Source organism: Liolophura sinensis, chromosome 7 (assembly GCF_032854445.1).
Source record: "Liolophura sinensis isolate JHLJ2023 chromosome 7, CUHK_Ljap_v2, whole genome shotgun sequence".
Taxonomy (NCBI): domain Eukaryota; kingdom Metazoa; phylum Mollusca; class Polyplacophora; order Chitonida; family Chitonidae; genus Liolophura; species Liolophura sinensis.
In genome coordinates this window covers 11,277,473-11,399,507 of record NC_088301.1, presented here as the reverse complement: position 1 = coordinate 11,399,507, position 122,035 = coordinate 11,277,473, and the positions used below count along the sequence as shown (strand labels likewise).

Below are 122,035 nucleotides of genomic sequence, written 5' to 3'. Positions count from 1 at the left end.
GTAACATTTTTAGAGACTGTGTTAAAGGTTGTAAGATTAAGGCGATAAAAAAAAGAGAAATAACATTAATAGCTCGCCTCTGGAGAAGAGAGGTTTTGATTGGTTGGGTAGGTACTTCCTCATAATAAATGCGATACCGTAGCTAGGGCAAAATAAATAAGTTATACAGGACTTCCATATTTTTCCTGTTCCATTTCTTGATATGATTTGGAACGCCAATATATTGTGAAAGTGTCTTGAAAATGGCAATTATGTGTAGCATCCAACCAAGCTTACTACTGAAGACACTACAACCAGAAGTATGTTTTCCTGCACCAGAGACAAATCATTGTGGCATTCCGCAAGTTATGTGCCTATAGCCAGAATAAAACCCAAATCGAAGTAAAGGGACAACAAACCGGGTTTCACCGGTCAGGTATGGCTATTTGTCACTATCGCACCGGTCGGCGGTCCGTGTTCTGGTTCAACTTTCCATGGTGTAGTCTTTTATATTTGTAGTGTAAAGATTTGACATCAAATCTGTGTGAGATTTAATTTGTACTGTTCAGACAGCACAAAGCAGCACTGAAGCAATGACGAGAATTGTACATATGATTACCTGAAAAGCGAAATGTGACAGTGAAGTTTCAACAGCCAAAATAACAACAAAAACCGTTATGCTGACTTCATTTGAAATGTAATTGCGTCCTTGTACATCTACATATTTGCAAATCTGCAACAATAATATATAATATACAAATATATATAAATGACCGCAGATACTAAAAGGTATTACGTGGCATGGGGGGTTCTAATATTGATTCACCAGTGCCATTTTCTTTTTGGCATTAGTGCATGTCTGCAATCCTGCCCAGAATGTCCAGCATCGTGTCGCTGATGTCCACGTACGGTGGTGTTTCCTGACGATTCGGATTTTCAGCTAAGATACGGCTGGTTGTTTTCCTCAACAAAATAGCGGCGTCCACGATCTGTACAACATTAGTGTGGTCCACGCCATGCACGGCGTAATGGAGGTAGATTTGTTCGGCAAGTTTCCGCCGCCAGAGGTCGCCCCGATCTCCCGGAAGTCCCAGATCATCGTGTTCACCATGGAGATACATGAGGACTTCGCCCATTGTTGAGAGGCGGGGGTGTTTCAGCAGCCTCGTGTTGTTCATCAGTAGCATGATCTTCTCACAGGCTACATTAGCGATCCGGTTCAGGGTAGACACGCAGGTCATCCTATCCATGAGGGGCTCAGTCTGCTGGCTGCCCACAGTGCTTCCCGCTGGTCGCACCAGCTGGTAATTTACGTCAAATGACATGGCTGTCCTGAAACAAGTAACAGAATTATGCAAAATTAATAAAATGTCTATAAAATGGATTTCCTTTAAAGTAAAACCAACACCAGACCAAATGTATATATGTATCGAAAAAGTACCCTGCATGAAGTTTAAAATGTATATCGTTTTATTTTTGTGACGTTGCTCAACCAAGAAATTGCACTTCAGAGAGATCAAAACCAAAGACATACACTGAGAAAATCGAAATGAAATTTAAAAAAAAAAAAAAAAAAAGATATCTCTATATAACCCAAGAATGCAGCTGTTTTCACTTATCACTCGAACCTGTTTCTCCTTTTAGCCATACATCTGTGTGTAGTACGAGTGACGGGACGCCCTCGCGGGTAGACTTATCTGCGACAAGTCTGATACAGGCGAATTTTGAAGCGGCCAGCGAAATATGGTGTCGTTTGATGAGGCGCGTACTATTTGGATTTTGGGAAATGTACAAAATACATCTGTACAAGTTTAATAATTTACCTTGTATGTCTCCGATTTAATGCCTTTCTAAACACTCGTCCAAATGAAGTCTTGAAATGACAGAAATAGATGTGGAAAGATATATCCTTTGATACAATATGGCATATCAAGAGAAGTTTAATATATACAGCAGATTAAGTGCGGTTTACAACTATGGGAATAGGCCCAGTCATTGTTGTTGATGGCTTAAGTCAACACCTTCCCCAAATTTCGTTTCCAAAGACTTGCTGCATTAATTTTTTCTTCTCTATACTTCACATCTATAACGGAAATGTAATCACCATTCAACAAGTTTAGAATTGACATTTCTGCTGTCTCTTCCATCACCCTCTACTGATATCATAGGAGGAAATTTTCCCCCTTCTCTCTGTCCCTTTCCAGCCAACAAGGATAATATTTAATGGATTGTATATGCATAAGTTCAATAAGCTTGAAACAAAGATACATGTAGGGGAGCGTTCTGAAGCTAGACGTTTCAACTAAAATCAAAATGCTGTACTCTAAAAAAATCACGTCGTCCTTCTCACATCACCGACAATATTGAAAAGGACCCTTATGGCCCGACAGGGCTTGTAATTTTTCGGTTCTTCCCTAAAGAACCTGTTGCGCACTAATGCTCAATTTCCATGATAAGCAACTACTGTTATTCTCCAGATTTTCTTGCAAAATCTTCCGTAAAACATTGAGTCTATATCAAACGTGACAAGCGCAGCAACACCAAATGCAAATCACAGTGTCTATCAAACACAACGCATATATATGGATAGAACGTTTCCGAATTAGGTGAAGCGATGTCCGTATAGTAGGCCCACTTAATGTGCTCGTAGTTCAAATGACTTCTGTGCTTTGCAAACTGTAGCTGTGCTTCTCTCTTAAAACTGCATGACATGTTACATATAAATTCAATTATGTTAAATCCAACATTTTAACAGTAGTGGGGCATGGAAATAATTTATGATGATAGGTTATCACTTTCTCATGCTAAAAAAATGTTGTAATTTAGGCTAACACTATATCCTGTGCCAAACCAACAGCATGTGTTCAGTCGCATTATAGATGTTAAAGATCTTGAAATATAACAATACCGGTACCTGAATATCACAACTGCAAGCAGTCATTTTCCTGCGTAGGTTTCTATGATATTAGCATTCATATTTGACATCATTTAAATACTTACACCATTTAAACATTTTATAAAAAAAGTAGGCTCGCTCATATGAGGCGTGCTTATCTATGAATCGTCGATCGAGGTGTTGGCTCGATCCGACTATCTTACAGGAAATGTTGAGAATCCATGTCTCCATGTAGACCTACGTCCTTGGAACCATGGAGACAATTCTAAAGCGACCAACAGCGGTCGTAGAGCCCTTTAGTTGGACATCATTTGTATTCTAATAATATATGAAATACAACTGGGCCGTGCGTGACAGACATGTGGGGCTAAGTAGGTCTAGGTCTTCGGTACAGAGTGTAGGCCCCTACAGATAGTTAGACCTAGTTGACGTAGGCCTGTTTTTCGTGTGTAGCAGACCTTTCGTTATTTATTTTTTTTTCGGGGTGACGGGGGTTGTTTCAGTGGTGATAATGCAGATCTGTGTAGGCCTACAACACCCAGGTTTTGACCGGCTGCGCATGAACTAGAATCAGTGTCGTAGGCATTTGTTTACCATATGTAATATTTGAAAGAATAGGAATTTGAATGGATTATGGGAAACATTTATGCTGGTTGCTGTATTATGGGTACTTGAATATTTTACAAAAATCTACTAGGCCCTTTGGTTGTCACTTGTGGTAAGCTCCTAGGCCTATTGTAGCGCAAGCATATAGAGTACAGTAGGCTACATAGTATCGTCCTTTAATTATTATGCTGAGGTGCTTTTGAGGTGCTCTTGAGAAAGTACAGCTCTGTTATACAAGTACTTCTTCCGTCCGCTAACTTACCGATTAGTAGACAGCTGCAGGATTCTCCCCAACGTTACCAACACCACGACGTGCGGTCCTGGTTACGCGGCCATTTGTAAACAACCGACGTCACCCAGGCAGCGATCGAAACAAGGGACACAACTCCGTCATGTTGTTAAGCATCCCTTTCCCCTCAACCAAAGACAAGACATCGAAATACCGCACGTATGGGTCACAGGTAAACATACGCTTGGCGCCGATTCCACAAAGCCATTTAAGTCAGAATTTGAAATGTGAATTTTGAGTTTATTTTTGGGCCGTAAAAATTAAAAGTTTGACAACCTCTATCCAAATTTCAACTTCAGATGAATTATGAACTGTAATGTTGATTTGTCAGAAATAGTTTTGTGCAATCGTACCCAGATCAGTCAACTTCACCCATTCGTAAAAAGGGGTCCCATTATGGCACAGGGTAAAATTTAAGGGGTGGGGAGGGAGAACTGGCTTGTGTGCAAATCGATTTTCCACCCTTCTCGATGAAGCCTATGTTTGTAAAATGAACATATATACATATAGGGCTAATTAATAAATACCTTAAATCCTTAATTTCCTCCTGGACGCTGATATTAGTTTTAACTTTAAAAGTAAATAAAACAGATTTTTGTTCTGTTACAGGCCTAGGTATGGACATTTATTACTAATTTCACACAAATCGTAAAATAACGTTTCCGTATCGCATAACATTCCTCAATGATATGCCTTAACATGCACAGACGGGTAGGTCTATGTCTGTAAGATGTGTTGAATCTGTTGTGGATTTAGGGTGGGCTTCTGTGCAGCGGCACCAAGACTAATTGCATGCTGGGCCATTGGTGTACGAACCGAACATAAAGGTAGCATTTATGTAACCCATGTTACTTTTCGTGCCTGTCTATAATGCAGCTAATATTCGTTGCACTGTATTAAGTTTGTCTATGATCGTTATAAACAATATTCTCTCCCCACGGTGCCAACCTAAAAAATACTGCAACATACTCCAGGGAAACCACCGAAGATCAAAGGCCTACACAGTACGCCTGCTTCACTACAAATTCTCCGATTGACATACATGTAAATCCGCAGCGAGTGGGTTCAAACGCGTCACATGTTCCAGTTATACTTCACCATACCTGTATACCTGTCATATGGCACACGTAGTACGTGTGAGTTTGGTGCATGCATCACGGTATTTCGGAGGGTTCTACAGGCTACCAGGAGGCATACAAGAGGTTTGAAGAAGGCATGTATATTTTATATAGCCTATGCCCGTTTTAGCAGCGTGATACTATAAACATGAAGTCAAATAGGCTGATGCGTAACCAGCATCCCGTGAAAATCTGAAGGCTTTAAACACTATAAACGACAGTGAGGATTGAGTCAACATAAAATGCTTTTCAATAAAGAAAAACACACAAAAGAGACAACTGATCCTGCATATCTATTTGGTTTATTTCATGTCTGATAAATACGGTATTACTGCCAACCTTATCACAAAGTAAATCGCAACATTTATATCAGCGTTTATATGGTATAATTTGCGCATTGTGTATTTTGATATATTTTCCTGCCTGTAGATATAATTCCACAACTGCATACAATATAATTTTTTTTTCAAATTCCAAATTCACAATCTCAATTTTTTATAAATCTTACGCAACTTCTCAACAGGTTGGAGTGCAATTATAACTTCCACTCTGATTGATAGATTTGTGGCCGCAACAATGACGTACAAAATCACCATATAAACGAACTCATAACATGGAAGAAACTTGATCTCAATATTATCAACTATTCTTCCACAATTCCACAAACATACAGCTACAATCTAAACAACGTAATACCCATTTAATTTGGTATGGCAGGCCACATATTGCTTCTGTCAATATAGCCTTTTCCTAGTTCAAATTAGTCTATCGGTAACCTTTCGGAATCGAACTCAGATTATACAGTGGAGAGTTCTAATCATTTGTAGAGCTGATAGGGATTCACACATACCAAGATAGATCCCTAAAGGCCTGTGCGTGAAACGGCCCCCATCTTTCACCAGACTGTAACAACTGACTAGGCACATAAGTGGAACACCCATGGATTTATATTCGTTGTGGCAGGTGTTTTGTGAATGCTCTACACTGCATAGCCAGAACAGAGTGATTACAGTGTTGTGATTTGGGTTCATCTCACATTTTTTCATCTTATTTTATCTCAAACAACCTACCCTTCTGCAAGTGGTTTCCATTTTTGCAAGAAACATTTTCAGCATTGCTGGGCTAAAGACAGATTTAGATTAAAAAGCACTAAAGTGTAAAACTCAAAACTCTCAAGTTCCATCTTCAAATCCAAGAAAGAAAAATTATTAACTTAATATTAAAAATACCACCATCACTAGATTAAAAATTTTCAAAATGTATGTTGAAAGTTAAAGAGAGAAAAAGAGGAATGGTTGAAATGACAAAAACACCACTTAATAATGGCTGATGAAGTTTTAAATATGTACATGATCTACTCGCAATATAAGATCTGTTCCAGTTCCAAAAGAAATTTGTTTGAAATACTAAACTGATATGAAGGAAGTCCTTTGGAACAGAGCTAATACCATGGTTTAAAAGGAGTTACAACGAATAAAACTATTTCACCCTTAGATGGGTCCCTCAAAACACAATCTTCGGCAGATTCCATAAATTTTGCCTTAGGTGATGTGATAACATTAAGCTCACATGCTGCTGAATCAGGCAGATATGACGAGTAAGGCGATCAAAGCCGTTTGTACTAGTGTGTACGTGAAGAGCATTTGATTGGTGACGCTGAGTGTTCTTGCTTGACTTCATGCCAGGTAAAAATGAAATTAACAGAAAAACTTTGTGCTATCCCCTGAATCTTACAACAGCGTTTTTTAATGCACTGCAAACCTGGATCCTTGGCATTTAACCCTGATTTTAAGACGCAAAATTGGTTATTCTGTTTTACATACAAATAGCTGGTATGGTGAAACAGGAGTAAAACAAAAACATGCCGTCTGTCTTATACATTAAATACTATATTACATACAGTTATATGTATTATATAAATGCATTACTTTTATAAACAATGGTATCCATGATACACCCTGAAAAGACGGCAACAAACATTCAATCAGCACAGAATCAAGTACTGTATGATCAGTTTCTGGATGCAGAGGGTGAATTAGGGAAATTTTCACACAGTGTTCAATCAGGTCAATTCCACAGAAATCTCTAGCATACATATAGTAACAAGTCTGTGTGTTTATTGAGAAAGCGTAACATCTCCTGTGTTATTGGCTCACTATTTATTTACTTATTTACTTATTTATATATTTGATTAGCGTTTATGCCATAAAAAAGATTATTGCACTTATACAGCATCATCCAGCATTATGGTGAAAAGAAACTGGCCCTAGCCCTAGGGGGAATCCATGGCCATCTGCCGGTTGCTGGCAGACCTTCCCACATATAGTCGAATAGGAATCCAGCATGAGCTGGACTCACAGCGACAGGACTGGTGTGAGGGTATGGTGTAATTGTGCCGCCTGGCTAGTCACCTCGGCCCCCTTCTCACAACCATACTGAATGTGAAATACACCCACACATGGGTGGACGAACATACAGAGAGGCTAGCCAATTCATTACACCTTTGTGAGACACCTGTACTAAAAGGTTTTAAAAAAATGGTTAAGAATTCCAGGCCTATACAAGTGAGGTGGCTTCATAAAAGGCCACAAACTACACATCAGACTGTGAATCGTGTTACAGAACAATTAAACAGTACCTATCATAAGAGGTATGACTGGAGGGTAGAGTGTACAGTATTTCAAACAGGAAACTAGACCATTTCATTGTGAAACACAGACATTAACTATGTATCTGCAAGGCATTACCATTAAAACAAATTACAATGGATTTGGATTTTGACCTACAGTCACTGACAGTGCCCTTCCATCTACAAATCTTAATACATAAAACAAAAAAATTACCGTGGTTTGCAGACACATCACCTGATTATTTTCAAACATTAATCAAAAACTAATTGCACACACATGACAAGGATATAATAATATATACATATACATATCCCTAAATGTAGGCCTATACAAAACCATTCAGTTAGAATTCATCTGAAATATATGCTAACGAAAAACATAATTTTAAACATGTTTGTACGAAGCATCTATTTTATAGTTTAAATAATGTTCAACATGATAAATATGTTTGAACATACAGATACAAGCAAAATAAAACCTTAAAATGAACTAATAATAATAAGTTATAACATTCGTGCAGTAAGCATAAAAAAAATGATGTACAAACTAGTCTTGGCAGCTCTGCTAGTTTCTGCATCTCTGTAACACTTGTATCAGTTTCCAAATGAGGAAAACATTCAAACCATATTGCCACATGCTGTTACTACCATGTTGCCATGGTAACATTGTTCAATAATAACATTACATGCGTAATAATCTGAGAAAAAAATGCTGCCGCACAATTCTAGTGGTGAAGGAATATGAAGTGGTATGTGCTTGTGAAACATATCTAAATATGGGTGATAAAAAATAAGCATCCCCTGAAAACAAACTATATCAGTATAATACATGTATATCACATCTAAAGATCTCTAAACTCAAAAATCTGAGAAACCATAACATTTACATGTATATTTACTGTGCCTATTAACAAATCTCTAAAAAAGCAACATTTACACATGTATATTTACTGCTTGTGTTAACAAATCCTAATAAATAAAAAAAAATTGGCAATGCATATAAATATGTAAATTTCCATTCAACAGTCTAGACAATGCTATTATAAACACAAAACACAATCAGTTGCACATTTTCAGTCACACACAACAAATGGACCACATTCACTCATTGTTACTTTCATGTACAGGGAATAAAATATTGTGGAATGCTCGAAGAAACACAATGAAGGCGTTAGTTATTTATCCACCCAGTTTTTTAAGTTTCTGACTTTGGACAAACCCAGCAGACATGGCCTCGATCTCGCTAAAGTGTGATTTAGAAACTGTTCCTTAGGTTACTTATCACTGAACTAGATGTTAGCAGGGGCGGGAGAGTAACTTGATTCAATTTACAAGTGGTTGGAGTCCAGGAGCTGTGTAAAAGAACTGGTAGCTGTCTGAAAATGTTTGGGGGTTGGGGGGGGGATGAAGTACATCACCCATTTATGCTTTCCCTAAATAGTACTCCTTTGAATGAATAAAATTTACTACCAATCAGATTCATCCTTTCAGAACTCACATTACACTTAAAAAAAGTTTACCTGGTATTTGGTAAAGCTATTAAAGATATGGGGTTAAGCTATTTGTTTTTGAAGCAGCCACTCAGAAGTTATATATTCTGATTAGCCAGAGTGTTATAAATGGATAAACAACCATGAATGTAAGAAACTTCAATCAACAAAGACTAGTTTTTCTTTTGAAAGCTTCAAATCACACCTTCCCATGTTTCTAAACATATACAAAAGAAATTAAAATCACAGATATCTATGATAACTGGTTTTGAAATGAAAATCCGTATTTCCGTCACTACCCGGTATAGAGGTACTACCGTACTACCTATGCATCTCCATGTACATATGTAGGTACAACAAGCTACAACCAAGATAATGTGGCATCACATGATCAAATACTGGAGGAGACTGAAGTCAGGAGAAGAGAAAATTCTGGGAGTGGCAATCCACAGTTCCAGCTTTTCTATAGCCGGCTGTTCCATTTACCAAACTCCCTCCTACAAGTCGAGGTAATTAACATGAATGAGATAAACAGTACTAAGTTTAGGAATAAAGCTAAATGTACATATCACTACGACGGGACAATACCCTTCTCACCATGGCAATGAATCATGAGAAAATATTCTTCCATTCAGACAAATATCCAGATATTACCAAAATTTTTATAGGACTAGCACTCAGCTCACAAGCAAATTTCATCCAAATCTTACCCTAACTTTTCCTCACAAGTTGTTGACAGACACTCAGAAATACGAATAAACACCATCAAAACATGGCGGAAGTAATAAAAAAAACTTACCCTACAACGAGACAGTTTCTGTAGAAAAAAGTCAGCCAACATATCCATTAAAATAAGAAATTTTTACAGGCTGTCAACAGACAAAAATTCAAGAAAAATGAATTTCATGTTAAATTGCCCTGTTGTACCCCTCCTGTGCATTCTCCAAAAGCCATGAAACAGAGCAGCTTTCCAGCATCTAGTCCCGGTTCCTTCTCCCCATGTGATTAAAATTCTCAGCTGAGGAAGAAACAGTGGAGAAACAGTGTCCACTGGCAGTATGTTGACATAATTGACCACATGAATTAAGGCAGTAGGATGGATACAGGGTAGGAAGGCCTGGACAAGTGGCAACAAGAGTTATGTCCCCTGTCCCGCAGCACCAGCAAACCAGAGTATAACGCAGGACCTGCTCTGGGTACAGAACACATTCATTTCTTTGTCTGTTCCGCGACGGGTGTGCTTGGGCCAGGTTCATGATTCCCATCACACTCATCCTTTTTGAAGAACAACAAAGGGAACATGCCGATAAAGCAGCCGATGGACACGCCCAGCATTTTGCCCTGCAGACAGAATACATTCAAAATATACTTGTTTTTTTTTTTTTTGTTACATGTACATATGCATTTAATCCATCTTCAAAAGCCATGGGTAATTAAGCTTCGATAATCTTCGCAGTAGAATTTTTTTTAGCAAATTAATATTAATCATATTATTTAATATTTATTTCATTTTTAAATGTTTATGCATTATACCTTTGGAAATGTAGGCTGAAGGATTGCAGTTCTTACACTCTTCCCTTCATCCACCAAAACAATTAACAGTAAATTTTCTTTGAATTTTTCAACAAATCATCACCCTGTTATATGAAGTTATATCTGATTTTATATCTGTAAATCCCCTAAAAAATTAACAATGATCCACGATGAATTGGCAAAAATTCCATGAAATTTTAGATGATTCAACTTTCCTAATATATATATATATATATATATATATATATATATATATATATATATACTTTGACAATCTAGGTATAATAGGTATCGTATATCACACAGAGTTTAGCTGATGATTTTGAGAAGTGTATCCCAAGATTCCTTGTGTCCAATTGGTAACTGGACACAGCTGTAGGGCAGTAGGGGTCTGAGGTGCGTGTTCACCTGATCACAGTAAGTGTGACAAGCTCAATGAATGCCCTCACACATGACTGAACATGCAACAGATAGCTCCTGTAGAATCGCTACACAGCTACTGCCAGAATGCACATCTCACGCACGGCGTGCCGAGTGAGTCATGCCAAAACGCTTCTGTGAGCAACGAAATGTTAGCACTGGTAGGCCTACCATCTCTACATACCTTCTACCAGAATGCATGTTTCACGCGTGGTCTGCGAGAGTATGTCGTGCCAAAGCAGGCAGGTTGAGATTAGGCGATGGATCAATAACAAATAGGCCTACATTGATGAGCGCGCAGGTCTTTAAAAACATCACCGCACTACAAATATGTGTCTAGGATAAAGTAAATAAAAGCCCATATGTATTTTAGAAGCTAATTTACATACATAAATACAACACTTCACTGCTCCGACTTACCGTGATTAGGTTCGGCTTTACATGTTGGAGCAAGAAAATCCATTTTCACGCAAATTGCTTTTATCAGAACTCATGATCACACGTTACCAGTGTAGGCAAGTGTAGTATTGATCTAACAATAGCATTCATTACATGGAAATTGGAAGGGGGAGGGGGGGGGGGGGAGGTGCCAAATTACATGTATAAGCTATTAAGAATTCAGATATAAACAGCCGAGTTGTATTGATATCATGGCTAATCCCAAAGTTTTGCACAGCTCTGGGTATAGTCTTTGAAGTTTCACCATGGTTTAGGAGACCTTCAATCACAGCAGAGACCCAATCCGACTACCTGATGTTTTAGCAAGGGCTTTTAATTCTACTCACTGTAAATGGGCTACCTGTGTCGCGTAATCCACTGAAAGACATGACTATATGGCTTTACTGAAATGGCTTAGTAGCCAGGTTCAAAGCGGTCTCACGAAAATTACTGTACATGCATTTCACCTGGCACGTGGATTTATTTCAATTAATGGACTTCTGTTTGCTAGTTCAGATTCGGCAGGGGATTTCACAATTGTGTCTATTTAAAGGGACCAGTGAGTGAAAATAAATGCATCTAATTGGTCAGTGTTGAAATCGGTAAGCTGTCAGTTACCTGTTGACATTTATGCACATGCGACTCTGACTTCTTAGTCCAGTGCATGGCAATCGGCTGTCATAACAATGCGAGAACGAGGTTAGAACACATGGTATATCTAGTTTAGGAAACTTTGTTGAAATGTGTTTTTTGTGTTGAACTGAAGGTACCCAATTTTGATAAGGCGGGAAAATAGAATTCTTCTAAAATGGGAAGAGAGTTTCGATTAGCATGAAACAACATGTGGGTGAGACGTGGCAAACTCCACTGCTATTTTACGAGAGCTTGACGACTGATACTTGCCAATCAGACCTATATTGCTGAAATACCTTTGTACGTCAATTTGTTAAACGTATTTATACAGCTGTGAATGGACAACACCATTCCCCGGATAATGCTATCATCAGGCTAAGCATTCGCCCATCAAGTCAGCAAGTGTAACCCACAAATTTAACCTATGAACCCCAGAAGTAATACTTGAAGTGGTCTGTTTAGCGTGCACATTTTTGGAATATACAAGTTTGTTGCAATTGCCGCTTGATGTTTTATTCACTTCAATTCATGAGTAAATATACTGGTGGTGACTGGTCAGGAAATCTAGGAGCCTCAGTGTCAAGTACTGTAGTTGACCCTCATACTGTGTGGATTAGCAACCTAAGCCTTCATGAAGTTTAATGGGAGAGCTAATATCTCATATGACAACATGCGGATGGTCGTGGGTTTCCCCCAGGCTCTGCCCGGTTTCCTCCCACCATAATGCTGGTCACTGTCGTATAAGTGAAATACTCTTGAGTACAGCATAAAACAACAATCAAATAAATAAATAAATAAATATCTCATATGTCAAGTCACCCCCAACTCAGACTGTGCAGAAGTAACTGATGGGGAAAATTTTAGAGCATTTTCCGCAAGTTAAAAGTTAAAAAAAAAACATATTTTTTCGACGACTGACAGACACAAAGATGAAAACAATGTTTTAGTGAGGGTCTAGATGAGCTAGTGGGTGTATAATTACCCTTCCGAGGGCCAGCAGCCTTCACCACACTGGGCCCACTGCACAGCTGGAGGCTGATCACTCTCCCATCATCTCCTTCAGCAACTCTAATCGGCTTAACTTTACGGCCAGAAATTTTCGGCTAAACTCTACGTTATATGTGGTATTCAGTGGTCTGTCACTCATTTGCCACTAGTACACCTTTCACAGACAGTAAAATGTAATGTATGAACATTTAGAGTTTTACATTGTAACTAACAATTTTTCAGTCATATGGAGGATTCATTAGGTGTGTGTACGTATGCAGTGTTTTCTTGTGAAAGGAACAGTCCATACTGCCAAACTGCTGCCGCAAATAAAGCATCATGTGAAAGACACCAGACATGACATCCCACTGCGTCACATTACACTGACACCTGGCCAACCAGCCCTGTTCCCTTGTTCTAACATTTACCTACAAGGCAGCAACATGTACCATTTTTTAAATTAAATTTGGTATGAAACAACCTGGCAGTGATCCTGGATCTCCTGACTTCGAGGCAGAAGCTCTCATCATTAGGCCACCAAAGACATCTCAAAATGGAATGGCTTTCATTCCAATACATTTTATATGCTGACGGTGCCCAGTTACTTATGTGTTTGTAGGAAACCAAAATAGGCCAAACACTGGCTAACTACTGCTAGACAACCACAGTGTTAATGTATGCCTTTGCTTCTCAAAGTTTGTTCGGGAAAAAACTGGGTACACACAGACCAACAGAACTTTTCCATATCTATTTTGTTGATATTTTTGACAAGCAGCTTTTAGAACCCCGCTAACTCCTTATTTCACTGAGTTACAGAGCACATTAAGCTGGGTGTTTTTTAGTGATATCCATGAGCTCACCAGGTTGGAGTAGCGGCGAGTTCTCTTCAACAGGATCTGCTGTGGGGTCAACGGGGGAGCCTTCACACCCACCTTAGCAGCCATCGTCTCCACGTATGAGGCAGACCTGAAGCAAAAACACACATTTTAAACTATGTCAAGAAGAGACGTTTACTACATGTATGGTATCTTACTTCACCTCTTTGCTGAAACTCACATGTCTTTATTAACATTATAAAAGACATGATTTCACCAAAATGACCATTATTCAACACTCATACTTCTGTTGATTTATTTATTCCTTTGATTCTTGTTTTACCCCATCCTCGAGAATATTTCACTTCTACGACAGCGGCCAGCATTACGGTGGAAGCAAATCAAGCAGAGCCTGAGGGAAACCCATGACCATCTACAAGTTGCTGGCACACCTACTCCTATGGCATGTACAGTATATGTGCATGCAGTTTATATACATGTCAAAAAAGTATTAACATATAACATAAACCTTCATGTAAGAAGTGACCAAAGAAGGAAGTAATACCATCACCTGACAATCTTCTTTGAAAGCTGAAACACTTGGCATTTCATGCAAACAACGCAGCAAAGAAATACCAACATTCAAAACAGTTAGATCAATAATTCTTCAGGCTATAAAGCTATCTTTATGCTTTAATTTAATCCATTTCTCAATTCCAGTGAACAACCAGTCCCAGTCTCGGGACTTTGACTTACCCTACACCAGCCACATCCGATATCATATTACCGAGACCAGCGGCTGAAAAACAGAGAAAGGACCCAGTATGTATTATCAATACATTTGGTGTGGAGGAAAGACAGAATTTGGGGCCTGTTTCAGAAAACGTTTTTCAGGCTTTGGCTTAAACTTGTAATCAAAATTGAACTCTTAACTATATGTATCAAATCAACAAATTTTGACTATGCTGTGTGCTGTTGTAGTACTATTTCAACCAAGTGCCAGCATCCAGCTTCAAATATCTGCTTTTGTAAAAAAGATCAAAGTTTTGGACTTTAGTCCAAACTGGCATGAAACAAGCCCCTGGGTCAGCTTCTGAAAAGCCATTTTCAACGTGTCATCAAAATCTAAAGCATAGTTAAAGTGCTTACCCTTGTGAAAGTTGAAATTTTGATAATACTGATGTGATGCTAATTCAAATTTTCACTTTTTTGTCGTTGCATTGTTAGCTCCATAATGACAAATTAATTCAATGTGCTTCATACATTACATGTTACAAAATAATTTTATTTATATTTTATTTATTAACAGAAAATATTTCAGCCTGCTGAGTGATGATCAGTGCAAAGAGACAGGTTAAATGCCATATTATTTAAAAGTCTTTAATATTGAACTGTTTTTTGTTTTAGTTTTTTTTTCTAAATCACACAACCATAAAAAATCAGAAGAGCAGGTAAGAGAAACCTTAAATCAAGGGTTAATGAGAAACCAAATGTGTGAGATTTCAAAATAAAGGAAACTAGTATTCAGGCTACCGTGATTCTAATGGCAGCCTCATGCATCAGAAACCAGTATGCTCAAACTGTACACAATGAACTCACCTGTCATTGTAGATATGCCCAGCACTGCCCCAAACATTGTGTCGATATATTCACCCTGAAAACATGAAAGTATGTATGCATACGATATTACAACTGGTAAGACTGATAGCATTCAATGTTTATATGCTTATTATACATTTCAACATTCAACATCAAGGCTCCATTCAACGCTTATATGCTTATTATACATTTCAACATTCAACATCAAGGCTCCATTCAACGCTTATATGCTTTACCTTATACTGAAGTGAACTACACATAAACGTTCAAATAACCTCATGACAAAATGCATGTACTTAATATCCCATGCAACATACTTTGAACAGTTGGCAAGTAGGTTTTGCAATTATAACAACACCCTTGATCCTAGACCCACAATACATTTTACTTCATTTAAAATGTGGTTTTAAAATTTAAAATGCACATGTCACTGAAATGAAATTTTACATTGTTGAAAAGCAGGTTGTGCCAAGCTGAATGAATTGGGTTAGAGAAACAACATAAATCACATCATTCAACATCTTAACTACAAGTATTCTGGTTTGTAATAAAGATTACATAACAGGTCAACCCGTATATCTGTACAATTCTATACGCTTTAAAAAATTCCGACTCTCCTTCAAACAATTAATAAAAACTTACAGCTACTATCATCATAAAGTTGTCCAGGAATCCAAACCCAATAAAGGGAAGAGCATTGTGCAGTAAGACTGCAAAAGAGACATGTCAAATTTATAAAACATACAACGTAAATGTGTCTATTTATACCAACTCCTGTAGCATGTACTAAATATACATACATATATATGTTAAACAAAAAACAGTACATGTAAAATGAACGGGTTAACATGCATACAAAATTTCCCAACTTTTGATCTGACAAGGCACTCAGTAATTATTTGTACATGTACGAAGTCAGTTTGACAGGGAAACAAATTGTTTAGAATACCTGTTTTTTGTTAAACTTAAAATACAAATTTTCTTATAAAACATGTTTCCTAAGAGTGTTATAACCTAGACAGGCTTTTCTGCAAAACAGTTACAAGAAAATGGATTTACACATAGAAATGGCCCAGGACTGACAGCTTCATCTGGGATATACATTCAGATATTGTAGCTTTACAGACAACTGTACCAAGGAGGGAAATAGAACAGCTATGTCCTATGTGATTAATGTTGGTTTTTGAGTTGGTTTATTCAGTCACCTACATGCCCATGCATATGGACAGGTCGTACATGTTGCTAATAGTAGAGATGGGGCTGTCTCTCAAGGGGTTGTACCATCACGCTGCTTTAATCACCATGACATCGCACACTGAAAGTATACGCCACTTTGGTATTTGTGACAGGCATTACGGTACCGTTGAGAAACAGCCCCCAGAGCTCGCAATCCACAGATTTGGGAATGGGCCAGCTACCTCACAATTGGGAAAATTTCAATGCAAAGCTGCACATTTTGGGAAAAAAATGTGTCAGGGAGGTGTAATTATGTGTACTTTACAGTTTACAACTGGTGCATAACCTACCCTATTCTTCAACCAATTTTTTGAAATATTCTGAGACAGCTCTGAGGTGAAGAGAAATACTTTGCACAGTTTTGCCTTTTCATCTATTTTATGAAACTTGCATTCTTAATACTGACACAAATGAATCACTTAAGGGTCCTTTTCTTAATAATGGCATGCATAAATTCTACTGGAAAAAAGTGCTTTAGTGGTTGTTAAGGTGGAAGATTTAAAGAGGGTCACATTTCTTGAAGAAAAACTTGTGAATGCATATGTGACTTAACCAAAATCCAGCACACGAAACTTCACATCTCATAATATACCTATCCCACTGTTCAAACAATAAAAGAGAAGCGCAAATTGGAAAACAGACCAATTGGATTGTGGCCAAATATCACCGCTCGAGCATAGGTAGACTGTGAACTGGTAGAGCCTTCTCTATAATCTCTCCACAATACATGTTCTACATACAAGACTCTACTAAGTATACATTACCTAGACGAAGTTGATCTTTAGTTGGAGGTGCAGCTTCAGCTGTAAGAAAAGAATTCACAATCTATTTTAATAATGACAGCGATATAATGTAGTTGTAGATTAGACCATTGGCGTGACATGCATAAATAAAATTAAAATTAATAGTTTCAAGTTAACTTCACAATTGACTGACTCCAATATTTGACACAGCATGCACTAACAAAAATTACTTTCAATTTCTAGTTAATATACAGTGTGCATTCTGGGCATTTCCAAGATAGTCATTAATTATGGTTTGCTGTTTTGCTTCTTTAAATTTAACGATGACAAAGTCACAAAAAACGCACACATACAACTGTTGAAGATTAATAGAAATGTGTATGGTCTGCTATATACATACTGTGTACCAATACACCCTCCCTGTCCCTGTCTCATATTAGTGCTGTTTTAATAAATCAGGTATCAGCTGGCTAGTATGTCAGCAATAGTGTCAGAGGAATCAATACATGAAGGTTCAAAACACATGTTAACACGTAAACCTGTATGTGCATGTACATACACTACTAAGACAGAAGGCCAGCTTGGGCTGGACTTGAACTCACAAGTCATTGTGTCATGTTGCGGTGTTAAACCCCTCAGCCACGGAGACCCCCAAAAGACATGAAAAAAATGACAGCCGATCTCGGCCCAGGATCTCTGGCCATATGCCACACAAGTTTACCACCAACACTCCTATACCAAACTGCAAGCATTCTACTACAGCATGTTCACTTATCCCGCATATGAAGCTTTAGGGCGTATACAAATATTCCTCAGGCATAACACAGACTAGACCCTCACTTCTGGATAGCCTCATGACACCCTTTAGCCTGGGTTATTTATTTGACTGTATTTGCTTAACACCATACTGAAGAATTTTTAATTCATAAGAAGACACTTGGAGGAAACCAGAGTCCCCAACATAAACTACCAAGCTTTGGCAAATTACTTACGAAATTTCCAACATGTGGCTTACAGAGATTTACACCATAATGGTGGAAGACAAGTGGTCTTCAACAATGTCCATGAATGTAAGATTGCTCAAATCACCATACAAGCACTGTCGACCCCTTGTAGTCACCGGGGCCTGATAAGCAGTGATTGCAGGGCCTTGGGTTCCAGTGATATACTATCCTACACATGAATACTGCTATTAAGTACTGACATATAATGTTGATCTTCGTCATGTTGACACAGCCAATATGTCAAAATCCATCCTTTTCTCGGACATGACACAAAGAAAAAGCATACAAAGCAAACTTATCACTGAAGCAAACGTTATAACTTTTAAATGCATGAAACAGTCATTAATTAGTCATTTAGTTACACTGCCTTTTGTGAGCACTCTGTGTAGAACTACCATACTGATGTACCATCAGAGAGCTTGATAAAATCTAGTCAGAAAGCCATCCACTTTTAAATGTATCAAACTCTCATTAGGATTAACGAAACCATCAGATGATATGTTCTTATGCCAGTTCTAGGAGTAGTGCACTGCCTGACTACAGAAATGGCTGTACATCCCATTTTCTTTACATGGACTTCTGGTTCAAACTAAGCAGTTTGGAGCTTAACTAAAATATTAGACATTATATTCAGGAAATGGACAGGGATGAATGATAAGCATATCTGAAGCCAGACAGCATCGTTAGTTTGAGGCAATAAATGGTCCAGTCTGAAAAGTGGAATGACAGACATGACCGTTTTAAAACCTAGATTAGCTGTATCGAGTGACCGTCACACAGAAACTATATGTAACGTGTGCATCACACATGGTACACAAGAGCTCTTATCTACACAGTCCAGTCTAGTCTCTCACCACATACTATATGTCATATATCAGTATGTGGTCAGAAACCAAACTGGAGTACCAGTAGAGCTCCTGTAACAGGGTATCATACCGCTGAAAATTGTTTAGTGATTAATTTCAAATAAAGCTAGCTATATCTGCGTACAAACATTAACATGCCCTCTTTGAGTTCATTACTACCTCTAACATTTTTCTCTTGTCTGTCTATCGATGATAAAGTTAGCGAAGTGTACTTTTGAGCTGTGAATGTTAAGACTAGCAGCCTATAACGTGAAGTTAAAACTGCAAAGCCTGGATGGGTACCCAGATGCCAGGAGCTCCCTTAGTCGTCTCAGATCGACAGTTGACGGTTGTTGTTTAATCACTTTACCCGCATGTTTCTCATCTTCTTCGAAATGAAGCAGACTCTGTAGAAGAAGTTCTCTTTCCTTGGAATCGATTGCGACAAGAAAGTCTTTGGCGGATTCTTCGTCAGGTAAATGGCCATGATAATCTCTGTAGATGTCGATGAATTTGTTTGGTGGGGTCGCCACCTTCGTGTGTTTGAGGGATACCCTTTGCTTCAAGGTGCCTTTCACTGACAATGCAACATTTGAATACAAAAGGCGACTGCATCTCAAGCAGGTAAGCGACATGTTTACCAGGCAAAGACGTGTCACACTGACGAAACACACGTCTGATTATAATATAACCTGGTACAACACGCCACGCTAAATTTCAAAACACTGCAACTTAGACAGTATATCGCAAGATTCCAAGCCGCACTGCTGGACAGCTACATTTGCTGTACTTTCATGTTACAATGAATAGTAAGTTTTCTAAAACAATATTTTGTTATTTTTGTATAAATGAGTTCTGTCTGATATTGTAATAAGAAATGTATATAAGGTTTGATTCACAACAAACTGGTGCAATGTTTGGTGCGAAAATGCGGCTGCCCAGCCCACTTAGCAAGTTGCTGTCGACATCTGGAAAAGCGAAGAGCAGACGACGATGTTTGTGAAAATTTTGTGTTTATTTCTCTGTCTGTCCGCTGTGACAGCCGTGACAACACCTGTGGTCATTTGGCATGGAATGGGTAAATGTGCTTGCTTACCATAGCGATGCTTGGTCTTCTTTGTCAGTTTTTTTTTTATGTGTCCCTCTGTTCAGCCGTTGTTATTTTGTAACAGTGATTCATTATCACAAGAGGGAAATGACCCAAATCATTAACTCATGACCCCTGCATTTAGTAACTGTAGCTATGGCATGTAACGTCTACGGTGTTTTGTGACCCTGCACTGTCATTATTTTGAAAACATTTCAGTGGTCGATTAATATTGGATTAGCGAAGTAATAATATTTCATTTGTATTGTAAAGAGCAAAACACTGCCTGAATATTTAGACGATTTCCTGATTAATTCAGTGGTTTTTGGTAAAGTTACACAGGGCTGTGGGCATGTAGGCCTACAATATACACTGACTACTGTCATCGGAGACTTATGGGCTTTTTAAAATGAACGAATGGCTAAGGATTTACGAAACTCTGCTCGTAGTTGTTCATTGTGTCATATTTTGCTTTATTCCAAATATTTTGACTGGCATTTGTGAACTTGTTTAATTCCACTCAAAACTGTGCTCTTTACTATGCCAATTACATTTTGGCGTTGAAATGTTTTGTAGTACCACTGCTTAAAATCGATGTTGAAGGGTGACTATCAGTTAAAACATGTTGCTTTTACCTTCGTCATCAACACTGATGCCATGACCAAACAGGGAGAGGGAGAGCTTAAGCAGAGAGAAGCTGTTCAGTGGTTAGGCCATCATTAAAAATATGTTTGTTGGCTGCAACCCGACTGAGTATATAAAAAGGTGTTATATAAATTTTATGAAATGTTGTTAAGAAGGTTTTTTCTCAAGATGTTAATTTCTTTAAAAATGAAATAAAAAATAAAATTCCTACTGATCGACCCTTCTTTTTCTGATAGTGTTGACTTACAGCCAACAAAGAATTGTGTTAGGTTTCGGCTCTGAAGATGCACGCTAAAAACCCAGTGTGACCCACAGAGTAAAATACTTTATCCATTATATACAAAAAAAGAACAGCCAGTATGCATTGTACAATGAGACCTATATTTTCACAAACTGTAACAGAAGCACAAAATATGATGGACAGTTTATTTATACAGGGTTGCCTCCGTGGCTCAATTGGTTAGCACACTAGTGCAGCGTAATGACCCAGAGCCTCTCACCAATGCAGTCACTATGAGTTCAAGTCCAGCTCATGCTGGCTTCCTGTCCAGATGTATGTGGGAAGGTCTGCCGGCAATCTGTGGATGGTCATGGGTTTCCTCCGGGCTCTGCCCGGTTTCCTCCCACCATATTTGCTGGCCACCTTCGTATAAGTGAAATATTCTTAAGTACAGCATAAAACATCAATCAAATAAATAAATAAATTATTTATACAGTTTTCTTTTTAAAGCTGACAAGGCATGTACATGTATTTGAGTTTCAGGTAGATCGGGATGTACCAAATATATTCTGTTCTTTTTCCAGCCTCTAGCTATTCTAGTTTTTTAGTTCCAGAGACATTTGAAATTTTGTTTAGTTTTCATTGTTTTTTTTTTTATATTTGATTTTATTTTTTTATATGTTATTTAATTGAGGCACCTTAGATGTTTGTAATATTTGAGAGAGTCCTACAGCACAATTTGGTGTCTTGAATCTGATGTAAATTATGTGTTGACCCTCAGCTACTATTAAACCCAAAGCAAAGAACCCAAAATTCTCTCTTGAAAATGACTTGTGATCCATTAGCTAGCTCTTGTGGCATGTTCTTTGTGCACTGAAGATCAGCAGAAGTCTTCTTCTCTTCTACATTATTGGCAAAAAAAAAAGTATTATCTTCTGATGTTCAGCATGGATTTAATAACATTCCATTTATAGTTAGTATTTTGTAGTAAGGTCACTATTGAGATTTTTCATGAATAACTGAATGTGTACGGCAAAAATACGATAATCATGTTAGATTTGTTATTTCCAGGGGACAGTTGTTGTAACCCACTGAGTATGGGCAGCATAAAGAAGCTGATAGAACAGCATGTGTCCGGTGTTTATGTGAAGTCCCTGGAGATTGGGAACAACATTGAAGAGGTGAATATTTGTGCCTGTTTGTCAATACTGATTATCTGCCTGGAATAAAACCCATCACTTTCTTCACTTGCTGTAGCAGCCGTGATGTAACCTGCAGATGACATTAGTGTAACCATAGAGAGATATGCCATAGAGAGATATTCACATGATAATTTGTAACAGAGATGTAATATTTTAAACTGCCTGTCATTACTGTACTTGATGCAAATGTATTGAATTCTAATTCCATATTAGTTAGGTTTCCATGCCAACAAAACGAAAAAGGAACTGAAAAACAAATGCCTGTATACAGCTTCCTCTACATATACATTTAATATTTCCCTTGGTACTGATGGAGACTCGCTGATAAGAGGTGACCAAATAGCATGTGTTGTATCTCGATGCAGCATCTCTCAACAGTAGTGGGTGGACTAAAGGGAGACAACTGTGAACTGCAGTATTTCTGAACACTGCCTGAGTACTTTTGATTTGCTGTTTTGAAGGCACTGTACTAGTACTTGTACCTGTTTGAGGAGCTGCAGCTAGTGCTACGGCCATGTTTCTTGTTTAGTGTTTAGTGGAATGTTCAATAATAAATATTGTCCATTTTTGTGCATATCTACTCTGTTACAGCTGGGACTAATGTATCTGTTATATTAGTCCCAGGTTACAGACACTTTTTCATGTACATCAGCTTTCTGACAGACATACACAGACTTATTGGCGGACCATTATTCTTCAAGTTTATGTCATCTCCTTTTTGCGAGTGACATGATGGCAAGCAAATCAAGTGCATCCCTTTCATTGTAAAGACAATTAGGTGGACTAAGGGTAGATAATCCAGAGAAGTTACAGGAAGCATACCAACCAAAATGATGCCTTCCCAGTTTAAGTAGTTGGTATGTCTCGCCAGCTCTCTCTGAGGAAAAGGTTGAATTTTTTAATTAAGATAAACTGAATGGAAAAACAGAGAATTTGAAAATATTTATTAACAGGCAGAATTACAGAACAATTATTGCAGCTTCACACATTTGAGATTGTGTTTGATTGTTGTCTGATTTTTGATTTAACAGGACACTTGGAATGGATTCTTTATGAACGTTAACAAACAGATTGCCAATGTTTGTCAGCAACTTGCAAAGGACGACAAGCTGAAAGGGGGCTACAATGCCATTGGATTTTCACAAGGAGGCCAGTTTCTGTGAGTATCAAAAATAGTGACGAGTTTGACCAACTGTCATCAATACATGAAAAGTGGCCATTTCTGTCTATGAGTTCTGCATAGATTTGTTTCACAGTCATTATATTGGTGAAGCAAACAGTTGTAAGAGTTTTGTGTAGCCAATGTGTTAATGGTAAATCTTTAACTTTTTCAACCACTAATGCATTTTTTTCAGTGAAATTTTGAAAAGGATGCAAGCTTCTTTAAACTGCAAGTTATTTCTCTATAGCCCATAGTACTCTCGGAATATTTCAAAATGTTGATTACAGAGGTGGTTGAAATGGTTGAAGAATGAGGGTAGATGGAGTTGTAAACAGATGCCTCAAAATTCAACTCGCATTGTTCTGATATTTGCTAATATAAAAACAAATAAACAATAAAGGTTTTCCTGATTGAGTCTTCAAGCTACTTTTATATGGGCAACGTAAAAATGCTTTACAGTGAGTAATATACACCTTATGTTGTCACCTTCAGTCGAGCGATAGCCCAGGTGTGCCCCAACCCCCCGATGAAGAACCTGATATCAGTTGGTGGTCAGCATCAAGGTGTGTATGAGTCAGACAGGTACTACTGGACTAGTTTTTGTGAGGGTTAAAAATGTGATTTTTCACTCTTTGTTATATTACAGGTTGTTTATGACTATCTTGTTCATTGTGCGCTTGATCATAATTTGTCTTTTCTTTACACATTTGTGTGTCTTTTGACTTCCTATCACTTAAATCACGTGACTAGATTGACAGAGATCTCTGATCAGTGAAGGTAGATTTAGAAGATTGGATTGTGTCAGGTTTGTCATTGTGGTTGGTATGCTTCCCGTAACTTCTCTGGATTATCTACCCTTAGTCCACCTAATTGTCTTTACAATGAAAGGGATGCTCTTGATTTGCTTGCCATCATGTCACTTGCAAAAAGGAGATGACATAAACTTGAAGAATAATGGTCCGCCAATAAGTCTGTGTATGTCTGTCAGAAAGCTGATGTACATGACAAAGTGTCTGTAATGGTAATGCTTTGTGACTCTGTGGGGAAAAAAAAGTTTAAAACTGTACATGCGTCTTTGTTTGTGTACGCAAGTATGCAATATATTGCTCCACTGCTACATGTTGATTGTCTTGCTGCCCATCTCAGACACTTTGCTTCTATTCTCAGGAGTGTATGGCTTCCCCAGGTGCCCAGGAGACAATAGTACCTTATGTAACTGGGTGAGAAAACTTCTCAATCTAGGTGCATACAACAGGTGAGTAGGAAGAGCATTGGTGGCCTGTCAGATCAATTTCTCTAGGATGAGCTGAGAGGTAATTACAGTGAATGCCCTAAAATTTTGTTTCACATTTTGCCTGATCTGAGAGTTGGTCCACCAGAGGTGATTGATGGTTTGTTTGGAAGAAAGGATGATATCCTAATGCAAAATTGCAAGTTTCAGTACCAAACGTTTATTTTATGACATTTATTTGCCTCTAAAATTACACTTTTTTTAGGTTTTTAAATTTAAAACAGCAGATTGGTAATACTACAGTTGATACACTTCAGCTGAACTAAACTAAATGGCTTAGTGTTGTGGGAGCAAGTAATATCGTATGTGTTGTTTTCCTCTTTTTCAGTTATGTGCAGGAAAAGTGAGTATTTTATTTAAGACTAGATATTGTCTTGCATATTAGGATGAACTATATTTCAGGCACAGATCAGGAGCGAATTTTCAAACAGTTCTCAGACATGCGCATACATGCCCTATCAAATAATACTAGATGCACAGTCCACAGTATGGGCTTTATTACCTGCACATGACACTGAGTACTTTTTGATATTATCCCCTCAGATTCTAAATTCTCTTTTTCATCCGTAAGTGGGAAGGACTGTCGGCAACCTGCTGATGGTTGTGGGTTTCCCCCGGCCTCTGCCCGGTTTCCTCCTACCATAATGCCAGCCGCTGTCGTACAAGTGAAATATTCTTGAGTACAGCATAAAAGACCAGTCAAATAAATAAAATAAATAAGTAAATTTTCTTTCTAGTTAAATCCACAGTTAAATGATGCAGTTGATTTTGTTGAAGGGACTTAAAAAACAAACAAAACATATACATGTATATTAATTTTGTGCTATTTAATAAAAAATTAGAGCTACAGTAAACATCTCAAAGCATGTCAGACAAGTGACACTGAAATCATCGTTTGAATCTGTACATGTTTCTTTGAAACTCTACTTCACCAAAATAGTCAGAAGATAATGGGGAACTCATAAAACTCCTTCTCGTCTGTATCAAGACGGCCCAAAGCTGTGAACGGATTTGTTCTTTCCTTTATTATGTCACAGTTAGCGGTGTATGTATGCTCATCAAACATACATGTACATGAAAAACACATGCACTGCAACGTCACTGGGTAAAACGTGGCCTTCTACTGACCTTTGGATGGTCTATGTAGCTCATGTTCGAGTCTCCCGTTCATTATTCCTTCAAAATTTTCTGTTATCTCTAACGTAAATACTTCGCAAAGCACTTGTGACATGTTTTTGTTCATTCTGTTGTAGAGAAGCACTTAGTAGTTGACAAACCGTGCATAAAATTACATGTGCCTAGCTACCATGGAAACCAGTGGTAAATAAATGATTATGGTTTAATACCATTTAACCAATAATTTAGCCATATGGCGGTGATACATGGTGGCAGTTAAATGTATCTAACCTTACATAACATTGTGCCCATGTACATGTTTGCCCATAACCGGCTGAGTAAGGCCAATTTTAATTATCGTTAGGATTTATGGGATTGTTAATACCAGTGGGTGTACATGTGTTGGTATTATAGAACAATTGTCCGTTTATTTCAGCCTGGTGCAAGCCGAATACTGGCATGACCCACTCAATGAGGCAGAATACAAGGCCAAGAGTGTCTTCCTGGCTGACCTCAATCAGGAGAATGTGAGAATCATGACACCAATATAGCTTACCTTACTTTGGTTTTGACCTTTCCAGATGTTGATAAAATCTTGCAAATTTTGACCTTCTCTGGGGAAATTCTGCTATGCACATACGTATATTCTCTAGTTCTGTGGCATACTTAAGACAGGTAACACAGAAAATGCATGTTTATTTTCATACAAAAATGGGGTTTCATCAACAGAAAATCTGATTTCAAAAACTCCTTTTGAACACAGGGCCAGTGATCATGCAGTATTGTGCAGTATATCATTTCTGATCATATAAATAGGAAATAGTTTTATGCAATGGACTAGTTTTTTTATGATAATGCTTAAAATTATGTATGATAGGTAATATCTTTTTTGCATCATGCCAACGGGAAGAATAATTAAGATTTTTGATATTAAGTCCAAATAGACGAGATTTAAATTTCTTTCAGGTTAAGGCCACCAGTTGAAATTTTACTGTTAAAGACATATTTAAGCAGTTTGAAAGCCTTTCGTAACAGGAAATCCTCAAGAATAGTAGTCAGATAAAATAAGAAGGTGGATTTTCAGTTTTATATTTATTCCATTTTCAATTTTTTTATATATTGTCGGCTTGCCAGTAAAACACAAAATACAATTGTTTTCTCCTAATGATTTTGTGATAATGGTTGGTACTACCGTAGTTGGCTGACCTTTTCAACCAGCAGGCATCAAACCACCCCTGTGTGACAGACCATAAAATTTGCCACTTTTACTTTGACTAATCGAAACTTAAGTGGTGCTGCAATGGTGGAGTGGGAGATTGTTTTCTTGCCTCGTCCGATGGCTAGACAAACATTGCTGTGGGAGCGCGGTGGACTTGCTTGGCAAGATGAAAGTAGCCCAGTGGGTACAGACTTGACAACACCTTTATTTTTATCCATGAATTAAAATGAAGAAAATATCAAAGTCACAGTTGTTTACACAATAGACAATGTGGCTTGGGAAATCACCAGAGCGAAGGGCCTACATTTTTACCTTGTTTTTTTACTCACACTGACCACTCAAAGCCTACGCCGCCCTTTTACTGGCGAGAGTGTATCAATGTATCCAGGCCAGCCAGTTGACATGTGCCGACTTTCTATATTGTCTACAGCTATATAGGAGAGAACCATCAACCACCAGCGGTGCACTGTTCAACTTCTCTGATTAGATTCCCCTACAGCTCCTGACCCCATTTTGTTAACTTTCCCTCAAGCATTCTGATCATGAGTGCTGCTCAGCTGGTGGAAAGGTCATCGAATTACGGTAGTCAAATTCCAGCTCCCCGAGTGGGGTAATCTTCTTGTATTATGTTGGTATTCACCAGGTAAGGAATGCCACACAGAGGGCTAACCTGCTGAAGCTTACAAACCTTGTTCTGGTGAAATTCCTCAAGGACACCATGGTGGACCCTAAAGAGAGTGAGGTCAGTATGAAGGAAAATCACACCCAGGGGGCAAGGTGGTTCACAACCATGGAAGGAGCTGTTTGTAATGGTATCTCAACCTGACACCATTCTCCCCTCATATGTATACTCTGTTTCAGGATTTGTACAAACCAGTTTTGTAATACACAGGGCCATATCTAGAAAAGCATCAACGGTTCTGATACCAAACTTTAATGGTGACTATGCTTGAAGAAATTTCAAAAATGCAACTCAAAATTATGATAAGAGCTTTTGAAATTGGTATGAAAACTTAACGTTTTATTGGTTAACCATCATATGATTGTTTAACTTACTTTTTAGTTTTAATACAGCTTGTTTAGTTTGGACCACCAACAGTTTGGCAGCCTAAATGTTTTCCAGAACTGTAATGGCTCTTAGATATGGCCCTGATTTATTAGATTAATGCTTCAATAACATAGAATATTAATGTCCCTCTTATTTTTTCCCCCAAACCTTTGTTTCGTGGAGACTGTGCAGTATGCTTTGTCTGTCATCTCAGCTTGTACGCAAGAAATCTCCCAAATTACGGGTTGAATTTAATCAAATTTATGAGGACCTTAAGTGATTAGATTTGGTGCCCATCTGATTCGTTGGCTACTGCGTCTCTGCGTGGTATCTCCAGAGTTGCGAAGTTTTCTTATGAGGAGCATCATAACTGGTTAGATGTGGAACCTATTCCTCAAATTGTTGTTTGCCCATTTGATTCTGTGTTAGCCAACTACCTTGGCTACTGTGTCTCTGCGTGGTATCTCCAGAGTTGCCGAGTTTTCTCATGAGAGCCATCATAACTGGTTAGATGTGGAACCTGTTCCTCAAGCTGTCCATTCAACCACATTTTAGCGATTTGGATTGTCTGCTGCTTAGAGAGACCTTTATTTGGTTACATAACCTTGGAGTGTAGCTGACAAGTTATTGATGTTTCTAATGACTGGTGTAATTTTACATCCAAACCCTCTGTTATGCTTGATAATGATTATTTATTTATTTTATTAGTTTTTTATGCCATACTCAAGAATATTTTGCTTATACAGCGGCAGCCAGCATAATGATGAGAGAAAGCTGGGCACAGCCCAGGGGAAACTCACAACCATCCGCAGGTTGATGGCACACCTTCCTGTGCACGTCGGGAGATGAAGCTAACCTGAGCTGGACTTGAATTTGCAGTGACTGCATTGCTGAAAGGCTCCTAGGTCATTGCACCATGCTGACGCACTAACCCTCTCTGCCAGGGAGGCCCCATGATTATGATTAATTTCTGAAAATGTTTATCTTGTTATGTGTGGCCTTAATGGCAAGTAAACATTGATTTATTTATTTATTATGTAGTATTCAAGTAGTAGTACTGTAGTAGCATTACAAGCACATAAATTGTGTACAGTGCTAGTTGACATGGCAGTAGGGAAACATCAAAGGCCTGGCAGCAGGAATAGACACCATTTTATTGATGTCAAACATTCTTTTCCCAACTCACAGTAATGATGTCACATTAAACCACGTCTCAGGAGAAATTGATACCTTGTAACATTGTAGACATTGCATGTCAATAAATCTTAGATGTAACAATGACTCGAGGTTCTGGTTAACATGTGTACCACCTCACTGGATTAAAAAATATATGTATGTCCCCCCCACCCTGCTATGTGCCCATTGTGCTATTCAACCTTTGTGTAAGCAGGCACAGATTCTTATTGATTCATCTCAGAAATGTAAAAGACTTAAGTGTGCAGTGAAGGAAAACCCTAAATGACCTAAAATTTCGCCCACAAAAGTGCATTTTTAGAGGCAAATAAATGTTCCAAAATATCATTATTTTCCAGTAGAATATCCTCCCATGTTCCAAGCAAGCCTCAAAATCAAACCTTTCTAAAATCAGTAGAACTCTCAGAATCAGGAAAAATAGTTAGTCACTGACAAAATTTATGGTCATTTAGGGTAGTTCAACTTGGAGATCAACTTGAATTTGACCAAACCAAACAAGTGAGATTATTTGAATGTCTGTTTCAGTGGTTTGGATTTTACAAGCCAGGTCAAGCTAAGGAATTGTACACTCTGTGGGAGACTCCACTGTATCAACAGGTGAGTCGGGTGTAATCAGGGTTCAGTTCCTCATCACCTTACACTTTGTTTATTTGTTGGATCTCTGGTAATCTTACCACACTATGATGGCCTACCACTTGGAGCATTTGCCTGGTACAGAGAACAAGAGAGGAATTTAGTACCTTACTCGGACATATAAAGATATTGGTGGAGGTCATTTGTTCATGTTCTACAAACCAAGTTGCTGTAAATCTGATAAAAGCAATAAAAGCCTCATTGGATCCTTTTGAAACAGGTGATACCACTCAGAAAATGCAGAACAGTGCAGAACAAATTTTGCTTAAATACACTATGGCAGTATAAAGGATGAACTTTTAACCCTATGGAATATTTTTGAGAATGGCATGAAACACCAGTCAAATAGAATAAATACATATTACCTTACGGACAAAGACTGTGTGTTATATACTAGAAATACTAGTGGGCCAAATATTGATTCCACAAAGGCACTTACGACTAAAGTTATGTTGGTTGCTATTGAATGAATAATATACAAAGTAGAGGCACCTTTTAAACAGTGGTGCAAAGAGAAATTCTTTTCAATAAGCACTGCATCGGTTTTTGAGAAATGTTCAAAGCGACGTGTGTAAGCGAGCATAATGGTGATGGCTGTGAGAGATACAATTGTTTATTGCAGGACTGGCTTGGTCTGAAGGAATTGAACAACACTGACCGTCTTCACTTCCTCGGCTCAGACTCAGATCATCTGCGGTTTGAGGAGACCTGGTTTATACAGAACATTATCCAGAAATTTCTCATGTGATGGCTACAAGGTGATGCGCTTTCCAGGTTCCCCCACATTATTCCTTTTTTTGGCACTACACGTGTAACTGCATTATGGGTGGGTTGTTGGTCTCCGGTGCCTTGTATGTGAGGTTATCAGCAGCTGTTGGTCCCCAAGAAAATGGAATTGACCATAAACACAAATTACTAAAAGGACAAGAAGGGATGTCAAACACTAGTACCAGCCATTTTTATTCCCCAAATACTCATGTCCTAGTTGTACAAGTTTAAATTTCATTTTGCTTCAGTTTGTGTTTTGAGATGTCTTAAGTGTCTGTTTGTTATCATTTGTACATGTAGGTTGAAGTGCATTATGTATATTTTGTGAACATGAATATAATAGTATATTGTTATTTTTCTTCGTTATTTTCTTTTTCAGATCTTTCAGTCACAAAAAAAAGTTGATTATTAACATGAAATGTGAAGTATTTTAATCATGAAATAAAATGATGCAAATTGAATTCTTCAAAGGATTATTATTGAAAAACTTAAATGCGACTTCATTTGCCCAGGAGTTATTACAATAATAGTGTTTATCTTAACTGTGGAAGTAAGGTGCCCTGTATGCCTATGGTACAAGTAGGTTTCAGAAAGAAAATAATGCCTGCCACATGTAAATAATGGTATGTAGTACCGTGAATTGTTTTGACCTTGATATTGTCCTGACCACCTGGATACTAAGTGTCCTATAGCTAACACTGTGTGTGTATATATATATATATATATATATATGACATTCCTGTTTTTGTACCGATGCTCTACTTTTGTTTTATGTAATAGAGGGTAATATGTTGTCATAAATCAAACTGTTCCTGGAATGGAATTATTTTTGTGTAGGTTTACAAGTTATGAAGGAGTGGATGATGTACTAGCATATGAAAATGGATTTTGTGATATTTATACATGCACTAACAGAAAGGGCCTACTTACCACTTTTGTCATCCAAGCAGAACGCCAGTGCAGATATGCAGGCCGTGATACATGTACAGCAGATACCAAGTTAGGCTTTTTTAGAAGCTTGTTGCACCCTGCCCCTTTCTGTCAGACACGTTATTGACAGATAGACAGTGGACATTACCACCCTGCACCTTTTTTTTGAGATGTTGACATGCGCCCTGCCCCTTCTGATTTCTGTCCAGGGTCAGTCTAAGCATTCTTTTGCTTTTTGTGACTTGGGACTAGAAGCTTGTGCTAATTTATTGGTTTGCAGAATCAAAGATGCTAGACTACGATTTAGCAGAATTCCTTAAAATTTTGTATAAAATGTTGGTATAAAATGTGCCATTCTATCCAGTAAGAACAGTACTACCACAGTATTTGCATGATCGTGTTTAGAACATCATTGTTTGGTCATTTAATGTACTGTGATTCTTCAACTTTTTCATATTTTCAAGACAATACTCTGTGTTGACTAACAAAGTTATACTTTTTGTGAAGCCCTGAAACTGGCCAATCCCACCAATTAGACTACAATGTGAAAAAATAATTGCCTTTTTAAATTCTTTCATGTGGAATGGATTGACTTTCAGCTATAATAAACAAATGTTTAATCATGTTTTTATCATTTGCTGCAAACTTTTGACAAAATAAATGAAATATTTTGTATCCAATGTTTGGTTGTTAATCCATGGCAGCTAGGATTCCGTTCTCTACTCACACTTTATCAAATGCTACTGTAACACCCTCTTTTTGTAACTTGGAGATGTGTGTGCTGGATATTTTCCACCTCATAGTGAAAAAAAAAATACTTTTGTTGGTGTTTTAAGCTTCACTTGTATGATGGCAGCCTGCATTATGGTGGGAGGAATCTGGGCTCATGACCATCCCCAGGTTGCTGGCAGACCTTCCCACAAAAGACTGTAGAGGAAGCCAGCATGAGCTGGACGAACTCACAGCGACCACATCGGTGAGAGGCTCCTGGTTTATTGCACTGCGCTGGCATGCTAACCACCATGGTCACGTAGGCCCCTATTTTACTTGAACAAAGGCAGTTTATAATCTCATGGATGAAGGAAACTGGACTGGGAGGTAACTGACCTCGCTGAAGTTAACAGAGTATTGTATTTCACCTCCAGTTTAGCTTTTAACAGGACACATTTTGCCTGATTCTGATTTAATTATTTATTTATTTGATTGGTGTTTTATGCTGTACTCCATAATATTTCACTGACACCATGGCAGCAGCATTGTGGTGGAAGCAAACTGGACATATCCCGGGAGAGACCCATGACCATTGGCAGGTTCCTGATTCTGATTGATTCACTTACCTTTAAGGGCCACTCTTTTGTGAAGTTCTTATTTGTTATCAGAAAAACAAGCATGTAAAGGACACGTGTCATTTTAAGACTTTTATGTGTTTCAGAAAGTGCATTTTTAAAGCCCAAGCTTTAAGTGAAATACACTAACTTCCCTACATGTGCCACGTCTGCAAAGTTACCTTAATATGTGTGCCACATTGGTGGCACTTCATTTAAGACAAAATTAACTTAATTTTGAGAGCTGTCAACTGCTTATTCCCGCCAGGAAAATTTTGATTGTCTGAGTTTGGGATTGAACCCACACTTTGAGTGTCTTTCTTCAGGATTAAAAGATATGCCACTTTAACAGGAGGAGGCACCATTGCTGAGTCACAGTGTCATTGTTGGTCTGGAAAAACACAAACTCTAATCAATCACTGGACCTGTACCAAACGGAATTCAGTCCCTAGAGTTTTAAAGCGCTCCCATTTTCTCTTTACTTGCCAGGACTAAAGAATAATAATAAATATTCAAAACACTGTGGTGGCACATAAAGTAAACGTAGATGGGTGATCCAAAAAAAAGGTACATGTAATTATAAAACTATTTTGAAGAGCAGTTTTTTCATGTGAAATGATGCAGCAATTAGACTGTTAACATTGTATATATGAAGTAATTAAACCGTTCAACATCAAAAAGATCTTTTTCATGCACAATGCAGAATATGCAGATCTCTTCTGTCTTGTCCATAACAATGCGAGTGGCTATGGTGGAATAGTTAGATAAAGCATCTGCCTTGTTTAATGCCATGCTCAACAATTGTTTACAACACAATGGCGGTCAGTTGTTTGGATGGGACATCCAGACTGCTCGGAGTAAAAGCTGACCTTTGGCAAATTAATGATGAACTTTCAAATTTTTGATGTCCAGATATAAGTCAAGTCATATGTGAGACATTAAAATCTGCAATCTGTTTCTATATTGCTTGGTGCTCATTGTAAGAAGGGTAGGCCAAAGATTCATTTATTTATTTAATTACATGGTGTTTTACGCTGTACTCAAGAATATTTCACTTATACAACAGCAGCCAGCATTACGGTGGGAGGAAACCGGGCAGAAACTCACGACCATCCCCTGGTTGCTGGCAGACCGTCCCACATACAGCCTGGGAGGAAGGGAGCATGATCTGGACATAAGCTCATGACGACCACATTAGTTAGAGGCTCTTGGGTCACTGCACTGCACTAGCGTTCTAACCACCTTGGCCACATAGGCCTCCAGCCAAGGATCGGTCAACTGGTGCAAGTATCATATGACTAGGTGCATGGTCGTGTCTTGTGTGTTTAGCATCATATTTCAAAAGCAGACAGCATTATAAATATGTAGGATCTGTTGTGATATAACTGAACAAATCAACAAAAGTGATGTTACACTGTCAAGGGAGCAAGCAAATATATTATATAACTGTTTATCACTGTGGACAACTTTTCAAAACAACGCACATGTGCTAGAAAGTAATATTGCTTTTATATCAAAACAAATCCAGAACTGGAATGATCTAAAAACAGTTTTCGTTGTAGTGATGACACACTCTGACAAGACTTAATAAATCGTTAAAGCTTCAATACAGCCATTAAGCTACCACGTTTTAACACCAAGATGAAAGGCATGTGGTACGAAATCACTTATAGCTGAAAACTTAAACCCTGACTCGTGTACCAATCTGTACAAACTAATACTACATTTGTTTTATTTCTTTATCTTAATTAAATATATTAATAAAGGTATTAGCTAGTATAATACACATTATAAATCAAGCCAAGATTCTTTGTGCTAATTTTATGTCAAAAACATGTGCTCCAACGTATTAAAGAATGTTACAAACAACAATCATCTACCTGACACAGCCTTGTTCAACTGACCATCCAGGTAACCAAACAACTGTACACATACCTGACTGGTCATTCTGAACAAGGTCACATCACTTCATCCTCTATAAAACAGTACATATACGCTACATAGTACAAGTTTGGCTAAAAAACTATCATTTCCACAAAACATGTTCTTTTTTTACAACACCATCTTGTTCCTGTATATGTTTTATAAACTGAGTATTACTCACTATTTCAAGCCAGAATGGCGACAGGTTTAATAAGCTGCAGTGAAATTGTATTAATGTGAATAAAACTTCAGTATTTACATGTACATGACATTCCTACTATGAAATCATGATTGTGCAAAATATTTGTGGCAATAGCTGTATGTGCCCACTCTGAGTATTGACAGTGATCCTACGTATCTCCTGATTGGTCAGATTGTCAGGTGAAACAGATGTCTATACAACATGCCAAAGATGTCCTATGATGTAATTACCAGTTAATATCTCACTTTACATGGTATAACATACACGTCTATACATGTTTTCACAGAATAAACCCTGACTACATCGATGCCACACCTCTCCCTCATAACACGGTTCAATACCACATATTCACAAGCATGTAGCCCAAATTTTTCATCATGTTGTTGCGACTCAATGTATACATTATTTTCAGAAGGAAATTCTTCATCTTCTTTGCAGTCACAAGTTTTATCATCTTGTACTTACTCAATGAAAGCCATGAGATCACACTTGGGTTACAATGAGCATCCAGTATCAAGAGTCCATTCACTATATTGTACATGTCATCAGCTGTTCGTGTACACAAAACTTTATACACCACAAACAAAGCACTCCACCCACATAGGACACACGTTTGTACCCGATCACCACAGCAGTGTAATGAGGGAGAAGTGTAAACATTTGTATTTTGTATTTAATATATGTACATTTAACTCAACTATGACATGCTCAAGGCGAGCATTGGTTCTCTTCAAACACGAAAAAGAAATTATCCCATGTTAAGATGTAACTATTTATGATTTTCTTGGTCAAAACCTTTATTTGGATCTTTCAGTCTCAAGGCCATCCTATTTAGCATTTAGTCCAGAGTATTAGTGTATGAACACAGAAACATGTGCATGTAGAAACCAAATACAATTACACAGTTCATAATTTGGCCTCATGCGGAAAGAGATTGTACTGTCGCTAGAATTAAGTACTTCATGACTGATGTACATATACAAGCAACAATTAATACAATGAAACATGAAATTATTGAAAAACACTAAATAAACTGTGGTGCGTATAGAATCAAATATTCAGAAAAATACTGTCTATTGATTATTACTCTATTAAACTCAATGATTATACTCCTTTACAACACTCCCAAACATTCTGTCATTTTTTCACATTTAACATACAATTATACAGTGAACAATAACACTGAAAACAAATAAATCACATATCACTTATATATGACATACGGAATTGCACCTTGCCAATTAAAACCTTCCAGGCAATCCAGTGCTCACCTTACGAGACCCTTAGATATTAGACTTCAGCTTGCCTTCAGACTGGTGGATGTAATTTAGAAAGTGGTGTACTTAATAGTATTATCATTAATACTAGTCAAAGTCAAAGCATGACCACGTCAATTCGAAAGTGTAAAAAATGTGATTTTTACCAAGTGACTTCCTTCATCACTTGATAAAGATTCCAGCATGTGGGTCAAAAGCTTGTGAAGCCTTTTACATTTATGTAGTGAGACCTCGGCTTCATTATTATTATGGAATCCATGTATGGCTATAAGTATTATTGTCATTATTTGGGACTTTCTGGGAGCATCACAAATCCTAATGTTGAAATAGGCCAAGCAATTTTACTAATCCTCCCATGAAATACTGGCCTTCCTAACCACATTCTACTACCAGTAGTCCGTTTTGTAATACAGCCGAGTAGCTGCACACCTACACCACCTCTTAGAGAGTTATGAATTTTAACATTTGAAAATAACCTATTCAATTACAAAGAAAGCTGTGAAATGGTATTTTGGAGACAAGATCATACAGCCAAACAAGAACATGTTAAAATACAAGTGAAAATAAGAGTAGGGGTAATCGTGTGACTAATACATGTAAATTATGTGCCCCCTGATGCAATCATCACATACTGTGCTCTATAAATAAGTATTCCAGGAAGACAGCATCTTAACAAACCCCAAGTTGTCTCCCATGTCCATTCATCTAAAGATCCATGCCGGTATGATGAGAGAGGCCAGTATCAGCCAGATGGGTGGGATCGACATGTGACCCGTCTGGTACTTACACTGAAGGTCAAGGTCACGCAGAGCTGGACAGCGACCCTGTTCTGCAAGTGTGCTCAATGATGTATCCTCATGGGCACATGTCCCATTGATAATACGATATGCCCCAGAATTGACGATACTACAACAAACACAAACAGTTTGACATGGGTACAACCTGAAATAACATATTCCAATACAGTCTACGGTTCAGGACATTGCAACAGAAGCTGCACAGATATGGAAATAAACTTGATCTTATACAGTGTGTTCATTTAAAAGCTTTCCTCATTAAATCATTGGCACTGGAATAATTTGTAAAGCATTCTTAAGCCTGTCTTTAAAACAAGCTCAAATTCGTAATAGATGCAACATCATACAATCTTACCAGATCTTACCATCCACATGAAGAGAACGGCCCATATAAAAAAATAGGGTTTCAAAATTTAACTCTGTCCAACAGACAAGCAGATAGACACAGCCAAACTAAGAGCTGCTTGTTGTAGCTAAATACCTTGAAAATTTGAGTCAAGCATCTTTGATTTATTTATTCATTTGATTGAGATTTTACAGCATACTCAAGAATATTTTACTTATACGACGGTGGTAAGCATTATGGTGGGAGGAAACTGGGCAGAGCCCAGAAAAACCCAAGGCTATCTGCAGGTAGCAGGCGGATCTTCTCACATATGGCAGGAGAGGAAGCCAGCATAAGGTGAGCCTTACAGCTAAAGCCCCTTTGAGCTTTAATACATACTAGCACATCAGCAATATGTAGACCTACACATAACATCCACATTTTCTTCCTCAACAAAGTGAAACTTGGCTGGTGGCATAACATACCTGCGAGTTATCTTACAGTTGAAGTTGTAGAACAGCGTTGCTCTGTAAGAGTTCCAGTTCTCAATAACAAGTAGGTAAAGGTTAGTCCTGGGCAAGGCAGTCACATAGTAAAACCCAGACATACACGGCCCCGACACATTGCCCGTGATCATCCCACTGGGACCTGCACAATGGAAACGGTTAAGCCATAATACTTTTTAGCCACGGCATCATCATAACAAATGTCATGTTTCTGTAAGTACATGTAACCTGTGACAAACTTGTTATATTTGCCCTTCTTTGTTGGAGATTTAATTTTCCTAATTACATATAGCAAGTCCCCTTATAATATCACCCAGGCAACAAGCTTGTAGCAATAAACTTACAAAACAGCTTTAGGTTGAATTCATGACTTGCAAATGGAGAGCTCTAGGGTATGCATAAAATTGGACTTCAATGCAAAAATCTTTATGTAGAATGAATTGAAACTTAATTTATGAAATTACAATGCAAACTATTCAGTTCTGTCCTATAAACTGAACTGATCAAGTGCCTCTCTTACCTAGTGCTTCATCATTTACTTTGTAGCCCACAACATCCTGGATGCACCCAAAGTCATTGGAGAATTTAGGTATAGGGCCTCTGTTCTTGTAGTAGTCATCTGTTTCTGCAGGGTTACTAGGGAGTCCTGCTAATGTCACCTACACAAACAATTATACAAAGTCAGTTTTATACAATCTCATACGGTAAGTGGTCTAAACTTTCACTAAAGATCTAATAATCTTAGAAAGGTGTATTGCAGCCAGCTTGGATTTACCTGACAGGTGTTTTAGGAAATACTAAAAAATATTTGACTTACAAGATAGAGGTGGTTTGCTTGAATGCAGGCTGGTATCCTACTAGAAAAATGTAAGTTTCAGCACCAAAATGTAAGATTTTAAGAGATGTATAAGAATTGGCACATTTTGGGGGGACCAAATTTTAGGTCATTTATCGTATTTCAATTACTAGTTGAAACAATACATTTGTATCAGCAAATTCAAAATAACAACCTCAAAAGATACCATGATGCTAGGAGGCATGTAAATTGCTACTTTTTATGTATTTACATGAGCAGTTAGAATAACTCTGACAGAGGTAAACTGACAAGAGGCCGTATTTCATGGACGACATGTGACCATTTGCCAGATATCACACTGTCGTCGCTGCCCTGCCACATGTGAAACTTTTCTCAACAGCTCGGCTACCAGGCTGTTCACTGAACACAGGTCATATAAGACAGAATGAAACTGTTTGAACCTGATAAAGTCAAATTTCAAAAATACATCCAAAGTTTGATCTTCACTGCTTAACTGACAATGTGGCTTTAAACCTCAAAGTAAAGCTAATACTGAGATATCCTGGTGTGTTTTTATATGAAAAGATTGAAAAGCATCAGGTAGTCCTGGATCAACTGACAAGTCATTATAGCAAATCATAGTGCTGGATCTCTATGATATACAAGACATCAGGAAACAGCTCTGAATGCAGTTTTTACAATTATGGAAGTAGTATTTTCAACAAGAAATACACTTTTGTGAGGCCTGAATTAAGAAGTGTATGGAAATATAAAATATATCATGGACTCATTATAACACAATGATCTGGATACTGTCAGTTCAGAAATATGGTCAGCATATTTTTGTGGTTGTTATTTTTTAGTATTTCTTATTTCTGAGTACTATCAGCAGAAGTTAGCATTTATGATCACCTGGACCTACCCTGGGAGCACTAGGTGAAATTCGGCAGGTTCCCTGGAAGTCTATAGACTCTGTTCTCTCTAGGAAACCATGTTTGTAGATGAGATCCTTCATCACCTCCCCCTCTTTACGCCCTAGTGTCACCTTAGAATACTTGCTCTTGTCAAGGATGCTAACCAACATGAAGTCAGGGTCCATCACCAGGTAGGCTGATGTGTCAAACAGGTAACACCTACAACATCACACAGTTTCAGGTCATACTTACATCATTCCAAGACCCTAGTCTCTAACATGAAATCTACATTGTCTTGCTTTCAAGTGTTCTCATGGCCTCAGTGACAATAAGCATCTGTTCAGGTGGTCTTACACAAAGTCTCCTTGAGAAAATTTGCATACACTTACATACATATTTATGTTTCCTGTAGGAAAGTTCATCAATAACATGATTTACTCCAGCTCAATCTGATGTGTCTCCTTTTCCGTCCACAACAATTCCAACGGCAAAATATACAATTTGTAACACATCACAATCAAATTTCTGGAAGAATAAAATTGGACAGATGTGAACAAGGAAACCAGCATGTAGAATACATTGATTCACTTTGTGAATAAAGGACACATATTCACTTGATAACTGAGTGAAAATAAAAATATGAAAAATATAAAAGAAGGTACAACTTTTGGTTGGTCTTTCTACTGATGGTTACTTTATGTTTTCTTTGCCTTCATGAGAAATTCTAATTAAACACTGTATAAAACTGACATATCTGGAATAAAATTGCAAAAATACAGTCTACATTGCTACCTATATCCACATTTTTTTTTGTTTTCATGTCACCTGAACTATATTTACATTCACTCGCACCCTACCTGACCTACCTCCCCCAATTCAACTAGCTTAGGTTATATGTTAGGTCATTTAATGCATTTCATGTTACCTAGCATCCAGCTAGTATGCTACCTGCCAATTATGACCAAAAAGACCAACTTTTCATGTATCCTTAAAGTTAAATGCCTGACCTAGTCTGACAGCCTGGTTCTCCATCAGGGCACTGGTACAGCTGTCCACATGACTTCTTGAAGTCACTGGCCTGCATACTCCCCATAGTCTTGTTCTGGAAGTCATCATACAGGATGTCCAGTCCTGTCACTGCCTCCACTCTCTCTGTGGCACACCGCCGGTGGTTCCGATTGGGCCCTGGCGCTTTGCTCAGGTAACACACAGCTGAAGGAGACAGAAAAGATCTGAATGAGGTTTCAACAGTAGGGACAATTCACTAGTTCACACAGCAGGGTATTTCTTCAAACTTTTCTTTAAAATATTTATCAGTGTTTTCTGAGGGTATTATTTCCGTACAGACAGATAAAATTACACTTTTTGTGAAGCCCTGAAATTGGCCTAGCCAACCAGTGTAGTTTTGCCTGCTGCTTGTGTCACTAAACCCTTTTGGAGATGTGATGGATGAGGGTTTGCGTACAATTTTTGGAGATCTGAATGATGAAACATTTGTGCACAAATACAGCATTTCGAAGGCAGTGCACGTTGAAAAGATTTTTGATGTCATTATTGTCTGATACTTGAAACTTCCTTTATCGTTTCAAATCTTGCCACAAATTATTCATTTTATTGACAACAATGCAATATTGCGTTTTTTTTCATGTGAGAGAAGATATATAAAAAACACAGTGGTTCCTGCTCACCTATCTTACAATCAGCATTTTCCTCACATCTGCAGCCGCCTGGTTTAGGTCCGGTGATGTTCTGACACTCTTCGTCTGTGCGTGGCGTCATGCCCTCAAAGACGGCCTGTGATATTGTGTTGATCTTCCCTACTCCTGCAGCATCCATGTAAGGTGTTGAGATCGAAGTCCGCTCAGGATTTGCGCTTGTTCGTTTGTACCATGGACGTCTGAAATATACAAAATCATGGCTTAATTCATTTGGGTCACTGACAATAGAAGTTCGTTCTTTATTAAGTGCAAAAATATTGTGTTTGACCCAAAAATTTGGTCAATAACTAAATTACTCATATTACCTGACCCTGACAGTTCTATTGATCTCAAGAAGATGTTTTGAGGATTGTTTGAAAGGTAGGATGATATAACGCTGGAAAAAAATGTCAGCACCAAAATTAATATTTCATGTTCTTTATTTGCCTCTAAATGCACAATTTGTTGGACAAAATTTTAAATCAAATACATTATATAGTACAGCTTAGGCTAAAAGTCAAAACCAGGTAGGAGATTTGCACAATCCTACAGGTCTTTTAGAGTTTGTAGAGGGTTTGTAGAGCACCGGTAGAGAGGCTCACCTGCAGAGTTAGTGATCTGTCCAATGTGAGAGGACCCAAGGCAATGAATTCTTGCCTAGAATCTGAGCTTATGTAGTTTAACATTAGGAATTAGAAAAAGTGATTTTCTTTGGAAGAATATGGACTTCCAACATAACCATGCGTAGAGCTTGTGTTATTACATATCACTGTCTAAAGGCAATTTTGGTAACAAGTATGACTGATTTTACAGATAGCTGGATATAAACAACTCTCTAAAAGAAATAGACTATAGTTACGATGAGTGAGTTGACGGAACTATATTCACCCCTTCAACGATAATCCAAAGCGCCTCAGCGTGTCTCAGACACAACTCAGTAGAGGGTTTGTCACACATCAGTAGAGCAGTATTCAGCATCTCGGAGCGTGATACGAATGGTAAACAGCTGACTTTTAGTCTGAGCTGTACTGTACATACATGTATATTTCAAAATTGGTGTTGGAAACGAAATATTCCGATACTGATTTGTGATGGATTTGCACATAATTAAATTTGACAAATTTGACCAAGTGTAACAACACTATCAAAATGAAACATTTCTATTTCAGCAAATCTGTTACATACAAGCAAATGTTCAGGAATTTCTTTCTTCCGCTGGTTTCATCTAACAGACATGATACAGAATGTCTTTTACAAACTATTACATGCACAGAATGCACAGTGATGACCTTACTTTGTGGGGTCATAAACTCTCTTTGACCTATGACCTGGGTAGGTTCTGAAGACGCCACTCCTCAGTCCGACATTGGTCCATTTGACCTGACTGAGGGACTCAAATGCACGGTTCTTCCAAATCTCCTCTATAGGCTGTGTGATCAGAACATCTGCCCTGTAAAACACAGTACACAAAGTTCAATTTAGTTACATATTTCACACTCAGTTCAACATAGGAATTAGCCACCTTGACAGCAAAGATTAAAAAATTCCACAAATATGTATGACGATGTGAATTTACACTTCAAAAACCAATATTGCTCTCTGAACCCATATCAACTTATTATTACCATATCTGCAATTGTAATTAATACTCTTTCTCCTAATATTTGTAACCCTTGGAAAGCCCTGCACCAGTCACAGGGACACATGAGTTCTCAAGTTTTGAACACTGATTGCTGAACGCTAGACGGACTAGAAATTCTGCAATTATTCTACCTGACTCCTTTATCATAGAGTTGCCCCCCCTCACAGCCAACATCCTCCTCATAGCTGTTGATCCATGTATGAGCATTGATGGTTTTCTGGGCAAGGTCATCGTCATAGATGTAGCGTGTGGGGTCACAGTGGGCACCAGGAGGTAGGAAGATTGTAGAGTAGTTGTAAGTTATTCTCAGTCCGGGATACTTGTCCTCATTCTCTCGGACATCCAGCATCTCAAACACACCCTTCAGGACTTTACGAACCTGTGAATGAATGAACGTTGAGGTAAGAAAAAGCAGTTATAGTCTTTGACATGAGAATAACAGTATTCAAAAATTAAAACATAAAGGAAACAACAGCTTCGTAAAACCAGCAAACAACCTAAATCAGCTAGAATTTGCAAACCACTTAAAAATAATTTGGAGATGATACCGTACTAAACTCAAATATTCAACTACAGAATTGCCAGCAAACACTGCTAAAACATGTAACACACTCCTGGGCTACTCGAGGGCAAATTCATGTTATGAGCGGGCAAGACCTATTCTCTTCATGGGGTTTCACTGGCAGATGGTTAAGTCACTGGCTTGCTGTGACTGTCAAGCGCTTGACCAATGAAGTTGCCTGTTCGAATCAAGATCTTTTTTCTGGCAGCAGGTTTTAAGCCAAAATCACCGGCTTGCTGTGACTGTCAAGCGCTGGACCAATGAGGTTGCCTGTCTGAATCAAGATCTCTTTTTTGGCAGCAGGTTTTAAGCCAAGAGGTTTCTCAAGAATCCTCCACTACAAAGCTGATCGCCATCACAAAACTGCATTAAGAAATAATCAATAAAGCCTGTTCTGTTCGCCAAGTCCAGACCTGGCAGCTAGGGGTTAGGTGCTTTTCACGCCAAACTTGCCATGAGGGTCGAGGCCCTACTCTTTTTCAGCCCAGAAACCCTACAGGGGTACCTACCTTGGTGCTATTGTATTCCTTCAGGAGGTTATAGTAGCTGGTCTTGTAGGGACTGCGGTCAACAGGTTCTTTAGAGCGGCGGAACTCCTGTGAAGTGATATATTTATAGCCATAATGAGTCATGGGTCAAAACTTCATATAACACATGCAATGTGATAAGCACTGAGACAGACACAATGGTAAAGTGATTTCATATATTCATAGCATTTTATTAGTCACAAACCACAGGCATTTGTTATGTGATCCACAAATAAATCTTTTTGTTAAAACAACCGCAGGCAAATACATTAAAATGCATCACTTTACTGTATAAGCCAAATGCGATAAACTGAAAGAAGTCTTACCAAAAGATTTTATATCCAAACAGTTTTATAGCTTTGAGTTATGCTACAGATATAATCAACATGGGAACCACAGGCATACTCCTGTCACATATCTTGTGATTGGTGTTTATAACATGTGAAGAGACAAACACGATGGCTTTATAAATTTTCAATAACACTTATTTTTTGTTTTCAATAATGGATTATTTCGTTATATCAGTTGACAATTAGATAACGATAAGGGAAACCAGAAGGTTCGTGAGTGTCTTGGTAATGTTGCATAAGACTAATCACAGCTTACTGCTGACATTTTCACTTTCTCATTGATTTATTTATTTATTTACTTGATTGGTGTTTTACACCGTACTCAAGATATTTCACTTATATGACAGCGGCCAGCATTATGGTGGGTGGAAACCGGGCAGAGCCCGGGGGAAACCACGACCATCCACAGGTTGCTGGCAGACCTTCCCACTTACGGCCGGAGAGGAAGCCAGCATGAGCTGGACTTGAACTCACAGCGACCGCATTGGTGAGAGGCTCCTGGGTCATTACGCTGCGCTAGGGCGCTAACCGACTGAGCCACGGAGGCCCCACTTTCTCATTGGATTAAATTACTATAAATCTTCAGCCTTCAATGTCTACAGCATATTTTGTAGTGGAATTATTATCATAAGAAGTTATCATTTTTATACATGTTTTTCTTAATTAAACACTTGTTTAGTGATCTTGATTTAACTGAGCATGGTCCAAAAATAAGTTTAAAACTAGATTTCGGAGCTTGACTTCAATCAAAACTGGGTTTGTTCAGAACTATCTACATTTGACATCTTACCTTGTCTGTGTCAGCCATACTGTAGGCAAAGGAGAATCTTGATCCCTCCAGACCAGCGTAGTAATACGTCTGCCAAGAGATGTACATTATATCAGCCATAGCAGAGGTAACAAACACAGCACTCAAAAACATGTAAGCCTTCTCTAGTCAATGACAAATTCCCACTTCCAGATAAGAATATTCATGCCACAGATATAACCCTGATATTATCATTGCTAGAAAAAGGAACCACATTGGACAAAATTTTCACACTTCTTTAATCTCAAAATTTCTATTCACAGAAAAAACATAATTTCCTAATATTCCCAGTCAGGACAGTAAGAACCCCAAAGAAACCCATGGAGTTCAGGTTTCTCCATGCATACTACCCTAGGTAATCTGAGTTTGCTCCACTACCCCAACTTCGAATGCTCTAATCTAGCTTTACAGGAGTTCCCAGAGAGTTACAACCTGTAGCTGTGTAAAGGGAGCATCTTTCCTGTGTCTAAACAACTGGTTAAGTTGGTATTTCGGATGTGCATATCCGAGTTCAAATCCAGAGAGTAGATCATTCACGCTTTACATCTGTCATTATCCTTGTTACCAGAGAGTGTGCCCACTTACCCGTGGCATACCGTTGAGGCGTGACTTCTCCACCCGTATTATTCCTGACTTGCCTGCTCTCATCTCTTCTTCTATCATTGAGAACTCCTTTGGGTTTCCATCCTTGTCCCGCTCCAACTCCGAAATTGGCACAAACATAGGGTCATCAACCAGCTTCAAGAAAAGATTTTCAGGTTACTATGGTGTACTTTTCCGTGCTTAAGTTATTCCCTTACTAACTTCACAATTATGCTTTCATACGTCTGTGACATTTAGTCTAACATATTTTGTTTAAATTTTAATTATTTTTTTGCATAATTGCTCAAAATGCCATGGCTTATTCCTTTAATACATTTTGGAGCGTTGTAACATCATTCATCTGTCAGTCACCAAAGTCATAAAAACTGTTACATTTTTTTAATAATAACCATAAATGATAAGCACCCTAATCATGAGTCAACTTTTTAAGGTCAAACAAGATAAGACATGGACATTTTCCATATGTTATAATCAATAATTTTAATATTTACATTAAAAATATTAATGAATTATTTTCACAATGAAAATGCCCACGATCTTATCCAGGAGAAGTCTGCTGATTAAAATGTTTGCAAAAATTAAAAGCACTGCAGTTCACATTTAACACAGCAAGTGTTATGTATGTAAGATGTCATTATCAGCAGTACAGGCTTAAACCAGGATATCACAATACCGATACATATAACATTTATATACTGATGTGCAATTAACAGAAAAAAGTGAAAAAGTCTTATGTCAAGCATGTATGATTTATTCACAGATAATATAATGTGTTTCATGTTGTAATATGTAATACATTTATCACAATTATTGTAGAATATTATCATGGTTAACTATTTCGCTACCACAAGCGGCTAGCCATACCCCTCGATCCTCACGAGCAGCTACAAGCCGCATAACACATTACCTCTGATTGGTCTAATTTTGCATGGAAATTCAGATTTTTTTGTGAGCTAAACCAATCAAATACTGCCTTATGAGATCCTATAGAAGCCACACAAACTGTGTTCATAGATTTTCACTGGCTGCAAGCAATAAAAAGTCGAGAAATAATGTGGAGAAGATTCGACTTTGTATGAGTTTTTGGACAAAATGGCGAACTCAAGTACAGGACATCGATTTCGAGGGCTTTACGAATGAAGACATTTGGGAGGAGTTCGATTGGGATATTTCGGTTTTCAGATGTTAGCAGCGACATGGAAGAGTCTTCCGTGGAAGAGGAATTAACTTTAGGTTAACTACGCTCCAGAATAAACGAGAGACGCAAACCTGAACAATCAGAAGCAACAATAACATGAACTATTGGAAACAACCAATTTAAGCTCTCCACCTTTTTTTATCAAAATTTTACTCAAATCGAGAGATACACAGTTTTAATAAAGTAATTCTCTGTTTACAGGCTTCAGAGCAAAATTACCAACTGCCACCAAAAATCTGATGGTTGAATTATCCAGAAATCATTAAAACAAAAAGTTTGAATTTTTTAGTGCAAAACTGTATTTTCCCCTGTGGCCTGCTGGGGACCACGTGGTGAACAGGGTTGCGGTAGTGAGGGCTGTATGATGTTGTGGTAGCAAATGTTTCTAAAATGTTGATAAAGTGACAAATTGAATTCATGTTTTAGTTCAAAGAATTAGACAATTCCAACGAGCTTACATTTGTGCTGGGTTTGAGTCGTGGATGGAAAATTGCCTCTCCTTGGTTCATTAATGAGGAAAGAATAGACTGTGCCCCTCATGTGACTGGTAAGGACATTGCCGATCTCATCCAGGGTCGCATCAATACCCACCACACCTATGGTCCTGTTTCAGAAAAAACAGGGATATATCAGTGTGTATTAACTGTCAGTCACATTCAGTATGGCATCAATGGCATCAGTAGCCGCCAGGGGCTAATGTCCTCTCTCAGGGAAAAACCATGGATACATCATTACTGCACAATAAGAATCAATTTCATATGATATGGTTTAAGACATAAGAATCTGGGATACATTAACAAGAGTGTACAATAAGAGTCAATCTTACATACAGTATGGCCAACATCCATAGTCAGGGAGAACTATTGCATTTTTCCCAGCCTGTAATTTTTTCTGTAGAATAATGCAAGTCAATAGTTCATTTTTGGGCTCACTTGAGTTAAAAACCAAATACATGTTCTAATTCTGTTTGAAGCAAACTGGAAAGGGTATGTCAACAATTCATGTTCTTGGACATTCAACGCTCAATACTCACTTTCCTGTCATTCTACTGATGACCGGTATGGCTTGAGTGACCATCAGCCCTAAGGAGAATGAATCCAGGTACGGTGACGTCCACAGGCCACGTTGACTACGGGCGTTGGATGCTAGGAAGTCAAAATAGTTGCTCATCTGTGAGATAAGGTTTTTCTCCTGTGTCCAATCTCTGTAAGCTGCCATTGTTCCTACATGCCAGTCTGCCGGGGAATTCCTCTGCATCCTCCTTGGTGAGGTAGCTGAAGATTCTTGCCTGTCAACAGAGATAGGGGTGGGTGTGTGTGTTATTGTAAAAGTCACTTTTTCAAGTGCTTTATTTCCATGTTGCTGTGAGTTCAAATCCAATTCTTGCTAACTTTGAGTTTGCCATGCACATGGTAAACGGCTTTGGTTTACATTATCCCTTATTAAACCTGACCTCTACTACATACATGTAAATACAAAAATCTGGAGTACAATGTAAAGCCATTTTTTTCACCCATTTATCTGACTTGAGTACAATGTAAAGCCATTTTTCCACCCACTCTCTGACTTGAGTACAATGTAAAGCCATTTTCTCCACCCATCCATCTGACTTGAGTACAATGTAAAGCCATTTTCTCCACCCATTCATCTGACTTGAGTACAATGTAAAGCCATTTTCTCCACCCATTCATCTGACTTGAGTACAATGTAAAGCCATTTCTCCACCCATTCACCTGACCTGAGTACAATGTAAAGCCATTTCTCCACCCATTCACCTGACTTGAGTACAATGTAAAGCATTTTCTCCACCCATTCACCTGACTTGAGTACAATGTAAAGCCATTTTCTCCACCCATTCACCTGACTTGAGTACAATGTAAAGCCATTTTCTCCACCCATCCATCTGACTTGAGTACAATGTAAAGCCATTTTCTCCACCCACTCTTCTGACTTGAGTACAATGTAAAGCCATTTTCTCCACCCATTCACCTGACTTGAGTACAATGTAAAGCCATTTCCTCCACCCATTCACCTGACTTGAGTACAATGTAAAGCCATTTTCTCCACCCATTCACCTGACTTGAGTACAATGTAAAGCCATTTCCTCCACCCATTCACCTGACTTGAGTACAATGTAAAGCCATTTCCTCCACCCATTCACCTGACTTGAGTACAATGTAAAGCCATTTTCTCCACCCATTCATCTGACTTGAGTACAATGTATAGCCATTTTCTCCACCCATTCACCTGACTTGAGTACAATGTAAAGCCATTTTCTCCACCCATTCACCTGACTTGAGTACAAATGTAAAGCCATTTTCTCCACCCATTCACCTGACTTGAGTACAATGTAAAGCCATTTTCTCCACTCATTTACCTGACTTGAGTACAATGTAAAGCCATTTTCTCCACCCATTCACCTGACTTGAGTACAATGTAAAGTAATTTTTTCCACCCATTCACCTGACTTGAGTACAATGTAAAGCCATTTTCTCCATCTATTATAAATCTGACCGTTGTCATATAAATGACAAATGCTTGAGTACGACATTAACCACCAATCAATTATTAAAAGAAATAAATACTACACCTTGCTGTAATTTACCACTCTCAAATACTCTCAAAATTTATTCAGTCATTTCATTCTTTATTATTTATGTTTTATCGGTATATTGTTTTACTTTTTTTTTTCCGAACATATCATGTTTTCGAGGGTGGGGGGGGGGGGGTGTTTCTTGTCCCTGGGCAAAGACTGTTATTTGAGGCTATAATAAAAGACAAAGATGAGAGATAATGCCATATTGCACTGATTGACGGAATGAAGTTGACTCACGGCAGGGCTGAGCTGTGCATTCTTCTCCTTGGCTACATCCCATACCCGCGTCCAGTTGTACTTACAGATTGGTCCTGGCACATACCCGCTGCGAGTGTAGTAACCTGAACAACAACCAGGGCATTTGTCCCACAACTGCGAAAATTCAAACTTATCTATTTATTTGCTTACACACTAACAAACCTTATTCTGGTAATGTTTCCTCCTCTTTTACAACAGTGGACTGGGGGAAACCAGTGCATTGCGTTGAATACAGTTAAATAACTGCCTCCAATGTAAAATGACATCAGTCTTAAGACACCTTCACCTTTACACCCCAAATCACCTATAACTAAGTTGTTCATTTTGTTTCATTCTACTTCCTTACATCCTTGTTTCGTTTGAAGGTCAGAAAATATTGTACTGCAAAAACATATTTCATCATCAAAAGTATTATTTTTCTGATAATTATTTGGCTCTAAAAATGTACTCTTATGGGTGACATTTTAGGTCATATACTGCAGACTAAAAATATTACAGATCAATGCACTTTAATGGCTGGCTACAATTTGTTCTGTGAAGCTTTTGAGAGTGTAATCCCGGGTTTGCTTATGAGCACCTTATGACTCACAATGTTGACACTTTAGAACTATATATACAAAAAAGTATAGACTAAGTATTTTAAATGAACTAAAATTTTGTCACAAAAAATGCAGTCAAACCTCAGTGGTGTCAGATTTTCTGTCACTACTGAAGAGTAAGACTACTTCTTGACATATTTTAATAACTGTTATTACAAGTATACTTTGATAAGACTAGCTACTTTAAATCTCCAGCCTTTTCAACATTTTAAGCATTTTTTTCAGTGGAATTTATGCATACAATCATTACAACAATGACACCAAAAATGATTTGTTTGTGTCAAACTTCATAAACCTGTGCAAATAATTTCTCTACACCTCATAGTTCTCTCAGAATATCTCAGAGTAATGGTTGCAACAGTGGTTGAAAAGGTCAAAGACTTAGGGTAGTTGAGGATGACCAGTTGCCAGACAAAGGTTCAGTACATACCTGGGCCACACCTGACTTCTTCCCCATCAGTATCTTTACCGTCAGTAGCAAACACGATCAGAGATTGACATCCTGTGCGGGGACTACTTTTCAGGAGGTTAAATGCTCTCTCAAAGCCCTCTCTGAAAAAAAATCCCAAACAACCTCTATTTCAAATATCAAGAGACATTTTGCACAAGACCCAAAACAAACATATCTATATTGCTGCCTCACTGAAATGTCTTGCTGAAGATACTAGACACGACACACCCTACCCAGTCACATTATACAGGCCAACCAGTACTTGACCTATTGCTCAGATTTATAAAGACCACTACACTGACTTACTGTAGTTCACTTGTGCCTCCTGGCGTCAGTTTGGAGATTTGCTCTATGAGGTCCTTCCTGTGAGCTATGGTGGCTGGGACCCTCCTCTTCTCTGACAACTCAAAACTTCAGTGGCAAAATAATGCCATCTGCAACAACAAAAACACACACATACAAAATGTTGTCTGTGGACTGGTGACATATGTGTCCCTGGTAAAGTTCCAGATCTCTGATTATTGTACTGCAGTATTTCAACTGAAGTTAAAGCATTTTTCAAGCAACGCATTTTTGCTTGATTCTCACTGATTCATCCACTTAAGAGTTTTATGTAGTGTAATTTCTATCCAAAACACCTAAGGGGTGGCCTCAAAAATAGCATATAAGGCCTTAAAGCTCTTCCGAAATATGAAGTTTAGACGTAATACATTCATTTATTTGATTGGTGTTTACACCACACAAAAAAGGAATATTTCACATATAAGATGGCTGCCAGCATTATGTTGGAAGGAACCCGCGGGCAGGGCATGAGAAAAACCAAAACCAACAGCATGAGCTGAACCTAAACTCACAGCAACCAAATTGGTGAGACTCCTGAGTCATTAAGAGGGTGAAATATATCATATTTTTCTTTTAGGTCGCATTGTCATAGGTGTATTATACCATACTACTGTAAACCCATTTTATAATTTGAAACTTTAAGGTGTCCCTTTCCATGGAAATTTTGCTTAGAGAATCAGTGTATTTATAAGACATTTACTGCATGGAGTTCTTTCGATTTTCATCAGTGTACAAACCAAATCCACATTGGTTATGAGCTGAGCTTAAGCTCTAAATTTCAGACATTCAAAATGCACTACTTACATAAGTCCTAGACTGAACACAAATACTTAAAACTTTTTACAAACTGACCTACATTTTAGCTCTTCAGCCATTTTGGAGGACGATCTGTGTCTGGCTCGGATATCACCTGGACATCTAACACACTGTACAACACAATAGCAAAACTAAATATCACAGAAAAAAACAAGTATTACAAATAATTTTAGTCACTAAAAAAGAAATAAATCAATACACTGATAACAACTTAAACAACATGCCAAAATCTTAGGATCAAATTTGATTGACAGTATAAGAAAAATCTATCTATCCAGACGTAAATAACTAAAGCTAATGAGTTGAAACACTTTGAAAAACATTAAACCACTGAAAATATACACTCATTTACAAGTGCTTGTGAAGCTGAACTAAAGATCACAACAGTAAGTTTGACTTAAATTAAAATAATATGAATACACCACTGAAGACATAAAGGTTATGGATAACAAAACAGATATAGAACACAGAAGTATAAAGAGAAAGGGATTGGCATTACTCATACATAAGCAGTTACACGTGACTTCAAGGGGAGTGGGTGAGAAGCTATAACACTTTCTAAAAGAAATTATGCGGAGAATTAGATTTATTATCACTTGTCTTGGGTGTATTATATGAGACTTAGTTTATTGATCACTGAATTCTGATTCGTCAGAGTAGGCAACACAACACCATTCATTTTACCAGCCTGCCACATGTTCTGTAATTTCATGTTCAGCTTGTATGATTAAGTCAGGAATACTCAACCACTTATTGTATACCTCAGCCAAAATACACTTCAAAACTACTAATATTTTTTCACAGATCAGGTTACGATAAATGACCTAAAATTTCACTCATGACTAAGTTGCACATTTTGTAGGATCCTGAGCATTATCTTCACCTCAAAGAGATTGTTTTGAAGTTTACTTGGAAGGTAGAATGACAAACTACCATAAACATGCAAGTGTCAGCAATTAACCAAAATTAATATTCCATGACATTTATTTGCATCTAAAACTACACTTTTTCAGGCAGAATTTTAAGATCATGTGTCGTAGTCTAATTATTGGTCAAAGGCCGAATTTCCTCTCACTACTAAAGCCCAATATTAAAGCATTTGCAGTGAAACGTGAAAAAAAGAACAATACACAATGGCATAGTTTTGGTAGACACATGCAGAATAGGTTCACTTTGTCCACCCCTTACTTTCCAACTTCGTCCCAGTGACTGGCACGGGCACAGATCACATTGAGATAGTCTTGTTTCGTTAGTGTGCTGATCACTGCCTTGGCCACAGCCTTTGCTATAGAGAACTTCTCTCCTTTCATTGATCGGCTGAAAACACATCCAGAGTCAGTCCATAGTTAAATATACTGGCCGTAGAAGCTTGTGAAATAAATCAATACAAACACTAGCAGCGTGATATGAGTGTAATTTTGAATAAGCTTACCAGTCTGACAGAGCAGGGTAACCATGTCTGATGCTACTTTTACTCAGCTTTACTCAACATCAAAGGGAAGCCATGACTGTTCCATGGCTGTTTTCATGTAGATCATTTCAAAATTACACTGGAAAGTTTTGTTATATAGTTGTCTATAACGGGATAGGAGTTTGATCCATGAGGTAAATGAGACTTCTTGATAGATAGCAATACATGTACATTTATCCCGGATATGTTTTATACTGCAGCTGAAGCGGTATTGAGCTAATCATAAACATGCTCTATTTACCTTTCGGGAGAAGACACAGTCATCACGCAATTAAATATTCCAAGTCCACTACCAAAGCCTTAACTAGCACTATAGATAATTTTTTTCACAGGTGTACGGTACTCCATGCTTTTCACGAGAGAGAGTACAGGCCACCATGATACACATTTTTTCAAATACTCAACACCGCACTTTTGTGCGTCCCCAGCAATACACCTAACAAAGATAAACCCTTATAAATATACCGCTAATATCTGTAGCGCTGATTTAACACAGCATATAGGGTGGTGCGAAAGGAGATCACTTCAGTGTTCGTGGCCAACATTTACATACAAGTCATTGCCAAGTGTACACATTTAGTACCAGCTTCAAAAATGGCGTAACTGATTTAGGTTATAAAATCTTGAAGTGGATTATTCGTATTATGTTGAGTGAACATTACCATATACTAGTAACCTGCAGACAGGCCAAGGGAAGAAGATCAGAACATGGGCCACTTTCACAAAACTTTTCATACCATGCTTTTCTGAAGATACCTAGGTTGCCTTTTCTAAGTTATGAGAAAATGATCACAAATTCATCTTAAAGTGTGCTTGGCATTCTTATATTAATTATGACACACATACACACATATATATAGTCTATAAATTACAAAATAATGATCCTAAATTCTTCAAATAATACTAACATTTTTGAGTATGGCATTAAACAACAATCAAGAAAGAAAAGCTAATAACATCACATTTCCCACCATGGATTTTGATAGCGTGCTTACCAACAAATGTCATCAAGATACAACCTATCTGGTAAATCTCCAAGCTTTTCAATCATTCAAGCCCTTTTTTCAGTGGAATTTTGTAATCATTTTTACAAAAATGATGCCACAAATTATCTGTTTATGACATTAAAGATGCAAGCTTTGTAAAACTGTTTCTCTACACGCCACAGTTTTCTCAGAATATTTCAAAATGTTGGTTGAAGAGGCTGTTGAAAAGCTTGAAGAACTTGGATAAAAACACAACTTGCATATTGTAATAACTGGGGGGAAATGTCACCTGACCTTGACATGTACATAGACATACAGTCTACAAACTGCGGAAAGAGCTGCACTTAATGCTCCCATCAATACAACATGTATCTTGAATACTGTGGATTATAATATTTAATATTTGTTTTCATATTTATCCAATAGCAAATGTTGCCCCAATGAAAAAAAATGCCTAGTCATAATAACTGGTAGGAAATGCTACAGGTATTTATTTATTCACTTATTTGACTGCTGTTTAAAGTCATACCATTTTTCAGTTATACCACATAAGTCAGGGTTATGCGTGGAGGAAATGCCTGGAGTAGGAAATGCTACATGACCATGTGGTAAATAAATAAAGAGAATATGGTGTGATAGATTTTCTCTTGGGTAACATAACTGCATGTACATACAGAAGATCAACTGGGGCTTATTCTTCCACACCTAAACACATTGCCCATCTGCTAGTGCATTTTCTGAAAACAGATGTATTTTACACTGAATGTACCTGTTTGAGTACAAATTGTGTGTTCAATCAAAGGAAGCATAACCAACTCTCAATGTGGAGACAAAATTAGGCATCAGTAAAATTATTTTCCACCAAATTTCATAGCAATGTTGCTACAACCAACCAAATGCTGCCTAGGTAGTTTCTGACAGGGGTCCAAACCTGCCCAGGTAAGAGATTTCCTTAAGCCCTCTAATCTGACCTGGCTGGGTTACCTGACAATTACCTTAATCCTCTCTCACCTGGGTCACAGCCCCTGGTTACCTGATTACCTTATTGTTTCCACCTATGAGCTAGACAAGGCTGTTTGTAACACTGGTCAGCAAGCTGCAGCCTGCCTGGCCAGCACAGGTATAAAGTCTCACTCTCTGCACCTCACAACACAACTCCTACAGCAGTCAACTAGCACAGTCCATCCAGAGCCAGCAAACCTGCCTGACTAGATGCCGGCGAGAGACACTTACAAGGACTCAAGAGCAACAAGACGATATCCTACCACCCATGAGCAGCCACAGGAACTCTGCCTCAGTGACAGGCGGGACAACTGACCCTTGATCTCTGGGCCTGGTGTATCACTGGTGACAAGGACTATGGAAATCTTGCACCAATGGTATGCCAGTGTGACAGAGGGCAGGCCTTGCAACCACCAAGAATTAGTAAGGAGTAACACACAGGTACATGAAGCGTACGTTCAAATGGAGACATGCTCTTGGAACATTTCACATCTATTGAATGGCTCACTCAGAATACTTTACCCGTTTGCAGTGTATGTGTGGAGCTTTTGTAGAGTGGCGCCATTATACACAAGACAATAGTGACCATTTCTGACACTGGTGTCTGATGTGTGGAAGTGTTCATTCACCCCACTAGCACCATCCTATACCAGTGTTGGACTTCATCCACACCACCAACACAAGTGTTAAATTGTATCAGCAGTATCAAAAAGCTGTTGTTGGGTTCTCTGCAGCATTGTACACAAGTGCCATGTGACAAGAGCTTCACCCAACACCAGTCCTGGATCAAGCCAGAAGCATCATGTAGCAGTCCCGAATCACAGAACTATCATCCTTTACCAGCCCTGAATCACATCAGTGATGAACTTGAATTTCAGGCCATCTTATTTTCAATTTTTTCCTATTTTTCCCTATTTGTCCCATTAATTCATGTCAGAATAGGGCATCACCCCCGTACTAGTGCTGGATCACATCTGTATATTCCTGTACTAGTGCTGAATCACATCTGTATATTCCTGTACTAGTGCTGGATCACATCTGTATCATCCTGTATCGATGCTGGATCACATCTGTATCATCCTGTATCGATGCTGGATCACATCTGTATCATCATGTATCGATGCTGGATCACATCTGTATCATCCTGTATCGATGCTGGATCACATCTGTATCATCATGTATCGATGCTGAATCACACCTGTATCATCCAGTATCAATGCTGGATCACATCTGTATATTCCTGTATCGATGCTGGATCACATCTGTATATTCCTGTACTAGTGCTGAATCACATCTGTATATTCCTGTACTAGTGCTAGATCACATCTGTATCATCCTGTATCGATGCTGGATCACATCTGTATCATCCTGTATCGATGCTGGATCACATCTGTATCATCCTGTATCGATGCTGGATCACATCTGTATATTCCTGTACTAGTGCTGAATCACACCTGTATCATCCAGTATCGATGCTGGATCACATCTGTATCATCCTGTATCGATGCTGGATCACATCTGTATCACCCTGTACTAGTGCTGGATCACACCTGTATCATCCTGTACTAGTGCTGGATCACATCTGTACCATCCTGTATTAGTGCTGGATCACATCAGTATCATCCTGTACTAGTACTGCATCACATCTGTATCATCCTGTACTAGTGCTGCATCACATCTGTATCACCGTATACCACCCTGTAGCCAGATCACATCACTCTTTTGCCAGGTTGTTACAGTACCAGACAATGCCAATTCCATCCAACACCAAGGCATTATGGCATCCAGGCCAAACTGCATGTGCCAGAGCATATCCGTAGAATCCCATACATCATTCAGCCAGCATCTGTACCATTCCATACAGTAAGACATCACATTACATGTAGTATCATCCAATGCCAGAGTTGGTTCACATCAGTTCCATCTGACTGTTACACACTGTCACACCACAGAACATTAGTACTATTTTGTGCTCGAAAAAGTTTGTACTCAACAATTTGTTTCACATTCAGGAGCCATTTGGTAAGTAAATAAAAAACATTACTCACCACCTTCACAATATACTTATTATTTAGTCACCAGGAGAGTTTACGAGTAAATCACTTTCAAATCCACTCACAAGTGTGTGTCCTTAGCTTTTGCTGTTAGCCTGGCATAATATGACTCTCAACAGGCGTGCCAAGGTCAGCAGATGAGGATGCCTCGCTTGAACTTGTCTCCCCTAGAAAATCTCTTTAACCCCCATGTTAATAAATTAAATTTATTAACATTACACTCACCATGGACAATGTTCAATACAGACCAAAAGAAGTCTTGGATTGGCAGAACCCATGCTATGTTCAAATCTATATTTCCTGATGGTGCTTTGCTGAGGCTGTTTGCTAATATTATTGTAGGCCAACAGCTTTTGGATACACAAGAACGATCAATGTCAGCCATAACAAGAGTCAGATTGGACTGTTTCATTTTGCCTTAGGACACAAGTTGTATCAGCGTAAGTTCCTGTCATTGACAAAAAAGCTTACAGTGTTTCAATAATCACCTTTATTCTACAAGCGCAAGACAGTGTTGATGAGATAATGGCTGAAAGTTTCTTGTTTGAAATCTTTCCCTACAAACTGGCAATAAATACAAGTGGATCTAGATGTTTTTCTTCACCAGTGAGGCATAATTCAAATAATAGACTTTGGTGATTACATTGCTAAACTTATTCTCTAAAGCATTTCCATCTGTTGGCAGCTGACCATATTCAAGTCCTGCTTACTTACCTACAATCTAGGATTATGACTACATCCTTAGGGCCACTTGTAGCAGCAATGTACCAAGGTCTTGCTCTAGGGTCATAGTCATTGTAAAATCCTGCAAAGTTGATGGAACCCTCTCGACCCGGGTATGTTCTAATAACACCAGCAGTGGAGCCAAAGTACTGCCATCTGGAAGCAGAAGGAGGCCAAAACAGATTCATTAAAATCGAATACATTTCAAATGTTGGAATCTAATCCAAATTCAAATTCCCATGGAAGCATTGCTCTCATTGGTGAGCTGCACAAACTTGTGAAAACTAAATATGCATTTCTGGTGGGAAAAATGGTCATCCAATAGCAAAGACAAACTCAAATTTGAAATGTCACATAGACACTATAACACTGGAATTAATTTGTAGGGCTGATTTCATCATGATATCATCACAACTTAAAAAAAATACAGCAAAAGATGGAACCTATCTGTACGAATTTCTTCCATTTTTCTCGACATGACATGTACCAGTTGTAGAAACCAGGCATGTTCTCAAAACTCACTGATAAATATTGACTTTCTGTTCATGAAAAAAAAGACTTAAAGCTATAACAACTGGAGAACAGTGGGCAGAAATATCCAGGCTGTATAAAACACCAATCAAGTAAATAAATCACACTAAAATCAAACTTGCACGGCCCACTTTCATAAAACATTGTAAATCCATTTTCTGTAACTTTTCTTGTAAAGAGCATCATATTTACGGCATAATAATCTAGATATCTACATTTACTAAAACAGTTACAAGACTAAGAATTATGAGGTTTTGTGCCCCAGTGTGCTCCACTCACTTACCTGACCATGGGGTCCTTCTTGGTGTTTTCCTTGAACACATCCTCCAGGCCTGCAGTGTAGTATACAGCATGGATTGTGCGCGGGTCATCCCGAGGCACCTCATCAGAGATTTTCACAGTGGAGTGGGTTCGACTCACATTCTGCTTGAAGTACCTGTAATGTTGAAGACACATGGTAATACATGTAATATGCTTACAGTGTCATATACTGGCACGGTGACAATACAAGGAATACATCAAAGATCACAGATACATGTAATCATTTCCAACAAGAATGAGTTGTGACATCATTTTATCCAAACAATACAGCTTTGTTTGGATTGGTACAGGAAGCTGTTTTCAAAAGAAAGAAAATCTTCTTGAGTTATTATATTTACAAGGGTGTTTGTAGAGCTTGCAGAAAAAAAATTCAAATGAATATCAACATGACCACAACACTTCTATTTTTTTAAAAAAATCAATTGTTTAAAAGGTGAAGAAAACACTAAAATGAAGTGTATATCAGGCGACAGACCATTAAACACTGTCCATGAAAACATTTCAGTTTTTGTTTTGTTTTTTTTTTTTCTAGAATTTTTACAAACAAGTAAACTGGTTTTAAAACATCTTAATCTACAGCCGTCTATTGTGACCAAGAGGGTATCAGTGACATGACATCCATATTTTTTCCACCAGGCAAAGTCCATTCATAGATCTATATGTACATGCATTTAGAACGATGAATAGAAGCTGTGTGTTAAGTGGCAAAAACCTGATGTCATGTCACTGGTCAGAATATAATCTGATAAGATATACTTAGAATATCAAGTTCCAAATGCATTTATCTGGGTTTAAAAAATTCTATAAAAATAAATCGACCTATTTTTGTGGACAGTTTTTAATCGGCCTGCATCTGACATGTACTTCGTGTTAGTGTTTTCTTTGCCTTTCACATGTGACCCAAAAACCTAAAATAGGTACAAGTGATAAACAAAAAACCTTAAACTGAATAACAAACTTAATATTCACATCACTATTTACATACTATTCTCCATGCAAAAGAAAAAAAAATACAACACTTTACATTTTAGTTCATAAATAGATTAAGCTATGAAGATATATGTACATGTTAATCTGACACAGCCTGAGAAAGAACACAGACTATGCAAAGATACTGAGCAGGATAGGCCAAAGCACTACGCCACCATAGCTGTCCTCACCTACTTTAGTCAGGGGTGACAATTAAATAATTACTACATACAACATTATTTCACTTACGGGTCAAACTTCATATCATGTGGTAAAGTAGATGTGATATCGGAATCTTTATAAACATCATCACTCAGGTCTGATAAGCTTTTGAAGTGTTCTGTGGTCTTGTAGCGGATAGAATTGTCATACAATTCTCTTACTTTCTTAGCCAATGCCTGAAAATATATTATTTACACAGTTCGAACATTAATATTATCCTACGATGTTTTAAGTGAAATGTTTTTAAACAATCTGAACGCATTATTAATACATTTTCTTCCTTATGTCAGGTTTATAAACAGCCCAAAACCAACAATGTAAAATTATTAGGATAACCAGGATCTAATATGTGGAATGTGGAAAATTAAAAATACCACTTACATGTACATCAATAATTTTCCTTAAAAGAAAAGACAACGCTAGACCAAATATATACATGCATCGATAATGTATCCCACAGGAATTTTGAAAAGCATAACTTTCTATTTTTTTGATGTTGCACAACGAAGATATCATAATTCATTGAAAACAAAACTGCGTACACTCAGACAATCAAAACCCCCGACATGTTATCAATTTTGACCAATCTGGCGTAATTTATTTCTATACCCAGAGAACTCTTATCAAGGTATACGTCAGGTACAAGTGACGCAACATCATGTTTTTCCTTGCCCTAATATAGCATATCATATAGCCTCCTACGAATACCTGATCAAAAGTTGATTTATGGAGTTACCAGGCACCACAGAAAATAATGCTTGGGTTTGCTTAGGTCTGTATCAACCCCTCTTCTCAAATAACTCAGAATATATTAATGGCTGTCTTTTCTCTTAAAATCCATAAGGCTTTAAGCCAGCACATAAGCATACCTTAGCAGCATGTTTCTTCTTTCGGAAATAGTCTGACAGAGTTACCCGCACTTGTTTAACAATCTCCTCTCCATCAATTTTCTCATATGTATAGTTTGCCTGGTCCAGGTAGCTCTGGGTGTAATCTCTCTTAATACCATCATTGGCTAACTACAACAAGATAATAAAAAAATTAAGTATTGTAGCATTTGTTTATTTTATCTCATGTTTGTTTAATGCCATTCTCAGGAAGTCTTCACTTACATGATGGCAGTCAGTATTATGGTGAAAGAATCTAGAAAAAAATGTTAAGAAAGATAATGAAAATGGTGATTTAGCTGGAATACACACATCAAATCGGGTATATATGGCTGTCTTAAACTTGTTCTTAATTTGTGGCCTTATTCCTCATATTAAACTTTAACTTAAACACTGAATTTCATCTGTGTTATGACAGTTTACATCATGTTCAAGGTACAACTGGTTAGTCACAAATTTAGCACAACACACAGTTCTGATCCTGGGACCTGGAGTGAAATAAATTCTTTTTATTTGCAAATAACACTGAGTGTCATCACTACCAACCATATACCTGGCCATCATTAAGGAAATGCATTTCCTTTCGGTATGATACATATACACACACACACACAGATATTTATATATATATATATAACATCAATCAGATAAATATATCATCGCTGATAACATCTTTCCGGCATACTACCTGTTGGATGTAGTTCTGTATAAGAATGGCCCAGTTCTGTACATCCCCAGCCAATGTACCAATGTCATGTTTTTCCTCGCCTGGGTAGGCCGTGATCATATTCACAGACAGCAGAAGCCAGGCACAGCGAAACACCTCTGTGACAGGCCGACTACCTCCAGAGCTGAAGGGCTTCATCCTTTCCAAACTGCCGTCCTCACCTCATGCTAATGATTAGAACGTCTGAAACAAGGGGAGTATGCAAATAATTATTAAACATTATTAAATACAATTATTACTTGGCCCATTTGCAATCTGTGTTTATGGTTCAGGATTCAAGTAAACCACCGGCCTATGGCATGTCTCCCAAATGTGCCGTGGCAAGATTGATGTCTTTTACATGTGCGACCACCTACAAGTAAATGTTGAGTGTTCGATATCATCATCAAAGCCCAAAAACAGTGGAATCTCGAAAATTCCCTGTGATGTAACACCTTCCAAGTCCAAGATAAGGATGTGTATCTAAACTACATGACCACAACCTAATGTGAATGAAACCTGCCATTCTTATTTGCCCAAACATCCAGTGTAAGGACAGTTTATATTTACTGATATGTGAAGACCACTGCCTCCTTAGCTCAGGTGTATTATGCACTCAATTATAATTATAACAGTATATCAGTATTTAGGAATATCAGCAAAATTTGACAGCATATATGATACATAGTACCAAAATCCATTTAATACATGGTAAGTCTCTAGGCTGAGACATATCTGTATGTTTTGCAACCATGCATTAACACTGATCTTTCCATGACAAATGCCCAGAAAATCATAACGGAACTGAGAAACATGGACTGTTTAGGGCTATTTTAAGCTACGTGACACCATGTGTCCGTGATGGATCTACGTCACGGTGAATCATGTGAAATTAACATTTTATAAAAATATACACTGGATATTAATTGTTATAATTTACCAGCAGAGAACCTTGATTAATTCAGACTTTTCAAGCTAAAACACGGTCAGTTCCACAAAAGCCGGAGTATAGCGACAGACATACAACTCACGGTATCAAGTCTAATTTACAATTCGTGTATGATGAATTTCACGCTGTATGCGAACTGAAATGCTTCAGGGAAAAAATCGATCATCGGCCACTGTTTGATCGATAATTGCGATGTCTAGCTTCCAAAATTACAAATTTGCGAGTAGCATATGGCAGTTTTCTGATTCTAAATTAGACCACAAAATAGTTAATTTTTGCACAGGTCGCGCTCACCGTAAAAGACCCAAGCATTACCAAGAATTCTTATGGTAAAGCAGACGAATGTGTCGTTTCCCACCGGAAGTCGGATTTTGACAGCTGGACATGCCAAAACATCAAAAGTAGCGACAATCCTATTGGTCGTCATGGACAACTAAAAAAGCTTCATCTACAATAGTAGCGTCATAGGTTGTAAAATTCCTTTTTATTCATTGCGTGCTGGCAACTATGCTAAATCAGTTTTAAAGACATTTATTATTCAAAGTATATATATTTAAGAATATTTAGGGGATAAATTCAGTTTAGAGCAAGTAAATATGTTGCATTAAAAGTCCGTTTATCCGATAAATCGTAAAGTTTTAAATTTGGAGACCATGCGCGTTGCAAGGAGTGTTGACACGAAATAGAAGACACGTGCTTAGGAGTTACAGCCAAAAGTTGTACACTTTTCGAGGTGTAGTTGTACATTAGGGACATTTTAGCTTTGGCAACATTAATTCATTTATTCTAACATCGATCACTAGAGAATTATGGCTCAAATGGGCGGAAAGTGTTGTTATTGATTATATTATTTGCGAGTCGTATAATATCCCACATGCTCTATTCTCATTACTGTTCGAGTGCAAATTCCAGTTGTTATTACTATGTGTTTACCAGATAACTGTATATTGGTATAGGTAAAGTGTAGGGATTTAAATTATTGTGCCGGTGTACAACAGAGCTGAGGCTATAAAAATGAGTGAATGTGTAGCGGATTTTTGTGGTGGTCAGTTTGAAGATGCTCACCCAGAAAGTACTCTTCCGAACACTAACAGGTGAGTGGTTTTGTCATGTCAAGATATAAAGGGGGATCTGTTATGGTTGGGGCGCTGTTTGACGTCAGTTCATTGAAGAAGCTGCTTTTTATAATGCACATCTGAAAAGGAGGCCAACGACTAACAGTAGACGGCCGTAAGTGGGAAGGTCTGCCAGCAACCTGCGGATGGTCGTGGGTTTCCCCCGGGCTCTGCCCGGTTTCCACCCACCATAATGCTGGCCGCCGTCGTATAAGTGAAATATTCTTAAGTACGGTGTAAAACACCAATCAAATAAATAAATAAAAACTAACAGTAGACACCACCCTAGTCTTTACAATAGCCTGTAAAGGTAACAGAGTTGTATGCGGCCAGTGAAGGGACACGTAAAAAGTGGCCGCATACTACAGTTGGCCACATAAGAAAGGTTGTGAAGACCAAGCCAAGTCACAAGTGAATTAGGTTTCAGGAAATCTACACATGTAGGCCTACATAATAATCTTATACATAATTGTTAAAGCACTAATCTAGTCAGCTACATAAATTTCATAGAAATATAACAATTGTAGTAAAAAAATAGCTCAATAATTTAAAGTTTTGTGGGGTAGACCTATGGATTTCACGCATTTAACAGCCAATCACAGAAAGAGTTTCAGGTGAGGGCACGGATGACAGGAGGACTTTCTTCCCGTCATTGTCAGGCCCTAAAAAGCCATGTGCTAGTTTGGCCTACGTAGCTATAAATGACTATTCTAACAAAGTTTTGGACTGTAAATGGAAGACTGCTCAGATGTTCAATCATATTTGCCATTAACGGTGAAACAACAACAACAACATGTACAAGTGAAGAAAGATCAATTTCTCCATGTGTTCGGTACAGGCAATATTTTGGCCACGCGAAATGAAAACACAGCACCATTGGCCTGCAAAGATAAGCCAAGACCTCAACATGGAGCTAATCCACTGCCGCAGTGGAGGGGTGTCCAGACAATAACCAGCTAGGCCTGATTAAAAAACAATAGATTTCACTGCTATTAACCAATAATGTTCACACTTCACTTGTCATCACAAAGTGGCAGGCTGTAACTTTCAATCACTACAAAAACTATTGAAGTTGGATGGTCGCCATTTTGAAATTTTTGAATGTCTGATGCAGCAATCATCATTACTGTTGAAAGTCTCGGCCGCTCAGGACAGGCTGATATAGAATTTGGTGGCAAAATATATTGGCCGCGGGACGCGTTGGACAGGTGCCCGCATATTACAGGTCGTTTAACATGGAAAATTGTTTGGTCACGGCAGAGAGTGGTCGCTTACGGCAGATGGACGCTGATTACAGGTGGCCATAGGTTTGACTGTATGCAAATCCTTTAACTTGTGTAAAACCTTTTCACAGGCTTCTGCTGATATGGCATGATGCTATAGGATGTTTCTTTGTGAACATAGCTTTTCATTTCATATTAGTCCTTGTATTTTGGCCCCTATCAATTGATTAGGAAAAAAAGACAAAGGCACCACTCAGAGACTAATGATAGTGCATGCAGTTGATCATGAGAAAACCTCAGAGGAATTCAGGCCTTATGTATTGTACCAGTGCTTAAAAGGTACATTGGAGCTCTGTGGCAGAGGCATTTATAGGACACAGGAGCCTCTCACCAGTGTGGTCCTTGTGAGTTACAAAGTCCAGCTCGTGCTGGCTTCCTCTCCGCCAGTATGTGGGAAATCTGGCAGCATCTTGCGGATAGTTGTGGGCTTTCCCTGGACTCTACCTGGTTTATACCTCCCACCATAATGCTGGCCGCTGTCATATAAGTATGGCATAAAACACCAATCAAATAAATATATAAAAACGTACATCACTTACAGTGAAGTTGTTGTTCGCAGAATTGGTCCTATCTCCAGGTCTTTTATATCCTGGCAAAAACTGCCTACCTACCTACATCTCAATAACAACAGCATATGCGCCCACGTCATCTTAAAATTGGTATTTGGGTATACTTTCCAAATTGTTGAGGCAATTGAGGCAATCCCTGCATAGGACTGCATCACTAACTTGCAAGTAAAGAATTCTAGAGTGCGTCATTTAAGAACAGTAAAAGAAATAAATCAAAGACAGATATGTCACTTACAGGATCAGAGTAAATGTGACAAAGTGCAACAATTTCAGCCATACTCTGACAAAAACAAGTTGAGCACAGAAATCTTAATTTGTCCTTTTTAAAAATTTATTAAATAACATGTATATGGTCAGTTAGGTTTTGGATGTTCAACATCATCTACTAAGCTACAGCAGAGGATGAACTTTTCTTGCAGCAGGATAATCTTGTACATGCTGTGACAGAATTTGGCAAATTTTACAGGTGTTGTGACAATCATTTCATAAATGCAGTTTGTTGGACATTGTTGACCTGTCAAATGTGTGAGTCATTTTTTACTAACCCCTCTATCATGTCTATAAGGTGACATTACGGGACATGTTACAAGCCTAGATAATTTAAGCTGAAAAAAAAAACAAAGACGAGGCTTTATGAGTTTGTTTTCTATTCCAGATCAAATGATCAAATGTCATTTCAATTCCAGATCAAATGATCAAATGTCAACTGTTGTAGACACCTTGTCTACTTTAACTACAGGTAAATATCACTACTAAATAGAAAACGATGTCTGTAAAGGATATTTAAGTCTTACCTAAAATTATGTAAAATGCATTTTCCTATATAGTGAATAGTTTCATTGATCAGCATTGTACTGGCTTTTTATTTTATTGATTTTCATGTAGAATGGTAAAATATGGCTACAACAGTAAAGCACTCTATGACGTGTTATTTAAGGACATAAATGAGCTGTTGAAGAGATTGTGATTGTCTGTTTCCAAAGGACACGTTAATAATAACTTTTTTAAATTTTGAGGAGATGGTTTGATCAGTTGATTATGTACATGTATGTTCTCATTTTATTTTATTGAACTTGTTGAATGTTGATGTAAATGAACAGAAAATGAAGATGACTTGTCATCTGAAGGAGATAGCCAGAATTCTCAGGGTGAAGAAGAAAATGAGGATGAAGAAGAGGAAGACTTTGACTGGGAGGATGAGACAAAAGGTAAAGCTACGAAGTTTCAGAGCTCTAATTTTAAGCTGGATTAAGCAGCTCTGGTTGAATGTTGCTTTGTCTTTCATATGGTGCCATACATTAAATTTTCGTTCTTTTTAACATGGGCAATTCTCTTAAAGGATTAGTGTCCAGATTTCTTACTTGTTCAGAATTCACTACCTCTGTATATATCGTTAAATTGAGAGTAAAAAATGTTGAAAAAGTGTAAATTGATATGAGCACTTAAAATAACTAGATAATGAGGCTGATTTTTTGCATTTCATCCAACACTTGGTAGTCTCTGCAGAGTTACGTCCCACAACTCAAACCTTTATGAGCTGTTAGAGCTTCACCATTTAGTTCACTGGAAAAAAGGCTGCAAGAGTGACAAGATGCACTCTTATGTTATCGAATATCTTCACAAATTGGTTTGCTGTTCTACATAACTAATCGTCGAAGAATCGTGGGGTTAGTTTTTTCCAAGTTTCCAGACAGTTTGACCCTCAGGAAGTGTTGATTTACGGCATAATATGGAAGGTTTATGAACACCACAAAAACAGCCATATCTGCTCTAGCCATTTTACAGCTGAAAGCGGGGGCCTCCTTGGCTCAGTTGGTTAGCGCGGTAGTGCAGCATAATGACCCAGGAGCCTCTCATATACGTGGTTGCTGTGAGTTCAAATCCAGCTCAGGTTGGCTTCCACGCTGGCTGTACATGGGCAGGTCTGCCAGCAACCTACAGATGGTTGTGGGTTTTCAGCGGGCTTTGCCCCGTTTCCTCCCACCATAATGCTGTTCGCCATCATATGAGTGAAATATTCTTGAGTACAGTGTAAAACACCAGTCAAATAACTAAATAAATCAAAGCTACAAGAGGAATAGTGTTGAATTTCCTAACGCTGTAGTTATAAAATACTATTAACTGAATTGAAAACTGATAGATAGTAAATGTGTGTACACTGACGTTCACATCTTATGTGTATGAATTTATATTTGTAAAAGACTATAGGATATAGGTATGTATTTAGAATTCTTCTAGGGACAGAATTATAATCATTGTGAAGTTGACAGAGGGAAGGAATAGTAAATAAGTATTAAATCTTAGGATAAACACACGAGATGTACAGTGCCACACAGGATAAACACACGAGATGTACAGTGCCACACAGGATAAACACACGAGATGTACAGTGTCACACAGGATAAACACACGAGATGTACAGTGCCACACAGGATAAACACACGAGATGTACAGTGCCACACAGGATAAACACACGAGATGTACAGTGTCACACAGGATAAACACACGAGATGTACAGTGTCACACAGGATAAACACACGAGATGTACAGTGTCACACAGGATAAACACACGAGATGTACAGTGTCACACAGGATAAACTCACGAGATGTACAGTGTCACACAGGATAAATACACGAGATGTACATTGCCACACAGGATAAATACACAAGATGTACATTGTCACCCATGATAAAGCTATAGCTTACCAGTCCTTATTGCTAGTGAGGCTGGAAATACCTGGGCAAAGATCAAATTCAGCATCTAAAAAATCGTAATCTGAAGTCTGGCCAGAAACGTCAGTGTCATAAATCGGAACTTCATTGTTATCCACTGTGAGTTCAAATACAGTAGTATACTTGCTTCTGTGTAGCAGAATCCATCTCAAAAATGACATCGTTTTTAATACGAATTTCCAGGTTATTCAGGCCAGGTAGGCTTGGGTTGGTCATCTATGATGTCACCCACTGAGCCGTACTGGGTGGTCGACTGGGTATCGACTACAGCAGTAAATCTATTGTTTTTGGTGCATTCAAGGTCATCATTACATTTCTTAGAAGCCCTCCCGCTAACACACTGTCTAAACAGGTTATAGTCTTTATAATTAGGACCAGGAGATAAATCTGAACACTAATTCTTTAATAAGGGACTTGAGAGACAACATCAGCTTTTGACAGGATGTCACAGTTTATTGTACATTTGTATTTTCTCACAAATCAGTCAGAAATACATTGCTCAATAATTGTCATATAACCACAAATGTATTTGTCTTAGAGCTAAGGAATAAGATATTTTATAAAATGTTAATAATATATAATGTGGTGATAGTTCAATATTATGTTGAAGACAGGCATTAAATAATGTTTTAGCTCCACTGGAGTGGCATGATAAGCTGCTACAATTGGATGCTTTACATGTTATTAATGTCCATTTTACTTTCAGATTTCACAAAGAAGTATAAAGCTTCACAAAGCCGAATCCTTCAGGTTAGTCAGATTTGGAATCCTACAGAGTTTTACCTTTATTTTTTTTTTGTTTTTACCTTTATATTGAGCTACAGACAAAATCTGCACATGAAGGGAGCTATTCTCAGTGATAATCAGTACGTGCTTCATCGTGAAAGAGAAATTCTTATGACCTTGCTGCAGTCCAACAGGGGAATTTTGAGATAGAACTCCTTTGTTGTTAATGATAAAAAATGTTCTACTGAATCGTGACTTTTTCAAACATTTTGTTGAAATCAATTTTACAAATCATCTGTAAATTAGCCATGTTCCCAAAGGCACAAGTGACACCTCTTTAACAAATGCTCATCTCCTCAGTTTTCTCCATCGTTCGGCTACTGTAAACAGTTCTTGTGAAACTATTTTCAGAGGCCCATGTTGCGGTAAACGCGTGCAGATGCTTAACATTTCAGACAGGTCACATGGTACAATGTGACTGTTTTTACCTTTAGAGATAAAAGAGTTCGAACTTTAAACACCTGTATTCTATCAATGCCATCCATGATCTAAACCTTACACAATACAAGCATTCAATTCAAAAAAATGTTGTGGGGAAAAAAAATGTTGATTGGTTCTCTTCACTAGGGTCATGGAGGTCAGGCCAATCCACAGACGTCCCAGAAGCATAGCAACCATTATCAACCGTCTGACAAGGCTTTCAAGAAATTCTCACACAAGATTAATGTTGGTAAGAATGCAGAATTGGAGAGAAATTGCTCAAACATGTAATTGCTCAGTCTAAATACTTCTGTCAGAAAGTTGGGTGCTAAAATTTCATCAAGTTATGTGTAAAATCTCCAGTAGTGCGTTAACTGAGATAGGATGAGGGGTATTTTGGAATTTCAAGTTACATGTACAATGTACTTAAAAAGAAGCTATTTGTGTCTTATGAGGAAAAATATGGTATAATGTTGAAATTTTCTCCACACTTTCCTTTTTTTAAAATCTCTGACTTACTGTTCCTTTTCCTCGTTATAGATCTGTGCCAGACTTGTTTATCATGGTGTGTCGAACACTTTTGCATCTGGAAATTATATCTTGACACAATGAATATACAGTTTTTTTTTTGTCTATGTGTTTAACTAATAAAGGACATCCAGCAAATCATAGGTAACAAAGTTTACACGGTTTTCTATTTTCAGAAAAGTATGAAGGTCCAAGGCTACCCAATTCAGCTGGGTCAGCTCTGGCCGAGAAGGGCAAGCGCATGGAGGCTGAGAGGTAAGGGATTGTCACTCTGAAGTCCTTGACCCTTTTCAGCTGCATCAGGAACCTTTCTCCATCTGTCTGTGTCAGTCTGTTGGTCAGACTTAACATTCTCATTTTTTAACACAGACCATTCACTTTAATGAGAGACTGAAGTGTAAGATGGCATTTACTTCTTGCAAGATGTCGCAGTGACAGCAAATTGATGCTTGTTTGTATATTTGAAGGCTTAATATATCCATGTTAGAACTCTTAGTATTCATTCATTTCATTCAGGTAGATGAAAGTTACTCCAAAGCTAGATTTAGCTCTGACAAACAGCTCTGTAAGTTGCTACGTCTGTCTGTCTGTCAGTCAGATGACAACATTTTCATGCATGGGTCTACCAGGCAGAAAGGGTACATGTCTATTGTGATATTTATTTATATATATATTTGATTGGTGTTTCATGCCGTACTCAAGAACATTTCACTTATATGATGGCAGTGAGCATTATGGTGGGAAGAAACCGAGCAAAGCCCAGGCGGAAAACGCGACCATCCGCAGGTAGCTGCCAGACGTTCACACATACAGCCATCTCTTGACGTAAAGTTCATACATGTAGCTGGTCCATACAATGTAGCTCATTCATACAATGTAGCTGGTCCATACTTGAAGCTGGTCCATACGTGTAGCTGGTCCATACATGTAACTGGTCCATATGTGTAACTGGTCCATACATGTAGCTGGTCAATACATGTAGCTGGTCCATACAATGTAGCTCATTCATATGATGTAGCTGGTCCATACGTGTAGCTGGTCCATACGTGTAGCTGGTCCATACGTATAGCTGGTCCATACTTGTAGCTGGTCCATACAATGTAGCTGGTCCATACGTGTAGCTGGTCCATACAATGTAGCTGATTCATACAATGTAGCTGGTCCATATGTGTAGCTGGTCCATACTTGTAGCTGGTCCATACAATGTAGCTGGTCCATACATGTAGCCTGCCCATACAGTGTAGCTGGTCCATACATGTAGCTGGTTCATACGTGTAAGTGGTCCATACATGGAACTGGTCCATACATGTAACTGGTCCATACATGTAGCTGGTCCATAAATGTAACTGGTCCATACATGTAGCTGGTCCATACGTGTAACTGGTCCATATGTGTGGCTGGTCCATACATGTAGCTGGTCCATACATGTAGCTGGTCCATACTTGTAACTGGTTCATACGTGTAACTGGTCCATACATGTAACTGGTCCATACATGTAGCTGGTCCATATGTGTGGCTGGTCCATACGTGTGGCTGGTCCATACATGTAACTGGTCCATACATTTAGCTGGTCCATACGTGTAACTGGTTCATACATGTAGCTGGTCCATATTTGTGGCTGGTCCATACGTGTGGCTGGTCCATACATGTATCTGGTCCATACGTGTAGATGGTCCATACATGTAACTGGTCCACACGTGTATCTGGTCCACACGTGTAGCTGGTCCATACGTGTAACTGGTCCATACATGTGGCTGGTCCATACGTGTAACTGGTCCATACGTGTGGCTGGTCCATACGTGTGGCTGGTCCATACGTGTAGCTGGTCCATACATGTAGGTGGTCCATACATGTAACTGGTCCATACGTGTAGCTGGTCCATACATGTAACTGGTCCATACATGTAGCTGGTCCATACGTGTGGCTGGTCCATACGTGTGGCTGGTCCATACGTGTAGCTGGTCCATACGTGTAGATGGTCCATACGTGTAACTGGCCCATACATGTAACTGGTCCACATGTGTAGCTGGTCCATACATGTAGCTGGTCCATACGTGTAACTGGTCCACACGTGTAGCTGGTCCATACGTGTAACTGGTCCATACGTGTAACTGGTCCACACGTGTAGCTGGTCCATACGTGTAACTGGTCCATACGTGTAACTGGTCCACACGTGTAGCTGGTCCATACGTGTAACCGGTCAGTCATGTATGAGCATACATGTAGGTGGTTCATACAATGTAGCTGATCCATAGGAGTCATGGAATCCTATATTTAGTGCCTATTTCATGTGCCTAATTTAGAACACTTTTTCAATAACATGGCTCAGACCTTAAAATTCTTTTTGGCTCTGCTTGGTTTCCTGTGGGCTCTTTCTGGTTTTCTCCTGATCTGGTTTCCTTAATGATCTCTTAGGTTTCCTCTGGTCTCTGCCTGGTTTTATCTGGGCTTTGTCTGGTTTCATCTGTAATCAACTTGGGATACTGAACGCTGGTTTCCCCAAGGCTCTGTCCTATGTCTTAGTTCTGGTTTGCCTTGTGCAGAACTGGATTTCCCTGTGTGCAGAACCTGGTTTCAGACTCTCAGCTCTAGTCATCTGATTTTTGTATGGTTTCCTTTTTGCTCTGGCTGGTTTATTCTGATTTCCATCTTGCTTTCTTTGATTTCTACCTCCACAGAGCGCTTATGTAACAGGCTGATATATACCTCCAGGCTGTAGGGATTTTCCCTTTATTCTAGTGGTAGAAGTGTGGACTCCAAACCCAGAGACCATTGGTTCATATCCCCAGCTGATAAGCCCTGTCACCCCAGGACCGTGGTTCCTCTGGTTTATCTGGTTTCTTTTGGCTTTTGCTTTGATAATTTATTCGGCTTAGTCCAGTTGCCTGTATGATCTGTCTGGTTTGCTCTGTATTGTCTGCTTACCTCTGGACTTTGTGTGATTTCATTTGAGCTTTGGGTCCAGTTTCTTGTGGTTTGTATCATTTGTTTTAGGCCTCTGAATTGATTTCCTTTATGCTGTGTTTGGTTTCCTCTGGACTCATTCTGGTTTCATGTGGGTTTTATCATGTGTGTCCTCAAAGCAGAGCTTGGTATATCTGGCTCTGTCTGGTTTCCCTGGATTTGCCAAGTAATCTCTAACCCCAAGCTGGGCTCTGTCTGGTTTCCCTGGATTTGCCAAGTAAGCTCTAACCACAAACTGGGCTCTGTCTGGTTTCCCTGAATTTGCAAAGTAAACTCTAACCACAAACTTGAATGACATGATATGAAAAATGGCACAAGACACCAATCAGATAAATAAAAAGAGAGACTTATGCTGTTACTGGTGCTCATCTCCCCAGATATCGGGGTAAGGACAAGGCTGACAGAGCCACAGCTGAACAGGTGATGGACCCTCGTACCCGCATGATTCTCTTCAAGATGCTGAACCGTGGGGTCATTGCTGAGATCAGCGGCTGTATCAGCACGGGCAAGGAGGCCAATGTCTACCATGCGCACACAAAGATCGGTTTGGAGAGAGCTATAAAGGTGGGTTCCACATGTAGATCAGGCGATGTGAGCTCTGCTGAAATCCGCATTCACTCATTGCCATGTGGGATATCTTCTGATCAAATTCACGGGCTTTGAGTGTTGTGTATTGTAGACTTGGCCTGATGTATGGTGTACATGTTTGATGCATTTAGTGTTATAATTATACTGCATTATAGGTTTGGCCTAGTAGCATATTCTGGTTTGGTGTTTTAATTTCGGCACCAAAAAGCATTTTGAATCATTTTACTACATTCAGTTTTTCCCGGGTAATTTGAGGCCATTTACCATAGTTAGGACATGTAACATGATTTTTGTGCGGCTGAGGTGAAGTTGCTTTGATGATGTGTTTTTCAGGTGTACAAGACTTCTATTTTGGTTTTCAAAGATCGAGACAAATATGTGTCAGGAGAGTTCAGGTGAGTTTTGCAAGCAACGTAACTAAAGATCATTCTGGGTGTATTACACCATCAAAAATGCCTGTGTGCACATGTAGTTAATGCTTCTCTTTTGATATGATATTGATCATGTCAGGTGATGATGTCAAATTCATTGAGAAAACGCATTCACTAGGAAAGCGGTTCAAGTTCAGGTAGAAGAGGCCCATTTTACAAAGCTGCCGCAACACTGCATCAAGCGCATTTACCATGGTAATGTACCTCCCTTCACTGTATGTTGTCATGGAAATTGCGCCAGATGCAGTTTGTGACTGCTTTGTAGAACTGGCCCTAGACGGTGAAATATTCTTCTTTTTAAGGTATTTGTTTAAGTACTAAATAAGTATTATGCAGCATTTGCACATCCTTTTGTGTTGTTTCATGTGTTTTATACCCCGTTTTCATGTTTCGTCACACAGGTTCAGGCATGGTTACTGCAAACACAACCCCCGTAAAATGGTAAAGACATGGGCGGAGAAGGAGATGAGGAACCTTATCAGGTGAGCGCTACATTTGTGGGTGAGTGTACCTGGTGGGTCTCAGTATATCAACAACATTAGTTACATTAGGTATCAAACTCAAAATTTTATACAAAGTATTAAATCTCCATTGTAGTTACATGTATTACCTTAGAGATATTAATTAAGTGTGGTAAATGACCCGAAGTTTCGACTCGGAGTTACTGTTGTTACTGTTGTTTACTTTCGCACGATCTGAGTTGGCGGCAAGATGGCAGAAGAGAGTGATTTTGTGAAGTAAACTGTTATTTTCTAAATTCATTATGATTAAAACTGAGGAAAACATGAACTGTTGGTGGCAGGAGCATACACTGACTACACAGTGAAGCGTGGACTTGTTTATTACATTCGGGAACTGTCCATATTATCCCCTGACCACTGCCGATGCTCTCCAGTGGCGCCCAGTCAGTAGGAAGCACAATCAACGCAGTGAATCCTGGGATACACTTTCCGAGTCCCAGGAACATGAGGTCATTTACCATACTTCTGACAAGGAGGTTACATTCCTACAAGCATTTAGTTGTCTGTCTGTCTGACAGGAATTTAGATGAAATTTTCTTCACGGACATACATTGGGCTAAGGACCAATTCACTAAATTTTAGTGCTGATTAAGGTTGAGAAAATCTAGAAATTCGATTATTTTTAAATCATTTTTAATTATTTCTCACCACTGACAAATAGTACAGAATTGCTGAGTGTGTGTGTAAGAGGACAATCTGTACGTGAAGCCATCATCTTAAATGCCTTATATTGACCTTTGACTTGCAGAATCCACCAATCAGGAGTGCCCTGTCCCGAGCCAATCATGCTGCGGAGTCATGTGTTGGTGATGGAGTTCCTGGGTACAGAAGGATGGTTAGCGGCTAACATTTCATACCACACATGTTATCTGATGTTTTCTTCAGCATGTATTCTTCTAGTTCTTCTGTTGTGTTAAATTTGTGAGAACTCAAAACTCCTGTATTGATTTTCCATTGCATGTGATTTATATAAATGCGTCATTTTGAGTGGAATTGCATCAGTGTATTGGAGTCCCCTTGTGGAGTGGATCATGGCCATACTTAATGGTGCATGTCTTTCAACTGTACATTCCTCAAATCTCAGTGTTTATGAGAACAAGCAGTTACCAATGCACGTACAACCATTTTTGCACAATCTGACAATTGTTGAGTACCACTTGTCTACCATCAACTGTGGGAAAGTTAGTCAGCTAGTAACTTGCCAAAGGGCGATGGTTTAAGCCAGGCACTACACCGGTAAAACCGATTGCCATCATATGACTGAAAAGTTCTTCTGTGTGGCGTTGGACAAGAATCAAATAATTATGTAAACTGAATCTTCGTGTCCATTAATGACTGTGTTTACTACAGGCCTGCTCCCCTGCTCAAGGATGTGAGCTTGTCCGAGGGAAAGGCACGAGAGCTGTACCTCCAGTGTATCCACATTGTAAGGACGCTCTACCAGGAATGTCGCCTCGTCCATGCAGACCTCAGCGAGTTCAACATGTTGTGAGTTCCTCCGCATTTACCAGTGTTTAAAGAAAAGAGCAAAGGAAAAATCTTCATCATTTGTTGGAAATCCTTAATGATAGCTAGGCGGCTGTATGATGTAGCCATACCTGGACAAAGTTGAGTTTTAGGTTGGACAAGCTCAGATCTCTTTGATGTGTTCTCAAGTTGAATTAAGATCAGGTGCATTAACTCATAATCTCCTTTCTCAACTATAAGTTAATCAGCACTGAATGTCCCCAAATAGTCACAGTCTTTTTGGTGTGAATTTGTGGTGAGCAAATACAGACAGTTTAATAAGATGTGGGCCAAGAGGTTGCATATAGTATAAATCACCTATAATTTCATAGATTTTTTAAACAACCTGGTGTACTCAGTTGGTGAAAAATCAAAAGAAATATGACTTTCTGTAAATATGTATAACTTTACATGATTGTTTACCAATGAATCACCCTTTTGTACAACAGTTCATACAGTACAGACAGGTCCAAAAACAAAGTCGGTGAAAAATTCCAAGTGAAATTAATTATTGTTGATTTATAGTATTCAGCTATTGGGTTTCATATTGTGCCTGAGTAGATTTGGATGTTCTAAAATAGAAATTTTATCAGTTTTTTCTCAACTGATGACATTCCCTAAGTGAGAAAAGTCATGGTTTGCAGTAAATCACAAAAGAACATCACATGGCATCAGGAAATGTCACATGGCTCAGTTTGACTTTCTCTAACAGTGGCATTGAATTAGGACTAGGTACATATAGGGTAATTTTACAAACCACTTTGCTGTAATGGGTGCTGATTTTGGTTGTTATTTCTTGGTAAAATATTTTTGATGTTGCAGATTCCACCAGGGGAAGATTTTCATCATTGATGTCTCTCAGTCAGTAGAACACGATCATCCTCACTCTCTGGAGTTTTTACGCAAAGACTGCAGCAATGTTACAGGTAAGATACCACATTGTATTAACCTTTGGTTTTTCCAAGCTTATGAAGGGAAAAAGTGAAATGTATTAGTCTCCCATGAATTCCAGTCATTGAAAAACAGAAAACAGAAAATCATTAAAGCAAATTACAAATCTCTCGAAGAGTGCCGAGAGAAAAAATGCCCAAGCTCCATTGAGGAAAATGGAACTTTGTGGCTGAGTGGTTAGTTTACTAGCACATCACAATGACCCAGGAGCGTTTCACTAATTCAGTCACTATGAATTCAAGTCCAGCTAATGCTGGCTTCCTCTACAGTCTTACATGGAAAGGTCTTCTAGCAGCTTGCAGATGGTCATAGGTTTCTGCCGGGCTCTACCTGGTTTCCTCTCACCATATTGCCTGCTGCTGTAGTATGAATGAAGTATTTTTTTGAAGTACGGTGTAAAACTCCAATCCATTATATAAATTACTAATAAATAATCGAAAGGAAAATGGAATTAAATCACAATGAACCATAAAACACCAGTAAATCTTTACTTGATATGAGAACAAAATGGCCAAGCTGATTGTAATATTTTTCCTCTGCAGACTTTTTCCGAAAAAAAGGTGTATGCACACTTACGATGAAAGAACTGTTTGACTTTGTGACGGATGTGACAGTCACAGCAGAAAACATGGATGATTATCTGGAGAAGGCAATGTTGATAACGTCAACACGTACGATAGAAGATGTGACAGAGCAAGACAAGGTTGACGAGGGAGTGTTTCGAAATGCCTATATTCCACGCACCCTGGACGAGGTCCTGAACTTTGAGAAAGATTATGATAAAGCTCGGAGAGGAGATGTACAACAGGTCAGGCTGCATTTTTAGGCAGCTTGTGTTTTTGATGTTCCACACAACAACATCGTACAAAAGTAGCTATGTGCAGGATAGTAATAATTTAAATTTGAATAACAAAATATGCAAAACTACTGCAAACTGTGCACAAATAAAAGCCTATGCACAGTTTAATTCCCTGACGGCAGGCCTTTAAACACAAGATGTTTTCAATTTCAACCCAATACATTAGCAAGAAAAGGGGGCCTCTGTGGCTCAGTTGGTTAGCGCGCTAGTGCAGCGTAATGACCCAAGAGTCTCTCACCAATGTGAGCCCAAGTCCAGCTCATGCTGGCTTCCTCTCCAGCCGTATGTGGGAAGGTCTTGCAGCAACCTGCAGATGATAATGGGTTTCCCCCGGGCTCTGGCTGGTTTCCTCCCACCATAATGCTGGCCGCCATCATATAAGTGAAATATTCTTGAGTACGACGTAAAACACCAATCAAATGAATAAATAAATAAATATATCAGCAAGAAATGTGATATGATACTCATTGTTTTGGAAGGTCATTGTGGGAGACATGTTGTCCATGGGTAATTATCATCAGTGCATCAGAACTCACAAATTCCTCTTAGTAATTAAAAGTTTGATTATCTGCCTGAAAATACCGCATGGTCAGCTTCAAGCACTGCAAGATAGATAGGTTTGACTATCTTTTGTAAGAAAAGACAACATTAGACCAAATGTATATACGTATCAAAAGAGCATCCAACACAAAATTTGAAAAGCACGACTTTTTATTTGCCACAAGATACCACAATTCAGAGCATAAAGCAATATGGCTCACATCAACTAAAAATGCTGCCATGCTATCATTCTTAACCAGTGAGAATTTTTTTTTTTTTTTTTGCGAATACCAGAGACTACACCTGTTGTCATGGGAACACTGTTTTGCCTTCTTCGTCATACAGACTGATTGAGCAAACCGATGAGTGACATGACATCTTGATTCTGGTTTCTCTAATATGGCGTATTCTATGGCCTCATGAATTCCAGATAAAATTTTGATTTATATGGTCAGAAAAATATGTCTGTGGTAATTTAGATATGTTTCCAGCTCTTGCCTGAAATAATTAAGGTTACATTATTTGTTGTCTATTCTTTCAAAATGCAAAATGGCTGTCTGAATTAGGTTCTTGCTTTAAAATGAGGTAGTCCTTTCCAAAAAATAACTGTCTGCCTATTTTTGAACGACGTTCCTCAACCATTTCACATATGAAAGGCCAATTTCCAGTGCAGTTTATGCACATTTTTAATTTGATTTTGAAGACAAAACTACATTGGTTGGATTGACCAGTTTCATGGCTCTACGAAAGTATAATTTTATCTGTCAATGGAGAAGAATAGTGTCAGAATATGTTTGAATAAACAGCTTGCGAACTTGTGAAAAGGTTGAAGAATTACAGTAATGTGTTTTCATTTACAGGTAGTAACTCGTGTTATGTAATTGAGTGACAGAATTTTTGTGTTACAGATTCTATACCAGACTGTGACAGGACTAAAGTCGGATCTTTCAGGAGCCCAAGAGGTTGGTCAACAACTTTATCAGCAAACTTGATGAATGCGGTCACATTTGCTTCATTTAATAATGTGAGGAGGCATGATCAAAATATGGAAGTTCCCCATAACCTGTAGCATTTAGGTTTGGTCAGAAACTGAATTATATATGAATACGTCTATTGTGGTAAAAACTTTCACAAAACATAATATCTAACTTCGTATTCTAGCAGGTAAAATGTGCCATATTTTTGAGAGTTGACAGAGAAGTTGTACGCAGACACTGTGTATTTTTTTCTGTTCCATTGCATTCTAGAAACCACAGCTTCTTAATGCGTCAGAGACAGCAGAACTTGTTGAAGAACCCAAGTCTGAAGAGGAAAACAAGCATGATGACAGTACATCAGATGAGGAGGATGGGAGTGATGGAGAGGATAGGAACAATTGCAATCAGGAGAGTGGGTCAAAGGTAGACACTGGGAGGCCAAGGGATGAGTCCCCTTCGAGTAAAAAGGTAAATTGATATTTAGTTTTTAAACCAAAAACGAAGAGTGCTTCACTATTTCCTTTGGCCAATTTGAGTATGTAAGCATGCTTGGAGTTTAACATCATACTTATCAATTTTTCAGTCGTATGACATTTAGGACTCATTGGGTGTGTGTACGTATATTGTGTCTTCTTGTGGCAGGGCAAACCCAAGCTGCCAAAGACACCCCACCTAATCACGTTATACTGGCACTGAGCCAACCAGTCCTGTTTCCTTGATCTAACTTCTCATTGCTGAAGGCTAAGCAAGACAGCAGTAAATGCCATTTCTTAAGTCTAACCTGTATGACCTGACCTGGGCCAACTGGTGTAAAGGGTGGCAGCTTTCTGCAGATTGCTTATTAGAGGCTTTTGTTTGAGCACATTTAACATGTTGTAGGAAAGGACATAAACTAGTCAAGAATTACCCAAACTCATGTCAAACTTTGTCTCAGGTATTTTGACCTGAAAAAGGCAAACTACCATAGTAACTCTGAATTGAATAGGAGCTTTTTGATGAAAATCGTTTCAAAACAACTCGAAGAATTCACATAAAGCTACACAAAATGAGAGAAACTCTCAATATTGAAGTCCACATATTTGTTAGTTTATATTTCTGTAACTACATTGTATGTAGCCATCTTCAGGAATGCAATGTTACGCTTTATGCTTACCACATCTTGCAAGCAACAACATAATAATAAAATCATTCTGATAAATAAATTCTTTTTCTTTTGTACAGGATAGAAAGAAGGCTGTTAAGGAGGCTCAGAAGGAAAAACGAAAACAGAAAATTCCAAAGCATGTGAAAAAGCGCAAGGAAAAACTTGGCAAACAGAGTTTAAAACCCAAACGCTGATAGTTTGACAGTGCCTGATAGGCTGTTGCAGCTTGGTATTGGAAGACGTGTTAAATGATCCATGGACAGAGCAGATGTACATAAATATGGTGTCCGAATGAGTTGTGCATTTCTGAGAGAGTCACCGAGAGACATGATTTATTTCACATATATTGATGCTTTATTTTGTGATACAAAACAAAATTTATCATGGACATGACTCAGGACTCTGTTAGTACTGTTGGCTGGTATGCTATTGCAGAATTTCTGTTTCATTTGGATACAATACATCAATGTGGTAATTTTACCTACCATGTGGACTTCTATAAAAGATGTGTAACAATAAAACCGTACCTCGTTACATTTGTGTTGATTTGTTTTGACAAATGTTTCATTTAACGTAGACTTAGTTGTTTAAACTCATATAATTCCCTATCCACCATGTTGTTTCTGTGTGGATTTACTGGAACTACTGTAAATCTTCAACCATTTCGAAATCTGAAGCACTTTTATCAGTGGAATTTTTGCATACAATTATTATGAAAATGATGCTGAAATGATTTGATTGTACCAATTAACATGCAAATTTCATCAAACTGTGTAAATTATTTCTTTAAACCCCATGCAGAGTTTTCTCAGAACATTTCAAAATGTTCGCAGAGCATGCTGAAACTTTTGAAGAGTTTTAGATTAATCCCTAACTGAGATAAATCGACCATAAATTGACGAGGTTATATTTCACTTGTTACATGTGACCATCTGGCAACTATCACATATTCATCATGTTCTGCTTTTAGTCTCTATACTGTAAGCCTTTCATATTTTATTTCAGCCATTACAAATCATCAAGAGCATAGCATCCTGTGGATGGTTGTGGGTTTCTCCAGGCCTTGGCCCAGTTTCCTCCCACCATCGTATAAGTGAAATATTTTTGAGTACGGCTTAAAACACCAATCAAATAAATAAATAAATAAATAAATCAAGAGTATCCTATACATTTAAAGTTTACACAAAACCTGTTGTTTAGGAGCCTAATGTGAGGTGTCCTAGAGGCAATGTGAAGGTCTTGTTCTCTTCATGGTATTAGAGTTCGCTGATTTACCCAAGGTAGCTGAAAATATGATGGGTTCTTTCTGCGTTCTGAAGTTGTGTTCAGTGCATGTATCATGTAGCTGCGAAACTTATTTTGTTTGTCAAACGGCTTCCGCCATATGCCAGTCACTGTAATATTTCTATTTAAGAAAATTGACGAAGTTCGCTTTCTCACAGGTGCCACTGAACAGCGCAGCATAATGACCCAAGAGTCTGGCACCAATGTGGTTGCTGTGAGTTCAAGTCCAGCTCATGCTGGATTCCTCTCGGATCATACGTGGGAAGGTCTGCCAGCAACCTGTGAATGGTCATAGGTTTGCCACGGGGCTCTGCCCGGTTTCCACCCACCATAATGCTGGCTGTCCTCGCACAAGTGAAATATTTTTGAGTACGGCGTAAAACACCAATCAAATAAATAAATAAATAGATCGTTGTATGATGGGCCCATGTAAGGTCAGTGGAGTAACACGCTGGTATTGCTACAGCCAATCAGTCTCTGGCCACACAATAATTTAGGTCACAGGCTTGCTTGTAGCTCTCGCTGGATCAACTGCGGCTTAAGCTGAAAGAAACTTGTCAAGTATTTCTGCTATTAAACACAGGGCTGTACTTAAACTGGATACTGGTAGGGGTTTTTGATGTTGGGATAAGTCATTTATGCTGGAATGATGTACAAGTGTAGAAAATATGGCCTGATAGGTGGTACCTTTTGTGCTTGAATGAAGTCACACTAAGTGAAACAGAAAATGACAGATCACTTTTGTTTCCATATTTTTCTTTGCAAATTACAACAGCAGTTTCAAAGTTCCTTTGCAATTTTGGAAAGCTCTGAATATCACAAAACCTTTTCATTTATTCACACTGCTTTTAAGAAAGTAGCCCTGAAGCTGTTCACTTTTATTTTATTTTTTATTTTTTATTTTTTTTTCGTACACCATATATTTACTGTAAGCAGGAAAGTAAAATAGGTCAAGGAAAATTATTTTGTTTTAAAATCGGGCATTCTTCTCAGAGAAGTGGACAGTGAATGAAGATTGATATTGAATCCATGAGAATTAGGGGTACAGACATCCCCCCCCCCCCCCCGACATATTTCCCTCTGGACATTTTCCGCTCCCTATATGTGAATTCATTGGATAAAATCTTCTGTGGTCCGTCCTCCATTATCACGAGCCAGAGTGGATCTTGTTTCATATTATATTCAATAATAAGAATTTATCATATGAACTTCCTGTATTTTGTGAATATATAAAAAAATTTAAAAAAAAACGACTTTTCTGACCCCCCACTGACAGGCTACAGAGGCCTTAAAATCTTCACCATATGAATACAAATACCGGTACCTGAATTTTGTGGATATGTAAAAACAAAAATTGCTTATTTTGACCCCCTGGACTATTCATTACAAGACACCTCACTTAGAAGATCATATTTATGTTTCCCACTGATCATATATACATGTAGATATATAGGGAGGGGAAAATGTCCAGGAGGGGAAAATGTCCAGAGGAGAAAATGTCCAGTGGGGGTGGGGGAGGGGGGACTGGCCTACATTCGAGAATTGTGTCCCTTGTACGAAGTCTCCTGCGTTCCTGCCTCAGGATATCGGTGAAACGTGCCGCGAGCTTTAATCTTTATCTTCACGATAAAGTTCTGTCCGTATAAAACAGAATGCCATTTGAAAGACTTTGGAACTTCTTTAAACGTCACAGGAGGAAAATCCTCTATAGCGGGGTACTGATCGGAGGTAAAGCAAAAACTTAATGCTCTGTCTGTAAGCTATAGGACTTCATAAAGTGTCCAGTTTTCGTAACTTTAGTTTAGTCTGCTAGATTCACTGTTTCCATGACACACCAGTGTCTCATCAGTCCCCTCAGTGTAAACTTGCACTTAGCCTAAACATGGCTTTAATATGCCTTGCAAGGAATTTTGTTTTTACTCCATAGGCACCTACCTGACTTTCCAGTATTTCAAGAAGAAGCTCCATGAGTTCCAGGAGAAGGAAGCAGCAGAGTGCATCGATCTGGCGAGGTGAGACCAAGTGAGAGCTTTGTGATTTAGCAGGGGATCAGGTAGTCCATCTAGATGCACATTCATTTTAACACTGACTGTTAGAATTTTAAATATCAGACTCATCTAGATAGTCCGAGATTGCTCTGGCGTTTGGTTCAGGCCAATTCATCAAGCTAAATGATCTCCCTCCTAGTTTTACATTCTGGCATTTACCTTATTGGTCGACAGACTGAATGAATGTCAAAAATATAAAATCTGGAAGTAGTATATTAAACGTTGTTCACTTAGGCTCGGAAAGGATAGCCCCATAATAGTTCAATTAAATTAAATGTTTCTGATATTTACCTACCTCAACATTTAAATAGACTTCAAAGTTTAATTTGATTGAACTAGCCCCATACCAACTTCACAGCCCACTCCATTTAGAAACCTGATGCAGTTGGTGTGGCAGTTTGTTTGTGTTTGAGTAAAAAGTTACTTATCAAATACGTCTTTAAGTTTGCAGACACATATGTTTGTTATCTTTTGGTCTGTCAGTTTATCACAGCTGGTTTGGAACCATACCCGGATGAACAAAATTCTGCCAAATCCATTAAACATCAAAGCAATCTCAGAATATCATCCAGATGGTCTCGGGATCAGGCAATAAGGTGAAAATGCAAGTCTCTGGGTTCGATTTTTCTTAGCGACAAGTACTCCAGTGCAATCTATAACCACCAGTGATGAGTTGGGAATGAAGGGCATAGCTTTTATTTGGACAAATCATACACAAAATATCCTTCTGCTGGGAATACGAACTACTACATCAAAGTATTGTAGCTCTTGCTGTTGTGACGCTCTAGTCAGAATTACAAGTTTGTATCAGCATATTACCAACTCAGCTTACCTACAAAACTGAATCAGTGTTAGTCACACACATATTCATGCAGAAGACACTGTTGCGCTGCACAAAGTGCACTTTTGATTTGTAATTTATCATTGTACATTGTCATGAACTTAGCTGTCATTTATCTCGTATCTGTTACAGGCGCCAGCATCATTTTGACAGCAATCAGAGAACGTGCAATATGACTGGTAAGTATCAGGGTATTAATTTCACGCGTTTATCAATTTAAACAGTTCCACAAATAAGCCCAGAATTATAGATTCACAAGATTTTTATGATTTTATGATAAGTGATATTCATTTTCATGTAATTATAGTGCTGTCAATGTTGCCAAATCTACGAGAGTCTCTGAGACGCTCCATGGATACAGAAAAGATCAAGGCCAGCATAGAATCACAGTGAGTGTTCAAATGAAAATACGTCATAACAGTTTTGCTTGGAATACCATGGTCATTAATCCAGATTGTTAAGTTTCATTAATGGCCTTCATGGCCAGTGGTTAGCATGCGAGCACAACACAATGACCAGGAGCCTCTCACCAATACAGTTGCTGGCTTCCTTTCCGGTAATAGAAGGGATTGTCTGCCAGCAACCTGCAGATGGTCGTGGGTTTCCTCCGGACTTGGCCCGGTTTCCTCCGAACCATAATATGGCTACCATATAAGTGAAATACTCTTCAGTACTGCATCAAACACTAATTAATTAAATAAATGTAAATAACATAAAGTACATAACAATTTGTATGATTAACAGGATATTTCATATAGCCCAATTAGAATTACAGGAACCAAAGCCACAGGCATTTCTTTTTTAATTTACAATTTTGGTACTGTCGATAATTTTAAATTGAAAATTCATGTGCAAAGTAATGATTGAAATACAGTGCTGAGGCTATTTTAAAGAAATATTCAACAGTGTACAGATAATACAAGTAGCACATGTGTTTAAACTGAAACTGAAAATTACAGCAATGTATTGTAAGAAAGGCCATATTTCTAGTAATATAGAGTCATGTGAATACAAAAAGCTCAAACTGTGTATATCAACAAGACTGTATTAATGATTAACCATGATATAGTTTAATTACTTACTTGTTTCCAGGACGGGTAATAAGTTGGATCTGTGGGAGGAACTCAAAGTCATGTGTAAGCATGTCATTAAATGTTACAAGGAAAGCTTAATTGTGTATGACGGGTACTAATTTTATACATGTAACTGACACATACTGTACTTGTCAACATAGAAAAATTCCTCCTGTCTGGCTGACGAGCTGTCTACGGGATTCAACTGGACATTGAAATCCTTCATAGTCCTGGAATTTTGTTGAAAGGTTGAAAACCTTGAAAGTAGTTCAAAAAGATTTTGTTTTCTGATGCATAAAGTTCTTGATATTTTTTTTTTTTTTAAATTTAATTATCATTTTCCATTAAGTTCCTGAAGAGCAAATAAATATAAAGCCACTGAAATAGTAGCCATCAATCTCCACATAAAACTTTGTATTTAAAGTTAATGATACTTCAAACTGCTGTAAAACATAGGATAGATCTGTGATTGTACTTTAAAAAGCATCGTCTTTCAGTGATGGGAACTGTTTGTTTAGTGTAACTCTCTAATCTCTGGTGGTAGCATTTTCCCGCAGTATTACAGCTGCGTACAGCTCCTCCATTCTGGTTGTATTGTTACGAGTCCAGCTCAACATCATGGGAGGCTACTTGTACCTGGATAACTTTCTACACAGAGTTGACCAGGTAAGAGAGTACAAATGGAGTACAAAACATTGTGTTCAATAAGTCTATACAATATATATATATTGTCTTCCTTGTCAATCAACAATGGCTGTTGAGAAATCGTGAGATTTGTTTTGATACATAGAACTGTGAGAAGTGAAACCTCATCTGACATACAGTCTGTAGGCTATTACTCAACACAAAAAAAGAGAGCTGCGATGAAGGTGATGTTTTACTTTTGGCTCTCATATAATGTATGATTTGATAGATTTGGTCTAAACTGTCGGTTATTTTGCACATTCAGGCTTTTTTGCTGAACGCCAAGCAAAAAAACCAGGATTGATTCTGGATCTACTGCCCAAAAGCAGACACTCCCATCAGGGCCGGTACCTCATAGCTCAACATTTTGCTTAGCTATTCACAGGGTTGCAGTTCCCTCCCATAGTACATGGATTGCCAAATGTAGTGCGGGATTTGCGTATCAAAGACCTTTGTGGTAAATTTGTGCACTAACTCCCCACAGTGTCTATTACCACCACAATAATTTACAACTCCAGAACATGTAAAGTCACTGCTCTGCAATTCTTACACATACATTAAACAGTGATAGTTGTGACAGTATAATAATTTTGGTCTTTTTTGTTGAGTTACTGGCATGATAAGAGAATAATATCTGTGTATGACAGTGTCAATCATTCTGCTTTATTTTGTTTCAGAGGTTAATATTTGAATGTATCATATGATTTGAACATTATTCAATTTTGCAAACTCCTCAATTAGGCAAGCTACCAGTATTATCTAAATGCCTTGTTTTATAGGTCCTTAAAACATTCTATTCATGAGGGAGAGTGGCCTCAAGGGAGGTAATTTGGCAGGGATCTGATCAACACCGTATATGTATGAAGTGATATTTATTGTTGCGGAATTTTAGTGTGATAGGCTATATTGTTTTTTATAAAGAAACTTCTTCTATATGTGTATATTGTTGTACTCTTGTACTTACGCAGGTGGAGTCAGATGTCCGCGTGTTAATACCCTCCATCACACAGGAGAAATACCTGTCTCTGATACAGTTCTTCATCACAAAAGGTACAGCAATACCAGAAATATAGACAACATCAACATTTCTGACTCCGTTCTCTCTTTACTTCAGAAAATAAACACCTAGCTCTTCTATGAAATATGATGAAATTATATCATTTTAACGTTGAGTACTTTTTAGACTTCATATTGTTCATCAAATCATGATTTTCCTGTCTATTCATGTTGGTTGCTTTGCAATTTTTCTAAGGTGTGGATGAACTCAGTATGGCCGTGCATGCTGCGGTCAAGTCTACAGTTGGCAGGTAATACATATCACATTGACATTAAAACATGAAAAAACATTGAAAAAAACAACAAAAAGAGAACATTTAAGGGATACAGAATTCACACATATTGGCTGACAGTGTAGACAGGGTTTCCTGGGTTAAATCTTGCAGCCTTGTTCACGCCTGAATAAATGCACCATACCTAAAATTCAGCTTAGGCAGTGCATAGCATGGACTTGCCAATCTCTCGCACCAGCCAATCAGAGTCGATTCTGTACCCCTTAAAGCTAGTTGTGTATATGCAACGAAATCATACCGTGAAAATATACCCCAGTATTAGGAAATAGACAGAAGAAAGGAGCTGTAGATTGGGAAGTAATAAAATAGTAATTTGTCATCATTTAGATAATTTCATGTCTCTTGTTTAATGTGTTACAAATTTGGTAGCTCAAAATGTTGTGGCCATTGTAAATATACTTATTTGTCAGATATCGGGGCCCGAAGGCACAAAGATTGTAGCTACAGTCAACTGTAGAGCCTACAACTAGAGTTTACAATTGATTGTAAAAATACATTACGCCGTTTGAAAGGGGGTGTCGATTGTTAGCTAATGCTACGATCGTGATCCTAGTGATTTACAAATCACTTACGCTTATGATAAATGTGCGCAAGCAGTCACGAGATACAGTGCTAAATATTGTATTTCTCTTTTCAGCGTGTCTCTGAAGGAGAAACTTTCCCTGGGTGATGTCCAAAACTACTTAGAGAAAATTCGAATGAAACTGGAGTGTGGTGTTGTTCAGGGTTCAAGTACCATCCCCACCTCCCCACTTTGTCACTTCATGCTGCCCCCAGAACAAGTACAGGACTTTGTAAGTCATCCCTCAGACAACTCAGTACCATCTCCACCTGCCCACTTTGTCACTTCATGCTGCCCCCAGAACAAGTACAGGACTTTGTGAGTCAGCCCTCAAAATACTCAGTACCATCCCCACCTGCCCAATTTGTCACTTCATGCTGCCCCCCAGAACAAGTACAGGACTTTGTAAGTCATCCCTCAGACAACTCAGTACCATCCCCACCTGCCCACTTTGTCACTTCATGCTGCCCCCAGAGCAAGTACAGGACTTTGTAAGTCATCCCTCAGACAACTCAGTAACATCCCCACCTGCCCACTTTGTGAATTCATTCTGCCCCCAGAACAAGTACAGGACTTTGTAAGTCATCCCTCAGACAACTCAGTAACATCCCCACCTGCCCACTTTGTGAATTCATTCTGCCCCCAGAACAAGTACAGGACTTTGTAAGTCATCCCTCAGACAACTCAGTAACATCCCCACCTGCCCACTTTGTCACTTCATGCTTCCCCCAGAGCAAGTACAGGAGTTCGTAAGTCAGCCCTCAAACAACTCAGTAACATCCCCACCTCCCCACTTTGTCACTTCATGCTTCCCCCAGAACAAGTACAGGACTTTGTAAGTCAGCCCTCAGACAACTCAGTACCATCCCCACCTCCCCACTTTGTCACTTCATGCTGCCCCCAGAGCAAGTACAGGACTTTGTGAGTCAGCCCTCAAAATACTCAGTACCATCCCCACCTGCCCACTTTGTCACTTCATGCTGCCCCCAGAACAAGTACAGGACTTTGTAAGTCATCCCTCAGACAACTCAGTACCATCCCCACCTGCCCACTTTGTCACTTCATGCTGCCCCCCAGAACAAGTACAGGACTTTGTAAGTCATCCCTCAGACAACTCAGTACCATCCCCACCTCCCCACTTTGTCACTTCATGCTGCCCCCAGAGCAAGTACAGGACTTTGTAAGTCATCCCTCAGACAACTCAGTAACATCCCCACCTGCCCACTTTGTCACTTCATGCTTCCCCCAGAGCAAGTACAGGAGTTCGTAAGTCAGCCCTCAAACAACTCAGTAACATCCCCACCTCCCCACTTTGTCACTTCATGCTTCCCCCAGAACAAGTACAGGACTTTGTAAGTCAGCCCTCAGACAACTCAGTACCATCCCCACCTCCCCACTTTGTCACTTCATGCTGCCCCCAGAGCAAGTACAGGACTTTGTGAGTCAGCCCTCAAAATACTCAGTACCATCCCCACCTGCCCACTTTGTCACTTCATGCTGCCCCCAGAACAAGTACAGGACTTTGTAAGTCATCCCTCAGACAACTCAGTACCATCCCCACCTGCCCACTTTGTCACTTCATGCTGCCCCCCAGAACAAGTACAGGACTTTGTAAGTCATCCCTCAGACAACTCAGTACCATCCCCACCTCCCCACTTTGTCACTTCATGCTGCCCCCAGAGCAAGTACAGGACTTTGTAAGTCATCCCTCAGACAACTCAGTACCATCCCCACCTGCCCACTTTGTCACTTCATGCTGCCCCCAGAACAAGTACAGGACTTTGTAAGTCAGCCCTCAAACAACTCAGTAACATCCCCACCTCCCCACTTTGTCACTTCATGCTGCCCCCAGAACAAGTACAGGACTTTGTAAGTCATCCCTCAGACAACTCAGTACCATCCCCACCTGCCCACTTTGTTACTTCATGCTGCCCCCAGAGCAAGTACAGGACTTTGTAAGTCATCCCTCAGACAACTCAGTACCATCCCCACCTGCCCACTTTGTCACTTCATGCTGCCCCCAGAACAAGTACAGGACTTTGTAAGTCATCCCTCAGACAACTCAGTAACATCCCCACCTGCCCACTTTGTCACTTCATGCTTCCCCCAGAGCAAGTACAGGAGTTTGTAAGTCATCCCTCAGACAACTCAGTAACATCCCCACCTGCCCACTTTGTGAATTCATTCTGCCCCCAGAACAAGTACAGGACTTTGTAAGTCATCCCTCAAACAAACTCAGTACCATTCTTACCTCCCGACTTTGTCACTTCATGCTGCCCCCAGAGCAAGTACAGGACTTTGTAAGTCATCCCTCAGACAACTCAGTACCATCCCCACCTGCCCACTTTGTCACTTCATGCTGCCCCCAGAACAAGTACAGGAGTTTGTAAGTCATCCCTCAGACAACTCAGTAACATCCCCACCTGCCCACTTTGTCACTTCATGCTTCCCCCAGAGCAAGTACAGGAGTTTGTAAGTCATCCCTCAAACAACTCAGTAACATCCCCACCTGCCCACTTTGTCACTTCATGCTGCCCCCAGAACAAGTACAGGACTTTGTAAGTCATCCCTCAGACAACTCAGTACCATCCCCACCTGCCCACTTTGTCACTTCATGCTGCCCCCAGAGCAAGTACAGGACTTTGTGAGTCAGCCCTCAAAATACTCAGTACCATCCCCACCTGCCCACTTTGTCACTTCATGCTGCCCCCCAGAACAAGTACAGGACTTTGTAAATCATCCCTCAGACAACTCAGTACCATCCCCACCTGCCCACTTTGTCACTTCATGCTGCCCCCAGAACAAGTACAGGACTTTGTAAGTCATCCCTCAGACAACTCAGTACCATCCCCACCTGCCCACTTTGTCACTTCATGCTGCCCCCCAGAACAAGTACAGGACTTTGTAAGTCATCCCTCAGACAACTCAGTACCATCCCCACCTCCCCACTTTGTCACTTCATGCTGCCCCCAGAGCAAGTACAGGACTTCGTAAGTCATCCCTCAGACAACTCAGTACCATCCCCACCTGCCCACTTTGTCACTTCATGCTGCCCCCAGAACAAGTACAGGAGTTTGTAAGTCAGCCCTCAAACAACTCAGTAACATCCCCACCTGCCCACTTTGTCACTTCATGCTGCCCCCAGAACAAGTACAGGACTTTGTAAGTCATCCCTCAGACAACTCAGTACCATCCCCACCTGCCCACTTTGTCACTTCATGCTGCCCCCAGAGCAGTACAGGACTTTGTAAGTCATCCCTCAAACAACTCAGTAACATCCCCACCTGCCCACTTTGTCACTTCATGCTGCCCCTAGAACAAGTACAGGACTTTGTAAGTCAGCCCTCAGACAACTCAGTACCATCCCCACCTGCCCACTTTGTCACTTCATGCTGCCCCCAGAGCAAGTACAGGAGTTTGTAAGTCATCCCTCAGACAACTCAGTAACATCCCCTCCTGCCCACTTTGTGAATTCATTCTGCCCCCAGAACAAGTACAGGACTTTGTAAGTCATCCCTCAAACAAACTCAGTACCATTCTTACCTCCCGACTTTGTTACTTCATGCTGCCCCTAGAGCAAGTACAGGACTTTGTAAGTCATCCCTCAGACAACTCAGTAACATCCCCACCTGCCCACTTTGTCACTTCATGCTGCCCCCAGAACAAGTACAGGACTTTGTAAGTCAGCCCTCAGACAACTCAGTAACATCCCCACCTGCCCACTTTGTCACTTCATGCTGCCCCCAGAGCAAGTACAGGACTTTGTAAGTCATCCCTCAGACAACTCAGTAACATCCCCCTCTGCCCACTTTGTCACTTCATGCTGCCCCCAGAGCAATTACAGGACTTTGTAAGTCATCCCTCAGACAACTCAGTACCATCCCCACCTGCCCACTTTGTCACTTCATGCTGCCCCCAGAACAAGTACAGGACTTTGTAAGTCATCCCTCAGACAACTCGGTAACATCCCCACCTGCCCACTTTATCGCTTTATGCTGCCTCCAGAGCAAGTACAGGATTGTGTAAGTCAGCCCTCAAACAACTCGGTACCATTCTTACCTCCCAACTTAATGATCCCTCCAGAGCGGGTACAGGACTTTGTCGCTCAAACATATTAGGCATGAGTTCAATCCCAGCCTGAGGCAAGGAATTTTCCAGCCATGACATTGACAACTATCATATTAGTAAAATAGTCATGAATTTTGCACTAGTCAGTCTCTCAGTTAAGGACAATTAATCTTTATAACATGATGTTAACTGTATGTTTTACCCAAAGACATACAATGAACAATTTACTGTGACTCATGCTTGTGTTTCTATACCCAGAGTGCAGACAGCCTGCCAGAAGAAGTTGTGTATGAAGAACTGTTAGCACAGACCAGGGATATGATTGACAGGTCAGTTTGCACAACACAGTGACTCATTCTAGTAGTCGGCCATCAGTCTTTGGTGGTCTTGTGGCAGTGACTGGAGGTTTTCTCTGTGTAAAGTTTGTGTTAGACTGGACCCACTTCTCTCTCAATCAATTCTACAGGTGTGGCAGTGACTGGGGGTTTTCTCTGTGTAAAGTTTATGTTAGACTGGACCCACTTCTCTCTCAATCACTACTACCAGTGTGGCAGTGACTGGAGGTTTTCTCTGTGTAAAGTTTATGTTAGACTGGACCCACTTCTCTCTCAATCAATACTACAGGTGTGGTAGTGTCTGGAGGTTTTCTCTGTATAAAGTTTATGTTAGGCTGGACCCACTTCACTTTCAGTCAATACTACAGGTGTGGCAGTGACTGGAGGTTTTCTCTGTGTAAAGTTTATGTTAGACTGGACCCACTTTTCTCTCAGTCAATACTACAGGTGTGGCAGTGACTGGAGGTTTTCTCTGTGTAAAGTTTATGTCAGACTGGACCCACTTCACTCTCAATCAATACTACAGGTGTGGCAGTGACTGGAGGTTTTCTCTGTGTAAAGTTTATGTTAGACTGGACCCACTTCACTCTCAATCAATACTACAGGTGTGGTAGTGACTGGAGGTTTTCTCTGTGTAAAGTTTATGTTAGACTGGACCCACTTCACTCTCAACCAATACTACAGGCGCTTTGTAAATGATCATCAAACATAAATTGTTGTATATAAAAAAAGAAAGCAAACAATTCAAATGACCTGAACGACCACAACCATTTTTTCTGACATGCATGGTATTTCTATAAGCCAGTTTTTAATGTGGAATTCTTTAAAGGCCGTGGGGTATGCCATATAAAAGAAACTAGAAACATGTCAGACGTCTCTTCACTTATGCTTTGCTCATTCAGTGTGTGCAGCGAAAAGGCAAGATAGGGATTGAGTGACTTCACAACTCAAGCGGGTGACTTCAAGCGGGTGCATTCCATGGTTGTGAAAATTTATTTGTTTTTTTTTATGCCCTTTTTGATACAATCATGATACAAGCAAAATAATGTTGAAAATAATTGTAAACCCTAAATAAACTCACCAGGTAAACAACATCGAAAAAACAGGTATAACTTTGCAGAAATAGGCTTCACAGACTAGAATGGAAGAATGAATAAAATTAGGACTGGCTGCTTTTATTGACATGGACCTCCGTAGCCTATTGGTCAGCGTTCTAGTGCTGCACAGTGAACCAGGAGCCTCTCAACAGTGCAGTTGGCATGAGTTCAAGTCCAGCTCATAACTAGCTTCCTCTCCGATCAACCTGCAGATGGTCTGAGTTTCACTGGGCTCTGCCCAGTTTCCTCCTGCCTTCATGCTGACCACCGTCGTGTAAGTGAAATATTCTTCAGTATGGCACAAAACACCAATGAAGAAAAATAAGTCTTGTTAACAAATTATGTCTCATTGTAGTGAAGATTTCCATTCAGTGTTACAAGTGTGCGTGAACAAGGCCTTTGCTCGTTTCATGGACTTTCTAATGGAGGGCTATCGAGCGTTTCTGTCCACAGTCACTGGAGAAGCATCAGGGTCCAAAAGGTAAAGAAATCTTGTGAATGCAGGGTATAATCCTACCTTTGTGTCTGCTTCTCAACCAGTATTTACACTTTTCAGATGTGCACCTCGCTCTTTTATTGTTTGAACGATTATCTGTGGTTGGGGGGAACGGTTTAATATGAGAACTGAACATTTGTGTGTGTGTGTGATTTTCGTCAACTTAAGTGTGCAATAACAAGTTTTCATTTAAGTTATGTGAGTTATGTTATGTAACAGTTAACTGTATAGCACATAGTACTTCCAAATCACAACCAGGTACCAGCAAGTCCCTTTGTATTCTGCCCATTCTTACCCGAATGACGTTAACCGGGATTAGAGTGGATATGTCCTGCTATGTCTTAATGGTTTACTCAAGAATTTTTCACCTATATGATGGTCCGCAGTTTTATGACGAAGAATATGGAGTCCCTGGTGTAAAACCCCCGGCCACTGGCAAGTTAATGACAAACTTTCCCACATGTGGCTCACGGATATCCTGTTGGGAGACAACGTTGGATTGTGAATATGGCCATACAAGGGTCATCAATCTATTATTGTCACCAAAGCCTTAGAATTCCCTGCCTAAGGCAAGGATTAAAGCCTTACCTCATGTATCCTTGTGATTGACAGACAGAGTCGTCCTTTATCCACTCGGCCACGCCCTACACCATATCCTGCTGTGTGACCATGTTTATATAACAATATACATGTATGTATCTGTGTATTCCTCCCTCAGTATCCACGACAACAAAGTTCCCTTGGCTAAGCTGATCCCCGTGGTCAATGGGATAATGGTCAGGCTGTGTGGGGATTCCCCTAATCCATTCATACAGGTGAGACTCACAACAAGGCCATGGTTATGTCATCATGTAAGCAGGAGTCCCTGAGTTCAATCCTGTGCTGGGGCATCCTTAAAGTCAGTAATCCTGATTTTCCTTTTTTGCTCTGTGCTGAGAATAAGATGTGTAGCCACATACTGGTCAGTTCTGTACCTGTACAGCTGTGATGAAGTGAGGCATCTTGTCTTGTCTACCTTTGTCTTGTCTACTTTTGTCTTGTCTTTGACTGGTTGTCCTAGTGAGACAGCACTATGAATTTGTCGACAGTGAAACCTGCCCTCTACATAGAAAAACTGTCATTATATGACAGAAGTAAATTTTGATCTGTGTAAATACCAAGTAATGCTAACAAACTACAAGTTTACAGTCAGGTGCAGTTCTTCATGTACTCTGGTTTCCTCCATCATCTTGCGTACATATCAGTGGAAAGTTCTTTTGCATAATACACCAATCAAATCCATAAATCCAAGAGAAATTTTTCCATGTATATCTTGTCTCAGAAATTTTAAATAAGGCATTGTTAAATAACTTACCATAACAGATTCAACATTGATGCCATTTGGAGCAGTGTACCTCTATGTAAAATTAACATGGTGTACCTTAAATGTACCTTTTGAATGTCTTCCAGCACAACGCATTAAAGCGACATATTCTAAAGTTTGGCACAAAACGCAAATAAAAAAAAATAAATAAGTGCAGCCTAACCATGAATGTGAAGAAACCAAATCCAGTCTGGTTTTTGACAGGAGTTGCTGGTAATGGAGCCACTAAGGGACCTGGCAGCCAATGTCTACGAAGCTTTCAGTCAACAGGATGAGAGTTGTCACAGGCTGGGACTCACTCGCTGATTTGATCAATCTGTTGTCGTGACAACACATGTAAATGGAGCTGAGAAATATTTTATTACATCTTATTGGGGAAATCCGCTACTATAACAACAGATTTGATTGGCACTGTGGCATTTACTTATACAACACATGATTGGAGAATTGCTGTTATAACAAGACATTTTGAATGTTACATCTGATTGGAGAAATCTTCTAATGTGACAACAGATTTGATTGGTGCTGTAGCAACACATCCAGTATGCAGGTACATGTTAGATTTTGTTGTATTTTATTTGAATGGACCAATGGAACAGAGGTCCAATAAAAAACATACTTTTGGTCGGATCATGATTTTCTGGATGGTATTGTCTTAATTATTAAAAAACTTTTAACTGGAGGAATCCTCAACTGTCCTGACCAATGAATGCGCAATTCCCTGATCGTAGTGAATAGGATGTTTGATGATACCAGATATGCAAGATTTTGAATTTCCTAAATTTGGTGGCAAAAAAAATCCCACTGCAAAAAGAAATCACCACACTATTGTTAAACCCTTACTATTGTCTTACTGGCAATTATTTTGTATGGATACAGGAAATATTGTTATTAGTATCTTTCCAAAGCATACTGGGAAATTAATATCTGGCATGTTTGGTATATAAACTTATCCTATGTTAGTTTCTAAGGGAAAGAAGTTCTTGAGGGTTTAATACTAGGTTCAGAATGAACTGAATATCTCTAAACATTATCTATGGTGCTATTATTGGAGAGGTCAGATACATAATACTGTATTTTGTGTACTATATTTTCCCAGCCCCACACCTGTGTAAGTTTAATTGTAATGTAATGGTAAATGTATGAAGCAATTTGCATTTTTTTTTTCTATGAATGCTACAGAAATGAAAGAGAGGCTACTGTAAATCTTTAAGCTTTCCGACCTCTTAAGCACTTTTTTCTGTGAAATTCCTGTATAGAATTATTGCAAAAATGCCACTGAAATGATTGTGTCACCAAAGATGCAGTCTTCATCAAATTCATAACTCATAAAGTTATTTCTTCACACGCCATAGTTCTCTCCGAATGATTCAATATAGTAGTTTCAGAAGTGGTTGAAAGGGTTGAAGAGCCAGTGTATGTGAAGTACATTATACTCAAGCATATTGTAAGCCAGGCTAATCACGATACACATGGGGTTTCACTGTCAAGATTACACCACGGTAATCTTACCCGTCAAGTGCTGTGTTAATCAGAATTATGTATATTTTTGGGTATGTTCTTCTTTCTCTAGTCAATTCTTCTGGACTGCAAATATCCATTGGGGTGCACTGTTTGCTTTTCTTGGCCAGATGACATGACTCAGAAATTCTTGTTCATAGTACACGTTGGAATATTACAGATCTCACGTGTTAATGCATGAAAAGCCAATCCCGCTCATAACTCCAATTATGTCAGAGTGGTAAGGTTTGTGAGCAAAGTAAAGAACTGCATCTCGCCAAATACCAGATGAAATGAAATGATAATATTGGTCAAGGCTGAGAGGTCTTCTATCAGAAGTCCGGTCACAACTATATATGTTGTTGTTTTATAGGTAGGAACCATCTTTTTTCAATGTCGAAGGAAGGTATAAAAATAAAACTTGAAAATCTTCTAATTTGTGAAATATTTGGACTATCCCAGCAAGTTTTTCTGTTGAAGACATATTTACATGATCTGAAAACCAGGAAATTCATAAAAAGCTCAAGGTGGATTTTCGATATTTCTGTTCCATTATTGGATTTTGTAATGTCAGCTCACCATTATTGGATTTTGTAATGTCAGCTCACCCGTAACATGCAAAAAAAAAAAATGTGATCATAAGAACAACCGGAAAAGGGCCAACTGCTGTATAACCATGTGGTCATGACTCCTTGAATAATAACATTTTCTTCAAGAAGGAATAATCATGATGGATTGGGACCATATATTTTTTTAGTTGTTCGAAAGATTTGGTGATGTAAATAAAGATGATCAAAGATGAAACAAAGAATGACTTGTGACTTTGTGTACACTCCTTTTTTTATTGTTTTTATTACAAGATCTTTACATTTGCACACTGGGTAATGTTCCTTTAAGAATAAACGGCACAGCAAAACAGTCTGAAATTTAGGAACAAAACTCAAGTAAAACTGTCAAGATAAATGTTTAGCAGCACAATGTTAAAAGCCCATAAAACATGGAAATAAAACAATGGGAAAAAATGTATGGAAAAAGACAAATTGAGACCGTAACCTTGAACGGATATTCATTTAAGTAAACCTTTAAAACAAAAATTTAAAATTTAGGATGGTGGGTCAACCATACCCAAAATATTATATGTAACATTTTCACAATGTACACAGTTGTTTTGCCAATTGAGCTACATATCATGCAGAAAAACATGTGACATTGCATGAGTAAACCAGAATCATATGGCAGGTTAATCTACTACCACTGATAGTGCCTACTTTATCTCCTTAAATAATGTTAGCGCAGATTAATCAGCAACTTTAAAATATAATTTATACATGTTAATACTTTAGTTATGCATGGGCCTAGAAACTGAGATAGGCAGGGTCAGCAAACATTGAGATATAATCAGTACAGGCCTGATAAAACAATGCTCTCTAAGGTATAATTAAAAAGCACCCGTTTACCGTACAAAAAAGGTTGAAGAAAGGAATGCCCCTTTCAGCAGTCATGTTTTTTTTTTTTAAATTTTGTGGAGTGTTCCTTGCAATGATGAGAAGAGCAGGAATATTTCTCACTGAATCATCAGAACAAGACATTATTAAGAGGCTTGCGGTTTTAATACATGTGCGTATGCTCTGTGCAAAAACTATTAGATCCACTGTGATCTAACCATCTATGCAAATCTTCTGTACAACTACCTACACAACTTTCGATACAACAATCTACGTAACCATCTATACAGCCACCTACACAACCTCCGGTACAACTATCTACACAACCTTCTCTACAACAATATACGTAACCATCTATACAACAACCTACGTAACCATCTATACAGCCATCTACACAACCTTCGGTACAAGCATCCATACAGCCTTCTATACAACAATCTATACAACATTCTACATGACCATTTATGCAACCTTCTTTACAAGCATTTACACAACCTTCTATACAAACATTCTACATAACCATCTATACCACCATCCATACAACCTTCTGTACGAGCATCTATACAACCTACTGTACAAGCATCTACACAACCTTCTATACCTCCATCCACACAACCTTCTATACCTCCATCCACACAACCTTCTATACAACGATCTACACAACCATCCACAAAACCATCAATACATCCAGTAACACAACCAGCTGATCTTGTGTGTCTTTGATCCCTTATCATAAATCTTGTATCCTGTTGTCACTAATCACTGTCAGGGAATTCGTTTGTCTTTGTACTCAGAATAGATACAAACATATATGCCACATCATCAGCTGAAACCTGCAGTGACTCGAACAATGTGTGCATCGATAAATTTACATACTGACCATTTCTTTCTGTAAAGCTGGTTCCCCTAAAATCAAATTTTATAAAGCTCACTCTGTGTAGCCGATTTTATATTACAGTTAAGGGAATGCATTTCTGATAAGAAATGTACAATCACCTGACAAAATACCTATCCATAATGGCACTACTGCTCTCTGACAAGCTACTGATGCTTTGCATTGTGGGATTGAAGCTAGAATACATGTACTATAGAAGGTTGACACCATAACTCTTCAACCTTTCCAACTGCTTCTGCAATGATATATTTTGAAACATTCTGAGAGAATTATAGGATGTAGAGAAATCATTCGCAATGTTTTATGAAGCTTCCCTCATTAATGACAAACAAATAATTTGTAATTTCATTTTCATAATAACTGTATGCATTCCACACAAGTGCTTTAGTGGTTGGAAGGGTTGAAAATTTACAGCAGCTCGGATACACAGTTATTTTCATATATACACAACTTCTTGACACAATCTTTTTATTTGTTGACTCAGCTGTACGTAAAAATTGCAGAACTCACAAATTAATCACATTGCAAGTCAAACATGTCAAATACATGCACATAGTGGAACGAAGAAGAGATATAACATGAAATTAATAAACCCCACACGCATGCTAAAGTCTCTACCAAATGTAGCAATTTTGTGTTCACAAATACTTTTTTCCCAAATTCAGATGTACACAGTAGAGTTACATCCAGTTTGCATGATTGAGTCAAATGTATAATGATAGTCGATTCAACATAAACCCACTGAAATATTGAGCATCCACTGTATGGAATGAAATATCCAATGAAGATTACCCAAGTTCCCACATACAAAATTAAACTTCCACCAACTGTGTACAAAATTTTGTATTCACTGGCCACTAATATTTCTATTATAAAATCAGAAATAGAGTTGCATGTCCATCATGAGTGAGTTAATTGCAACTGAAATACTGATGCCTGATCTACAAACAAACATTTATCCTTGACAGTTTATCAGCCCTTGTAAATTTGTCTTCATCCCTGTAGTAAAATCTGTGAGGAAAACAAATTATTTTAGTCTGAGTCTGATTTATCAAGATTTAGCTTGAGACTGTTGTTGCCTGAGACAATATTTGATACTAAGTAGTAAGCTGTACATACTGTAATATAACTGGCTATACAACTTTACAATACATTTATTACCATTGTTTATCAATTGTAATGGATGTCAGAATGGCACACACATTAGTCACAAAGAAAGAATACAGCTACATGTACGTGTACATCATATACATGTATACATGTACATATGCACTTAATTTAACCTTAGTGTAACACAGATACTTCCAGGATCTGGTAAAAATAAGTCTCCAGAAAGGACGGAATAAAGTCATTAAAAACATGAACAGTGCGATAATCTCAATACAAAGGTGACTCCGAACTCGTAGTCCTACATTTCCTCACGTGATCGGGTTGGGACTCCAGGAGTCAGAGGCCGGCATGCTCTCACTGCGAGTCCACTTGAAGAATTGACTCAGGGCACGCCTGCGGCCATAATGCAGGTGTCGGTACAGGCAGATGCACACCACAAGCTCCACAAACTGCAAGTGTTATTGATACACAGGTGTGTTAGCAAGTTAAAGGTGCATTGTAGTCCTAACATAACAATAACTATGGCTGAGACTCAAAACCTGATCATAAAGTTATATTATTTATTTGACTGGTGTTTTACATTGCAATCAAGAATATTGAACTTATACAACGGTGACCAGCCTTATGGTGGGAGGAAACTAGGTTGATGGAGACAATTTCACACACATGTTCAACCAAAGAGAAAGTCAGCATGAGCTGGACTTGGAAGTCACAACATCTGCCTTGCTGAGAGGCTCCTGGGTTAAGTGCTGGGCTAAGCGTTGTACCACGCAGGCCCATCACTCTACAGGGATACAGAATCGAGTGAATGAATGAATGCTGGAGCTTTAACCTGGTTCTTAACACTTTTTCAGTTATGTGATGATGAGATGTCATTAGGTGTGTGCACATACACTGTGTCTTTTTTGTGACAGAGCGAGTCCATGCCGCCAAAGTGCTGCCGCCACTGAAGTATCATGCTGAAGACATCTGACATGACACCCCACCCAGTCACAATATACAGACACCAGGTCAACCAACCCTGTTTTCCGTGCTCTAATCTTTCAAGGAGTGCCAAGCGAGGCTGCAACAAGTACCATTTTTAAAGCCTTTGGTGTGACCTAACCCAGGTTTGATCCTGGCTCTTGGACTTCGAGGTGGATGCTCTCACCATTAGGCCACCAAAGCGGTCGATACAGAATTGATGCTGATTGGCTAAACATGTACCTAAACATGCTCTGCTCTATGACAGGTAGTCATAAAATCACCCTCAAAGAGAAGAACAAAAAAATCTGACATATTTTGATACTGACAAGTCAAACAAAACACAGTACAAATTAAAAAAACATTATTATGCTGAAAATACTTCTTTCCTCTTAACTTCTGCTCAACTAATTTAGGTGCCTGAATCACAGTTGAGACATGTGTAAAAAGCACTGTACTTCCTCTATTGAAGGGTTTTAATGTGCCCTAATTCCTCATAAGCAACTTTCAGTGCGATTTTTAACTTGATTTTGGAGACTAAATTTCATTGATTAGATTGACCAGTTTAAAGGTATAATTTTATCAATCAACACAGAGTAATGCCTTCAGAATCTGCTTGAATAGACAACTTGCGAACACGGAAAAAGGTTGAAGAATTACATTAGTGTGTTTTACAAATTAATGCATATACACTAATGAATGATGACAGTTGTTCTTTGCTTGTGCAAGATAATTTTGACTTAAAACTGCTGATGTAAAAGTGAGTGGTTCCTGGGACACAGTAAATGAACTAAGCCTTCACCAAAAAAGTGCACTTTTAGAAGCAAATAAAATGTCCTAAAACATTACTTTCATTGTTGGAACCTTCAAAATAAATCTTAAAATACCCTTCAAAAATAAACAGAACTCTCAAAAGTAGACCTACAGTTCAGCTCCGACCATTCAACCAATGAGCAATGATTCTGTGTCTAACTGAAGATATACATAAACATTGTATCGCTGTGATATAAATAATAATAACAATTAGTACTAGGCCTGTATATCCCAAATTTAACCACTTCAAATTTCAGTAATCTTTGTGTCAGTGTTTTCTTTTAATATTGATACCAGTACTGACAACAGGTATTGTCACATGACTGAAAAACTAGTGCTTTCTTGTTTGGAATATTTACCATGAATGTTGCCACGGTGATGGCTGTCACACCAATGACCAGACCATTTGCTTCGAGAGTTTCCACCATCCTGTCATAGCAGCCCTGTAAGGTAGACACAGCAGATTCATGTTGAAAACGCTGGTAACAGCTAGCTAAAAATCCAATGGCATTGGATAAGCACAGAAACTACATGGACTTTGGATATGTTTAAAACTGACATAGCTCTCTGATAATTCTGGCTTGTGAAATTCTGATTGTAGTAAAGAGTAAATAAGACAGGCCTAATGAACATGGAATGGCCCCGGTTTCATGAAGCCTACTTACAGGACTTGGTGAACCTTAGCTAAGTGGACTTGGTAGTCAAAGGCTTACTTAGCTATTAAAAGTGAACTTTATAAAACCAGGGCCTGTTTATTCAGACATATTCTCAAGACATTATTCTGTGCAGACTGATAAAATTTAACTTTTTCTGATGGACTGAAATTGGCCAATACAACTATTGTAGTTTTGACTCTAAAGTCAAATTAAAAATATGTATAAACTGCCATGAGAGTTGCTCTTTCATAAGCGAAAAGGTTGAGGAATTAGGAAAGAGCCCAGAGGAAACCATGACCAACCGCAGGTTGCTGCAAACCTTCTCGCATACGACATAAGACTTGAACTGACAATCGTATTAGTGAGAGGATGGTCACTGTGCTGTGCTAGCGTACCAACCACTCAGCCACAGAGGCCCCTGTCATGCCCAATGCATACATCAACGATGTTGTATGAACTCATCTAACACAGGGGTACTTTGTTCATAAATGTGCAGACACAGGAATCAATCGGAACGCTTATAACACAGTACAGGTCTTCACATGGGAGTATAACAAACTTAATGTCATACACGCTTTTCAGGGAACATGCAGTGGAACATGAAGTTCATGCAGTGGAACATGAAGTTCATGCAGTGGAACATGAAGTTCATGCAGTGGCATGTTCCTGGCGGTACGACAGAGCGTGACGGGGCGCTTTACCAGAGTAGTCATCTTGCAGTGCTTACCCAGTCTGGTCTAATACTTAAGCTCCTTTGCAGATCATTAGAACTGAAGCCAATGTAACTCTGAAATTACACGCTAATAATGTACATGTATCATGTTAGTTATTACTCAGGTTGGAGCGGACAGTGGCTGAGTGGTCAAGGTGCTGGCCTTTCAAGCACTAGACACACAAGGTGTAGCTCCAAGCCCAGCCCTCATGCTGGCTTCCTCTGCGGCCGTGTGTGGGAAGGTCTGGCAACAACCTGCGGATGGTTGTGGGTTTCACCCAGGCTCTGAACCGGTTTCCTCCCACAATAATGCTGGCCTTCATTGTACAAGTGAACTATTCTTGAGTATTGCATAAAACACTAATCAAATAAATATTTCAAATCCAGGCCCAGCCTTGTTCAGGGAGTTCGTAGACATAAAGGGGTCGTTGAAAACAGAAACACGGTGGTAAACTTGATGGATATGACTCACCACAGTGTACAGATTGAGGTTGAGAGCCTGTTTCTGCATGACAGGTGGCCCCACACTAGGTGGAGTATCATTGCTAATCATCCCCACACAGACACTGATGTTAGTATTGCTCTTACAGCAGCTTCTGGGCACATAACTGTTATCTGTGGGAGACAAGGAACCATTCAAGCTTATAATCGAACAGAATAATAGCTAGCTTGATTGTTGGAGAAGAGTCTGAGCTAGGAGCACTTGTAATGCTGTTTTTGCAGTATGGTCATATTTGTTTACTCATTTATTTGATACAATTTAATCGGAAAAACACTGGACAACTGAGTAGGACTCAGAGAGTTATAAACAGGATTATCAAATGAATCAAAGTCTGATCAAAATAAAGAGCAACACGCATAGTTTAGGAGTCAGCCATGTTTTGTGGGAACTGAACAAGGTTCAAAGTTGTTCCAACTGAATATCAAGGTTTTTCAAACTGAACAACGCTACCTTAAAAGTGAGCAATGCATAAAGAAAGCTGAGGGATTACAGAAATTGAGCAGTGCTTGGTGAGAAAAAAAGACTTGATGGCTGGTCATTGTTAGATGGTTTAAAAGAAGAAGTTTAATGAATGCTGAACAAAGCTTGATAATAGAGATTGGTCTAAACTTTTACATCATGATATGGTGATCTGAAAAAAAAAGGCACTTGAGGACATTTGAAGATTTCAGTGCCAAATATGGAGTGTAGAATACTTGATAGTACAAACTGTACAAATATGGCCCACCACTATACATCAGTCTACAAAATTCTTTGGCTGGGAAAAAAGTCATCCAGTCTGGGCATATATACATGTAGTTTTACTTACTTATATTATTTCCCTCTGTGTACCAGTGGCTCTGAGTCTTGTAGAGAGCCCAGGATGTTGTTGAGTTAACATCACCATGTGCCCCACAACATTTAAACTGAAATGACAGCCAAATAGTCAGATATTACATCAGACTTGGTAATACTCAAAAATATTACCATACTTTAATTATTTATTTCACTGTTGTTTAATGCTATACCTGAGAATGTCTGACACTGGTTGTCAGTTTCATGGATTCAGGAAACCACAATACCTGGAGGAAACCACCAACCTCTGGCAAGTTATTAACAAACTTTGCCACGTGTCCTACAGGCTTGCATGCCCTATTGGAAGAAGACCTTCAGCTAATGTAAAACAGCATAAAATGGTCAATGAGCCCAGACCACCAATTATTGTTAAAACAGATCAGCTAACATTACAATCAGAGTGGTGATTGGCAAAACTTCCCTGCCCTCGACTGGGACTGAACCTGCGCCCGGTGTCTACGCACCAGTGAGTCACATTATTCTGCCTCCAAACACTTCAGACAGTTTGACCAGTGACCCTCTCTACCCATACGTTTGGAGTAACTGACTATTTGACAAGAGTCAGTGTCAAACCTGCAAACTAAAAATTGCTGTAAATCCACGTAATTTAGCAGAGAAACATCCATCACATACCTGCTTCACTTATTAATAACCATGCACCACAGCTATTAATTTTCACATGCATTAACGAGAATATATACATGAGGGTGTCTTACTGATCTTTGAACAGCATTCCATGTTTTAGTGACCTCAGCGTTGCTGGGGTTTGAATGAACGTCCACTCCGTAGCCCTCTATTAAGCTATTAACCAGCTTCTCTCTCACTCCAACCTCCAACTGTCCAACATACAAGTACTTATCAGCAAAAAATACAGATTAATATCAAGGAATACCATTATTTCCTGGCTTGGAACTCCCATAAATAGTCCGTTTAGCATAGACATATTAGTTTAGACTTCAGATAAAAGCAGAACAAGGTAAGTTAATAGGTAATAAGAATAAGGGTGCCTAGGCTCCATATTTCTAAACTGCAGAAGAAAATATTTTCTTTGACAGTTTTTATTTATTTATTTTCACAATTAAACCATCTCTTTAACTACATTATAGAATCCGGATATCCAAAATACTCCTCTCTCATCCGCTAAGATTTCCAAGAATTGACAGAAAGAAAATAAAATATTAATCAGACTCTCAATATTATTAAGCATGTAATTAGACCTAAGAGTGCACAAAATTAGATCCAAAGTTTATGAAAATAGGTTCAGTACTTTAGGAATAGTTGCTAAATAATGATGAGATTTCCATTAAACTTTCAGATGAGTTCACATGATGGGCAAGATAAATGGCAAGTTCCAAAAAAATCGATGCAGCAGTTTGGGAGGAGATGCATGGAGAACTTTTTCTGTGCTGTATAATTAAAAACAGACCTGCAGAGAGTCAGTCTTAAATAAAACTGCACTCGGCTCAAAGATTGAATCCGCAAACAATGGTTATCTCCTTATCTTCAGTGACTTACCTCATCTCTGAAAGCAAATCCCAGGCCTCCTCCAACCACGAGCGTTATAGACAAGAATGCCATAATACACAGGTGCTGTCAAGCAAAAGAAAACAATACATCAACTCAGCTTCAGCTATTCACGATCTACCTATGCTCCAAGGGTCAATATTTTCCTTAACGATCTGTTTCCCAAAATGCTGCCACAAATGTCCCAGTTGAGGATAAAATTTTACTGTCTTACCACTCTTTTACTGTTTTAACAATGATAACAAGATAAGGTAATGTATGACAGTTGGAGATTTGTGTGTTTGAATTTGGTTAACTTAAATCTCCATTCACCAGTTTATACCAGTACCAGTTAATTGTAAAGTAAACCATACACCTCATCTCCTCACTCACCAATTCCAGCATACACTTGTTCACATCACTCACCAGTCCCAACATACACTTGCTCTCATCACTCACCAGTTCCAGCATACACTTGCTCCAATCCCTTACGAGTTCCAGCATACACTTGCTCTCATCACTCACCAGCTCCAGCATACCTTTGCTCACATCACTCACCAGCTCCAGCATACTTTTGCTCACATCACTCACCAGTTCCAGCATACTTTTGCTCACATCACTCACCAGTTCCAGCATACTTTTGCTCACATCACTCACCAGCTCCAGCATACACCTGTTGCCATCACTCACCAGCTCCAGCATACACCTGCTGTCATCACTCACCAGTTCCATCATACACTTGCTCCAATCATGCACCAGCTCCAAGATATACTTGCTCCAATCACTCACCAGTTCCAGCACACACTTGCTCACATCACTCACCAGTTCCAGCATACACTTGCTCACATCACTCAAGAGTTCCAGCATACGCTTGCTCACATCACTCACCAGTTCCAGCATACACTTGTTCTCATGGAAGGTCCCACAGAAGCCCAGTACAGTGATCAGGAGGATGGTACAGCCACAAATGATGAACAAGTAGGAGTCAATCAGGTAAAGGTGGGCCCCAATCAGGTTAGAGAGTTGTCTCCCCCCGTACTCTGTGGTCTGGGTCCAGATCCCAATCCCCAGCACAGCAAACCCACCCACCTGAAACATTCAGCGATTACACACATTTTATGGCACATTTTATTTATTTATTTGATTGGTGTGGTGATTGGCTACTATCACTTCATTTTCTAAATGTACCACTGCCTTAAAAATATTCTGTGGCTGTGTGAATATCAAATGTTTCAGGCAACTATGGGATGCTTCGTGAATAAATAGCTGTTGCTTTTAAGATCTCCTTTTTTTCGTTTTCAGTGTCTAAGAATGCAACACATTCTTCAAAAAAGTCTTCCAACTATGCAAGAAACTGGTTGGTCCAGTTGCATATTTATTATGTACTCACAAAATTTCAATAATTTACATCAATTTATGTAATGCCCTTCCCCAACTACATTTAAATTTTGTGAAATGATTCTCACAGTTATGTGTTTATTTATTTGATTGCTTACATGTATTTAACTTTCATAGGATGACAGTTTAATGGTTTGCGGAAACAGTTTACCGACAAACATGACAGGCCCACAGTGAACTCTGGCAAACTTAAGTGATGTAAAACTTTAAAAAATTTTAAGTTGTTTGAATTTTTGGAAAAAATTTCGTCCATCGCAAAGTAAGGGCAAAACAGACCAAAATAGCCAGGGATCTGAAGGCCACAGATTTTGTGTGTGCTTGGAAATGCATTTCCAGCCATTTTAAGGTATTTCTATGGATAATATAAAATGTGTATCAGTGACATCTAATGGGGAGTTAGTCCAACAACATAAACAACATAAATCTAAGTGCATGTATTTATCGAAAACACGCCCCCCATTTGACTGATTTTAGTCTAGATATTTCTAAGTGCTTGCTATTAAATGAATGTACCAGTGAGATCTTAAATTTTAAGTAAAAATTTAATAATATATGTTTTAGACAGAAATTTTTTTTTTCAACTTTTTGCACATTTGATTTTCTAGAAAACTTCTGACAGACTCAATGAGATCTTGTGTCCATCCCTGACAGAAGACTTATTCATGTATAACAAGAGCCCAATGGTTAATCCAGCTTGGACCTGAGCCACCATTATGCAGGAAAGGCAACCCATACTCACCAGGATCAAGAGGAACATGGAATACAGAACATATTTCAAGCACTGGACTGTGCTGGAGGTATTGGGCGGATGGGAAAACAATGGGTTAGCCATGTTTCTGTATCTCTATCTCTGGCTCTTCAGGTCCCTCCAGTATGAAAACCTCTTGATCTTTCCTCACTGTCACATCACAACCTGGGAACCATGTAATAAAACACGTAACCAGACATTAGCGCTTAAAGCCCCCATTTCTAGCTATAGTCGCATTTGTTAAAGCAGCATAGCTGAATATATAATGTTTACCTATCTGTTTAGTGTTTAATACAATGCTCAAAAATGTTCACGTACACATATATGACAGCAATAAAGTTTATGGGTGAAGGATACCAGAAAGCTTGATGTAAACTCATGATCTTTGCTAGGTTTAATTTATTTTCATAAGGTATATCACTTAATGTTGACTATTTATTTATTTATTTATTTATTTCACTGGTGTTTTAACATTTCATTGGTACAACAGCGGCCACGGTTAAGGTTGAAGGAAACCAGGTCAGCCCCTGGTGGAATATCCCTTAATGTGTGAGCAAAACAAAATAAATATGTTTTAAAACAAAGCTTATGTACATGTATTGAATTATTTACCAGATATATAATTTTACAATAATCAAGTTCCACACTGGTTTTTATGGCTAAAGCACTTAACTCTCACCACAGCCAGCCAACCTCTGTCGGATCAATGTGGTTATTTACAAAGTTAATCAGTTCTTCCTGGTCTATACTCCAGTCTCATTCAGCTGTTTTTCCCTTAGTACCTTCCCCCAACCCCATCCCCAAGTTCCCAGCTCATTTTCAGAACGCCATTTGATTTGGCTGATTGGTGTTAAATGCTAATCTAAAGAATTTTCCACTTATTTGACAATGTTCCGGTTTATGGGTTTAAAGAAACTAAGACTGCGCGGAGTAAACGACCAACCTACATACGCCACATAGTACCTGACAAATCTCATGACTTACAGCTGCAGCAGACGAATTTCAGTGTATTAAGGCCTTAAATGCATGATGTATGCACCAAGTCAGGAGGTTTTGTCAAAAATTACCTGACAAAGTGCTGCTGTTTGCCTCTAGGTTCCACCCAGTTTCTGTCACCGGGCCTGTAACCATGACAACCTTTGCACAGGGAAATTCTTTTGTAATATCATATTAAACATCAATCAATAAAACCAGATAATCAGACAGAATTGACAGTATCTTATTTACTGATGGGTTTATTTAAATCAGCTGACTTGTTTGCAGGGTTTTAGATGAATACCTATACCAGTCTACATAACGCAGCCAACTGGTTCTGTCTGTGTGTCTATACTATGCATTATGTATGTTCAATGTCATTATGTCTAGGTGTCATAAATAGAACATTTAGTACACTGCTAAATAACAAAATAGAGCCCAGAGGAGCTCACCATGGATATAGCCTTGTAACAGCACAGTAGTAACTGACTCAGTCCACCCACCCACCACAAACACCACCTGGGCCATACACCTACTCACCCCAAACCACCACCACCTGAGCCATACACCTACCCACCCAAAGTCACCACCACCTGGGCCATACATCTACTCACCCAAAACCACCACCACCTGAGACATACACCTACCCACCCAAAATCACCACTACCACATGGGCAATACACCTATCCACACAAAATCACCACTACCACCACTACCTGGGCCATACACCTACCCACCCAAAATCACATGGGCCATACACCTACCCACCCAAAATCACCAACACCACCTCGGCCATACACCTACCCACCCAAAATCACCACCACCACTACCGAAGCCATATCCTATGCCTCTCCTATTCTTCTCTAAATAGTCATTATATATGTCCTTGGGGGCCTCTGTGGCTCAGTTGGTTAGCGTGCTAGTACAGCGTAATGACTCAGGAGCCTCTCACCAATGCAGTGGCTGTGAGTTCGTCCAGCTCATGCTGGCTTCCTCTCCAGTCATATGTGGGAATTTCTGCCAGCAGCCTGCGGTTGGTCGATGGTTTCCACAGAGCTTTGCCCGGTTTCCTCTCACTAAAATCCTGGCCGCCGCTGTATAAGTGAAATACTTTTGAGTAGGCCATAAAACACCAGTCAAATAAATAAATAAATATATAGGTCCCCTAACGCACCACAGCCAGCATTTATGGTGGGAGGAATGGGAAAAAGCCATGTTCATCTGCAGGTTGCTAGCAGATTTTTCCACGTACCGTATGACCACAGACTAGGCAGTCAGGACTAAAATTCATAGTGCCCATATTGGTGACGTGCTCCTGAGTCATTAGTTTACACATGCACATTAACCACTCCGCCAGCTTTCACACTGTGAAGATACTGATCTATGTGCATGTCAAGAGTTAAGACTGGTCAATCACTGGACGTATCTGTAAGCAAGATCAGAGCCTGAGGCAGAGCTAGCTGCTCCACTAAGGACAATTCTGTTTGTTATTGCTTAAGGAGAAATAATGACAGTGAGGTGAAAAAATTGGAAGAAAAAGGATGGAATTTGCAAATACGTGTAAGAACAAAAGTTATGGAGATATGACTGAGTTGATTTTTCAGTATGATCAGCAGACTAAATCAAGCCAAGATAGCTTTATACACAACAGCATCATTTAAAAATGGGGAGCATCATGAAGAAAAGAATTTGAGAAAACAGATTTTCTCGCGTCATCGACTATGGGTGCATCATTTATTTGATTTCTGTGTACAGAGGGAAAACAGACTGGCTTTCTTAGTCTGTGGCATATTGTGTTTCCCCTTGACCCTAAGGCTCTTACCTCTGACCTACATATCTAATACTATAGAGACTATAATCAACATGATTGCTCTCATTGCTTCACATGTGCATGAAACTTTTGTATATAACATAAAAATCCAAATTAATTTTGATAAGGGAAAATGTTGAGCATACCACATACAGTAATGCATTATTTCCAAAATTGAAAAAAAAAACACTGAAACTTTATTCAGCATAATTATTGTTCTCTAAATCATGGATATACCTGTATGGATGTAGGATGATTTCAGCAGTTTGTTACTTTTGTTGTTTTTTGTCAAACAATTTCTGTTTAAACCATTGGAAAGGTGTGTAGTACGTACCTTTCTACTTATTACTTTAAATCTGTTGTTTCCATTTAACTTAAATGACTTATGTTTACTATCAGTGAGGGGTTTGTGGTGAGGGTGGGGTATATTAACTATAATAAAACAGTAAATGAATAAATAAATATTGAATGTATTTTTTACATTTCTATCGAAATAGCTATTATTACGAGATATGAAATATAATATAAGTTGAAATGACATTTACACTGTAAACTATTGACTAACACTACAAGGTCCCATCCTGGAGGAGGGGATTATTGCTTATGCTGACTATTGTGTTAAAAGTTCCCCAACCCTGGATCATTACAGAAGCAGGATTCAACCCAACTCCTGCTGCGCTGACTGTGAATCTACATGAAGAGGTATATCAGATACCTGGCAAGGAGCAGTTAACTGTTTCCTTCAGGTCAAGCTGTATAGAGTTCCCCCAACCCATACATTTGATTTCCGTCATACATGTATGTACATGAAATATTCTTGGGTGCCTGTTGCAATAGTGTTAAACACCATGCGATCAAATAAATCACTAGAGCCAGACAACCTACAGTTTGTTTTCATACAGAGCCAGAGGTAATACATATATAGGCCCCACACAGTATTATTATTGTCCTATATGTCTTTTTTATAGTTTTCACTTGACAAAACAATAATACAAAAATGCAGAATGAGCCATATCAATTATTATACAGGATTACTGTGACAACTGAATAGTACATAGCGTTCCATTAGTTTCAGGATAAAAATCTACCTTCGCTTATCTTAACCCCGAGGTACCGATATAGTGTCAAAGGCCTCTGGGCACTACTCTGTAACAGACCGTCGATAATGGCGGCATTTGTTACTAACGATCGATACCAATATACGCAGCTTATATATGACCCACGATTTATACGTACTTGGTGTGATCTGGTGAGGATTCAAACTAACGCTGGCTTCCGTAAAAGAGCGCAGATCTTTGTGGACTGGAATTAATTGTTTGCAGATCAAACGTCACTTGACCAGGCCGCTCATCGTTGTTCTTCCCAGGTGTAGGCTACCTGCCTATAATCCTATCACCTGATATTTACTAACGGGATCAACAAGGTAGGTACAAAACCGTCAAAATCATAACATACACTTCTACGCATGTGCAGGTCGACAATACCACTGCGTTCGGGTGAGTTGATTTTCCTACCTGGTGGCGGCGGAGTCGTGTAACAGCCGATTAACAGAATTCGTGATCACTTATTTGTCAGGTAAATTCAGGTATAAAGAACATAAGCATTTCTTACATCATTAAAATCTAACAGATAGTAAAACAAACTTCAAAAGAATAAGTATGCATCGAAATCAATTACACTGTTAAGACTGTCACATGGACGAGTCTATTTTTTTACCTGTCTCGATTGCCTCCCTTGCCTGTCTTACCTGTGAAAATGCACCTACCCGTACGATGCAGTGTGTATAGTATACATACATATGTTCACTGGATCGATTTTGTGTATTAAGTCAAATATGCATGTTAAACTTGACATTATCAAAATTCAGATTTTGTGCCACAAAGATGAGGAAGGCCAGGATTCAGATGTGTGTAAAAGTGTGTGTCGTTGTTAGGTAGGGGGATCGTTGACCCATGGTATATTTGTGTACACCTCCATGACCAAAGTTTCTCTATCGGTGAACAGCGCAAGCCTGTGCCAAGGAGGCTGTGCGTTTGAGTTTGTGAATGGTTAACGTCAGGTGAATTGTCATGTATCATATTGGGTCTGAACACGAAGTGCAGTTGTTTCTCATTCCGCGTCAAACCGATTTCCTCAAGGTCTCTCGGCCAAACATAGGCTACATCTCACACCTGGTCGTCTCAGTGAAATAGGGAAGCTGTCTTGAGTATGACGAAAAATACGCCATTGAAAACTTTAAACCATTTAAAATGGTTAGTTCTCTTCAGTGGGGCCGAAGCCTCTAACTATTACATGCCTAAATACAGCTAGTATTAACATTTGGCGGACCTAAAAATAGGCACTGATGTCCATCGCACTTGATTGTATGCCTTCATAAATGCACGATACCAATTGGCCTATTTAGGAAATAGGCCCACATTACATTACTACCAATTAAAACTTAATGCATGCATGCTCAGATCTAAAATTGTCAATTTTTATTCTTAGTCCCTTTGCATTGTTTTCATATGAATGTTTATTGTACGAGCCTAACTCTCCTTAAACCTCGATGCTTGCGGGCGGGGGCGGGGGGGGGGGGGGGGTCGAATAAGTTCCTGCTTGTCAATGACCAGTCGGAGTAAAACCCTAACTGAGGTCAATTTACAAGAGACCAGATTTCACCGCTTACGTGTGACCATTTGCCAGCTGTCACATTGTCGTCGCTGCATTTCTCTTTACGACGTAGTCTTTTATACTCCGTACAGTCCTCTGCAGCCCTTACACTAACATTTGTATGTATATGACAAGTAAGAATATACGCAGGAACAGCTTGAGAAATTCAGTACGTTTCTTTTCCATGATAGTTTCCTTCATATCTCGTTTCGCTTCTGGAAGAGCATTCTCATGACGGTTCTTAAATTGCCTTTCATGTATTCATATATTTGATTGGTGTTTTACGCCGTACTCAAGAATATTTCACTTATACGATTGCAGCCCGCATTATACTGCGGGAGGACACTGGGCAGAGTTAGCGGGGAAACCCACGACCATCCGCTGGTTGCTGGAAGACCTTCGCATGTACGGCAGGATAGGAAACCAGCACAGCGACCTCATTGGTGGGTCATTGTGCCACGCTAACCACCGCGGCCACGGAGGCCCCTGGGTTTCATATCTCAGTTTCTTGTCTCTTCTATACCTCATAAACAGATTTCGACGATTATGACTTTTACAACTTGAGGAGGACTTTATTAAGCTTACCAGTCATAACGTTTACACTGATCGTAAATACCATCCAAGGATTCACAATCTCAGGTGAATCTACCAGATGTTTATCCAGACAAGTCAAAATCTTTGATATCTTGTATATCCAGTGTATACGCATTAAGTACTTTTTATGCATGCATTTTTTCATAATACTCTTTACAATCCACAATCTGCGGATGGTTGGGGTTACCCCGTAGCAGGGTTCTTCAGGTTTCCTCATAATGCTGGCCTCTGTCGTATGAGTGAAATATTCTTGAGTGTGACGTTTAACACCAATTTATGAAATCAAATTAAACTTAAAATAATCACTTTACTTCACTGCGACCACCAGACATACTTGACTTTACAGGCTGTGAGAAACTCGTGGTCTGACTCTAGTTAGAATGAATGAATATGGCTTAGTGCCACTTTGGCAATATTACAGTCATATCGTGAAGAGAGCATCTCCATTAGGCAGATCTATAACTGTTCTCGTATGAATACGATTATATGCATATAAAAATTATCAAAGATTAATCTTTATCAAGCTCGATCTTCCTCATTAATTAAACGGTATATTGACGATATGCTAGCTTTATTTATTTATTTATTTATTTATTTATTTATTTGATTGGTGTTTTACGCCGTACTCATGAATATTTCACTTATACGACGACGACCAGTATTATGGTGGGAGGAAACCGGGAAGAGCCCCATGAAAACTCACGACCATCTGCAGGTTGCTGAATGACCTTCCCACGTACGGCCGGAGAGGAAGCCAGCCTGATATGCTAGCTTTAAAAATGCGCCTAGCAAAGGCTTTGAAAGATATATATCCACCTTCGCGGGATTTCAAGGAATCTACAGACTCTCCACGCGGACGGTACATCTTAACGGAACTTCTACACAGATAACAATGATTTCCCGTCACTCTGCCTTTACTATATGGCGGAGAGTTTCAATCTTGACATATTGTGAACAACACGTGTACTTGGATAGCAATATACCGAAGGGTCCTGCACATGGCGTCATAGTGTTAGATCCTTTGTGTTATGTGACATAAGCTCCTTTATAACGTGATAACGGTACACATTTCACAAAATAACAATACATGTACACACATGGTTAGATCCCGTTCATACTTGTTCACAGTATGATACGGGTACACCAGTGGCTATATCCCGATCCTGTATGTTCACAGTATGATACGGGTACGCAAATAGTTAGATCCCCTTCATGCCTGTTCACAGTATGATACGGGCACGAAAATGGTTAGATCCCGTTCATGCTTGTTCACAGTATGATATGGGCACGCAAATGGTTAGATCCCGTTCATGCTTGTTCACACTATGATACGGGTACACAAATGGTTATATCCCGTTCATGCTTGTTCACAGTATGATACAGGCACGCAAATGGTTATATCCCTTCCATGCTTGTTCACAGTATGATACGGGCACGAAAATGGTTAGATCCCGTTCATGCTTGTTCACTATGACACGGGCACGCAAATTGTTATATCCCGTTCATGCTTGTTCACAGTATGATACGGGCACGAAAATGGTTAGATCCCGTTCATGCTTGTTCACAGTATGATACGGGTACACAAATGGTTAGATCCCCTTCATGCTTGTTCACAGTATGATACGGGTACACAAATGGTTATGTCCCATTCATGCTTGTTCACAGTATGATACGGGCACGCAAATTGTTAGATCCCGTCCATGCTTGTTGACAGTATGATACGGGTACCCAAATGGTTATATCCCGTTCATGCTTGTTCACAGTATGATACGGGCACACAAATGGTTAGATCCCCTTCATGCATGTTCACAGTATGATATGGGTACCCAAATGACTAGATCCCGTTCATGCATTTTCACAGTATGATACGAGTACACAAATGGTTAGATCCCGTTCATGCTTGTTCACAGTATGATACAGGCACGCAAATGGTTAGATCCCCTTCATGCATTATTCACAGTATGATATGGGTATACAAATGGTTAGATCCCCTTCATACATGTTCACAGTATGATACGGATACGCAATTGGTTATATCCCGTTCATGCTTGTGCACAGTATGATATGGGCATGAAAATGGTTAGATCCCCTTCATGCTTGTTCACAGTATGATATGAGTATACAAATGGTTAGATCCCCTTCATGCATGTTCACAGTATGATACGGGTACACCAGTGGCTATATCCCGATCCTGTATGTTCACAGTATGATACGGGTACACAAATAGTTAGATCCCCTTCATGCCTGTTCACAGTATGATACGGGCACGAAAATGGTTAGATCCCGTTCATGCTTGTTCACAGTATGATACGGGCACGAAAATGGTAAGATCCCTTTCATGCTTGTTCACAGTATGATACGGGTACACAAATGGTTAGATCCCGTTCATGCTTGTTCACAGTATGATACGGGCACGCAATTGGTTAGATCCCGTCCATGCTTGTTCACAGTATAATACGCACACGAAAATGGTTAGATCTCGTCCATGCTTGTTCACAGTATGATACTGGTACCCAAATGGCTAGATCCCGTTCATGCTTGTTCACAGTATGATACGGGTATACAAATGGTTAGATCCCCTTCATGCATGTTCACAGTATGATATGGGTACCCAAATGACTAGATCCCGTTCACGCATTTTCACAGAATCATACGAGTACACAGATGGTTAGATCCCCTTCATGCTTGTTCACAGTATGATACGGGTATACAAATGGTTAGATCCCCTTCATGCATGTTCACAGTATGATATGGGTACCCAAATGGCTAGATCCCGTTCATGCATTTTCACAGTATGATACGAGTACACAAATGGTTAGATCCCCTTCATGCTTGTTCACAGTATGATACAGGCACGCAAATGGTTAGATCCCGCTCATGCTTGTTCACAGTATGATACGAGTATACAAATGGTTAGATCCCCTTCATGCATGTTCACAGTATGATATGGGTACCCAAATGGCTAGATCCCGTTCATGCATTTTCACAGTATGATACGAGTACACAAATGGCTAGATCCCCTTAATGCTTGTTCACAGTATGATACGGGTGTACAAATGGTTAGATCCCCTTCATGCATGTTCACAGTATGATACGGGCACGAAAATGATTAGATCCCCTTCATGCTTGTGCACAGTATAATACGGGTACATCAGTGGTTATATCCCGTTCATGCTTGTTCGCAGTATGATACGAGTACGCAACTGGTTAGATCCCCCTTCATGCTTGTTGACAGTATGATACGAGTACACAAATGGTTAGATCCCCCTTCATGCTTGTTGACAGTATGATACGAGTACGCAAATGGTTAGATCCCGTTCATGCATGTTCACAGTATGATACGGGTACAAAAATGGTTAAGCCTATGAATGATTCTTCATATGATACGTGAATACGAAAGAACAACAACATAATAAATGGTTAGGTCTTGCTCATAATTCTTTACAATATGATACGGGTACACAAATGGTTAGGCCTTGTTCATAATTCTTTACAATATGATACGGGTACACAAATAGTTAGGTCTTGTTCATAATTCTTTTCAATATGATACGGGTACACAGATGGTTAGGCCTTGTTCATAATTCTTTACAATATGATACGTGTACACAAATTGTTAGGCCTTGTTCATAATTCTTTACAATATGATACGGGCACACAAATAGTTAGGTCTTGTTCATAATTCTTTTCAATATGATACGGGTACACAAATGGTTAGGCCTTGTTCATAATTCTTTACAATATGATACGGGTACACAAATAGTTAGATCTTGTTCATAATTCTTTTCAATATGATACGGGTACACAGATGGTTAGGCCTTGTTCATAATTCTTTACAATATGATACGGGTACACAAATGGTTAGGCCTTGTTCATAATTCTTTACAATATGATACGGGTACACAAATAGTTAGGTCTTGTTCATAATTCTTTTCAATATGATACGGGTACACAAATGGTTAGGCCTTGTTCATAATTCTTTACAATATGATACGGGTACACAAATAGTTAGGTCTTGTTCATAATTCTTTTCAATATGATACGGGTACACAAATGGTTAGGCCTTGTTCATAATTCTTTACAATATGATACGGGTACACAAATGGTTAGGTCTTGTTCATAATTCTCTACAATATGATATGGGTACACAAAGCTCCTTACCAATATGATAAATGTACACCTATACGCAGATGGCAACACCTGTGTTTTGTTTTTTTATTAGGTATGTCATCTGCCTGCATCTCTCACTCTTTACTTGCATATAGGAGGGCTAATTTTGAGGCATTTGTTAATGAAGGTTTAGTATAGAAGACATTACCCATACAGAAGACTCAAATTTGTATCCCTGGAATACACTTCTCAAACAATATGACTCAACATTAAGGAATTATAATGAAATATTAATGTATGTCATAAAGCTGACTCTTATCACATGGTGAAATCATAAACTTATCCTCCAGGGCAAGATTCTCATTAGTGATCAGGTTTTTAGCAGAGTTGAAACTGGTGCATGGCAATGTCGAAACTGGTGCGCTTATTCTCTGTACTGTATATACGCACCTCAGAACGGGTCTTAAATGGATCTTATCCTTCATTTTTTATGGGATAGTAAGATATCTATTAGGTCAAATAGTTTTAAATATATAATAGGGGATTTCGATGCCTGTGGTATCAGCGTGCTATGCATTTGCCATCGATGGTTAAGGCAATTAAAGTCACTTTAAAACACACCCAGGTTATATATAGATCGAACTGCAATTGGAACTTGGTTTCGCTGAGGATTTTTCGAAATTATATTTCTAACCGCTTCAAATCTGGATCTATGTCTCCATATTTTTGAAATTATTCACGACAATAATGTTAGAAGGCCTGGTATGGGTATTCTTAGACATGCATTAAATATATGCGCCATTCATTTGATGAGAATGGTATCTGATCAGTTACTGATCAGCTGAGGATAGCTTTCTGTTTTATCTTAAACTACGGCTTGTTATTCCTTATGCTTGGAAAACCTATACAAGGTAGATGTACCCATGTTTTTGTTGTGTTCTTATTAACAGTAAAATTTGTAAGGTTTTACCATTAAAAGCACTGGCATATATTGGGATCTCGTAGCTCCCTCAAATATCCGGCTGAGTTGAGTTCATGAAAGAATCAACACAAGCTTGACTCTACCATATATTAACAGCTGTGTGCTTTTGAACAGTTATAGCGAACTTATGACTTTCCATTTTAAGCTGTTATATCGCATATTAACATGCAAGATACTTCCCATTATGATTAACCAGTTTAATAGCACACTTTGCATACACACGAAATGGGGAGATATAAACACTTAGCTTTTTATGATTGCCTTCCTGCGAAAGGCGTATATTAGAAACAAAAATTGAGGAATTTTGGATACCTGACATTGAAGTGGTTGACAGCTCACTGCGTGCGCTAAGCAGTGAGTGTAGATTCCATTTATTCATATATTTATTTATTTATTGATCGCAACTGAATGGAGATTCAGAAATTTCCAGAATTCAGTAATTTTCCAAAGCTGTGTTCTAAGTCATTCGACACACTATACCTGGGCAGGTTCAAGCCCAGCCGTAAATAGAAATTTTGTAGGCGTTGGTAACTATAATGGTTTACGCCATGAACCCGGGTGTTCCCACTCTTTCTCATAAACCAGACCGCTACCATATAGGCCTAACTAAACAGTCTTAACCATGGCGTTTATAACCAACAATAAAATAGAATAATCTATTTTAATTTTACTCAAGATTTTACCTTGACGATTTGCACTGTGACGTGTAAGATTTATGCATCAATTTCAAACATGTGAACAATATAGACACTTGATTCGGAGTTACATGTTTGTCACTAATACATTACAAGAGAATGACCCGAGTCGCCATTGCGCGGAAAATGTATATATGAATGCATGTACGTGTATACTGGGTTACCAATGAACTCCAGTCTGGGCATGACCCGACAGGCCTGGAACCGATGGGAGGGTGTACGGACCTCTGAAAATCAGCCTAGGCCTGTAAAGGGTACCTACTATGATAAAAAGAATTTTCACCCTGATAACGCTTGGTAGCTGCAAGAGCTATGTGCTTGAATTATAATGGGTCTTAGTCTTATAGGGAAGTTTCTTTAATATTGCACAATACGATTATAGTCCTTTGAGGGGCCGAAGTTCATGATCATGATATTTCAAGGAAGTATGAATTATGTGTGATAAAGCACTTTTTGTAAGAGTAGCTTAAGGTGCAAATACATATAACGCAAAGGTTCCAAGATGGTCATTTCCACCTTCTTACCACCAAATGAGTTGAGCCGAATCGCGCTTTAAGCTCTCGTGTATACAGGTGCGAAAGCTTAGGACGTGATTGGTCTGGGTGACTGATGGTCATACGAATTTATTTGATTGGTATTTTACGCCATACTCAAGACGTGTATGACAGTAGCCAGCATTATGGTGGGGAGAAACAGGACAGAGACCGGGGAAAACCCACGACCATCCGCAGGTTGCTGGAAGACGTCGGCCTGCATAATGGTAAGAGGAAACCGGGCACAGCATGGGGGTAACCCATGATCACCCAATAAGTTGATGGCAAACCTTCCAACGTACGACCGGAGAGGAAGCCAGCATGAGCTGGAAGGCTCTGGAATGGACCGCCATACACACAACGACGGAATGGAATACAAC

The 122,035-nt window shown here is 38.9% G+C and overlaps 6 protein-coding genes across 6 annotated transcripts; 3 read left to right on the top strand and 3 right to left on the bottom strand.

Annotated features, from left to right (window-relative positions):
* Positions 1 to 10,191: 10,191 nt before the first annotated feature.
* LOC135470638 (uncharacterized) lies at positions 10,192 to 19,946 on the bottom strand. Its single transcript, XM_064749674.1, has 8 exons — positions 19,531 to 19,946; positions 18,404 to 18,461; positions 17,433 to 17,493; positions 16,075 to 16,142; positions 15,433 to 15,487; positions 14,590 to 14,632; positions 13,879 to 13,984; positions 10,192 to 10,348 (listed from the first exon to the last, which is right to left on the bottom strand). The coding sequence occupies exons 1-8, from the start codon at positions 19,893 to 19,895 to the stop codon at positions 10,217 to 10,219; spliced, it is 888 nt and encodes a 295-aa protein (XP_064605744.1). The 5' UTR covers positions 19,896 to 19,946; the 3' UTR covers positions 10,192 to 10,216.
* Positions 19,947 to 20,216: 270 nt separating this feature from the next.
* LOC135469875 (palmitoyl-protein thioesterase 1-like) lies at positions 20,217 to 30,968 on the top strand. The gene is made up of 10 exons (XM_064748504.1): positions 20,217 to 20,338; positions 22,284 to 22,393; positions 23,446 to 23,573; positions 24,069 to 24,139; positions 24,744 to 24,831; positions 25,196 to 25,210; positions 26,420 to 26,510; positions 27,846 to 27,944; positions 29,970 to 30,041; positions 30,700 to 30,968. The coding sequence occupies exons 1-10, from the start codon at positions 20,254 to 20,256 to the stop codon at positions 30,823 to 30,825; spliced, it is 885 nt and encodes a 294-aa protein (XP_064604574.1). The 5' UTR covers positions 20,217 to 20,253; the 3' UTR covers positions 30,826 to 30,968.
* Positions 30,969 to 34,587: 3,619 nt separating this feature from the next.
* LOC135471144 (voltage-dependent calcium channel subunit alpha-2/delta-1-like) lies at positions 34,588 to 63,463 on the bottom strand. The gene is given in 26 exon segments (XM_064750233.1): positions 34,588 to 37,408; positions 38,110 to 38,272; positions 38,651 to 38,789; positions 39,849 to 40,059; positions 40,848 to 41,052; positions 41,529 to 41,737; positions 42,832 to 42,987; positions 43,311 to 43,558; positions 44,251 to 44,337; positions 45,409 to 45,477; positions 46,012 to 46,164; positions 47,686 to 47,733; positions 47,735 to 47,831; positions 48,261 to 48,412; positions 48,414 to 48,515; positions 50,061 to 50,164; positions 51,111 to 51,232; positions 51,438 to 51,531; positions 51,534 to 51,565; positions 53,478 to 53,606; positions 58,517 to 58,681; positions 59,340 to 59,492; positions 60,596 to 60,744; positions 61,438 to 61,587; positions 62,144 to 62,365; positions 63,405 to 63,463. Coding segments are annotated over 25 exon segments (3,519 nt in total). The 5' UTR covers positions 62,321 to 62,365; positions 63,405 to 63,463; the 3' UTR covers positions 34,588 to 37,203.
* Positions 63,464 to 63,787: 324 nt separating this feature from the next.
* On the top strand, positions 63,788 to 81,546 carry LOC135470563 (serine/threonine-protein kinase RIO1-like). The gene is made up of 16 exons (XM_064749582.1): positions 63,788 to 64,204; positions 66,764 to 66,816; positions 67,178 to 67,285; positions 69,517 to 69,560; positions 70,164 to 70,266; positions 70,721 to 70,799; positions 73,886 to 74,072; positions 74,430 to 74,491; positions 74,929 to 75,009; positions 75,797 to 75,883; positions 76,399 to 76,536; positions 77,377 to 77,480; positions 78,048 to 78,313; positions 79,813 to 79,866; positions 80,152 to 80,349; positions 81,103 to 81,546. Exons 1-16 carry the CDS (start codon positions 64,125 to 64,127, stop codon positions 81,217 to 81,219), a joined length of 1,761 nt encoding a protein of 586 aa, XP_064605652.1. The 5' UTR covers positions 63,788 to 64,124; the 3' UTR covers positions 81,220 to 81,546.
* A 2,354-nt stretch (positions 81,547 to 83,900) lies between these two features.
* On the top strand, positions 83,901 to 97,305 carry LOC135470108 (peroxisomal biogenesis factor 3-like). The gene is made up of 13 exons (XM_064748866.1): positions 83,901 to 84,037; positions 84,237 to 84,321; positions 85,331 to 85,377; positions 85,506 to 85,587; positions 86,291 to 86,334; positions 86,816 to 86,937; positions 87,924 to 88,005; positions 88,208 to 88,262; positions 88,942 to 89,098; positions 93,193 to 93,263; positions 94,722 to 94,847; positions 95,581 to 95,677; positions 96,430 to 97,305. Exons 1-13 carry the CDS (start codon positions 83,962 to 83,964, stop codon positions 96,529 to 96,531), a joined length of 1,146 nt encoding a protein of 381 aa, XP_064604936.1. The 5' UTR covers positions 83,901 to 83,961; the 3' UTR covers positions 96,532 to 97,305.
* A 4,061-nt stretch (positions 97,306 to 101,366) lies between these two features.
* On the bottom strand, positions 101,367 to 113,491 carry LOC135470107 (CD151 antigen-like). Its single transcript, XM_064748865.1, has 9 exons — positions 113,326 to 113,491; positions 109,296 to 109,469; positions 108,047 to 108,247; positions 107,171 to 107,245; positions 106,372 to 106,491; positions 105,630 to 105,726; positions 104,792 to 104,934; positions 103,311 to 103,394; positions 101,367 to 101,624 (listed from the first exon to the last, which is right to left on the bottom strand). The coding sequence occupies exons 2-9, from the start codon at positions 109,386 to 109,388 to the stop codon at positions 101,484 to 101,486; spliced, it is 954 nt and encodes a 317-aa protein (XP_064604935.1). The 5' UTR covers positions 109,389 to 109,469; positions 113,326 to 113,491; the 3' UTR covers positions 101,367 to 101,483.
* Between the last annotated feature and the right edge of the window lie 8,544 nt (positions 113,492 to 122,035).

What these genes read in the sequence shown, in the direction of transcription:
- LOC135470563 (XM_064749582.1), top strand. Translation starts at nt 64,125, where the DNA reads ATGAGTGAATGTGTAGCGGATTTTTGTGGTGGTCAGTTTGAAGATGCT. An exon ending in CTGGGAGGATGAGACAAAAG is followed by an intron (nt 67,286 to 69,516) that starts GTAAAGCTACGA and finishes TTTTACTTTCAG; the next exon opens with ATTTCACAAAGAAGTATAAA. An exon ending in TATGTGTCAGGAGAGTTCAG is followed by an intron (nt 74,492 to 74,928) that starts GTGAGTTTTGCA and finishes TTCGTCACACAG; the next exon opens with GTTCAGGCATGGTTACTGCA.
- LOC135470638 (XM_064749674.1), bottom strand. Translation starts at nt 19,895, where the DNA reads ATGTCGCTTACCTGCTTGAGATGCAGTCGCCTTTTGTATTCAAATGTT. An exon ending in GGGCATATCTACAATGACAG is followed by an intron (nt 14,633 to 15,432) that starts GTGAGTTCATTG and finishes TCTGTTTTTCAG; the next exon opens with CCGCTGGTCTCGGTAATATG. An exon ending in TCGGATGTGGCTGGTGTAGG is followed by an intron (nt 13,985 to 14,589) that starts GTAAGTCAAAGT and finishes TTTTTGCTTCAG; the next exon opens with GTCTGCCTCATACGTGGAGA.
- LOC135469875 (XM_064748504.1), top strand. Translation starts at nt 20,254, where the DNA reads ATGTTTGTGAAAATTTTGTGTTTATTTCTCTGTCTGTCCGCTGTGACA. An exon ending in GGTCATTTGGCATGGAATGG is followed by an intron (nt 20,339 to 22,283) that starts GTAAATGTGCTT and finishes TGTTATTTCCAG; the next exon opens with GGGACAGTTGTTGTAACCCA. An exon ending in TCACAAGGAGGCCAGTTTCT is followed by an intron (nt 23,574 to 24,068) that starts GTGAGTATCAAA and finishes TGTCACCTTCAG; the next exon opens with TCGAGCGATAGCCCAGGTGT.
- LOC135470108 (XM_064748866.1), top strand. Translation starts at nt 83,962, where the DNA reads ATGCCATTTGAAAGACTTTGGAACTTCTTTAAACGTCACAGGAGGAAA. An exon ending in GAGAACGTGCAATATGACTG is followed by an intron (nt 85,378 to 85,505) that starts GTAAGTATCAGG and finishes ATGTAATTATAG; the next exon opens with TGCTGTCAATGTTGCCAAAT. An exon ending in GAAGCATCAGGGTCCAAAAG is followed by an intron (nt 94,848 to 95,580) that starts GTAAAGAAATCT and finishes TTCCTCCCTCAG; the next exon opens with TATCCACGACAACAAAGTTC.
- LOC135470107 (XM_064748865.1), bottom strand. Translation starts at nt 109,388, where the DNA reads ATGGCTAACCCATTGTTTTCCCATCCGCCCAATACCTCCAGCACAGTC. An exon ending in CCATGTTCCTCTTGATCCTG is followed by an intron (nt 108,248 to 109,295) that starts GTGAGTATGGGT and finishes TGAATGTTTCAG; the next exon opens with GTGGGTGGGTTTGCTGTGCT. An exon ending in GGAATGCTGTTCAAAGATCA is followed by an intron (nt 105,727 to 106,371) that starts GTAAGACACCCT and finishes CTGTCATTTCAG; the next exon opens with TTTAAATGTTGTGGGGCACA.